The following is a 144179-nucleotide window of genomic DNA, read 5'->3' as shown; positions in this document are numbered from 1 at the left end:
CCACTTCTTAATTGGCGAAATGAGGATAATAATGTGACCACAAGGTCACAGTGAGTGCCATGAGAATTAAAAGAGAATTATTTACCAAGCTCTTCGAATCTGGAACAAAGTTCAGCACTGTTTAAGCATTAACAGTTTTATTATAACTACTACAACAGCCTTATTATAACAGTCTTATTACTACAACCAGTACAGCTACAGTGTTCTAGTTATCACCTTCCATAGGTCACCATCCATTCCTGAGGTCATTCGGTCATTCATGTTGGAGGCAGTGGGTAGGTCTGGGAGGAAAGTAGAGATGTATCAGTCCTTTAATCGTGCTTGTACTGACTTATGAATACTAGTTTGTCCAGCCACACCTGGAACATAGTAGGTGCTCAAAATACAAAGGTCTTCCCCGCAAGTTCTTTAAAGGCAGTAACCATACTCCCTCAGCTGTTCTTAATACTAAAACCGAGCACTCGGCGACGCACGCTTAGGGAAACCGAATTAACGAATGTGATAAATGACCGCAGGCAGAGAAACATTAACACCACAGGGCTGGCACAAATATAAAGTGCTGCAGAAAGACTGCTACCGGCTTTACGTGTGGACTGACCAGAGGAAAACTTGGGACCGCCAAAGACTAACACCGTGAGGGCAAATGACTGCCCAAAGTTCAGGACGCTCCGCCCCCCCAGCGCAGGGCTGAACGCGGACCTTGGCGGCACGCCCCTCCAAGGCCCCGCCCCTCCGCCGGCTCACGTAACCGTGGGGGCGGGACGACGTCCGGCGCGGGCAGGGTCGGAGCGGCGGGGTGGTTTTAACTGGGCTGGCGAGAGCCATGGCCGGCTTGGTGGACTTTCAGGACGAGGAACAGGTGAAGTCCTTTCTGGAGAACATGGAAGTGGAGTGCAACTACCAGTGCTACCGCGAGAAGGACCCGGACGGTGAGCGCCGCCTGCAGGGCCTTAAGGACACGTGGGGGCTCCGGCCTCGGACGGAGACTGACGGGTCACGCGAGCGACCTCTGAGGGGATCTGGAAGGGGACGCGGGTGTCTGTGGGTCGCTGACTGCCGTGTGTGTGTGTGTGTGTGTGTCTGTGTCTGTGTCTGTGTCTGTGTCTGTGTGTGTGTTTCCACGAGGACTTGCGGGGCACGCAGCGGGAGCATGCTCTGGCCGCACTGAGCCCGGAAGCAGAGAGAAAATGCTCTGTCCTCATGAAGCTTACGTTCTCGTGGAGGTTATTGGAAAATAAACCTAATAAATGAAGTAGTGTGTTAGAAGGTAGTAATTGCGGTGGGAAAAAGAACTGACTGAGAGGTCTCAGCCGTTCAGGAGGGCAACTTTAAATTGAGTGGTCAGGGTGCATCATTGAGAAGGTAACATTTGAACAAAGTGTTGAAAAAAGTAAGGGAGGTGCATGCCAGGCAGAGGTACATTCCAGGCAGAGGTAAGGGCCAGTGAAAAGGCCCCGAGGCATGAATGTGCCCCGTGTGTTCTGGGAACATTGAGTTGACTTCAGTTGTGAGTGGTGATGTCCAGAAGGGGCCATCCAGAGCAGCCAGTACCTTTGGGTGGTTTTCTTCTTAGTGCTTTTTCCCCCCGTTTATTTATTTATATGGCTGCACCTGGTCTTAGTTGTGGCATGCAAACTCTTAATTGTCACATCCGGAATCTAGTTCCTTGACCAAGGATCCAGCCTGGGCCCCCCTGCATTGGGAGCTCAGAGTCTTAGCCACTGGACCACCAGGGAAGTACCCATACTTTTAAAGAAAAAAAAAAAAGATATTGGCCCTGGCTTCTAATAGCTTGCACCCTTGCTCCAAGCTGGCCAACTACACAGAGTTGCTCTGAAGTAGGATGGCTTAAAAGAATCCATGAGGTGCAGAATGGTTGGGGAAGACTCCTGGAAGAGGTCAGGAAGAATCGGCTAGTAATGCTGATTAAATGGAGCAGAGGGAGTGAAGAAAATGCTCTTGGAGAAAATTGAAGTCAGAATGTAGTTAGAAATAAGATTGAGGAGGGTCCGACCTTGGGCCACAGTGTGTCAGATCTTGAATGCTGGGGTAAGCCATTTGAAAGCCTTTATTGTGTAGGCAGTGGAGAGCCATACATGTGTTTTTGTACCCTGGAGATACACTAAGCAGTGAAGGAAGGGTGGGTGGGCATATAAGAAGTGCAGGATGCTGCTCTCGAAGAGAGACTGAGAGGAGGCAGTTTCTATAGCTGGTTCTGTAGTACTCTTCAAAATCATCATTTCTCAGCCAGATTACTGAAGTAACTTTCTAACTTGACTCTTCATTTGCACCCTAACTCCCTTAAATGTATTCTCTACTCATAAACTGATACTTAAATTTTAATTTCGTTATGTTATTTACTAGATTTTCAGCTGACAGAATACATTTTTGTCATTATCAGTGTTGGAGTGGGTCCCCTCACACATGACTTCTTCCATATTCATCCAGATATATAAAAACATATTTATTAGAGTGACCTTTTAAAAATGCAAGTTGAATCATATCACTTCCCTTCATAAATCCTTCCAGTGGTTTGCCATTGACTTGGAATAAAATCCCAGTTTCTTCCTATCTAATGTAAGGCCCTCTGATTGGTCCCTGCCTTTTCCTCTTTTCCTGCCCCTCCTGGATCCAGCTACATTACACCTTATTTGTGTCAAGCTTATTAACTTAAGTCTTTTTATGTACTGTTCCTTGTGCCCGAGTCTTTCTGTCTCCTTCCCATTTCATTGTCTTTAAATAGCTAGATCATTCTTGTTATTCACATCTCAGCTCACACATTGAAGTCCTCAGTGGGGCCCTACCTGATTACCCGGTTTGTGTTAACCATTTTCCCCAAAATGCCCAACAAACTGTCATATCATCCTGTTTTATTTCACTGATGGTGTTTATTAAGGTTTGAATGCATCTTGTTGAGCTATTTATTTATTGTGTTTCCTCCTCTAGACTGTAACTTTTAGGAGGACAGGTGACTATATTCCCAGCAACTAAAGCAGTGTCTCGTATATTGTTGTAGATAGATGCTCAAATATTCACTGAATGAGAGTTAGCAAGAGATGGGTGTTATTGTGGGTGAAGAAAAGGTTCGGAGGGGAGAGGTGTTAAGGAGAGGCTTGCTGAAAATAGAGACTACCTAACTCCTTTGGTAGCTGCAATTTCAACTCTTTCTTCATGTACCCAGCCTGGCCAAAGATTAAGGTATAGTCATCAAAGAACTGCTTCTTGCTGCCATGAAGACTGGCCTATTGACCCTTTTGGTTCTCCCTGTTTAAATGCTGAACTTCCTGAGAAGTTCCAAAGCTAGCAAACTTTCATCATTGAAGCCAGTGGATCTCTGGGCCTTGTTGACAGGGAATAGAAGGGCTGGTGAGTAGTAGAGCCAGTGTAGGGGCCAGGGTCTTCCCGGTTTATACATTGCTCAGTCCCAGGCTGAGGGCAGACAGTGCCATTTGTAGGAGTGGCTAAACATGCATTTTTTGTGGTGAAGTCACCTTGCCACACCTCAGGAGGACAGAGGCTTGTCCTAAATAAAAGGCACGTCCAGCCTAGCACACCTGGACCCTCCCCACTCCCCCAGACTTGAACCACAGCTTTTGCCGTTTCCTCACAGGTTGCTATCGGCTGGTGGACTATTTGGAAGGGATCCAGAAGAATTTTGATGAGGCTGCCAAGGTGTTGAAGTTCAACTGTGAAGAGAACAAACACAGTGATAGCTGCTACAAACTGGGGACCTATTATGTGACTGGGAAAGGTAAGGAGAGGCCTGCTTTCTTTGGTCCTTATCATCGACGGTAGTGGTGAGGCCACAGTGTGAGGCTCATACTGAGGTCTCTTTACAGATGGGTCTTCACGGGCATTGGGGAAGCATGCTGTAGGAAAATTTGGAGTCAAGAGTTCAGCAAAGTGCTGGAGGGAAGAGCATAGCCTTTCAAGTTAGGCAGACCTTATGTGTGCTAGTCATGTCCAACTTTGTGACCCCATGGACTGTAGCCCAGCAGGCTCCTCTGTCCATGGGATTTCCCAGGCAAGAATTTTGGAGCACGTTGCCATTTCCTTTTCCAGGGGATCTTCCTGACCCAGGGATCAAACTGACATCTCCTACATTGGCAGGCAGATTATTTTATCACTGAGCCACCTGGGGAATCCCTTAGGCAGACCTTCAGTTAAGTTTAGTCACTCAGTCCTGTCCGACTCTTTGCGACCCCGTGAATTGCAGCATGCCAGGCCGCCCTGTCCATCACCAACTCCCAGAGTTCACCCAAACTCATGTCCATCGAGTCGATGCTGCCATCCAGCCATCTTATCCTCTGTCGTCCCTTTCTCCTGCCCCTAATCCCTCCCAGTATCAGGGTCTTTTCCAATGAGTCAACTCTTCGCATGAGGTGGCCAAAGTTTTGGAGTTTCAGCTTTAGCATCAGTCCTTCCAAAGAACACCCAGGACTGATCTCCTTTAGAATGGACTGGTTGGATCTCCTTGCAGTCCAAGGGACTCTCAAGAGTCTTCTCCAACACCACAGTTCAAAAGCATCAATTCTTCAGTGCTCAGCTTTCTTCACAGTCCAACTCTCACATCCATACATGACCACTGGAAAAACCATAGCTTTGACTAGACAGACCTTTGTTGGCAAAGTAATGTCTCTGCTTTTGAATATGCTGTCTAGGTTGGTCATAACTTTCCTTCCAAGGAGTAAGCGTCTTAATTTCATGGCTGCACTCACCATCTGCAGTGATTTTTGGAGCCCCCCCCAAAAATAACTCTATTGTTCTATTGTTTTCCTCTATTTCTTTGCACTGATCACTGAGGAAGGCTTTCTTATCTCTCCTTGCTATTCTTTGGAACTCTGCATTCAGATGCTTATATCTTTCCTTTTCTCCTTTGCTTTTAGCTTCTCTCCTTTTCACAGCTATTAGTAAGGCCTCCCCAGACAGCCTTTTTGATTTTTGTATTTCTTTTCCATGGGGATGGTCTTGATCCCTGTCTCCTGTACAGTGTCATGAACCTCTGTCCATAGTTCATCAGGCACTCTATCTATCAGATCTAGTCCCTTAAATCTATTTCTCACTTCCACTGTATAATCATAAGGGATTTGATTTAGGTCATACCTGAATGGTCTAGTGGTTTTCCCTCCTTTCTTCAATTTAAGTCTGAATTTGGCAATAAGGAGTTCATGATCTGAGCCACAGTCAGCTCCCGGTCTTGTTTTTGGTGACTGTATAGAGCTTCTCCATCTTTGGCTCCAAAGAATATATCAATCTGATTTCAATGTTGACCATCTGGTGATGTCCATGTGTAGAGTCTTCTCTTGTGTTGTTGGAAGAGGGTGTTTGCTATGACCAGTGCTTTCTCTTGGCAAAACTCTTGCCCTAAAGCCTTTGCCCTGATTCATTCTGTACTCCAAGGCCAAATTTGCCTGTTACTCCAGGTGTTTCTTGACTTCCTACTTTTGCATTCCAGTCCCCTATAATGAAAAGGACATCTTTTTTGGGTGTTAGTTCTAAAAGGTCTTGTAGGTCTTCATAGAACTGTTCAACTTCAGCTTCTTCAGTGTTACTTGGTTGGGGCATAGGCTTGGATTACTGTGATATTGAATGGTTTGCCTTGGAAATGAACAGAGATCATTCTGTCATTTTTGAGATTGTATCCAAGTACTGCATTTCGGACTCTCTTGTTGACTATGATGGCTACTCCATTTCTTCTAAGGGATTCCTGCCCGCAGTAGTAGATATAATGGTCATCTGAGTTAAATTCACCCATTCCAGTCCATTTTAGTTTGCTGATTCCTAGAATGTCGACGTTCACTCTTACCATCTCCTGTTCACCACGTCCAATTTGCCTTGATTCATGGACCTGACATTCCAGGTTCCTATGCAATATTGCTCTTTACAGCATCCTACCTTGCTTCTATCACCAGTCACATCCACAACTGGGTATTGTTTTTGCTTTGGCTCCATCCCTTCATTCTTTCTGGAGTTATTTCTCCACTAATCTCCAGTAGCATATTGGGCACCTACTGACCTGGGGAGTTCCTCTTTCAGTATCCTATCATTTTGCCTTTTCATACTATTCATGGGGTTCTCAAGGCAAGAATACTGAAGTGGTTTGCCTTTCCCTTCTCCAGTGGACCACATTCTGTCAGACCTCTCCACCATGACCTGCCCGTCTTGGGTGGCCCCACACGGCATGGCTTAGTTTCATTGAGTTAGACAAGGCTGTGGTCTGTGTGGTTAGATTGGCTAGTTTTCTGTGATTATGGTTTGTGTGTCTGCCCTCTAATGCCTCTCGCAAGTAAGACAGACCTACTGTCTTACTTGGGTTTCTCTTACCCTGGACATGGGGTATCTCTTCAGGGCTGCTCCAGCAAAGTGCAGCCACTGCGCCTAACCTTGGATGAGGGGTATCTCCTCACCGCTGCCCCTCCTGACCTTGAACATGGAGTAGCTCCTCTTGGCCCTCCTGTGCCTGCACAGCCACCACTCCTTGGACATGGGGTTGCAGACCTTAGGGAATGTTAACTCTGTAGTCACGTTAACTCTGTGTATCAGTTATATCACCTGTAAAATGGAGAAAAAACAATACTTTCTTCATAGGTCTTTGTGAAGATTAAATAGGGTAATGTAGGTAATGATATCAGCATGTGCCTGGCACAGAAGAAGGGACTAGTAATCAATTCCTTTCCATCTGTCTCTTCTCCTCATGCCTTAATTACAGTTGATACTGAGTAGTGTTTAAGTTGCATTGTGTTGAGTGCATGCTCATCATGTCCGACTCTTTATAGCCCCACAGGCTGTAGTCTACCAGGCTCCCCTGTCCATGCGATTTTTCGAGACAAGAATATTGGAGTGGGTTGCCGTTTCCTAATCTAAAGGATCTTCCCAACCCAGGGATTGAACTCACATCTCTTGTGTCTCCTGTATTGGCAGGCAGATTCTTTATTCTGTGCCTCCTAGGACTTACCTATTGCTAAATAACAAATTATCCAACAAACCTATTATTTCAGATAGTTTCTTTGGATCAGGAATTTGGGAGTGGTGAGCTGTGTGCCTCAGGGTCTCTCAATTAGGCTGCAGTCAAGACACTAGCCAGGAACTGGGCTGTAGTCTTTTGAAGGCTTGGCTGGAACTAGAATCTTCAGTCCTAAACTGGCTCACTCACTTGGCTGTGAAGGCTTCCATTCTTTGCCAGCTGTTGTCAGAGACCTTGGTTCTTTGTGACATGGATCTCTTCATGGGCTACTTGTATGTCCTCGTGACATGGCATTTGGCTTCCTCCAGAGTGAGTGATCCAAAAGAAGGAGCAAGATGGAATCCACGGTGTCTTTTATAACCTACTTTTGGAAGTCACATGGTTTTCATTCCTATCCCATTCTGCTTATTTGAAGTCAGTCAGTAAGTTTAGCCTGCACTAATTGGAGAGGACTAAAATTCTACCTCTTGAAAGGACTATCAAGAATTTATGGGCATATTTGAAAACCACCACAAGTTGGGAATATAACCTAAGACAGGCAGCTCTCTTTTTTGCTGACTAGTTCATGAGCTTTTTGAGGATGATATAATTCATTCATCGCTTGTTCCTTGTGCCCAGTGAAGCCTGGTTAGAAGGACGATCAGTGAAAGTTTGATGAAGAGGGTGCCTTTTTTAAATCTCTAGAACTTTGTGGACTATTTCTGCCTTCACATGTAACATATGGTCTGTGGTAGTCTCAAATTTGAAGAAAGTTTAGCATTAACAGGAATATAAAGTTCCCTTGCTTAAGCAGAGGGGCATTTCTTTAGCCCATTTTCATTAATTTATGATTTGTAAGTAATATATAGCTGCATTATTATTTTTTTTCAATCTGTGTGCCAACAGTAGCAGTTTAGTTAAATAATGTTACTTCCATAACTAGAATGTTATTTAACCCATTAAAAAAGAATGTTTCTAAATAGTTTTTGTTGATATCAGGAAGAGTTTATAATATAATATTCAGTGAAGAAAGCTGAACACAAAATTATGTGTGAACTCAGCTGTACAATATAGCCTGGAAAAATAAAAATGTTCCTAGCTGTTAGTTTCTGAATATATCTCTTATGTTTATATCATAGTTTATTATATTTTTAATAAGGACTTTTATTGTTGTTCAGTCACTCAGTCATCTCTGACTCTTTGCGACCCCAGGGACTGCAGCACGCCAGGCTTCCCTGTCTTTCACTATCTCCCAGAGCTTGCTCAAACTCATGTCCATTGAGTCGGTGCTGCCACCCAACCATCTTGTCCTCTATTGTCCCCTTCTCCTCCTGCCTTCAACCTTTCCCAGCATCAGGGTCTTTTCCAGTAAGTCAGCTTTTCGCAAAAAGTGGCCAAATTGTTGGAACTTCAGCATCAGCATCAGTCAGCCTCCAATGAATATTCAGGATTGATATCCTTTAGAACTGACTGGTTTGATCTCCTTGCAGTCCGAAGGACTCTCAAGAGTCTTCTCGAACACCACAGTCAAAAACATCAGTTCTTCAGCGTTCAGCCTTCTTTATGATCCAACTCCCACTTCCAGACATGACTACTGGAAAAACCATAGCTTTGACTAGATGGACCTTTGTCAGCAAAGTAATATCTCTGCTTTTTAATAAGCTGTCTAGGTTGGTCATAGCTTCTCTTCCAAGGAGCAAGCGTCTTTTAATTTCATGGCTGCACTCACCATCTGCAGTGATTTTGGAGCCCAAGAAGATAAAGTCTGTCACTGTTTCCATTGCTTCCCCATCTACTTCCCATGAAGTGATGGGACTGGATGCCATGATCTTTGTTTTTTGAATGTTGAGTTTTAAGCCAGCTTTTTCACTCTCCTCTTTTGCCTTCATAAAGAGGCTCTTTAGTTCTTCTTTGCTTTCTGCCATAGGGTGGTGTCATCTGCATATCTGAGGTTATTGATATTTCTAGCAATCTTGATTTCAGCTTGTGCTTCATCCAGTTTGGCATTTCCCATGATGTACTCTGCATATGATTGTACTTCGTCTACATATGATTCGTCTGCCTGCCTGCATATGCTTCATCTTCATATGCTTGTGCTTCACCCAGTCTGGCATTTCGCATGATGTACTCTGCACAAAGCAAAATGATTGTCTGAGGAGGCCTTACTGATAGCTGAGGAAAGAAAAGAAGCTAAAGGTAAAGGAGAAAAAGAAAGAGATACCCATTTGAATGCAGAGTTCCAAAGAATAGCAAGGAGAGATAAGAAAGCCTTCCTCAGAATATATTTTTCCATCCTTTCACTTTCAGTCTGTATGTGTCTTTAGGTCTGAAGTGGGTTTCTTGCAGACAGTGTATATATGGGTCTTGTTTTTGTATCCATTCAGCCAGTCTGTGTCTTTTGGTTGGAGCATTTAATCCATTTACATTTAAAGTAATTATTGATATATATGTTCCTATTGCCATTTTCTTAATTGTTTGGGGTTGATTTTGTAGATCTGTTTTCTTCTCTTGTATTTCTTGACTATATAAGTCCCTTTAACATTTGTTGTAAAGCTGGTTTGGTGGTACTGAATTCTCTTAACTTTTGCTTGTCTGAAAAGCTTTTTATTTCTCCATCAGTTTTGGATGAGATCCTTGCTGGGTACAGTAATCTTGGTTGTAGATTTTCCCCTTTCAGTACTTTAAATATATCCTGCCATTCCCTTCTGGCCTGCAGAGTTTCTGTTGAAAGATCAGCTGTTAAACATATGGGGTTTCCCTTGTATGTTACTTGTTGCTTTTCCCTTGCTGCTTTTAATAGTCTTTCTTTGTGTTTAGTCTTTGTTAGTTTGATTAGTATGAGTCCTGGCATGTTTGTCCTTGGGTTTATCCTGTATGGGACTCTTCGCGCCTGTTGGACTTGATTGACTATTTCCTTTTCCATGTTGGGGAAATTTTCAACTCTAATCTCTTCAAAACTTTTCTCATACCCTTTCTCTTTCTCTTCTTCTTCTGGGACCTCTATAATTCAAATATTGGTACATCTGATATTGTCCCAGAGGTCTCTGAGACTATCCTCAGTTCTTTTCATTCCTTTACTTTTTTTCATTCTGCTCTTTAGAAGTTATTTCCACCATTTTATCTTCCAGCTCACTGATTCGTTTTTCTCCCTCAGATATTCTGCTATTGATTCCTTCTAGAGTATTTTTAATTTCAGTAATTGTGTTGTTTGTCTCTGCATGTTTATTCTTTGATTGTTCTAGGTCTTTGTTAATTGATTCTTGCGTTTTCTCCATTTTGTTTTCAAGGTTTTTGATCATCTTGACTGTCATTATTCTGAATTCTTTTTCAGGTAGTTTGCCTGTTTCCTTTCATTTATTTGGACTTCTGTGTTTCTAGTTTGTTCCTTCATTTATGTAGTATTTCTCTGCCTTTTCATTTTTTTTTTTAAACTTACTGTTTGAGGTCTCCTTTTCCCAGGCTTCAAGGTTGAATTCTTTCTTCTTTTTGGTTTCTTTCCTCCTCAGGTTGGTCCAGAGGTTTGTGTAAGCTTCGTATAGGGTGAGATTTGTGCTGAGCTTTTTTTTCCTCTCTGATAGGCAAGGCTGTGTGAGGTGGTAATCCTGTCTGCTGATGATTAGGTTTGTATTTTTCATTTTTTGTTTAGATGAACCATCCTGCACAGGGTGCTACTGGTGGTTGGGTGATGTCGGGTCTTGTATTCAAGTGGCTTCCTTTGTGTGAGTTCTCACTGTTTGATGCCTCCTGGGGAGAAGGATGGCACCCCACTCCAGTACTCTTGCCTGGAAAATTCCATGGGCGGAGGAGCCTGGTGGGCTGCAGGCCATGGGGTCACTAAGAGTCGAACACGACTGAGCAATTTCACTTTCACTTTTCACTTTCATGCACTGGAGAAGGAAATGCAACCCACTCCAGTGTTCTTGCCTGGAGAATCTCAGGGATGGGGGAGCCTGGTGGGCTGCCGTCCATGGGTTTGCACAGAGTTGGACATGACTGAAGTGACTTAGCAGCATTAGCAGCTGGATTAGTTCTCAGGTAGTCTAGGGTCTTGGAATCAGTGCTCCCACTCCAAAGGCTCAGAGCTTGATCTCTGGTCAGGAACGAAGATTCTACAGACGGTTATGGCATTAAATGAGATTAAAGCAGATATCCAGTAATCAGAAACCAAACAAATGGAAATTACAAAATCAGGCAAATAATAATTAAAATAATGGAATATACACGTATACATATACACTGCTGAGCAAAGTCAAAACAGTCCAACAAAAATAAAGTACAGTTGATTGACTTGGCGAACAAAGGAACAAATTTAACTAAAGCACAAACTGGAAAACAAAACTAAAGCAAGTGGGGAATAAAGCAATGAAAACAAAACTAACAAATATGTTGAGAGGAAAGGAAAGGAAAGAAAGAATAGATATGCAAAGTCAAAAAGAGATAGATAAAAAAGATTTATATACATTAAAGATTAACTGCAAGAGGAAAAGAACAGTAGGAAAAGCAAACAAAGGAATAAACTTAGAAAAAATAATAATAGGTTTAAAAAATTAAAATTTAAAAAAAAGAAAAAGACTCCACAGAACTGACTTCCCTGGTGGCTCAGATGGTAAAGCGTCTGTTTACAGTGCGGGAGACCTGGGTTCGATCCCTGGGTTGAGAAGTTCCCTGGAGAAGGAAAAGGCAACTCACTGCAGTACTCTGGCCTAGAAAATCCCATGGACAGAGGAACTTTGGTGTCCATGGGGTCGCAAATAGTCGGACACAACTGAGCGATTTCACTTTCACTTTGAATGTAGAGGCAGAGGTTTATAACAACAATAATAAATGTGACAGAGAAAAATCTCAAAAGCTTAATTAGATTTCATAGTGCCAGAGGGGAAAAGGAAAGATATAAACATCTAAATGCATAGTTCCAAAGGCAAGGAGAGATAAGAAAGCCTTCCTCAGCGATCAGTGCAAAGAAGTAGAGGAAAACAACAGAATGGAAAAGACTAGAGATCTCTTCAAGAGAATTAGAGATACCAAGGGAACATTTCATGCAAAGATGGGCTTGATAAAGGACAGAAATGGTATGGACCTAACAGAAGCAAAAGATATTAAGAAGAGGTGACAAGAATACACAGAAGAACTACATAAGAATATACAAAAAAGATCTTCATGACCAAGATAATCATGATGGTGTGATCACTCATCTAGAGCTAGACATCCTGGAATGTGAAGTCAAGTGGGTCTTAGGAAGCATCACTATGAACAAAGCTAGTGGAGGTGATGGAATTCCAGTTGAGCTGTTTCAGATCCTGAAAGATGATGCTGTGAAAGTGCTGCACTCAATATGCCAGCACATTTGGGAAACTCAGCAGTCGCCACAGAATTGGAAAAGGCCAGTTTTCATTCCAATCTGAAAGAAAGGCAATGCCAAAGAATGCTCAAACTACCACACAATTGCACTCATCTCACACACTAGTAAAGTAATGCTCAAACTTCTCCAAGCCAGGCTTCAGCAATACGTGAAACGTGAACTCCCAGATGTTCAGGCTGGTTTTAGAAAAGGCAGAGGAACCAAAAATCAAACTGCCAACATCCTCTGGATCATGGAAAAAGCAAGAGAGTTCCAGAAAACATCTATTTCTGCTTTATTGACTATGCAAAAACCTTTGATCATGTGGATCACAATAAACTGGAAAATTCTGAAAGAGATGGGAATACCAGACCACCTGACCTGCCTCTTGAGAAACCTATATGCAGGTCAGGAAGCAACAGTTAGAACTGGACATGGAACAACAGACTGGTTCCAAATAGGAAAAGGAGTACGTCAAGGCTGTATATTGTTACCCTGCTTATTTAACTTCTATGCAGAGTACATCATGAGAAACGCTGGACTGGAAGAGGCACAAGCTGGAATCAAGATTGCCGGGAGAAATGTCAATAACCTCAGACATGTAGATGACACCACCCTTATGGCAGAAAGTGAAGAGGAGCTAAAGAGCCTCTTGATGAAAGTGAAAGAGGAGAGTGAAAAAGTTGGCTTAAAGGTCAACATTCAGAAAACGAAGATCATGGCATCTGGTCCCATCACTTCATGGGAAGTAGATTGGGAAACAGTGGAAGCAGGGTCAGACTATTTTTTTGGGCTCCAAAGTCACTGCAGGTGGTGATTGCAGCCATGAAATTAAAAGACCCTTACTCCTTGAAAGGAAAGTTATGACCAACCTAGGGAGCATATTCAAAAGCAGAGACATTACTTTGCCAACAAAGGTCCAACCAGTCAAGGCTATGGTTTTTCCAGTAGTCATGTATGGATGTGAGAGTTGGACTGTGAAGAAAGCTGAGTGCTGAAGAATTGATGCTTTTGAACTGTGGTATTAGAGAAGGCTGTTGAGAGTCCCTTGGTCTGCAAGGCGATCCAACCAGTCCGTTCTAAAGGAGATCAGTCATGGGTGTTCTTTGGAAGGAATGATGCTAAAGCTGAAACTCCAGTACTTTGGCTACCTCATGTGAAGAGTAGACTCATTGGAAAAGACTCTGATGCTGGGAGGGATTGAGGGCAGGAGGAGACGGGGATGACAGAGGATGAAATGGCTGGATGGCATCACCGACTCGATGGACATGAGTTTGAGTAAACCCTGGGAGTTGATGGACAGGGAGGCCTGGCGTGCTGGGATTCATGGGGTTGCAAAGAGTCAAACACAACTGAGTGACTGAACTGAACTGAACTGACCACAGAGGGAGGAAAAAAGAAAAAGAATTTTAAATCCAAAGAATCTACAGAACAAGTCAAAGCATAAGATTAATAAATGTTTATCTTGAGTCACTACTGTCAGAGTCCTTTCCCTCGGTGGAAGTCACAGTCCACCTCACCTCTCTAGGATGCCTTCCAACACTGCGCTGATCTCTGGATCTGCTATGGGACAGCTCAGATTCTAATCTGGTCCTACTCCTGTGTGTTCTTGCCTCCAATGTCCACAGCTATCAGAACTAGTACATTTTCTTTTGTGGGACCTCTCAGTGCCTTTTATGTATTCCATAGACACAGAGTCTGCCAAGTTGATCGTGTGGATTTAATCTGCAGCTTGTACAGCTGATGGGAGGGTTTGGGGTGTTCTTCCTTATCCATACTGCTCCTGGGTTTCAACTGTGGTTTTATTTCCACCTCTGTATGTGGGTCATCCACTGGGATTTGCTCCTGAGGCTGCCCTGGAGGATTTGGGTTTGTACCTGTGAGGGCCAGGTGTGGAGGTTGGTACAGCTTTTTGGGTTGCAGGGGTTCTGGCAGCACCAAGTATTGAGGGGAGTTGGCAGCTAGGGCAGCAGGAAATACAGTGCTCTAGAAGGGTATGGCAACCAGTATTGGCCAATACGTTCCAGTATTTTTGCCTGGAGAACCCCCCTCTCTGACAGAGAAGCCCGGCAGGCCACAGTTTATAGGGTCTGAAAGAGTCAGACATAACTGAAGCAACCCTGCATGCATAGATGTAAGACTCTTTTTGCCTGTGGCAGCTTGCCCCAGTGGGAGTTGAGCGTGAAGGTGGTGCAGCTGCTTGGCTAGCGGGGACCCTGGCAGCGCCAAGTGTGCAGGGACATGGACTGCCTCAGCTGCAGGAGTTATCACCTTATCAGAACTTTTTTCTGAGCCTCTTGTAGCTGGCGATCAGAAAGCCTCTTTGGCCAGTCTTTCTGCATAGCTCTGCCCATTCAGGTGCTTAGAGGACTCCCTTGCCTGGGGTCCTTCTCTGTTATTCCATGCATCAGGCACTTAAAGGGGCACCCTGGGTGGGGTCCTGCCCTGTAGTTCAGTGCATCAGGCGTTTGATCGGCCAGCCTCTCTATTGTTCAGCTGCAGATGCTGGCCTATGGAGAGAAGCTATGGTGATGGCTCCACCCTGCTATGTGTGACTCAACAGTATTCCATGCTTCCATGGCTGTCCATCTTTCCTCTACAGGCATATCCCACCACAGTCTCCTCCCTCACATCCTCTCAATCCATCTCTCCATAGTCAACAGCAGCCCTGCCCTGGGGTTGCTCCACAGTCCCTAAACTCCAGCTCCCAGCCTCTGTGCTTTCCAGGGGACCTGCATCCCTGTCTGGAGTATGTATGGCTATGGCAGGACTATCTTATTCTCATTCCATTTAGGCTGCCACAGATTAGCAGTTTCACTTTCAGCCTTAAATGTTTCATCTCTGGCTCAGACAAGTGACCCGATGTGGGGCTTGGACCCTTGCTTCAGTTTCCCCACCTGCCAAGGGCAGGTACAGTCGTACTGACACTCCAGTTTTCCCCCCATTCCTTCTCCTACCAAGTTTTGCATGGTTCTATATATTATTTTCCTCTGGTCAGGTACTCCTGTCCACTCTGAGCTGGTGTTCTGTATGCATTTCTGTGTCTGAAGGTGTATTCTTGATGTATCCGTGGAGAGATGTATTCCACATCCATCTACTCCTCCACCATCTTGTTCTTCCATGAGATTCTTAATTGTTTTCTCTCAAATTATTACACCCCTGTTGTCTTTCAGTTTAGCAAGTGGTGTCTCTCCCTACTGAGTAGCTCATGACCAGTTTGTCTTTCAAATCTATTGTCTCTTCTTTTCCTGCTGCTATATTTATTCAAGCTACCTTTCTTTCCTGCATCATTAATTCAGGTCTCTAATCATTTTTCCATAAAGCAACTGAAATGAACTTTTAAGGATATAAACCACGGGTTCCACAATATATATGAAGCAACTATTTTTAGACATTGGAAGATAACTCAGTGCAGTAGTGTGATCCCTGAGAAAAGGGGAACACACAGGATGAGCCCCAGGCTTTGGCTTTCTGCCTGGAGGTACTTTTCAGACTAGGCAGAAAGAGTAGATTATGGTATTCTTGCTGAATGGATGAGGCATAGGTCAGAGTTTCTGGCCACTGAGGCTGCTAGAGGATCAGGCCTCAGAAGGGTCAGGCTGATTCACCAGTGAATAGTTAACCTGCCAGAACAAAACTCAGCAGTCTTTGGTAAAAGGTGAGAGATTTATGTGATATGAAGAGAAACCAGAGTATAGTAGGTAAGGGAATACAACAAAACCCAGACTGAATAAAATATTATCTACAATGTCCAGGAATAAGGAATTACTAAAGAAAAAAAAAAAACCAGTCAATAGAGACAGACCCAGATGTGACAGGAATGTTGGAATTAACAGTCAAAATATTTTTTAAAGAGGGAAATAAATGTGTTAAAGAATTTAAACAAAAGATGGACACAATGAATGAACAGATGGGCAGTCGCATCAGAGAAACTGAAACTATTAAGAATCAAACTCCTATGATTGAAAAATATAATATTTGAAATGAAAAATTTACTGGATAGGCTTAACAACAAATAGAACACTTCAAAAGGAAATAAACAGTGAATCTGAAAGATCAGTGAACTTAGAGGATTGTAGATGTTCTCTTAAACTGAAGCACTGAGACAAAAAAAGCAGAAAAATCCCCCAACCCTCAGAGTCTCAACCTGTAGGGTTCAGTGTCCCTTAGTCTAACACAGCATGTATTGGAGCCCAGAAAGAAAATAGATTGGGACAGAAAAAAAAATTGGAAGAAATAGTAGTATAAATTTTCTGGAGCCTCAGTTTTCTGCCTGCAGAGCTTAGGCTTCATTAACCTCTGTTTCCTATATCTCCCTGAGTTGAAATAACATCTCTAACAAAAAGTAGAAGGCAGGAGAAGAGAGGTGGGGAGAAGTAGGAGAATTCCCCTTTTATTCTTGTGAGTGAATACTGTCTGAAATTTGGTTAAAACAAAATAAAAATGGAATCCTCTGGCAGTCCAGTGGTTAGGACTCGGTGCTTCTGCTGCAAAGGCCACCATGAAACACCCTGCCACACCAGCCCCTTGCCCCTCCCAAAAACACCCGGTAACTTTAACCTTTAAATATTTTTAATTTATAACTCTAGGGCCTCATTTAGGAAATTTCTCTGTTGAAGAAATACTCATTTGAAGTTAGCAGTTTCTTCATTTTCACTTGTTTGTCTTAATAAATGCAAATAAAATCAAAGTTAAATTTTTTATTTACAAGTAGCATGTCTAATCTGGTTTTCCAAAGTGCAGTTGATCCTCAAACATCACAGGTTTGAATGATGCAGGTTCACTTCCATGTAGATTTTTTCAACAATAAATACAATAGTAATGCTTCGTGATTTCTGTCCCCTGTTGGTTTAGTCTGTGGGTGCACAGGAGCACATTTAGGGAAGGTTGCTGCTGCTGCTGCTACGTCACTTCAGTCATGTCCGACTCTGTGCGACCCCATAGACAGCAGCCCACCAGGCTCCCCCGTCCCTGGGACTGTTCTCAGATTTTTGGCTCATGGAGAGTGGGTGTCCCTCACAGCTTTCAAGAGTCAACTATACTTCTATCTAGCTGTCCATTCAGCCAGCCAACATTTAATTCAAACACATACTATAAAGATGACTGGAATGGTGTTCTCTTCTTAATGATGTTTTTTTTCTAGGGGTGTATTTGGGATGACTTCTTTAAAAACTAATGTTGAGATATGTTTCTCTTTTTTTTTAGGAATGAGGGATTTTGAGAATAGGGGATTTGAAATGTTCTGTTAAAACAAAACAAAAAAAAACAAGAAGAAAAAAGCAGGCCCTGTCACTACCTCTGCTTAAAATGATCCATTAGCAGTTTTCCATTGCTCTGAGGTTAAAGTACAGGGTCCTTCAGAAGACCCATCAGACCCTGCGTGAGCTGGCCCCTGCCTGCCTCACCACCCTTCCTTAGTGGTTTCTGAGTTCTAGCACCTGGGCTCCTTTTCTCTTTGTATTCTGTTCCTGCTGCTGGAAACAGTTTTCTTTGCCATTTTTTCCCCACTCCATATTTTTCTTTTCATTCTTTTTTCCATTATTTCACAGCTCAAATGTCACTTCTTTGGAGAAACTTTCCTTTACCTCACCTCTCAGTTCAGAGCCTTGATCATTCTCAGCATCCTGTATTCTTTCTCCACATGCTTGTCACACTTAGAATCATACATTTACTTGTGTGGTGTTTAATGTCTGTTTTATTAGACCACAAAATTCACAAGGGCAGGGTCATTATCTTTTTATTCCTTAGAACCTAGCATAGTAATTGGCAATTAATATATATTCAGTATATATTTAAATTAACAAACATTTGGCGAAGTGCTTATAAGATGCCATGATCTTGCTCTTATCCCCAGAGGTAAATATCATTTACCAATAAGGACAAAGCTAAGGCTGAGAAACTAATCATTTTACACTTTTTACCTGTTTGGGCTTCCTTATAAGATACCATTTGAGCAGAAGATTCCATGGCTGAAAAAGCTGTAAGGTCTGTGTACTATAACAGGCCATAGTCTTTTCATGCTGCCTTAGCTCAAAGTATATAAACTTTATTTGGGAATTGCTTCCTGACTTTGACCTGAGACATTGAGGTTCTGTCCTGGCTTGGATTGACTTTTTTTCTTTCTTCCCAGGTGGACTATCCCAGGACCTGAAAGCTGCTTCCAGCTGCTTTCTGATGGCATGTGAGAAGCCAGGAAAGAAGTCCACTGAAGCATGCCACAATGTTGGTCTCCTGGCACATGATGGACAGGTCAATGAGGATGGCCAGCCCAATCTGGAGAGAGCCAGAGACTACTACAGAAGGGCCTGTGATGGCAACTATGCTGCTAGCTGTTTCAACCTTAGTGCCATGTTCCTGCAGGGTGCCCCCAGCTTTCCCAAGGACATGGGCCTGGCATGCAAATACTCAATGAAAGCCTGTGACTTGGGCCATGTCTGGGCCTGTGCTAATGCCAGCCGCATGTACAAGCTTGGGGATGGTGTTGATAAGGACGAAGCCAAGGCTGAGGAACTAAAAAATCGGGCCCGGCAGCTGCACAAAGAACAGCAGAAAAATGTCCAGCCTTTAACATTTGGGTAGGGTGGCCCACCCTCCCGTGCTACAGATAGGTTAATGCTGGTACCTCCTATTTCTTATGGAGCCCTTGAAGGTCGACTTGCTGGAGAAGAAAGACTTGGTGTTTAAAATCAGTAACTGGGTGATATTAGCAATGGGTGATTACATAGATCCATTGCTCCCCAGTGTCACCTGCTCAGACGTAGTCTGAAATGTTTATTTTGGTCAATATTTGTTTATCTGTGTGATCCAAATTTATAAGATCTTGGTTCTCAAACTCTTTTCCTGTTCTGTGAAAAGTAGCAAACTAGTGAGCCGTAAAGATTGTGGGGGTGGGAAGGAGAGAGCAGGAAACTGGAAAAATTAGCCACAGGCCTGAAGGAATCACCATCATCACCATTATTTTAGTTGGGAGAGCTTACAAAATCAAAATATCTTGATTTACATAATAGCGGGTTTAAGGAGCTAAGAACAGTTAAATAGTTAGGACTGCCACCTGCTGACTTCTGTAATCATTGGTGTGGGCTGCTTTTTTGTTTTTAGAGTCAGATTTTTCAATAAATTCAGAGACTGGGAGTTATGTGTGATGTAAAGATAAAGGTCATATGCTTCTGAGTTGCTCAAGAGGGTATAACAGAAAACATGGAGACATTCACATGTTAAAAATAACATCCTCAGGCCACTCATTTGGTACTGTTAATAAAGTAACTTACTTAACCTAGGAATTTGTAAGGAAGGGATTTATGATACATTTTGCCCCTCAGAACTAAACCTTTTTCACTGTTCCTGTGAATAAACTAGCCTTGTCTAACTCAATGAAACTAAGCCATGCCCTGAGGGGCCACCCAAGACGGGCAGGTCATGGTGGAGAGGTCTGACAGAATGTGGTCCACTGGAGAAGGGAATGGCAAACCACTTCAGTATTCTTGCCTTGAGAACCCCATGAACAGTATGAATAGGCAAAATGATAGGATACTGAAAGAGGAACTCCCCAGGTCAGTAGGTGCCCAATATGCTACTGGAGATCAGTGGAGAAGTAACTCCAGAAAGAATGAAGGGATGGAGCCAAAGCAAAAACAATACCCAGTTGTGGATGTCACTGGTGATGGAAGCAAGGTAGGATGCTGTAAAGAGCAATATTGCATAGGAACCTGGAATGTCAGGTCCATGAATCAAGGCAAATTGGACGTGGTCAAACAGGAGATGGCAAGAGTGAACGTCGACATTCTAGGAATCAGCAAACTAAAATGGACTGGAATGGGTGAATTTAACTCAGATGACCATTATATCTACTACTGCGGGCACGAATCCCTTAGAAGAAATGGAGTAGCCATCATGGTCAACAAAAGAGTCTGAAATGCAGTACTTGGATGCAATCTCAAAAATGACAGAATGATCTCTGTTCGTTTCCAAGGTGAACCATTCAGTACCACAGTAATCCAAGTCTATGCCCCAACCAGTAATGCTGAAGAAGCTGAAGTTGAACGGTTCTATGAAGACCTACAAGACCTTTTAGAACTAACACCCAAAAAGGATGTTCTTTTCATTATAGGGGACTGGAATGCAAAAGTAGAAGTCAAGAAACACCTGGAGTAATAGGCAAATTTGGCCTTGGAGTACAGAATGAAGCAGGGCAAAGGCTAATAGAGTTCTGCCAAGAGAACGCACTGGTCACAGCAAACACCCTCTTTGAACAACACAAGAGAAGACTCTACACATGGATATCACCAGATGGTCAACACTGAAATCAAATTGATTATATTCTTTGGAGCCAAAGATGGAGAAGCTCTATACAGTCAGCCAAACCAAGACCAGGAGCTGACTGTGGCTCAGATCATGAACTCCTTATTACCAAATTCAGACTTAAATTGAAGAAAGTAGGGAAAACCACTAGACCATTTAGCTATGACCTAAATCAAATCCCTTATGATTATACAGTGGAAGTAAGAAATAGATTTAAGGGACTAGATCTGATAGAGTGCCTGATGAACTATGGATGGTGGTTCACGACATTGTACAGGAGACAGGGATCAAGACCATCCCCATGGAAAAGAAATGCAAAAAAGCAAAATGGCTGTCCGAGGAGGCCTTAAAAATAGCTGTGAAAAGAGGAGAACTGAAAAGCAAAGGAGAAAAGGAAAGATATAAGCATCTGAATACAGAGTTCCAAAGAATAGCAAGAAGAGATAAGAAAGCCTTCCTCAGTGATCAATGCAAAGAAATAGAGGAAAAGAACAGCATGGGAAAGACTAGAGATCTCTTCAAGAAAATTAGAGACACCAAGGGAAGATTTCATGCAAAGATGGGCTCAATAAAGGACAGAAATGGTATGGACCTAACAGAAGCAGAAGATATTAAGAAGAGGTGGCACAGATACACAGAAGAACTGTACAAAAAGATCTTCACAACCAAGATAATCACGATCGTGTGATCACTCACCTAGAGCCAGACATCCTGGAATGTAAAGTTAAGTGGGCCTTAGAAAGCATCACTACAAACAAAGCTAGTGGAGGTGATGGAATTCCAGTTGAGCTATTTCAAATCCTGAAAGATGATGCTGTGAACATGCTGCACTCAATATGCCAGCACATTTGGAAAACTCAGCAGTGGCCACAGAACTAGAAAAGGTCAGTTTTCATTCCAATCTGAAAGAAAGGCAATGCCAAAGAATGCTCAAACTACCCCACAATTGCAGTCATCTCACACGCTAGTAAAGTAATGCTCAAAATTCTCCAAGCCAGGCTTCAGCAACACGTGAAACGTGAACTCCCAGATGTTCAAGCTGGTTTTAGAAAAGGCAGAGGAACCAGAGATCAAATTGCCAACATCCGCTGGATCATCGAAAAAGCAAGAAAGTTCCAGAAAAACATCTATTTCTGCTGTATTGACTATGCCAAAGCCTTTGACTGTGTGGATCACAATAAACTGGAAAATTCTGAAAGAGATGGGAATACCAGACCACCTGACCTGCCTCTTGAGAAACCTGTATGCAGGTCAGGAAGCAACAGTTAGAACCGGACATGGAACGACAGACTGGTTCCAAATAGGAAAAGGAGTACGTCAAGGCTGTATATTGTTACCCTGCTTATTTAACTTCTATGCAGAGTACATCATGAGAAACACTGGGCTGGAAGAGGCACAAGCTGGAATCAAGATTGCTGGGAGAAATATCAATGACCTCAGATATGCAGATGACACCACCCTTATGGCAGAAAGTGAAGAGGAACTAAAAAGCCTCTTGATGAAAATGAAAGTGGAGAGTGAAAATGTTGGCTTAAAGCTCAACATTTGGAAAATGAAGATCATGGCATCTGGTCCCATCACTTCATGGGAAACAGATGGGGAAATGGTGTTAGACATTATTTTTCTGGGCTCCAAAATCACTGCAGATGAAAATGACTGCAGCCATGAAAATAAAAGATGCTTGCTCCTTGGAAGAAAAGTTATGACCAACTTAGATAGCATATTCAAAAGCAGAGACTACTTTGCCGACTAAGGTCCGTCTAGTCAAGGCTATGATTTTTCCTGTGGTCATGTATGGGTGTGAGAGTTGGACTGGGAAGAAAGCTGATCACTGAAGAATTGATGCTTTTGAACTGTGGTGTTGGAGAAGACTCTTGAGAGTCCCTTGGACTGCAAGGAGATCCAACCAGTACATTCTGACAGAGATCAGTCCTGGGATTTCTTTGGAAGGAATGATGCTAAAGCTGAAACTCCAGTATCTTGGCCACCTTATGCGAAGAGTTGACTCATTGGAAAAGACTCTGATGCTGGGAGGGATTGAGGGCAGGAGGAGAAGGGGACGACAGAGGATGAGATGGCTGGATGGCATCACTGACTCGATGCACTTGAGTCTGAGTGAACTCTGGGAGTTGGTGATGGACAGGGAGGCCTGGTGTGCTGCGATTCATGAGGTCACAGAGTCGGACACGACCAAGCGACTGAACTGAACTGAACTGATTGATTAGTGCATGCCTGCTAAGTCACTTCAGTCGTGGCCAACTCTTTATTACCCTAGCGGCTGTATCCCCCTAGGCTTCTCTGTCTATGGGTATTCTCCAGGCAAGAATACTGGAGTGGGTGGCCATGCCCTACTCCAGGCATAGGAGACGTGGGTTCTATTCCTGGGGGATCTTCCTGACCCAAGGATTGAACCTGAGTCTCTTATGTCTCCTGCACTGGCAGCTGGGCCCTTTACCACTAGTTCCACTTGATAAGCCCTGATTGATTAGTAGTTTGTGGTATTCTCTCCAGATTCTTGGTAGGGTAGAAATGATTTTCCTTGTGGTGGTTCGGCCTTTTAAGAACTATTTGCTTTTTCTGTTATCTTCCTTACTTGACGCTAGGGGGCGAGCTTGTCATTTTTCTGCAGATGACATGATCCTTATTTCTGTCATCATTTAAGGTTAGGGCTTTCAGTTTTGCAGCTGTTTTAGAAGAAAGGCATGCTGTATGAAGGTACTTGTAAGCACAGCATGCTTGTTTCTCAAGCTGATATAAGAGAGAGACTTTCCCAAGAGCAGAGAAGCTTTAAAGAGTGAATTCAGTTTTAAAATATAAAGTAATTTCTGTTGTGGTTAAGATAAGTGGTGTAGACCAACAAGCGTATAAAGAATTCTCAACATCACCAGTCATTCAGTTCAGTCAGTTCAGTTGATCAGTTGTGTCCGACTATTTACGACCCCATGAACTGCAGCACGCCAGGCTTCCCTGTCCATCACCAACTCCCAGAGTTCACTCAAATTCATGTCCATCGAGTCAGTGATGCCATCCAGCCATCTCATCCTCTGTCGTCCCCTTCTCCTCCTGCCCTCAATCCCTCCCAGCATCAGAGTCTTTTCCTATGAGTCACCTCTTCACAGCAGGTGGCCAAAGTATTGGAGTTTCAGCTTTAGCATCATTCCTTCCAAAGAAATCCCAGGACTGATCTCTTTTAGAATAGGTTGGTAGGATCTCCTTGCAGTCCAAGGGACTCTCAAGAGTCTTCTCCAACACCACAGTTCAAAAGCATCAATTCTTCAGTGATCAGCTTTCTTCACAGTCCAACTCTCACATCCATATGTGACCACTGGTAAAACCATAGCCTTGACTAGACGGACCTTTGTTGGCAAAGTAATGTCTCTGCTTTTGAATATGCTCCCTAGGTTGGTCATAACTTTCCTTTCAAGGAGTAAGGGTCTTTTAATTTCATGGCTGCAATCTCATCTGCAGTGACTTTGGAGCCCAGAAAAATAAAGTCTGACATTGTTTCCCCATCTGTTTCCCATGAAGTGATGGGACCAGATGCCATGATCTTTGTTTTCTGAATGTTGAGCTTTAAGCCAACATTTTCACTCTCCACTTTCACTTTCATCAAGAGGCTTTTTAGTTCTTCACTTTCTGCCATAAGGGTGGTGTCATCTGCATATCTGAGGTCATTGATATTTCTCCCAGCAATCTTGATTCCAGCTTGTGCCTCTTCCAGCCCAGTGTTTCTCATGATGTACTCTGCATAGAAGTTAAATAAGCAGGGTGACAATATACAGCCTTGATGTACTCCTTTTCCTATTTGGAACCAGTCTGTTGTTCCATGTCCAGTTCTAACTGTTGCTTCCTGACCTGCATACAGGTTTCTCAAGAGGTTTCCCATCTCTTTCAGAATTTTCCAGTTTATTGTGATCCACACAGTCAAAGGCTTTGGCATAGTCAATAAAGCAGAAATAGATGTTTTTCTGGAACTCTTGCTCTTTTGATGATCCAGCGGATGTTGGCAATTTGATCTCTGGTTCCTCTGCCTTTTCTAAAACCAGCTTGAACATCTGGGAGTTCACGTTTCACGTATTGCTGAAGCCTGGCTTGGAGAATTTTGAGCATTACTTTACTAGCGTGTGAGATGAGTGCAATTGTGTGGTAGTTTGAGCATTCTTTGGCATTGCCTTTCTTTCAGATTGGAATGAAAACTGACCTTTCCCAGTCCTGTGGCCACTGCTGAGTTTTCCAAATTTGCTGGCGTATTGAGTGCAGCATGTTCACAGCATCCTCTTTCAGGATTTGAAATAGCTCAACTGGAATTCCATCACCTCCACTAGCTTTGTTTGTAGTGATGCTCTCTAAGGCCCACTTGATTTCACATTCCAGGATGTCTGGCTCTAGGTGAGTGATCACACGATCGTGATTATCTTGGTTGTGAAGATCTTTTTGTACAGTTCTTCTGTGTATCCTTGCCACCTCTTCTTAATATCTTCTGCTTCTGTTAGGTCCATACCATTTCTGTCCTTTATTGAGCCCATCTTTGCATGAAATGTTCCCTTGATATCTTTAATTTTCTTGAAGTCTGGGAATGCAAATCAAAACCACAATGAGATAATTACCTCATACCTGTCAGGATGGATCTTACAAAAAAAAAAAAAAAATGTGTTTGGAGATTATGTGGAGAAATGGAAAGCCTCATACTTTGTTAGTGGGAATATAAAATAGTGCAACCACTACTGCATATTGAAGACAATATGGCAGTTTCTCAAAAAATTAAATGTAAAATTACCATATGGTCCAGTAATTCCACTTCTGCATATATATCTGGGAGTATTGATAGTATTGATAGTATTGAGTCTCCAAGAAATGCTTGTACACCCACGTTTATAGCAGCATTCACAAAAGCCAGAAGGCAGAAGCAACCCAACGTTTGTAAATGGGTGAATAGATAAGACAAAATGTATATATGTGCAATGGTATGTTATTCTGCCTTGAAGGGAATTCTGACATGCTATAAGATGGATGAACTTTGACATTATACTCAGTAAAATAAGCCCGTCACAAAAAGAAGTATGTATGATTCCGCTTAGAAGAGCTATTTTGATCTTACAAATACCTTAACTCATAAACGGAAAGTTAAAGGGTGGTTGCCACCTGTTAGGAGGTGGGGGAAGAAGGGAGTTGTTAATGAGTAATACTGTTTAGATTTTGAAGATGAAACGTTCTGGATATAAACCTGAGCAAAAATGTGAATATAATTAACATTACGGAACTGTATATTTTAACATGGCTAAATTATGTTAATGTGTATTTTACCACAGTTTGGGGGTTCCCTGGTGGCTCTGTGGTAAAGAATCTCTACCTGCAATGCAGGAGACACAGTTTCCATCCCTGGGTCAGGAAGATCCCCTGGAGGAGGAAATGACAACCCACTCCAGTATTCTTGCCTGGGAAATCCCAAGGACAGAGGAGCCTGGCAGGCTGTGATCCATGGGGTTGCAAAAGAGTCAGACATGACTTAGAGACTAAACAACCACAATTTTTTAAAAACTGTAAACATTTAATTTTTTTTTTAATGTGAGATTTGAAGGCTTATGTTCTCATGAAATGCAGTTGGGAGCAGAGTAGAAGAAACAATTATCCCTCACTATCCTTTATCACCTACCAGCATACTTCATTCAGCTCAATAGCATTGTGTAACTATTTTTTAAGAATCACATCTTTTCAATTGAATAGTGTGTTTTGTAATCTTGAAAAATTGGGTTAACTTGAGTTTTGGTGTCAGATATGCTGGGCTATTTTTTATGGACCAGTTCCTGCATGGGACCCATGATGCCAGTCTTCTTTGGATCACATACTGAGATGGGGCCAGGAACAATGGATTAGAATTAACAGTATCCAAATATTATGTTTCACAATAGTTATTAAATGCAAATAATAATATATTGTCCAGCAGGGTCCAAGGCCATTGCATACCCATGTTGCTATGGTAAGGGATAGGTTGATGAAAGCATTGTTAGGTTTCTCACTTTTGTGCAACCTTTGAGGCAAGGTTTGAAAAGGGGTTTTCATGCTCTGGTCTGAGCAAGCAAGATCATTACTCTTGTCTTCTGGCCAGCAGGCTACTATTGCCAACATTTTCCCTCCATCCCAGGCTTGGGCTAGGTGGTCTAATGGGGAAGAAGTTTCATAACTGCCCGGTGATTTGTGTTTTCATTTAGTGTTCTCACTAAAATCTCACATTGCTGTGAGAAAGAAAGGGAAGTAGGAGTCCCAGAGAGGGAGAGGGGAGGGGAGGCGGGGGGGTGTCTCAAGATTGGGATTTTATCTGGTGGGTCATGCAGAGTCACCGATGAGTTTTGAGCAGGAGAATGAAAGCACATTTGGAAACCAGATCACTATGGTGTGGAAAATGGATTAAAGAGCCTCGTGGGAGTAGGAGGAGAATGGAATTAAACATGGGGTTAAAAAAAAAATTTCCAGCCTGGGCACATGGATGGACCCAAGAGCCATTCATATTGATTTGGAACTTATGAGATCGAAATGGTGACAAAAAACAGTTTTGAGCTGTTTGCTGGTTTGTTTGTTTTTTGTCAAAGTTTTATGAAACTGCTTGAAAAATTTTGTGAAAGGCAGCTTGGCAGAGGGACAATTTCTAGACTTTAGCCCCTACGGATGTGAGAAACTCTAACTTAGTTAAAGAATTACTAAGTGTGCGTGTTAAAGAATGAGAAAATACAAATTAAAAAATAATTTATGTTTTTAGAAAACATCAAGGAATCGCTTTGGGGGAAAAAAGGTCAAAACTGCTTTGGCTTCCTGACATTTATTTTGCAATTTAGATCTCTTATTTTGAATTCTACATTAAGGTTGGGGGTGGCAGACTCTTTCCAGTTCTTAGGTCTAAAGGTCTTAACCTGGGTTTCAGTATGGGTTTTGCCTTTTATTGTCTGTGTGACCTTGGGCAAGTTACCCGACCTTCTGGGTCTCAATTTTGTCACCTCTCTCGTGGGGATAAGAATACCTTCTACTAAAGTGGTTAGGAAGGTTAGCTCTTAAAGAATGATAACTTTTTCTTTGAAAAGATGTTTATGGGACCAGATTTTACAGTTAGATCATTGTTTTCTCTCCACGCGGCAACATGAGCTTGTAAGGTAGTCTAGCTTCTAAAACAGGCTGCCTCTGCTGCCATTCTGTTCACATCCAGGGAGCTGATGGGCCTCAGCTCTCTAGGGGTGTTCAGGGCATAAAACAGCTGCAGGAGGCAGGCCTGGTGTGGGGGTAGGGGTGGGCCTGCCTCCTTCCTCCTCCCTTCTCTCTGCCCCAGTGGAGACAGAGTCACCGAGAAGAGTTGCACCTGCTGGGGGCCCAGAGTGGAAACTATTCCCAGCTGGTGCCCCTCCCCAGGCTTGAGGAATGGTGATTGTGTTACAGTTTATAAATCAGGCCTCCCCACTGTCTAAAGGGGAAAGGCCAAAATTCCTTCCCCAGCATATAAGTCTCCCTACCCCCACAGTCCCTCCTTGGTATTTAGCCCCATCTTGCTCCTAACAGGCTTCTACAAAAGGGAACTGCCTGGAGTTTCTGTACTCCCCACCCCTGCTCCACCCATCCCCCCTCAAAAAAGAAATAACAAAAAACACCCAGGCTGGTTTTTTGTTTCTTTTTTTTCAGCCGAGCTCTTTGTTTTGCTGGTTCTTCTGTAATGCCCTTCTACCTTTCAAGTAGAATACCCTTCATCTTTTAAGGTTCTGGTAGCATTTCCTTCATCCCCCAGGCCAGGATAGAGGCTTTCTCTGCCCACTAGTGGCCCAAGTATCCACTTATCAGTGCTGACCACACGGTGTTATTTGTGTATTTATCTTCTCCACATCCCATAAGACTCTTAGTTCCTCATGCACGAGGACTTGAGCCTGGGCACATACTAGGCCATCAGTGGCTGCTTATTGAGACTAACAGCACAGAGTAGCATCTTAGCCTCCCAACCACCGCAAGACAAATCAGCCCCAGGCTCCTCTGCACATGCAAGAACCTGTGTTAGCTGTAGGGCTGCACTGGATTTGAAACTAACTGCTCATCAAGAAAAGCTCCTGGGGCTCCTCTGGTGGTTCAATGGTAAAGAAAGCAAAAAGCGAAGTCGCTCAGTCGTGTCCAACTCTTAGCGACCCCATGGACTGCAGCGCCTACCAGGCTCCTCCATCCATGGGATTTTCCAGGCAAGAGTACTGGAGTGGGTTGCAATTGCCTTCTCCACCTGCTAAAACAGGAGATGCAGGTTCAATCCCTGGTCTGGGAAGATCCCACATGCTGAGCAGCAACTAAACCTGTGCACCACAGCTACTGAGATTGTGCTCCAGAACCCAGAAGCCACAACTATTGAGCCCATGAACTGCAACTACTGAAGCCCTCTTGCTCTAGAGCCTGCACTGCACAACAAAAGAAGCCACTGTGATGAGAAGCCAGTACATGGCAACTAGAGGATAGCCCCACTCTCTGCAACTAGAGGATAGCCCCACTCTCTGCAGCTAGAGGATAGCCCCACTCGCTGCAACTAGAGGATAGGCCATACAGCAGTGAAGACCCAGCATAGCCAAAAATAAATAAGTAGGAAATAGAAAAGCTCCTGTCTAAGCTGGAGCTAGCGCATGAATGGATCAGTACTCTTCCTTCAATTCTGTTCAGAAAGGTGACTTTTACAAAAACAATGTTTTTGAAACAAAGAAAATGCCCCAATACAGGCCACCCTGATACCTTAAAGAACATGCTCAATAACTTAATGCCAAAAAACCAATATTAATATCCTCATGGCTAAAGAATCACAAGTACGAATATGCCACACCTTTTTCTTAGAATACTAAGAATATCTTTCTTGAACTTCTAAGAATTAACGGTCATTGCCCATCATTATAATTACCTTTTTTCTTGTTTGTTTCCAAATTAACCTAAGAGGTTCCTAAGACAGGGATCAAGAATTCTATCCTCTTTGAAATCCTTCAAAGACCTCTTTTCCCTTATAGCGGTGTTGACTTTTATTCCTCAGTCTCTTGGGGTATCTACTTAAAATAGAGATTCTTGGGTCTACCTAGATGTACTAAGAGAAAATTGGGATTTTTTTCTTTTTTGGCCATGCCTGTGGCTTGCGGGATCTTAGTTCCCTGATCAAGGCTCGGACCCACTTCCTACAGTGGAAGCATAGAGTCCTAACAACTTGGCTATCAGGGAATTCTGCTAAATCAGGATTTTTAAATAAGCGAATCACAGGAGATTCTTATGCACCCACTCAAATGGTATATAGTCTGAGTTCCTTGGCATCAAGACCCCCATGCAGTCTGAACTCCACTGCTTCAGCTCTTTGCATAATAATTCCATCAAAACATCTTGTCCTGGTTGGCACAAGCCCAGCCTACTCCTACCAGCCCTTCAAATCTCAGCTCAGGTGTCTAGGAAGCCCTCCTGGACAGACCTGGTCTGTGGTGCTATGACAGTCCTTGTGCTTCTCACTCTAGCTCTTTTCACATGGTTTAGAACAGGCTGTAAGTGTGTTAAGCACATGAATTGTATCTGACTCATCTATCCCCAGGGCCTAGCTCAGAACCTCACAAATAAGGTACTAAATAAATCTTTATTGAAGGAAGAGGAAGGGAAAGAACTCTGGGAATAAATCTTATCTTCCAGTGGTCCATAGGATGTTGAAAATGTAGTGTTTTGGAGAAGAATCTGGATTTACATCATTTCTCTGTCACATACAAAAGTGCTACATTATCTTTCTGAGCCTCATTTTCCTCATGTCTAATCTAGGAACAGTATTTACTTTTCAGGGTTAATGTATGGGTTAAAGGGTAAAATGAGATAAAGTAAGTGAGGTGCTTAGCTTAATGCCTGACACATTCTAAATTGTGTAATAAGTCGCTGAGGGACTCTCTTCTGGAACTGGAGCTAGGCTTACTCTGTACAGCTCTGGAGAGTGAAATCAGGCCCAGTGGATGGAGTCTGCAAGGAGGAAGACTTTTCATAGAGGTCTGAGTAGAAGGAAGAACAGAATGGAAAGACATGGGAGTAAGTGAACGTTCTATCACAGGAGCATGCAAGCCGAGGGTGGATGCTCACCTGTCAGGGCTGATGAAGAGGTGACTGAACCTACATGGGGTTTGGAGTGGGGTGTGAGAGTGGTGAAAGATGGGAGCTCCATGAGGGGTTTCTTTTCAGTGCCTCCGTAACTCATTATTCATTCAACCAACACTGAGATTGTCTCCTTGGCTGGACCCTAGGCTGGGCACTGGAGACATAGCTGAATCTGACAAGTTCACTATCATTTAGGAGCTCACGGTCTAAATAATGATCGTTTACTGAGCATCTACTATGTATCAGATGCTCTCATCCTCTCAACAGTCCTCTGAGGAAGCTTTTATTCTCACCATTTTTCAGCCAAATTAAAGCCCAGGTAGACAAAATAACTTGCAAAAAGACACACAGATTCTGCAAGTATGCATCTGGGGTTAAAATTGAATCCCTCTTTCTCTAAGGCTGTCAGTCATCCAGATGTTAAAAATTCCTTGAAATCTCTAGGAGATTTCCCAAATAGCACCCTTCTGGGCACCAAGTAGATGCTAATGAACACAGTTAAAAGGCTGAGGTCAGCTTCAGGAGGACGTGGTCTCCCTGCAGCACACTCTGTGCCTCAGGGTTCTTTCCAGCTTGGGCTATGTGGAGGGCCCGGGAGAATATGCTGAGGTCAGAGCTCACCGCTCACATGACCAGCCAAGCTGCCTGGGTCAGGACTCCCTGAGGGAACTTGAAACCTGGCTGGGTTCCATCAGCTCCAGGAATAGCAGCTGACCCTGCTTTCCCCAAGCCGGTGGCCTCCGATCAGGTTCCAGGAGGCCCCAGCAGACTCTGGCCCTCAGCAGCAGCAATCTTTGACCTTGATGCTGCTCTGGGGTGGAGTAATAAGGTTTATTAAGGGTCCCCTGTGTGCAGGGCACCTTCTGGAGGAAGGGACATCCTCGGAGGGAGGTCTAGGAAGTATAGGATCCATTTTACAGATGAAGAAATTGGGGCTCAGAAATACTAAGAACTTGTCCAAGGTCACAGTGAGTATGTAGCAGAGCAGGATTTGAACCTGGAGTGCCTTTGCCAGTGACCCTGCTTCTGTGAGAAGAGTCCTCTTGAGACCCCAGAATCGTCCTGGGCAGAGGAGACGAATGACATCAACTTTCAAAGTGATGTTATTCCTGCAAAGTGCAGACCATCTGCTAAGAAACACAGGATTTAAGAGCCAGCAGAGATCCCCATTCACTTGAGCCTATTTCCTCACCTATAAAATGTGAATCACACCCACATGGCAGGTGAATAAGCATAAGCATAGATTTTGGAGCTAGGCAGGATTAAAATCCTGACCCTGACATTTCCTAATGATAAGACCTTGGACAAATCACATCGCTGCCTCTCTCAGCCTGTTTCCTCATTTTTTTGTTCCACAAATAGCTTTTGAGCACCTACTGTGTGCCAGGCACTGTTCTAGCAGTGAAAAAAATCAGACAAAAATCGCTACCCCTGTCAAGTCTTTATTTTAGAGTTCTGGAAAATAACTCATAGGATTGTTACAGGGATTAACAATTAAATGGGGGAACATACAGTGGTGTGATATGTCTGGTAACGTAATGGTGTCTGGCAAATAATAAGTAGTTAGTTTAATGATATGATTATTATAATGTGAGCCTGCCTGGTGAGTGCTCAGTGAAAAAACATTTCGTTTGATACTGAATTTAACCGTTTAGTAGGTAGAGGAACTGGCACCAGAGAGGGCATGCAATGCCTCCAGTTGTCTAGCAAGGTGATGCTAAGTACCCAACTCCTAGTCTGGTGTTTGCACCAACATCCACTAAACCCAGAGGGCAGTCTCTGACAAAGGGAGCCAAGGAGACAGGGAGGAGGACTGAATCTTACAGCTACTGAGGTTTCAGGTAGGCTTGTAGCTAACTGATAGAGTCTAGAGCCCAAGTGGGCTTTAATGCTCTTCATGTCAAATGCTTCCTGATTCTCAGGTGTGGCAGGAGTTTCCCAGGTCCCGCCTCCATGTGGGCCCACGGCAGGATGGGCTGAGGATGGGGTGAGGTGATGAACAGCTGAAGATGCTGGGTGCTGTGCAGTGCCAGTTTCATGGGTATGCCACCTGGGTGACTGCACAGGGATCCACGCTCAGTTTAATGCTCTGCCATCACCGTCTTGAGATTCTTAATGATTTTTGAACAAGGGGTCCTGCCTTTTCATTTTCATTTCACTAGACGCTACACACTTTGTAGTTTATGTAGGCGCCGTGGTCTGGGGTGGGAGGCAGCCAGGCCTGACCTGTGGTGGTTCTGGGACTTGTCAGAGGCTTGTCAATCCTATGGGCCAATGACTGAGTCACCAACAGACAGGAAAGAAGCCAGATCAAGTCCTACCATAACAGGTCTGATCTGTGACTGCAAATCTCTAAGAGGTGGTAACCAGGCAAGGGAAAGACAGCCTCTAAGGAGGTTCTGGAGGTACAACAGGAACCCACAGAGAAGGAGCTTGATCTGAGGGGGATTTCAGCTCAGTGTGAGAAAGGCTTTTCTTATAGTCAAAATGTAACCCTAATATGTAAAGCATAGCTCAATAAAACTGTTAAAAATACAATCATAATACTGGCAGCTAACGTCAACTGAGTGCTTACAATGAGCAAGGAGTTGTGCTAAGCTTCACTGAAAATATAGAGGATAGCAGAGTGGTTGAGAACACAGGCTCTGCAGCCACACTGCCTGCTTTCAATCCTGGCTCCACCACTTATTAGCTGTGTGACTGGGAGCAACTTAATCGACTTCTCTGTGTCTCTGTGTCTTCATCATCTAGAAAATGGTGATAAGAATGGTACCTACCTCCTGGAGTTATTGTTATTAAATGAATTTTACATACGGAAAGGGCTTCCCACTCGGCTCAGTTGTAAAGAATCTGCCTTCCATGCAGGGGACACAGGAGACCTAGGTTTGATCCCTGGGTCAGGAAGATCCCCTGGAGTAGGAAATGGCAACCAACTCTAGTCTTCTTGCCTGGAAAACCCCATGGACGAAAGAGCCTGGTAGGCTGCAGTCTAGGGGGTTGCAAAGATAGGAAAAGGAGTACGTCAAGGCTGTATATTGTTACCCTGCTTATTTAACTTATATGCAGAATACATCATGAGAAACGCTGGGCTGGAAGAAGCACAAGCTGGAATGAAGATTGCTGGGAAAAGTATCAATAACTTCAGATATGCAGAGGACACCACCCTTATGGCAGAAAGTGAAAAGGAACTAAAAGCCTCTTGATGAAAGTGAAAGAGGAGAGTGAAAAAGTTGGCTTAAAGCTCAACATTCAGAAAACTAAGATCATGGCATCTGGTCCCATCACTTTGTGGCAAATAGGTGGGGAAACAGTGGAAACAGGGTCAGACTTAATTTTGGGGGGCTCCAAAATCACTGCAGATGGTGACTGCAGCCATGAAATTAAAAGACGCTTATTCCTTGGAAGAAAAGTTATGACCAACCTAGACAGCGTATTAAAAAGCAGAGACATTACTTTGCCAACAAAGGTCCATCTAGTCAAGGCTATGGTTTTTCCAGTGGTCATGTATAGATGTGAGAGTTGGACTGTGAAGAAAGCTGACTGCAGAAGAATTGATTCTTTTGAACTGTGCTGTTGGAGAAGACTCTTCAGAGTCCCTTGGACTGCAAGGAGATTCAACCAGTCCATTCTGAAGGAGATCAGTCTTGGGTGTTCTTTGGAAGGAATGATGCTAAAGCTGAAACTCTAGTACTTTGGCCACCTCATGCAAAGAGTTGACTCATTGGAAAAGACTGTGATGCTGGGAGGGATTGGGGGCAGGAGGAGAAGGGGACGACAGAGGATGAGATGGCTGGATGGCATCACCGACTCAATGGACTTGAGTCTGAGTGAACTCCAGGAGTTGGTGATGGACACGGAGGCCTGGTGTGGTGCAGTTCATGGGGTCACAAAGAGTCGGACACGACTGAACGACTGAACTGAACTGAACTGAACTGTATCTAAATGTTTGTTAGTTTTTTTTTTTTGTTTGTTTAATCCTCAGGATAATCCTGTAGTGTAGGTTTTATTTAGCATTATTTCCATTTAGTTCAGTTCAGTTCAGTCACTCAGTCGTGTCCGACTCTTTCCGACCCCATGGACTGCAGCATGCCAGGCCTCCCTGTCCATCACCAACTCTCAGAGTTTACCCAAACTCATGTCCATTGAGTTGGTGATGACATCCAACCATCTCGTCCTCTGTCGTCCATTTCTCCTCCTGCCATCAATCTTTCTCAGCTTCAGAGTCTTTTCCAATGAGTCAGCTCTTCACATCAGGTGGCCAAAGTATTGGAGTTTCAGCTTCAACATCAGTCCTTCCAATGAACACTCAGGACTGATCTCCTTTAGGATGGACTGGTTGGATCTCCTTGCAGTCAAGGGACTCTTAAGAGTCTTCTCCAACACCACAGTTCAAAAGTTCCAATTTTTCAACACTCAGCTTTCTTTATAATCCAACTCTCACACCCATACATGACTACTGGAAAAACCATGGCTTTGACTAGATGACCTTTGTTGGCAAACTAATGTCTCGGTTTTTTAATATGTTGTCTAGGTTGGTCATGACTTTCCTTCCAAGGAGTAAGCGTCTTTTAATTTCATGGCTGCAGTCACCATCTGCAGTGATTTTGGAGCCCCCCAAAATAAAGTCTGACCCTGTTTCCACTGTTTCCCCACCTATTTGCCACAAAGTGATGGGACCAGATGCCATGAGCTTAGTTTTCTGAATATTGAGCTTTAAGTCAACTTTTTCACTCTTCTCTTTCACTTTCATCAAGAGGCTCTTTAGTTCTTCTTTGCTTTCTGCCATAAGGGTGGTGTCCTCTGCATATCTGAGGTTATTGATATTTCTCCCAGAAATCTTTATTCCAGCTTGTGCTTCTTCCAGCCCAGCGTTTCTCCTGATGTACCCTGCATATAAGTTAAATAAGCATGGTGACAATATACAGCCTTGACATACTCCTTTTCCTATTTGGAACCAGTCTGTTGTTCCATGTCCAGTTCTAACTGTTGCTTCCTGACCTGCATATAGGTTTCTCAAGAGGCAGATCAGGTGGTCTGGTATTCTCATCACTTTCAGAATTTTCCACCGTTTATTGTGATCCACACAGTCAAAGGCTTTGGCATAGTCAATAAAGCAGAAATAGATGTTTTTCTGGAACTCTCTTGCTTTTTCGTTGATTCAGCAGATGTTGGTAATTTGATCTCTGGATCTTCTACCTTTTCTAAAACCAGCTTGAACATCTGGGAGTTCACGATTCACGTACTGCTGAAGCCTGGCTTGGAGAATTTTGAGCGTGTGAGATGAATGTAATTGTGCGGTAGTTTGAGGATTCTTTGGCATTGCCTTTCTTTGGGATTGGAATGAAAACTGACCTTTTCCAGTCCTGTGGCCACTGCTGAGTTTTCCAAATGTGCTGGCATATTGAGTGTAGCACTTTCACAGCATCATCTTTCAGGATTTGAAATAGCTCAACTGGAATTCTATCACTTCCACTAGCTTTGTTCATAGTTATGCTTCCTAAGGCCCACTTGACTTCACATTCCAGGATGTCTGGCTCTAGGTGAGTGATCACACCACTGTGATTATCTGGGTCGTGAATATCTTTTTGTATAGTTCTTCTGTGTATTCTTGCCACCTCTTCTTAATATCTTTTCCTTCTGTTAGGTCCATACCATTTCTATTCTTTATTGAGCCCATTTTTACATGAAATGTTCCCTTGGTATCTCTAATTTTCTTGAAGAGATCTCTAGTCTTTCCCATTCTATTTTCTTCTATTTCCATTTAATAGGTATGTAAATTGAGACAGAGGAGCCTGGCAGGCTATAGTCTAAGGTCGCAAAAGAGTTGGACACAACTTATGACTAAACAACAATAAAAATTGAGCGTTGGTTTCCCAGGTGGCTAGTGGTAAAGAATCTGCCTGCAATGCAGGAGACTTGGGTTTGTTCCCTGTGCCTGGAGAAGGAAATGGCAACCTACCCCAGTATTTCTGCCTGGGAAATCTCACGGACAAAGGAGCCTGGTGGGCGACAGTCCATGGGGTCCCAACAGAGTCAAACATGACTACAGGACTAAACAACAACAAATTGAGCCTTAGAAAAGGTCAGTGACTTGTCAATCACAGAGTTGGTAAGTGGTAGGCCTAAGATTTGACCAGCAGTCAAGGAAGTTTCACCTTCCACCTTTGGAGTTAGGTCAGAGCTCATGGACATTAGCCCACTGCTTAGACCAGAGTAGACATCTACTGTTTGTTAAATTAATCAATTAATCATTATTTCTTTAATCTCTGAGATAGTAAGCCTCTGGGAAACGTGTGCTTTGCTGGAGGAGGAATCGGGAACCCAACTGTTTTAGGGTTTCTTACCAATTGTTGACCTCCACCTAATTATCAAATATGACCTGCTCTGTGTCTTCTTAATTAATTGCCTAAGTGCACCCTCCTTTCCTCTATGAGCACTGGCCAGGCTCCAGTCTCATTTATCCCTCTGGACTCTAAACTTAGCACCACTGTATACTAATCTTGGTCTCTCGCATCTGCATAGCATTTCATATTGTACAGACCTGTGGACAGATCCCAGCCAGCCAGGGGTGTGCAGTCTGGACATATGGGGGAGCTTGGAAGGTTGCTGCTTTCTGGGTGATACTTGGGTGTCTTCTAAGGCAAGGCATGGACTGAAAGGGTCATGGCCCTCACCAAGGAGGGCTCACTGCCACTCACGCTTAAGATCTTGGATTCAGAACCAGGGCTCAAGGAGGATTGTCTGAAGGCAGGCAGTCCTCAGCTCCTCTAGAATCTTAGAGAGTATCCCTCTATGAACTTCCAACTTAGGGCTGGGGCTCTAAAACTCATCCCTGTCATTGAATTTCTTTTTCCCAAATTGCCATCAACTTATATTAGGATTGCTGTGGGACACAGAGCCGAGTGCCACCATATCTATATTAATAACAACAGCAAGCACTCACTCTGTGTCAGGTACTGTGTTAAGTGCTTTGTAAATATTAACTCTTAACTCTCACACAAACCATGTGAAGTGGGTACTGTTTAACTTACAGAAATTCAGCTTTACTTACCGTGAATAAAAGAGACATGGAAAAAAAAAAGAGACATGGAAAGAAAAACCTAATTAACATACTGGATATTTCACTCACTCAGCATATGCCTCAAGATGAGTGTGTCAGGGGAGAGGCAAATGCTATTCCTTCTGTTGACATCAGTCTCTATATGCCTCTTGGTGTGTGTGCATTTTGCCACAGTGAGTGTTATTCTAGTACTTTTGGCCCCAGGCAAGCCAATCTCTTCATCAAACACCTCACTAAAGAAACAGAAATCTGTTCCAGGGCTAGAGGACAAATTGGCCAGGCTGTTGAGAAATGGTTCTGTATTGCACGTAATGGGGGATCGAAAGGCTTCCCAAGGTTAATTTTTACACAGCTTTGTAGAACCTTAGCCCAGGTAAGTTTTGACTGGACTGTAGTTCACAAATAGAGTGACCAACCATCTCAGTTTGCCTCGGACAAAGCATTTCTGGGGCTTAAGACTTTCAGTGGTAAAACCAAGCAACTGGACCAAGTTGGTCTCTATCACATAACACATCTCTGGGGCTGCGTGAGAGCCCTGTTGAGGTCATGCTCCACTCTGTCATTCTTTACGAGGCTCTCAGGAGAAATTCTTGTCTGACCTTCATACCAAGAATAGTTGTATGTCTCCTAAGGAATAAGTGGTTTGTTTTCATCTCATGAACACAATGAACTGTGTAAGTGAACAGGTTTCCCTTTTTGCCTTGGCTCCTGAAAGTCTTAGAGCTAAAAATGTGGGACATGAATTTAGCTGAATTCGTCACTAAGTTTTGCGCTTTTTGCACCATCCCAGGCTCCACTTGGTCTCTGTTTTGTTTTTCTCAATCTTGTCTTAATGATCTTGTTTTACTGAAATGTTTTCCTAGATTTTAATATGGGATAAAATTAAACAATTCTTAGAGTCAATGTACCTTGCCAATAGTCATTGAAAATCTGCAATGATCTGCAAAATTTATGTGTACATACTTTTTTTTTTCCCGCCCCTGGGGAGAAGGAGCCATGGATTTTAATTTTCTAAAGGAGTCATTGCTGTAAATGAACCAAGAAACAAATGCTTTTACTTGAAGGAAGTTGGAAGATTGAAAGTTTCAAGTGTAATACATAATGGTATTTTAAAATGTTGGAGTGGTGGTATGGAGGAATGTTGGTGGGGCAGAACATTAGAATGGTCAAAAGAGGAATGCTGGTGGGGTGGAGTGCCCCCCGCAATGGAATGGCAGGGTAAAAGAGTGTGGTATGCTAGGATATTAGTGTGTTAGAATATTAGAATTTCTGGAATGTTGATGTGTTTGGGTTTCTAGAACATCTCCTTCTAGAAGTCCTGGCATCCTCCTTGCTTAGTTGTACCTTAGGGTTAGGCTTTTCTCTGATTCAGCCTCTAAATCTTCTACATCCCCTACTCAGTGCCCTACAAGAGGTCAGTGAGGGTTGGTTGCTAGAGCCTTGCGCTAATAGGCACCAGGCTGGCTCATGGGCTTCTGTCAATTTTGCACATAGATGCCTATTGCTTCCTGACTTTGCCTTTTCTTCTTTGAGATATAGCTCAAATACCTTGCAGACTCAGGACCCCAGTAGACCACCTTGTCCATTTCTGTGTTTTCAGTGTTTATCTCAGCGTCTGCCCAGAGGTCATGCCAAGCTTATGGCTACTCTAGGGTAGCCTGGCTAAGCTGCTGCCCAGGGGGCCATCTGTAGATGGGACTTCTAGGGCTGGAGTTCAACTTCTGGGGATGTTAGTAAAGGCAACTCAGGATCCTTGGAGTTGATCATGAGCAGGGGAAGCCAGGGGAAGCTGTGGGACAGTTGAGGCTTCATTACCAGAGAAACCTGATCTAAAGGCCAAATCCAGGGTTTGAGCTAGGGCAGAGACTGCTGCCCTTGGCCTGGTGTGAATGGAAATGGAGCAGGAGTTGGGGTAAGGGTGGGTTCTTGGATGTTCTCTTCTACTTTTTCTCCATTCATTTATTCAATTAGCTAACTTTGCTGAGGCCTCTCTATGAAGACTAGCCTTATCGTACCCTGGAGTTAGACTAGGCTTATCGTACCCTGGAGTTGACAGTCTATAATGGAGGGGAGTGGCACATAGACAGTGACAACCCAACGTGGTCTGGGCTATGACACGGGGAAGTCGTAAGGGCTGTGGGAGTCCAGAAAGTTCTTCCTATAAGAATACTGTTTGAGCTGACTCTGGAGTCAGGATGCAATTGAGGGGTATCTGCATGGTGGGAAGGCTGTCTCAAGGGCCAAGGCACATGGGACTTCCCTAGCATCTAGGTGTGGGCTCAGATCAAGGTGCTAATGATTGCAGACTGTCCAGTTCTTTGGGCTGACGAGTTTGGTCTGTCCAGGTCTAAACTAATTGTCTTCAGACCTCTTGCCCCAGCTATTCTAATAACTGACAAATTTAAGTCTCTTGCAATCATTTCCAATCAGGAGGAGGTAATTGGGTCTTAATATCTGGAGACATTTCCTGATTGTGAGAGAATAGGATGGAGGTGCAAAGCCTCTTACTTCCAGCCGTCCTGCTGCCGTGCCCTTTCTTCCGGGCCCACATCTTAGCCAGGCCCTCATCCCAATAGCTGGGGGGACCATGTATTTGCTTGCTGTCCATCTCAGTTACATCAACTTTAAAATGAGCTCCATGGTGGGGTGGGGAATATTCACTAAACTAGAAGGCAAGGGAACTGCATTCAAAACCTGGCTCTTGAATAAGGCTTCACAGATGGCACTGTGTGAAGTTCGGAAGGGCACTTCTTCCCTCCAGGCCTCAGCTTTGTCATCAGTGAAGGGAGGGAAAGGATGTGCAGATCACTAAGACCTCTTCCTGGCCTGACATTCTGTGTCTCTGTTGAATCAGTGTTCTGCTTTCAGCCTGTTCCTTTGAAACAGAGGCCATTTGACAGAGAAGACTCTGGAAACAGGAGATCTAGACATGATTCATGTTCTGACTTGCTGTGTGACCTTGGAACAATCACTAAGCCTCTCTGGACCTCAGTTTTCTCATTTGGCAAACTGGGGCAATACCTACCCCCCAGGTTTTGTGAGGCTTCTATGAGCTAAAAGCACTATGATGACGATGACAGTGGTAATGGTGATGATGAAAATGGTGATGATGATCTGTCTGCATAGCCAGTCTCTTGGAATCCTGTCTGAGGTCACACAGCAAGGCTGCAGTGTGGTATGGGACTGACCATGAACACCTTAGTAGTACAGTGTATTTATATATCACTTTCCATCACACATTATTGTTGAACAGTTTATTGTTGATACACTGGTTCAAAAGCCCACAGGACCAGAATCCTCTCTTTAGATAGAGAGGAAGGTAATACCTCGAAGTAACCCTATAAACAGTAGTGGCCTGTACCCCGGGACTGGTGTTCTGGTGATGTCCACACACATGAGGTCACACGCACATATGCTGCTACACCCTGTGAGCAGCCCCATGTGAATACACGGCTTCCTGGTACATTGGCCACCTGGGGTGAGTCAGTAGCTGCCTGTGAAGCCAGCAGAGAGGGAATATCATGTACCCAAACCTACAGAAAGGAATACTCCTTAAGCCACTATGCTGATCTGGGGTGTGAGGGAATTAGGGTGTTTAGGGTATAGGGTGAGGAGTTGGGAGGCGGACTCACCCTAAATTGGGGCCTCCTCTGCTGGGCCTAATAATCATGGGAGATTTTTATTCCTGCAGTGTTGGTGAAATGGTTTAATTGAATCTAATGGGAGAATATTTGTGATGAATATGGATAATACAGGCAATGAGCCTCAACCAAAGCTGGCTGGGGGAAGGCTGATGAACTGGAGACAGGTCTGATGGGAACTAGGCTAAGGCTTCAGGGGTGAGCCCAGAAGGCTGACCTGGGTCTCCATCCTGCCCTGGTCTAATACCTAAACTTCATGCTTATATGGAATCAGAGAAAGTGAAACTCACAGAGTTCTGGGATTCGAATCAGGATCAGGATTCCAGAATCATAGACTTTAGCATCACATATGGTAGTTATAGAAAATTTTGGAAACTAATCATTTGACAATTGGAGACTCCCTTGGGGAAAATTTACACTATCCTTCTCCAATCTTCTTTTAATAACAATAAATAACATCTTTGCACATGTCATACCTTCCAAAGTCCTTTTACATCACTCCATCACACTGGAGTGGGTGGTATTCTACCTATAGGTTATGTAATGTGTAGTTCAAAATGAGCCAGTTGGGACTGGAACTCAGCTTTGCAGAATAAATTCTATTTTTCATATGCCAAAGTTTTGATACCCTTGTCTTCAAGAGTTGTAAAAACACTTTCAACTATTTGGTATAATGTGTCCAAATTTTTGGAAGTTTGTTGAGTAAATTTTGCACGTTCATGTACTGTTTTCTTAATGCCTTCTGGCAAACTGCAGTGCTCTAAAATGTGATTTTCCTTGTTGCATGAGCATAATCAGGGCTGGTACATTCTGCGATAGCTTTTTGGCAGGTTTTATCATCCAGCACTATTTTCAGTGAACAAAGGACTTAAACAACATATCCAAGAATAGATTTAAAGTCACTAATGTAAAGACTGAACTTCAAGTCCCTCTAGGTTTAGTCAGAACATGTTCCAATCTTCTTAGAACAAAAAGTTAAACTACCAACAATGAAGAAAGAAGAAAAAAGAGAAAATAAACCTCCCTGGATACAACTGCATAAGGACACACGGAGGTGTGGTTGTGGTGAGGAAGGGGTGTCTCTCGTGGAGGAAAGCTTTGTTTATGATGCTGCTGGTAACGTGGGGCAAATCCCTGCGCTTCTCTGGGTCTCAGTTTTCCCCAGTTACAAATGGGATAATAATTCCTATTTTGGGAAAGTTCGGGAGTTTATCAGCCCTGGGGGAGAGCTGCAGCCACAGAAGAAACGGCTTAAAGACGAGGTGAATGGGGGAGGGGTGCGGAACAGCAGGGAGCTGCGAGGGGCTTACGGTCTCCATGGTAACGCGCGGCAGCCTGGAGAGGAGGCGGGGTTTGGGAACCGGCTGCCGCAGGGTTTGAAATTGAAGGTTTCACAAAGAAAGCTCCCTTCTCCCAGGAGAAAGGCCTTCTCCGAGACAGAGCTCTGCACTCGGACAGGCCTCTGCGCCGAGTGCATTCTGCTTTTTGCCTCGTGTTATGGACACGGAGAACAGGTCCACAGATAGGTCGAGAGTCTTCAGCAAGTCACTGGCAGGGCAGGCATTCCTGACCTCTGATCCGCTCTCTGGTCTGTACCGGAATGCTGTTTCTCTGAACGCTGGTCTCCCCGTCTGTACAATGAGACAATTGAAAGAGCAGGTTTCCAAGGACCCTTTGCGCCCTGAGAGTGTTTGATCAAACTATTAGCAAACACAATGGAGGTGGTGAATGCTAAGATGAGGATCATGCAATCTGTGAGGCATGGACTGATTTGTCTCTGGGTCCCCCACCCCAACACGTGGCGAGGCACAGAGGGGACATCTGGTATTTGTGGAATGAATGTTTGTGTCAATAGACACAGTCATTCTTTTGTTACAACGGGTTTAAAGAGCACCTACGAAGTGCCGGGTTAGTTCAGAGAAGGGCTCACTCACTGAGGGCTGAAGCCCTGTTGGCCCAGGAAGCCCTGAGTGCAAGAAACGGCTGCCAGGCAGGTGCAGGTGAAGGAGAGGATGCCTGCTACCTTGGACTGCCCTACAACATGCGGCATTCATGTCCTGGGGCTTCCTGGCCAGCCGTGATTTCTCCCAATCCCCAGGCTCCGGAAGGGCAGATTTCATTCTCAAGGATCCTGCTAGACAATGAGGAAGGCAGCCAGGCCAAGACCTTTTCTTGGAAAAGCTCAAAAATTTCTGTGGAAGAAAAGGCTGGGGCAGATGGCCCCTGCTGGCTTCTCCTAGGAGTGCCCACTTTGTTTTTTGTGTTCTTTCCCAGCTGGCTTATAGGACGGAAGGAGGGCGTGCCTCTTCCTCACCTGTAGGGCAGAAACAGCACTGCACTGGGAGTTCGAGCCTTGGATCCAAATTCTGACTCTACCTCCAGCTCAATGCGTGGGCTTGGGCAGGTGGTTTTTCTTCCTGGTCTTACTTTGCTTGAATTTGAATTGAATTAAGTCGCTTAGTCGTGCCCGACTCTTTGCGACCCCACGGACTGTAGCCTACCAGGCTTCTCAGTCCATGGGATTTTCCAGGCAAGAGTACTGAAGTGGGTTGCCATTTCTTTCTCCAAAAACCAAAAATATATGGGGATAGTGATCTTCATAGTGGTGTAGTAAGAATCAAATAAGAAAATGGTTATGAAATCACTCTTACCTCCCCACCAAAGTCATATTTGTCATTTACTGTGATCCAAAGATTTTACAAACTTTATCTATAATCCAAACAATAATCCTGCAGTGTTGGTGTTTGTTATTTAGCATATGAGGCTCAGAGGAGAGAAGGAATCTGCCCGAGCTCACACAGTTAGGAAGCCACAGAGCCCACATGCAGACCCAGGTCTTTTTGACCAAAGTATATCAGCAGATCCCTTGGAATCTCATTCCTTCACCAAATGATATTTATTGAGCATATACCATGAGCTAGGTGGCAGCTGGGGTGGATCAATAATACACGATCAATCAGGATGTTGGGAGGAAACAGATGGCATTTCTCAAATTGGATACTTCGAGAAGGGATTATGTAATGCAGGGAAGAGGAATAGGGCAATACTGCAGGGCAACTAATATTGAGGCACTAGTTACTACCCTTAGGCTTAAAGGAGCAAGGAGGGAGCAATTACAAGAATCTGGAGTCAAAGAGAGCTGTGGTAAGGGCAGTCTGACAGGAGCTATGTTCTTGATATAGAGATGCAGCCAATCCATGATGTAACCTCAGGGAGGAAGCTAGGGGAATTTATACTCTGCTTGGACTTTAGTTGGCCAAATCCTACTAGAATCCAAGGGCACAGTAATGCCTTAAGGTAAACCATACAAATCCTCCTGTTAAGATATGGATCAAGGTCAAGAAAGGAAGAGAGTGGGTCTAGAGTAGCAAACAGAAGATAACACAAAGACCTTTTTTTAACTCTAAGGAGGAGCTCACCAAATAATGGAGAAGACAGGTATATTCACAATTGTAATGAAATATGTGAAAAGAACTATATCAGTAATCTATCCTTGTGTAACAAACTATACCAAGACCTATGGCTTAAAATAATAACCATTTGTTAATATTTGCTAATGAGTCTATGAATTGGCTTTGGGCTGGGCTTAGCTGGTGGTTCTTCTGCTTATCTCACCCGGGATCACTCAGTAGCTGCAGTTAACTGGTAGTTCAGCTGGGTGCTGGTTGGCCTGGGAGCCTCACATATGTTCTGCATGGTCTCTTCTACCAGCAGGCCAGCCCAGGCTTCCTTACATGGTAACACTGCATTCCAAGAGGGTGAGAGAGGAAGCTGCAAGGTCTTTTGAGGCCTAGACTCAAAATAGCACAGTGTAACTTCTGCCACTTGCTGTTTGTCAAAGCAAGTTGCAAAGTCAGCACAGAAACAAAGGATGGGAAAATACATTCCACTACTTGATGGGAGGGGTGGCAAAGTTACATTGCACTAATGTAACACCATGTAAGTTTGTATAACCTATCTTAATGGTAAGCCATCTTTCAACCATTGGAGAAATAACAAAATCATAGCACTTTCCAAACTATTCTAATTGTGTATTAACCTATCAGTCTTCCCCCAATAGCCTAAGAGCTCCCCAAGGATGTGAATTATGACTGATTGATTTCTTTGTTCCTAGAGCTCAGGGCAAGGCACCCCAAACATATTAAATGTAGTTTGTTAAATGACTATGGCTGGGGGTGGGGCTGGTGAATGGTCTTCTTGTCCAAAGCAGTGGAGCCACAAATGGTGCTCTCTTTAAATATGAAGTTGACATTATAGAACACTTCCCCTACCTCACTGAGACCCTTTGAATATTGCCATGGTCCACCAGGGTCAGATTCAATCCCCATATCCTCCATAAAGGTGTTCAGACTACTTATTTCCTCCTGTTTCAGAATCTCTGCGACTCTCATGGCCTATACACCACAGCTTGACATTTGCTTTCAAAATCTTATTGCTCTCTAGGGGTCTCATGGGTCAAACCTACTTTTCATCTCTAGTGAGTAAATCCCTAAGGGCAGGACTGCATCATGTATCTTCAAGAACTTGTCAACATGGTGGGCCCACAGCACATCCTCAGTCAACACTCCCTACGTGGATCACGCACTCTGGGCAGGCTAGACCTTATGAGGTATGTAGAAGGCATGTAGGGAGTCATTCACACCCTTGCAAGTGTTCCCAGATCTCTGGGATAGAGCAAGGCACATTTCCCTTGGGCTCTGACCTGTGGCCTGGGATTTGTTTGTCCGCACTCTGGCCCCTGCGCTAACTGGACCCAGACCAAGAGGAACAGTGTCCCAATTGGCAATGGAATGACCTCCTCCTGACAAGAGGAGAGATGTCCAAGGCTTGAGCCATTTATTACAGGCAAAAGAACCATCACTGTCTGCCAGACTTCTGACATTTCAGGAACCAAAGGGGCAGTTATTGACTAGATCCCAAAAGCAGAGCTCCTGGGTGGCAAATTTCACTTCAGTGTCACAAAGAACGTAAAAAGCTGTCACATATGGTACCGAGTTCCTTCCAATGCTTTAAATTCTTTCCCAAGGCTCCCCCTTGCCCACAGGATGAAACCCAAGCCCCGTGATATGGCAAGACTTCAGGACTTGGCCCATATACCCCTTTAGCTTCATCCCTTACCATCTCCCACATTATAGTGTCCACCAAACTCAACTACTGATTGTTTTCTTGAAATCATCGTTTGCTCTCTCTTAGCCCCGGGTCATTGTGTTTCAGTTCCCTCTGCCTTGAATGCTATTCTCCATCTTGTGCCACAAACTCCCTTTCCTTCAAGACTTAATTTACACAGCAATTTCTCCAAGAAGCCTTCCCTGAAGCCCTTGGCTGGGTTAGGGATCTCTTGTAGATACCACAGCCATGAACTCCTTGAGGATGGAAACTGGGACTTTCTTTAGCCCAGATTCTGGCAGAGAATCATTGTCAGTGATGCTGAAGGAACAAATGTCCGTGTTTGAGGAGAGGCTGGAAAACCACCTGACAGGAGTGCTATAAAACCGAGAGGAAGATTCTACTATTTCCACGTTGTAAGATTCAGTCCTCCTAATTCTTGGTCAAAGATTCAGACTTGGGCTCCACTCCATCTGGAGCACCCCCTCCCCAGCAAGCCACCTCCACCCGTGCCCTCTGAGTGTTTGTTCTCAGGCAGGCACACACACGTGTTCTGAACATAACCAGGAAAGCAATTTACGAGAAATAATTGCCAGCCGGTCGATGTGTGCTTGAGAGCAGCGGTGACCTCAGACTATTTCTGTCTGTGCGTCAGCCCACCCCGCTTCCTTCCTCTTTGGCTGCTCTAAGGGAGGGGGTTCCTGCTGCACAGGTTGGCAGCTTGTTTCCAACCCAGGACTGAGGCAGGCCAACACCAGTGTGAGCCAGCTCTGGGGGCTGATTGAATTCAAATGAGAGATGCTGAACAAGGGCCATGGGGAGGAACTTTACGGGGGCCTGGGATGTGTAGGTCAGCAAAGGCAGCACACAAATCTGTTTTCCACCTATCCCCACCCCGCCCACACTGGCTCTGCTGGGGAGATTCCACTAGGCCTCGGGCCCTGCTCAGTGTGAGGTCTCCTTCTAGCCTCCCCAGCTCTGAATTCTCTTTGTTCTTCCTGGCCAGTCATTCTCAAAGGGTGGTCCCAGACCAGCACCGCCTGGAACTCATTAGGAATGCAAATTCTGAGGACTTACTCCAGACCTACCCAATCAGACACTCTGACAGCAGAGGGGGCGGGGAAAGGGGGGGGCGAGGATCTGTGTTTTAAACTAGTCCTCCAGCTGATTCTGACCTTGGCTGAGGTTTGAGGACCACCGCTTAGGCCACTGATGACCATTTAAATTTTTAGAATTTACAGATCCTCTCCCCCTAACAGACCAAGAGCAGTCTAAAAGGAAGGTCCTTCTAGGATTCTTCCTTTAACCTTCCAGAAGGTGCTCTGAGGGAAAATCTCTGAGGATTTTCCTGATGTGGATACCAAGGAGATACACAGGATCTGTCCTGTGAAAGGTCACAAAGTCCATCAGTGACTACACCCCCTACCTGTCACCCATTCCCGCCACACATGCACACACACACACCCTAAGCTCTCTCTACAACAAATGACTTGCAATGCTTAGGCTGTGCCAGGCTCTTTTCTTACTGTTTTTGAACAGATTGTACTCTGGCCATAATTTCTAATGATCCTGTCTTACCTGGAAACTGACTCATCTCTGATGATTCAGCTCAGACATCGCTGATTCCTCCCTCAAGCCGCATGAAGGGTCACAGTGGCTCCATTGCGCTTCTGTGTGCCCATCTCACCCGTCACGTGGACTCCCTGAGGGGAGAAGCTGTGGATAATTCCCTGTTGTTTCTGGTAACCTGAACAGGATAAACACCACGGAAAGCACAATAAGGGGAAAAGGTGCTGGGTTTAGAGTGCTGAAAATTACACAGACACGTGCCACACAAGACCACAAATAAAGCAAGACCAGAGCTGAGATCTCTTGATTTGCAGCCTAGGGCACTTCTGAGGGTGACTCACTGGGCCTTTCCACCTGTCATGTGTCCTTGGCTGGTTCAGGCCCCACGCACAGAGGTCTAAGAGTGACCATTTCACTGTTGCCAAATCCAGCGGCAGATCATGTCAATGTCAAAAATGTCAAGAACCGCTTTCTGTGGCTTCTGAGTCTCCCCATCCTTGCCTTATACCCTCAATGAAAAGCCTAAAGCCACTGACAAAATGAAGATAAGGAGCGTAGCTGGGAGAGAGGGGCTGCAGTAGCATCCTACCCTAAGATTCCTTTGCTGTCAGACTAATAGTATTTTAAAACCTAATAAGAGCTAACGCAATGCTTTCCATTTGCCAACCTTGTTCTAATTACACGGTTGAAGTGATTTAGTCCTCCCCCAAATGTTATGAGGTAAATATTACTGTTATCCCTGCTTGTACAGACGATTAGGTACAAATGTCACTTAGCAAGTAAGGGCAGGGATGGGATTTGGACCAGGCATTCGGCTCAGAAGTCCCTGCTACTAATCACTGTGTTACATTGAAAAATACTCACCTATAATTTTTTAAGTCTTTGTAGCACTTTCAAGTTTAGGAAGAGAGTTCATATACATCATCTCAACACTCACCATAACCCTGCAAGGGAACTGAGGCTCAGAGAGACTAGGGGACTTTACCAAAGCCATGCTGCGGAGCCTATTAACCATTCATTCCCTCACTCAATTATTCACACTCTCACTCACCTGCAGGGCTGAACGATGTTACACGTGGCGGGGTCCTGTGTATGTTCTCTGTAGTAATATTAATGCTGTGCTCAGTCATGTCCAAGTCTTCATGACCCCATGGGCTGTAGCCCGTTAGGCTCCTCTGTCCATGGAATTTTCCATGCAAGAATACTGGAGTGGGTTGCCATATCCTTCTCCAGGGGATCTTCCTGACTTAGGGGTCAAACCCATGTCTCTTGTCTCTCTTGCACAGGCAGGTGGATTTTTTACCCTTGCACCACCTGGGAAGTCCAGTGAGTATGCTCTATTCCCTCTTATTCTGTTCCTCGGCAAGGGACTCACTCCAGGAGCAATGCTGAGCTGTTGGAGAGGCAGAAGTCACTGCCTCTGAGTCCCAGTCATCTTCCCTGGATTTCCTAAGTACATCTGCTCTGCGGCAGGAAGACTAAGTCAGAATTCCCTGACTCCCCGGTTTAGGTGAGGGGTTTCTCTGAATCTCCACGGGCCCCAGACTTCTCCCTGATAACATGGAGTTGTCATGACCATTTTACTGGGGACCCATGTCTAAACTCCCTTCAGCCCGCAGTGGGCCAGGCAGAGCACTGTAGCTGGGTTCACAGTGGAACCTGAGTGGGTTTGCTAGGAAAAGCACTCATTTATCCTATTAGGTTTCCAAAGTCCCTTTGCTTATCCCCACTCCCACCCTTTTTTTTTTCCCCTTTTTTAACACCAAAAAGAGACTCCAGAAGAGGATGGTGTAGAGACATTTATTGGATGTTTATGGGGCTGGGTGTAATAGATTGGGGACGGGAACTTCCTCAGGGCTCCCTGGAAGGTCACCGGCGGTCACTGTAGCCATGAAGCAGTGCTGGAGGAGGAATTTGGGATCCTTAGCCTGTTCCTCACTGCAGTCCAGCCATGAGTTCAGCAAGGGGTGACTCTGCCTGAGAGGGCTCACTCCTGGCACCTCCACTGAGTTGCCCTTGTTTCCACCTTGGCAATCAGGGGGTACCTCATCAGGGTCTGGAAAACAGCAAGGCAAAGGCATGGGGCTTCCTCCTGTAAGCCCTTCCTTTCCATCAGGATCATATTATACATGTTGGCTAGCTTCCCTGAGTGCTTACCTTGGACAGGGGTGGGCTCAGAGTCTTAAATGCATCATTCATTTAAACAAATATTCATTAATAATATACCACATTGTGAACGACAAGCTATCAATGTTTCTCATGAACTTAAAGTTTAATGGAGCGGACAGACAATAAACATTTGCTAGCAGATATGAAGACTTCACCTTCACCATAAACTCATAGGGTGCTGCTACTGCTAAGTCACTTCAGTCATGTCCAACTCTGTGTGACCCCATAGACGGCAGCCCACCAGGCTCCCCTGTCCCTGGGATTCTCCAGGCAAGAACACTGGAGTGGGTTGCCATTTCCTTCTCCAATGCATGAAAGTGAAAAGTGAAAGTGAAGTCACCCAGTCATGTCTGACTCTTAGCAACCCCATGGACTGCAGCCTACCAGACTCCTCCATCCATGGGATTGTCCAGGCAAGAGTACTGGAGTGGGGTGCCATTGCCTTCTCCGAAACTCATAGGGTAGGTACTACTAAAAACTCACTTGTTAAATAATGATTCAGGCTGACTTCACAGCTAGCCTGCGGGGAAGTGCAGTAATTTAAAAAATACATATTGTTCTTTACTTTAAGAATAGATTTCATGACCCTCTTCACCGACTGCTTGATCCTGTCCTCGTTTTATCCTGGACTTGATAGGAAGCTCACTTGGCTGTGTTATTTCCCACTTCCCATTCATGACATTCTGCTGCAACCTACTTGGTTTCTGCCTGTAACACAACTTAAAACTTTTTGTCATTAAATCCCATGGTTACTTATAAATCATCGTCTCCTTTGACTTATTAGGAGCATTTGACGCAATTAAGCACTCTTGCCTTTTTTGAATAAAAGATGTATCAAGTGTTCAAGCTAGAAATCAAGTGTATCAAGTGTTAACTCTCACACCTTCTCTCCCTACCCATTTCCAAGGTCAAGCAGTTCACTCCAGGTCCTGTTAATTCCACCATATCACTATCTGCTGTACCCACCCATTCTCTCCATCCTCAGGGCACCACACTAGATCTGGTTTTCATTTTCTTCTGCCCAGACCAAAAGACAGCCTTTGATTGGGCCATCTTCCAGAGAGATCTTTCTAAGGTTAAGTGAGTCCATGTACTACTGTTTCTCAAAAGCACTCAGTGTCTTCCCATGACCTGTGATACTTGAGGTGGCATTCCAGGTTCTTTAGGTATGGGCCCCAACCCTTCTCTAGCTTTTTCACTACTACTCTTCTCTGAAGAACTCAGTGCTTTACTACACCAAAATTTTATAGTTCCCTGAATGGGTCCATTCCTTCATATTTCCGAGTTTCTGCTTTTACTGTTTCTTCTGTCTGGAATGGCATTTTATACCTTCTTTATGTAGAACACTCCTATGCTTTAAAACCCATTGATGGAAGAGACCAAGGATGAATGGTGCCTCTGAAATCAAGGAAAGAGGGAATTTCGAGAAGGAGGCTGTGTGGGACACAGGAGTTGGCTACGCAATATCCATTCCACCCATTCCACCCTCTTTCCACCCAGCAATTATGTCTGGTTGGGACTGACCCCATCTCAGCTCCAGCAGAGGGGCCCGATTGATATGAGGCTGTCAAGAAATCCTGTTCCTTTGCCACAGGGGCGGGCATTCAGTGCATAGCATTTCCCTGGATATAGTGATGGGCACATGACCTGAGGTGGTCCAATCAGAGTCAGGCCTCCTCCTCCCCCAGGGGAGGGATGAAGGAAGAGAGCGCTCCTTCTTTCTTCCCCTGGCTAGATGGGAACAAAAAGAACACAGTCCCAAGGACTTCTGGAAGCCAACTGACTACCAAGGGAAAAATCAGTCTGAGGAGAAAGCTAACACAAGAGGGCAGAGTTGTGAGAATCTCAGAGGATGGAGCCATAAGCCTGAGGACACTGAACTTCCACTTAAACCATTCCTAAAGCTCACCCTACTTTTGGACTTCTCATTTACAGAACCAATAAAATTTCTTGTTTGTTTTGAACTCTCTATTTTTGATAATTTAAGACTCACAAAAAGTTACAATGTAGTAGAGAGTTCCATTGTACCCTTCACCTAGCTTTCCCTAATGATAATATCTTATATAATCATGGAGTAATTTCAAAACTAGGAGACTGACATTAATATAGTATAACTGACTAAACTACAAATTCTATTCAATTGTACCCATTTTTTTAATATGGACTTTTTTGGGGTGTTCAGTACTATGAAAGTTTATCACAGGTATGTGTGTGTGCATGCATGCTAAGTCTCTTCAGTCATGGCCAACTCTTTGCGACCCTGTGGGCTGTAGCTTGCCAGGCTTCTCTGTCCATAGTACTCTCTGGGCAAGATTATTGGAGTGGATTGGTTGCCATGCCCTCCTCCAGGAGATCTTACTGACTCAACCATCGAACCCTCGCCTTTTATGTCTCCTGAGTTGGCAGGCTGTTCTTCACGACCAGCGCCACCTGGGAAGCCCTATCATATGTACAGCTTTATATAATCACTGCTGTAATCAAGACAAAGAACTGTCCCATCACCACAAAGAAAAATTTCCTTATGCTACCCCTTTACATCAGAACTTCCTCCTAAACCTAACACTGGTAACCACTAACTCCTTCTCCATACGTAACTTTGTCATTTAAGAAATGTTACGCAGATGAATTATACAGTGTACAACCTTTGGAGATGGGCTTGTTTCACTCTGTTTAATACCCTTGCAATCCATTCAAGCTGCTATGTGTATTGATAGTTCATTTGTTTTTATGGCTGCATATATTCCATTATATGGTTGTACCATTTGCCCACTAAAGAACCTTTGGCTTGTTTCTAGTTTTTGTCTATTAAAAATAAAGCTGTTATGAGCAGTTGTGTATAGGTTTTTGTGCAGACATATATTTTCATTTCTCTAGGATAATAATAATAATATTGTTTTGAGTGGCAGAGTGGACTGAATGGTGACCCCCAAACATATCAGGTCCCAATTTCTGGAACCTGTAACTGTTAACTTCTATGGTTTTTGCAGATGTGATGAAAGTAAGGACTTTGAGATGAGATTAACCTCAATTATCTGGATGGGCCCTAAATACCATCACAAGTGCCCTTATAGGAGAAAGGCAGAGGGAGATAGACACTCACAGATAGTGATGTAAAGACAGCGGTAGAGACTAGAGTGAGCTACAAGCAAAGGAATGCTGGCAGTCACCAGAGACTGGAAGAGTCGAGGAACAGACTCTCCTGTGGAGTCGTTGATTTCTGCCCAGCAAAACTGATTTTGAATTTCCAGCCCTGAGAACTGTGAGAGAAGACATATCTACTATATTAAGCCACCAAGTTTGTGGTAATTTGATACAGTGGTCATAGGAAACTAATACACATAGTGAGGATGATTAACTTTATGAAAACACTGTCTTCCAAAGTGGCTATATATCATTTTAATTCCCACCAAAAATGTGTAAGAGATCCAGTTGCTCTATCCTCCCTTGGAATTGTCAGTATTTTTACTTTAATATTCTGATAGGTAAGAAGTGGTATCTCATTGCGGCTTTAATATGTGTTTCCTTAATGGCTAATGAAGAGGAAACATATTCCCATGTGCTTCTTAGCTATCTGTATCTCCTCTTCAGTAAAGTATCAGTTCAAGTCTTCTGCTCATTTTCTAACAGCATTGCTTGTTTTCTTATTTTTTGTTTGTTTTTAATTCTAATTAATTTACTTATTTTTGGCTGGGCTGGATCTTCGTGGCTGTGTGGGTTTTTCTCTGTTTGTGACGAGCAGAGCCTACTTTCTAGTTATGGTGCGTGGGTTTCTCGCTGCGGAGCAGAGGCTCTGGGGCATGCAGGCTTCAGTAGCTCAGGAGGTGTGTTTCCCAGGTTTTAGAGCACAGGCTCAGTAGTTGTGATGTGGGAACTCGTGTGCACACCTAGTTGCTCTGCAGCATGTGGGATCTTCCTGCATCTGGGATGGAGCCAGTCTCCTGAATTGGCAGGCAGGTAGATTCTTTACCACTAAGCCACCAGGAAAGCCCTGTTTGTTTTCTTAATGTTGAGTTCAGGGGATTCTTTATATGTTCTGGATAAAAGACCTTTGTCAGATATGTGAATATTATTTCTCAGTTAGAGGCTCTTCTTTTCTTCTTAATAGAGTCTTTATCAGCACAAACATTTTGAATTTTTATCTAGATCAGTGACTAACGTATTTTTTTGTACTTTTGATGACATGTCTAAGAATTCTTTGCCTAACCCCGGGTCATGAAGATCTTCTCCTGTTTTCTTCTAAAAGTTTTATAGTTGTATAGGTTACATTTTGGTCCATGATTTATTTTGGGTTAATTTTTATATAAAGTATGAGCTTATGTAAAAGGTGTTTTTTTAACCTATGGAAGTCTAGTTGTTTCAACATTATATATTGAAAAGACTATTCTTCCCCCATTGCACTGCTTTTATACTTTGTCAAAAATCTTTTGGACATATATAGCACGTGGGTCTATATCTTTGATAGGAACAAAGTAGATGATTAAATAGTTAATCTCACTAGGGGACTGTAAGTAGAAAATATATGAGAGACACCTATAAGTTAATGATCACTCAAGAAAGCAGGTTTGCTTAACCACAAAAATTACATGGTGGATTTAAAAATATGGGAGACCTCTGTAAGTTAATGATTACTCAAGAAAGTGGGTTTGCTTAACCACAAAACGAAGCAGTCTTGCTTAGCAACAAAACCATGCCACAGAAAGATGAGACATGCCCCCAAACAAGGAAACAATGGTGGCATGAGCCCCACATCCTGCCCAGTGAGCTCAGTAAGTTAATGATCCCTTGGACATGCTCTCTGCACACATAAAAGACAGTAATTTGTAGACCTAAGTTTGACCATGTGCGGACAAAAAACTCCCCTGCCCAAAGGAGGAGAAGATGATGATGGGAGCATGACATCTACTCAAGACAGACAAAGTTCTTCTCCCCCTCCCCACTTTTCCTTTGATTATAAAACTGTAGCCCAGTAGGTTCTTGGGGTGAGGTACTTCTCACCTGCTGGCTTGTAAACCTCACAAGCTTCTTATTCTAATAAATCCCTTCTTATCTATCATTTTGCCTCTTGCTGAATTCTTTTCTGCACTGAGATATAAAGGACTACGGTACCAGGGCTCTTCACCCCTGAAATGACACTCAACCAGTTTTATCTTGATCTAGGTGTCTGTCCCTCCGCCAGTACCACACTGTCCTCATTATTGTTGCTCTATAATGTCTCAAAATCAAGGAGGGTGATTTTCTCCAACTTCATCTCTTTCAATATTATTTTAGCTACTCTATCTCCTTTGTCTCTCCATATAAATTTTAGAATCACTTTGTCTATATATACCAAAGAGCTGCTGTGGTTTTTAATCTTTACTATGTTGAGTCTTCCAATTTATGACATTGTGTGTGTGTGTGTGTGTGTGTGTGTGTGTGTGTGGGTGGGTGGGTGGCTCAGTCGTGTCTGACTCTTTGCAACCCTGTGGACTGTAGCCCGCCAGGTTTCTCTGTCCGTGGAATTCTCCAGGCAAGAATGCTGCAGTGGGTTGCCATTTCCTCCCATTTCAGAGGGTCTCCTGACCCAGGTATCAAACCTGTGTCTCCTGCATTGGCAGGCAGATTCTTTACCCCGGAGCCACCAGGGAAGCCCATGACAAAGTGTATCTCTCCATTTATTCAGGCCTTCTTTGATTTCCTTCACTAGCATTTCGTAGTTTTTATTGTATAGATCCTATACATGATTGTTAGCTTTACACCTCATTATTTCATTTTTTAGAGTGACTATAGATGATATTTTATTATATTTTTTAAAGGTCTGTCTTTTTAGAAAACATTTATTTATTTGGCTGCACTGGGTCTTTGTTGCTGCACGCAGCCTTTCTCTAGCTGTGGCAAATGAGAGCTTCTCTCTCATTGCAGTGTGCCTTCTCTTGTGGAGCATAGGCTTTGGGGAACAGGCTCAGTGGCTGTGGCATTAGAGCTCAGGTGCCTCGAAGAATTTGGAATCTTCCCAGAGCAGCAATTGAACTCCTGTTATTCCCTGGATTGGCAGGCAGATTCTTAACCAGTGGACCTCCAGGGAAGTCCCTATATTTAAAATTTTAGTCTCTAGTTGTTTGTCGCTAATACATATATAAATACAATTGATATTTGGTTCTGACCTTACATACTATGACCTTGCTAAGTGCACTTATTAGGTTTAGGAGGTTGTTTACTGTGTCTTTCTCTGTGTGTTTTGTAGATTCTTGGGGATTTTTTGTTATTTAAGCTTTCATTTTAAGGCATTCCATTTGGCACAAGGATTTAGTTCAATTTTCTATTCAATTCAAGAATCTCCTTCAATGAATCCCACATTTAGCCTTTTCCTGGTTATCTTCCAGGCTTGGGGGTGCTTTTTAAATGGAGAGTTACAAATTAGTGAATCAAATATAGCCCTCATGTAACTTTCAGGGTGCACTTTACGAAAGAATCTCAGGTCTTAGTCTAAGAAGGACCTAGCTTTTTTGAATCAACATCTGCCTCCCTATGGCTTCTCCCACTGATTCAACTCTGTTCTCTGATGTCTCATGAAATATCTCTTCCTCATGCCCCAGGACAGCCTTGCAGAGGCCTGGAGTCCTGGGATGTGAGCCCTGAGCCTACTTTGCTCAGGGCTTTGTCCCCAGCTCTTCAGCCCATATGCACATAATCTGGTTCTCAGACCAAGCTGGTCACTCACCTCTGATCACCTTCTGACTGATTAGTCAAGGTTCCTCTTAAATTGTGGGGCTCTGAGCCGCAGGCAGTCAAGGTTTGGGAGGAATCCTTGGGCTTTTAGGAGTTATAAAACCGTGGCTTAAATCTTCATCCTGATATCAAATTATTACACTGCCTTGGGCTAACCCCTTCTCCTCTTTGGATCTCAGTTACTATTCTATCAAATGGGGTGGAAAGTAGGGCTGGCATCATTTTTCTATTTGTTTTCCCTTGAATTCCAAATTGTAAAGAATTCTGTCTCTTTAATGGGCTGCCTTTATTAGGTACTAGCCTCCTCACGCCCATGACCATTTTCTGTTAATCAAAGAGTTCTGACTAACAGGAAAGAGCCCATGCTAATTACCCTCCTTAACCTAATACAATTCTAGCTCACAACAAAACTTAGTCCCAGTGAAACCTTTGAAATACTGGAAATTGCTCAAGAATCCTCTTTGCTATATTTGGGGACCCTTGAGTGATATATTGGGAACCCAAAGTTGTGAACCCGTGGAGTGGATGCTAAAATGTTAACCTCTGAGATGTGATGGCCGATATGTTCTAATTCAATTGGGGGTAAAGAAGGACCATCATTCTCTTGCTTCCAGACTCTATAATTCTGTTAACATGACCTGAGATTTCACTCATGTTTTTTTTGGCAGATACATCAAAATGCAGGTTCACACTGAACTTGTGGGCCCAATATGCCTTTTTTTTTTTTTTTTAACATGATTCTCCTTCCCAGATGCCACGGATTCCCTCACATGAGTATCCCAGGTCTTCAAATCCACAACTCTTCAATCCCCTTCCAGGGAAACCAGCAAAATAGGGAGTGGTCCAACTCTTGAGTACACTATTTCTGCCTCTTCCTCTGGCTGATATATAAAGAAAGTTATTAAAGTCCCTCAGTGGTGCCTGAAGCCTGAGGGAAGAAGAACCATCTTATAAAGGTGCTAGCCAAGAGGAGAGGAGGATGCCTACAGGCACATATAAAAGATTCAATTTTTAAGTTACAATAAGAAGATTCATGTTTGGCTAAAACACGTTGGCACAATCATCTTATTCAATTCTTCTAACGATTCTCGGAGGTGAATGTTATTATTTCATGTTATAGACAAACACAGAGAAGGTTACCATTGATACAGCTATTAGTACTGGATCCAGGATACACTTTCAATTCTACTTGATTCTGAAGCTTGGGCTCTTTCCACAGAGCAAGTCTACCCTTAGTATAGGTTAGGAAATCTGCTAGGTGCTGAGGATTCAAAGGCATTTAAGACACGATTCCTATCTTTGACACATCACAGTCTGAGGTGACTAACGTGTAAAAATCTAAATGCCTAACAATAATAAAAATGAGGGTTACTCACTTTTAAAAGCCACCATGTATTAGAAACCAAGCTCCAATGTAAGCATCATCTCTAGTTTTATTGCTTTCTTAGTGGGTATTATTGTACACATTTTACAGAGTAAATTAAGGTCCAGGGAGAAGTGACTCGCCTAAGGCCACACAGTGAGAGTAACAAAGCCAGAATCAGAGCCAGGTTCTCTGACATCCCAGCAGGGTTGTGCTTTCCCATCTTTTTTCAGGGACCTTTTGGCCAGTCCCCCCATTGCCTGGGGTCTTAGCCTGTTGGTGACCAGCAGGAAAGGAGTTCTCAGATTTTCTCCCTGATTGGAGATAAGTCAAGACTGACTTGGAGAAGGCAATGGCACCTCACTCCAGTACTCTTGCTTGGAAAATCCCATGGACAGAGGAGCCTGGAAGGCTGCAGACCATGGGGTTGCTGAGGGTCGGACACGACTGAGCGACTTCACTTTCACTTTTCACTTTCATGCATGGGAGAAGGAAATGGCAACCCATTCCAGTATTCTTGCCTGGAGAATCCCAGGGACAGGGGAGCCTGGTGGGCTGCCGTCTATGGGTTCGCACAGAGTCAGACGCGACTGAAGTGACTTAGCAGGCAGCAGGCAAGACTGACTCATCTCTGAGGCTTGTTTGTGTCATAGGTACCACCTCCCCAAGTGTGGTTAAGTAAAAAGCAGTGGGCTCTGAGGAAGTGCAACACTTCCTGGAAGGTCAGAGGGCCTGCTATAGGAAAAGATCTTTGGCCCTAGAAGCAAAGTATTGGGCAATTGGCTGGGTGACCTTGGGCATATCACTGTCACTTTCTGGGCCTCAGCAACCCATTGATAAACTGAGAACATCAGGCTCGATTCCCAGGAGCCCTAGGAGTTAGAGGGACTTCCCAGGTGGTGCTAGCGGTAAAGACTTCCCCTGCCAATGCAAGAGATCCAGGAGACCCAGGTACAGGTTCAGTACCTGGGTCGAGAACATCCTCTCGAGTAGGAAATGGCAACCCACTTCCGTATTCTTGCCTGGGGGAATTCCATGGACAGAAGAGCCTGGTACGCTACAGTTCATGGGGTGGCAAAGAGTCAGACACGACTGAGCATCAGAGCCACAAGCCAATTAATGCCCAGTAGTTCTCTGAGGTGGTTGTTAACTGTATTCAGACCAGCAATGAATGAGAGAGGTGAGAGATGAGTTAGTGAAAATGATTGATTAATGATATCCCCACCAACATTTTTCAGAGGAGGATGAGTCCCCCCACCTCCCATTTTTTATCTCTTATTAAAGGTACCTAGGTTAGAATACTTACCTCACTCACCCCATCTGTAAAATAGAGTTGATAATAACCTAAAGTAGCTGAACAGGTTAAATGGGATAATGTGTTTAAAGTCCTTGGCATAGTGCCTAGCACAAAAGTACGTGCTTGGTCAGTCTCTGATCAAGTTAGTTCCTCACAAAGTACAAGAATGAGAGAGCTATGGTCTTCATTGCATCCCAAGTTTGAGGGATGGGTGGGATGGGGTTGATGGGACAGTAGAGAATACCTGGGAAGCAAAAGGAGCCTATCTTCAGAAACTGTTCTATTTTCACTCTGCTCTTGTCAAGGAACTCCCCACCCCATCCCTGCCCCCAGACTCAGAGATTAGGACCCAAGGTACAGTGTGTAATGATTGTGGGTTTTAGAGTAGGGAAATCGGGGTTGACATCCCCGCATCACAAGCCCACCAGCTGTGTAGGCTTGAGCCAATTCCCTTCTCTTGGGTGAGCCTTGATTTCCTCTCCTATAAAATGAGGCTAATGATCTCTCTATGGGCTTCCCAGGTGGCGCTAGTGGTGAAGAACCTGCCTGCGAGCGCAAGAGACATGAGAGACTCAGGTTCAATCTCTGGGTCGGGAAGATCCCCTGGAGGAGGGCGTGGCAACCCACTCCAGTATTCTTGCCTGGAGAATGCCATGTCGGACAGAGGAGCCTGGCAGGCTACAGCCCGTAGGGTCGCACAGAGTTCGACTTGACTGAAGCAACTTAGCATGCGTGCATGCACACAGGATCTCTCTACAGGTCCTACTGTAGAAGGAGACAAAAACAGATGAAAGTCTGTGTAAGGGGGAAAGCTCTGATGAGTGTAAGGTAGTGGCCTGTAAACGCTGATGCTGGGTTTGATCAGCCCAAATGTTGGGTTGATGCTGTGGGTTCAGAGGAAGGAGAGGACAGCACTTCATGAAGAAGAAAGGAAGGAACTAAGAGCTGAGTCTAGGCAAAAGACAGAGAGAGCTAAAAGCTGTTACTTAATAAATAGGAAGTGCATTTTCCATTTTAAAAATAAGAAGCAAAAAGCAAGAACACAAGCTGTATCAAACCCTGGTGATTGAATAAGCAAAAAATCTAGCCAGTGGCTGAGCAGTGAAAAGCAGGAGGGTGGTCTTCATTCACAGGACTGCCAGGTGAGCTGTGTTCCATTGATTTAGAAAGGCTGCAGGTGATAGGGTGGGGGGAGATGAGGGGAGCAGGGTACAAGCACCCTACACACCTGGCCTGGTGAGGTAGAAAGAATAGGACTTCGGAGGCGAAAAACACACACATTTGAATTACAGCTCTGCAATTTACAAACTGTGACCCCTGTGGGCAAGTCATCTGACCTCTTTGAAACAATGTTTTCACATCTGTAAGATGGGCGATAATAATACCTACCTCACTGGGGTAGTTTGGAAAATTAGACAAGATAGGGCATGTAAAGTTTCAAACAGTGTCTGGCATCAAGTAGGGACTTCCCTTCCTCAGCACAGGGATAAGGAGAGGAAGGAAGGTGGAGATGGAGTTGGCTCTATCATTCACTCACTAGGTATGTGGGCCTTAGTCTCCACATCTGTAAAATAGATTTTAATAAGATCCATACACTGCCTGGTTATTATGAGGAGCTGCCGGGAGCCAGCATGGGAGATCCCACCCATGACAAGGTCATGTGGAGGAGACCTGACAGGCAAGGCGGATCGGGACTCGAGGGACTCCCTGGACCTGCTCAAGCATCTGCCCCAAACCAAAATCTGTCTATTGTCTATTATATGATGCCTTTCACCAACTCTTCTGACATTAACAGGGGGCTATCCCCGACCACCAGTGGCTCCAGCTGATAAGTCTCCTGGGCATCAAAGGAGAATTTAAATTCAAACCCCGCTGTTAGCATTCTAGCTTGCTTGGCAGCTTTATCCAGACTCTTGCAACTACGCATATGATTGTTCACAAACCATGACGCGGGAAGCCTAAGCATTCTAAAAATATAGAGCCCTTCAAGGGGTGAAAAAGTTTTATTAAAATAATACTGGTGAAGGGTTTCATTGTTGAGCCAATGCTTGCTGCCAAGTTCCCATATCCCTTATCCATTGTGTGCCTGGGAGTGCATTAGTTACTATAGTTGGAATGTAAGAAAAACAAGTAGTAGCCTTGGTATTAACCACATCAGACCTTTGAGCTAATAAGTTCTTTTTTGTAACCCAATGCACCTTTGCTCCATGAGAATGTAACTCTGTTTAGTACTTTCTGAGGCTCACACAGATTAGAGGTATAAAGAAAAAACACTTCAAGGGAAAACAAGTTTTCTGGTTGATCAACCTTTATCAAAAAGGGGTCATAAAATGTCAACAGGCCTCCAAGGCCAGAAGATAATGCACACAACACTTATGTTGTGGGACCCTTGTTTATGGGAAAGGTATGCAGAAAAAATCCTGGTTTCCATAAGAGCAAAACTGCTGAAATGTTTGAGCTGACTCTGCATGACTTTGCATCTTTCATTTCCCTCTGTGTACAAGTCAGGGTATAAAAGCTCTTTTTGAAAATAAAGTTACGGGCCTCGCTCACCGAAGCTTGGTCTCCCCATGTCATTCATTTGTTCGCCGACGCTGTTCATCCTGAGGGTATCCCTGGACTCTGCTGAGGCTGGACCCCAGCAAGGAGCAAATGAAATTGTCTATTTAGAGTTAATGCATTCCTTTTGATGACAGTATTATTTTTCATTCTTCCTATGCTGATGAACATTTAGTTTATTTCCAGTGTGACAAATTGTCATGGTATCCACCTTTACAAGTCCTCTCCTAGTGCAACTGTCTCTAAGGCAGATAATTAGAAGTGGAATCACGAATAGGCTATATACATTTTCAGTTTAAACGGATAGTGCCAAAATGCTCTACAAGTGGTTTTGCCAATTTACCCTTACCAGTGGTATATGAGATTACCCATTCCCCCATGTAACCTTCTCACTATCAGTGTGATCCATTTTTTATTTTTGCCAATGTAATTGTTTTTTAAATCATTTTTTGAAAAGGTATAGCATTCTTAAATTGCATTTTCCTGATTATTAGTAAGGTAGGGTATCTTTTTATGTGTGTTGGGCATTTGTATTTTTTGGTGGATTATGTTTTTCTCATGTGTTTAAAGGTGCACTTATATATCCTGGATATCAGTCTTGTCTCTATTTATATACAGTTGATTCTCATTATTTATTGTGCATGCATGCTCAGTTACTAAGTCATGTCCAAGTGTTTGCAACCCCATGGACTGTAGCCTGCCAGGCTCCTCTGTCCATGGATTTCCCAGGCGAGAATACTGTAGAGGGTTGCCACTTCCTTCTCCAGAGGATGTTCCCAAGCTAGGGATCAAACCTGCATTTCCTACTTGGCAGGCAGATTCTTTACCACTGAGCCATGAGGAAAGTGAAAGTGAAAGTCGTGTCCAGCTCTTTGCAACCCCATGGCCTATACAGTCCATGGAATTCTCCAGGCCAGAATTCCGGAGTGGGTGGCTGTTCCCTTCTCCAGGGGATCTTGCCAACCCATGGATTGAACCCAGGTCCGGCATTGCAGGCGGATTCTTTACCAGCTGAGCCACCAGGGAAGCCCATTAGTCACTATTATTTTGTTCTATTAAGTTACCATTAACACTGAATTAGCAAATACTGAATCAATTGCTCCTTAGGGAAATACAAATTTAGGTTCCTGTGAGCCTCTGGTCACATTTTTGTCAACCAATCAATATATAACTTTGCTTTATGTATGTTTCTGCTTAAAGATACCTTATTTAATATATATTACTAATTGATAACATTTAACTCATGTGTATTGAACACATGTATTTTTTCCATAAGGCACATGACAGCCTTTTTATGTTGAGGAATACTAGACAGCACTTCAAAGTTATATTTGGGGGCCATTTTCAACAGTGAAATTGCCAATAAAAACACAAAAAATGCAAAAATGTGACACTAAATATACCATGAAAAGGACACTCGTTCATAGTATGAGAGCTGAAACAAAAAGGCAAGGCAAGTTGGCCTTGTGCAGCCTCGGCTGGGCAACCTCAGTGTAACAGGGCAACTCAAAGTTTTTGTTGCTCTGTGCACATCCACGTCTGCAAATGACCTCAAAAACACTGAAAGTATTGATTTTTGAAGTTACAAATTAATTCTAGCAAATAGACAAATTCACCAGTATGGAATCTGCAAATAATAAGTGTTGACTATGCATCTGTATTTACACTATCTTTGCAGTCCACCACTTGTTTTTTTAATTTTATACATAGTCTCTTTTGTGTTATTTGCATCTGTTGGAGGCAAATTTGCTAATATTTCTCTTATTTAAAAAAGTAAACATTTTATTCATGTTACTATATTTTAATTAGTCTCTTTCTGGAGTCTTTTTCTATTCTAAGGTTTCTCAACATCAACAATATTGACATTCTAGGTCAGATAACCTTTTTTTTTTTTTTTAAGACCTTGTTATGCAGCCTGTGAGACCTTCCTTAACCCAAGATAGAATCTGTGTCCCCTGCCCTGGAAGCACAGAGTCTTAACTGCTGAACCACCAGGGAAGTTCTGAGTCAGATAACTCTACTGTAGGGTGCTGTCCTCTATATTGCAGGATGTTTAGTAATATCTCCCTGTAACAAATATAGAATTATTTTGATTATCAATGAGCACATGAAGACTTTGTGATGGAAATGTTCATATCAGAACCTCCTGCAAAATGTGCTGGTGCTTCTTAATATTCCAGAAACACACATGAGGCAAATAGCCCAAACATCATTTCCAAATATCTCCCCTCTGAAAAGGTGCTAGCCTGCTGAATACAAGGAAATCACATGGCCTCTTTCTTACCTGTAGTCTGTAAGTTTAAGCCTGGGTCCAACTTTGTGTGGGGTTTTGAGCTGATGAACAGGTAACAAAGCACACAGGCAGTGATAATGAAGGCCAGGAGGACCACTGCTGCTATGGACAGGCCCACAAGAGCACCAATACTGGAGACAGAAAACCACAAGGAAGCAGTGTCAGGAAAGGACTTAAAAGGCAGCATGTTACAGGAGAAATGTTGTAGGTGTTATAGGAATCAGCCAGCCTTAACTTTTGTTCTGTCTCTGCTTCCCTTAAACAGACTTTTGGGGCCTAAGCCTGGGAAAGAGCATCAGCTATATGGCAAGTCCTCACCACGTACATAACTTGATGTGGCTTTATCCATATATATATATACAGTACCATCATGTTGTTGAGACTGAGTTTGTGTTCCCTTTCTTCTCCTCTCCTTTCCTCAACCTGTTGCCACCCCAAGAAGCGAGAGATGATCTTTTTCAGTAATTATTTTTTATTTATGTATACTTCATTGGGCTGCTCCATGTCTTAGTTACGGCATGTGAACTCTTAACTGTGGCATGAGGGATCTGGTTCCCCAACCAAGGAGCAAATCCGGCCCCCTGCATTGGGAGGGCAGAGTCTTAGCCACTGGACCACCAGAAAAGTCCCTAAAGATGATTTTAAAGAGCCCTCCCCATACTGCCATTTCTTAAAAATCAAGACACATAGCAAGCCTCAATTTAATACCAACTGTCCTTCCATCCTCAAGGTAATTTCTGACCCAGTCTCTAGTGGGTCATCACGGCAGTGTGGACTCCACATCTAGAACCCCTTTTCTGCTGCTGGTCCCTCACCCCTCAACCTCATTGCCTCTGCACCAAGTCAGGCCCTGGTCATCTGGTCTCCAGACTACTACCTTCTAGCTTGTTCAGGGAGCCACCGTCTTTCTGTTTCACGTGATCCCTCCCATCATCTCCCCACATCGGCATTTTACCTGTCCTTGAAGGCCCATCTCAATGTCTCCTCCTCAGTGCTTTCCTTGGTCCCCTTTCTCTTTCTTTTCTTCTCCCAGGCCACGCCTACCCACCTAGAACACCTTACTCGGTGTCATTAGCACTTTCCACTTGGTCAGGGAGTCTGGTGTGGTAGGGAAAGAGCAAAGAGCTTTAGAACTCTCACAGATCCACCTGGTAAATTTAGGACCCAGATCTGTAACTAACTTGATATGACATCTTGATGAAATTATTAAGCCTGTTGAGTCTCAGCTTCTTTGCCTAGAAAGTGAGAATGATCAAAACACAGCACCTCTCAAGTGGTAGTGAGCGTGAATGATATCTATAATATTCTTAGCACATAGTAGTTCAACATATCCCCCTTGCGTTCTTTGTAGGCATACTGAGGCCACGTTTAACTGGCTCTGTTCTCCCCTTGCATGAGCCCTAGTACATAGTATGCACTTAGCAATGGCTATTTAGTACCTAATTTGTGTCAGACACTGTGGGATGTTCTCCCAGTGGTAGGACCAGGCTTGGCTGTGTGCCCTTTTGCCTACGACTCCTTCTGCAGCTTTTCTGCCTCCCCTAGCCCAACCCTGACCCCAGCCTCAGATTCCTGCCTTTGCCATTTCTGCTGGATTTCATTCCCAGCTAGCTGATGGTTATCTTCCAGTAAACAGAAACACCTTAGAGCTTTGGAGAGTCTGCTTTCCCAGGGCTGAATAAATTATTGGTTATCCCTACAATGGAATAGTATAGAGTCATTAAAAACATGTTTTCAAGTAAAATTTAAGATCAAGGATAAATTCTGATGAGTTAATGTGAAGTGAAAAAGGCAGGACCCACTACTAAATATATAGTGTAGCCTTAACTTAAATACATAAATATAACATGTACATATAAAACATAACAAGGTGAGGTTGGATGGAAATACACTAAATGTTAATGGGCTGTCTCTGGGTATAGCACAGGCTGTGGATGACCTATCCGTGTCCCACTGGATCTTAAAAGTCTGGAATATTCTGGCCAAGGCTTCAATGCCAGCATATGTATCTCTTTGTCTGAAAGCTTTCTTGGGCCCAGAAGAATCTCTGCACACTGAACAGGTCAAACGTATAGGAAAATGGATGCCTCCCTTCTCCCTGCAGCATACAGCCAATGACTAAAAGAAACTGATATGTAAATACCCAGCTTCTTGGCCGTCAGGTGGGATGACTCCGAGATGCATCTTCTAACCACAGTGGCTGGCACAGGATAGCAGTTTAAACGCTGGTGGCCCTTGGTGGTGACTTGCTTGGTAGCACACCATCATTAGCTCCTTCCCTTTCCCATCTACTTCCCCACCCTGTACCAATATTTTCTAGGATCGTTTGTCATGTAAACTGCTTGCCTTAAGAGCTTTTGTTTCCCAGTCTTCTAGAATCCAAGCTAAGACACGGGGCATCTCCCATGATTGCTTTTCTTTTCTGTTTCTCCTGGCCTTCCTCTTTTTTTCCCACACTGAGCATGTAGTACTTTGTAGTTCTTTAGTATTCGTTTAATACTTTTTAGTTTTGTATTTTAATTAAATATTATTTCCTTTCTTTAGATATACTCACTGTTTTTATAAGGCTGTTATCTGTGGCTCAGATCATGAACTCCTTATTGGCAAATTTGGACTTCAATTGAAGAAAGTAGGAAAACCACTAAACCATTCATGTGTGACCTAAATCAAATCCCTTACAACTATACAGTGGAAGTGACAAATAGACCCAAAGGATTGGATCTGATAGACAGAGTGCCTGAAAAACTATGGATGGAGGTTCGTGACATCGTACAGGAGGCAGGGATCAAAACCATCCCCAAGAAAATGAAATGCAAAAAGGCAAAATGGTTGTCTCAGGAGGCCTTACAAACAGCTATGAAAAGAAGAGAAGCAAAAGGCAAAGGAGCAAAGGAAAGATATACCCATTTCAATTCAGAGTTCCAAAGAATAGCAAGGAGAGATAAGAAAGCTTTCCTCAGTGATCACTACAAAGAAATACAGGAAAACAATAGAATGGGAAAGACTAGAGATCTCTTCAAGAAAATTAGAGATACCAAGGGAACATTTCATGCAAAGATGGGCACAATAAAGGACAGAAATGGTATGGACCTAACAGAAGCAGATGATATTAAGAAGAGGTGACAAGAATATACAGAAGAACTATACAAAAAAGATCTTCACAACACAGATAATCATGATGGTGTGATCACTCACGTAAAGACAGATATCCTGGAACACAAAGTCAAGTGGGCCTGAGGAAGCGTCACTATGAACAAAGCTGGTGGGGGTGATGGAATTCCAGTTGAGCTATTCCAAATCCTAAAAGATGATGCTGTGAAAGTGCTGCATTCAATATGTCAGCACATTTGGAAAACTCAGCAGTGGCCACAGGACTGGAAAAGGTCAGTTTTCATTCCAGTCCCGAAGAAAGGCAATGCCAAAGAATGCTCAAACTACCCCACAATCGCACTCATTTCACACAATAGCAAAGTAATGCTCAAAATTCTCCAAGCCAGGCTTCAACAGTACATGAACTGTGAACTTCCAGACGTTAACCGGATTTAGAAATGGCAGAGGAACCAGAGATCAAACTGCCAACATCTGTTGGATCATCAAAAAAGCAAGAGAGTTCCAGAAAAACATCTATTTCTGCTTTATTGGCTATACCAAAGCCTTTGACTGTGTGGATCACAACAAAGAAATTCTTAAAGAGAATTACACCCTGTGTGGAAAATTCTGAAAGAGATGAGAATACCAGACCACCTTACCTGCTTCCTGAGAAATCTGTACACAGGTCAGGAAGCAACAGTAAGAACTGGACATGGAACAACAGACTGGTTCCAAATTGGGAAAGGAGTACGTCAAAGCTGTATATTGTCACCCTGCTTATTTAACTTCTATGCAGAGTACATCATGAGAAATGCTGGACTTGATGAAGCACAAGCTGGAATCAAGACTGCCGGGAGAAATACCAATAACCTCAGATATCCAGATGACACCACCCTTATGGCAGAAAGTGAAGAGGAGCTAAAAAGCCTCTTGATGAAAGTGAAAGAGGAGAGTGAAAAAGTTGGCTTAAAGCTCAACATTCAGAAAACTAAAACCATGGCATCTGGTCCCATCCTTCATGGCAAATAAATGGGGAAACAGTGGAAACAGTGACAGACTTTATTTTTTGGGGTTCTAAAATCACTGCAGATGGTGACTGCAGCCATAAAATTAAAAGACACTTGCTCCTTGGAAGAAAAGCTATGACAAACCTAGACAGCTTATTAAAAAGCAGAGCAATTACTTTGCCAACAAAGGTCCATCTAGTCAAAGCTATGGTTTTTCCAGTAGCATGTATGGATGTGAGAGTTGGATTAGAAAGAAAGCTGAGTGCCAAAGAATTGATGCTTTTGAACTGTGGTGTTGGAGAAGACTCTTGAGAATCCCTTGGACTGCAAGGAGAGCAAACTAGTCCATCCAAAAGGAAATCAGTCCTGAATATTCATTGGAAGGACTGATGCTGAAGTTGAAACTCCAATACTTTGGCCACTGGATGTGAAGAACTGACTCATTGGAAAAGACCCTGATGCTGGGAAAGATTGAAGGTGGGAGAAGGGGATAACAGAGGATGAGATAGTTGGATGGCATCACTGACTCAATGGACACGAGTTTGAGTAAACTCTGGGAGCTGGTGATAGACACAGTCTGGTGTGCTGCAGTCCCTGGGGTCACAAAGAATCAGACACGACTGAGCGACTGAACTGATTGACTGACTGATCTGGAAGATTCATGTTCAGGTTGGGACCACACCCTTTACAAGGGACGTCTATGGGTACTTGGCTGGAAAAAGCCAGTAAAAGTAGAATCCTTTGAGGAGTGGGTGAGAGAGTTGGGGGGATGCATTCCAGATCAGCAGACAGTCAGGTAGTAGGCACTGCACTGAACGTCTTCCAGGGGACAGGGGAACCAGCTTCAAGGACAGAGCTGGGAACAACAGGGGAGGGTCCAAGGGGGCAAAATCTGTCCTTAGTATAAGATGAAGTCCAGGGAGTTCCCTGGTGGTCTAATGGTTAGGATTCTGGGCTTTTGCTGTCATTGTCTGGGTTCAATCCCTGGTCAAGGAAAGGAGATCTCATATAACATATGACATGACCAAAAAAATATAAGTTCAAAAAATGAACTTCAAATGATCAGAGTCATCCCATGGTGAATGTACTGCTTCAAGAGGTGATGAGGGTTTTATTATCAGACAGGTTTGCACAAGACCTGGATCGATCCACCTTTCAATGAAGTTAAAGATTCTTGCTGATGATGGGTAACTGGCCTGAAGAGCCACTAGCCTTCTAGGATTTCACAGACCTACAACTCTGAAAGATAGGTAACCCACTGTGACTTCTGGGAAAGAACTGGAGGGGTGATCTGACATTTGTTAAGGTTTTTGAGTCAGGCAGTTCTAAGTTTGAATCCTGGCTCTCTCACATATAAGCTAAAAACTCCTTCACCTTTTGATCTTCATTTTCTTTCATTCATAAAAGTCACTATCTCACCAGGTGTCCATACAGATTAAATGAGATAATGTACCTACAGTGCCTGAATGCCAGTTCTGCCCTTCAACAAGGCTGCAGCCCTTGGGCTCACATCTTAATCAAAAACAGAAACTACTGATAATGGGTGTTTGGAAAGTCTACCAGCTGCTTCCCCGCAGGGAATCTTCATTTCCTGAGACATGCTTTTAAAACAGCAATTCTCCTCTATCACTATCCAAGGAAACAGTTTACCTGAAAATTTTTTAAAGGCCAGCTTTCATGAAAAGGGCCAAATGGAGTCCAGAGCAAAACAAGATCTCCACCCTGCAATGGTGGGGCTGAACAGGAACATGCCAGAAGTGTTATTTCAGGGTCTGGAGTACACTGATCACCTAAATGTCGTGAGGACCCCAGTTTCCCTTCTCTACTTTGAAATTGTCTGTGATGTTTATGAACTATGTTCTAGCCAAGCCTAGGGGGCTTCCCTTGTGGATCAGTGGTAAAAGAATCCACCTGCAGTGTAGGAGCCGCAGAAAACATGGGTTTGATCCCTGAGTTGGGAAGATCCCCTGGAGAAGGGCATGGCAACCCACTGCAGTATTCTTACCTGGAGAATCCCACAGACAGAGGAGCCTGGCGGGCTATAGGATATAGAGTCACAAAAAGTCAGAAACGACTGAAGCGACTTAACATGCACCCAGGAAAAGTCAGCCCTGCAGGCTGCCCTTGGGGTCATAAACTTTGAAGCACACTGATGTGCAACGTGACCTCATAGCTCACATCATGCAACCTTCAACCTCACTGTCTGAGCCACTAAAGCACTCCATGCCTCAAGAGGGTTCAAGGCAAGGAGAGGAACCACAGGGGGTGTATGGGGAATCGGGTGGTAGGAGTGGAATGGGATTCTGACTGGGTGCTGAGGGGTTTATTCATTTCTGTATCCCCAAGTGCCACAGCAGTGCCCAGAAGACAGCAGAGTCAGCCAGTGACTTTTCAAGTGATCTGAGTAGAGCAGGATCAGTTCAGTTCAGTTGCTCAGTCGTGTTCAACTCTTTGTGACCCCACGAACCACAGCATGCCAGGCCGCCCTGTCCGTCATCAGCTACTGGAGTTTACTCAAACTCATGTCCATTGAGTCGGTGATGCCATCTAACCATCTCATCCTCTGTCATCCGCTTCTCCTCCTCTGTCATCCGCTTCTCCTCCTGCCTTCAATCTTTCCCAACATCAGGGTCTTTTCCAATGAGTCAGCTCTTCACATCAGGTGGCCAAAATATTGGAGTTTCAGCTTCAACATCAGTCCTTCCAATGAACACCCAGGACTGATTTCCTTTAGGGTGTACTGGGTGGATCTCCTTGCAGTCCAAGGGATTCTCAAGAGTCTTCTCCAACACCACAGTTCAACAGCATCAATTCTTTGGCACTCAGCTTTCTTTATAATCCAACTCTCACATCCATACATGACCACTGGAAAAACCATAGCCTTGACTAGATGGACTTTGTTGGCAAAGTAATGTCTCTGCTTTTGAATATGCTGTCTAGGTTGGTCATAACTTTCCTTCCAAGGAGTAAGCGTCTTTTAATTTCATGGCTGCAATCACCATCTGCAGTGATTTTGGAGTCCAGAAAAATAAAGTCAGCCACTATTTCCCCATCTATTTGCTATGAAGTGATGGAACCGGATGCCATGATCTTCGTTTTCTGAATGTTGAGCTTTAAGCCAACTCTTTTACTCCTCTTTCACTTTCATCAAGAGGCTCTTTAGTTCATCTTTGCTTTCTGTCATAAGGGTGGTGTCATCTGGATATCTGAGGTTATTGATATTTCTCCCGGCAGTCTTGATTCCAGCTTGTGCTTCATCAAGTCCAGCATTTCTCATGATGTACTCTGCATAGAAGTTAAATAAACAGGGTAACAATATACAGCCTTGATATACTCCTTTTCCTATTTGGAACCAGTCTGTTGTTCTATGTCCAGTGCTAACTGTTGCTTCCTGACCTACATACAGGTTTCTCAGGAGGCAGGTCAGGTGGTCTGGTATTCCCATCTCTTTTAGAATTTTCCACAGTTTATTGTGATCCACACAGTCAAAGGCTTTGGCATAGTCAATAAAGCAGAAATAGATGCTCTTCTGGAACTCTCTTGCTTTTTCCATGATCCATCAGATGTTGGCAGTTTGATCTCTGGTTCGTCTGCCTTTTCTAAAGCCAGTTTGAACATCTAGAAGTTCATGGTTCACGTATTGCTGAAGCCTGGCTTGGAGAATTTTGAGCATTACTTTACTAGCATGTGAGATGAATACAATTGTGGGGTAGTTTGAGGATTCTTTGGCATTGCCTTTCTTTGGGATTGGAATGAAAACTGACCTTTTCCAGTCCTGTGGCCACTGCTGAGTTTTCCAAATGTGCTGACATATTGAGTGTAGCACTTTCACAGCATCATCTCTCAGGATTTGAAATAGTTCAACTGGAATTCCATCACCTACACTAGCTTTATTCCTTTATTCATAGTGATACTTCCTAAGGCCCACTTGATTTCACATTCCAGGATGTCTGGCTCTAGGTGAGTGATCACACCACCGTGATTATCTTGGTCGTGAAGATCTTTTTTGTATAGTTCTTCTGTGTATTCTTGCCACCTTTCTTAATATCTTCTGCTTCTGTTAGGTCCATACCATTTCTGTCCGTTATCGAGCCCATCTATGCATGAAATGTTCCCTTGGTATTTCTAATTTTCTTGAAGAGATCTCTAGTCTTTCCTAGTCTATTGTTTTTCCTCTATTTCTTTGCACTGATCACTGAGGAATGCTTTCTTATCTCTCCTTGCTATTCTTTGGAACTCTCATTCAAATGGGTATATCTTTCCTTTTTTCCTTTGCTTTTCACTTCTTTTCACAGCTATTTTAAAGGCCTCCTCAGACAGCCATTATGCTTTTTTGCATTTCTTTTTCTTGGGGATGGTCTTGATCCCTGTCTCCTGTACAATGTCATGAACCTCTGTCCATAGTTCTTCAGGCACTCTGTCTATCAGATCTAGTACCTTAAATCTATTTCTCACTTCCACTGTATAATCATAAGGGATGTGACTTAGGTCATACTTGAATGGTCTAGTGGTTTTCTCCACTTTCTTCAATTTAAGCATGGATTTGGCAATAAGGAGTTCATGATCTGAGCAGGTTATGAGAGTCATTTAGCCTTAGACATTTGTGGAGCAGGTCAAGCCAGGGCTTGGGACCAGACAGCCCTGAGTTTTCATCCTAGTTCTGATACTTCTTCTCACTGAAGTAATCTAAGATAGTAACTTAACCTCTTACAAGTTTCCTCATCTGTAAAATGGAGAGCAGAAGTGGCAGGGCTGTGAATGTGTAAATGCAGCTAGCCCTAAAATGGTGTGAAGTAATGTTCTTTTACCACCAGACTCATGCACAAGTGAGCACTATTCCCACTTTGGCCCAGCTCTCTTTCTGGAGTCATTTCTCCACTCTTCCCCAGCAGCGTACTGGACACCTACTGACCTGGGGGGCTCATCTTCTGGTGTCATATCTCTCTGCCTCTTCATACTGTTCACGGGGTTCTCCAGGAAAGAATGCTGGAGTGGTCTGCCATACTTTCCTTCAGTGGACCACATTTTGTCAGAACTGTCCATCATGACTGGTCCGTTTCATGGATGTTGATGCAGTCATGTCTGGTGGTGAAAGTAAAGTCCTCTGCTGTAAAGAACAGTATTGCAAAGGAACCTGGAATGCTAGGTCCATGAATCAAAGTAAATTTGATGTGGTCAAACAGGAGATGGCAAGAGTGAATACTGACATTTTAGTAATCAGTGGACTAAAATGGATGGAAATGGATGAATTTAATTCAGATGACCATTATATCTACTACTGTGGGCAAGAATCTCTTAGAGGAAATGGAGTATCTCTCATAGTCAACAAAAGAGTCTTAAATGAAATACTTGGGTGCAATCTCAAAAACGACAGAATGAGCTCAGTTTGTTTTCAAGGCAAACATTTCGACACCATAGTAATCCAAGTCTATGCTCCAACCTCTGATGCCGAAGAAGCTGAATAGTTCTATAAAGACCTACAAGACCTCTGGAACTAACACACACAAAAAATGTCCTTTTCATCATAGGGGTTGGAATGCAAAAGTAGGAAGCCAATAGATACCGGGAGTAACAGGCAAGTTTGGCCTTGGAGAACAAAAATGAAGCAGGGTAAAGGCTAACGGAGTATTGTCAAGAGAACACCCTGGTCATAGCAAACACCCTCTTCCAACAACACAAGAGACAACTCTGCATATGGACATCACCAGATAGTCAATACTGAAATCAGATTGATTATATTCTTTGTAGTTAAAGATGGAGAAGCTCTATACAGTCAGCAAAAACAAGACCTGGAGCTGACTGTGGCTCAGATCATCAGATTCTTATGGCAAATTTCAGACTTAAATTGAAGAAAGTAAGGAAAACTACTAGGTCATTCAGGTATGACCTAAATCAAATCCCTTATAATTATACAGTAGAGGAAATGAATAGATTCAAGGCATTAGATCTGGTAGACAGAGTGCCTGAAAACCTACAGATGGAGGTTCATAACACTGTATAGGAGTTGGTGACCAAAACCATCCCCAAGAAAAAGAAATGCAAGAAGGCAAAGTGGTTGTCTGAGAAGGCCTTACAATAGCTGAGAAAAGAAGAGAAGCAAAAGGCAAAGGAGAAAGGGAAAGATATACCCAACTAAATACAGAGTTCCAGAGAACTGCAAGGAGAGATAAGAAAACCTTCTTGTGTGAATAATGAAAAGAAAGAGAGGAAAACAATAGAATGGGAAAGACTAGCGATTTCTTCATGAAAACTGGAGAAAGGGAAAGTTTCATGCAAAGATGGGCTCAATAGAGCACAGAAATGGCAAGGACTTAACAGAAGCAGAAGAGATTAAGAAGCGGTGGCAAGAATACACAGAAGAACTATATAGAAAAGGTCTTAGTGACCATGATAACCACGATGGTGTGATCGCTCACCTAGAGCCAGACATCCTGAAGTGTGAAGTTAAGTGGGCCTTAGGAAGCATCACTACGAACAAAGCTAGTGGAGGTGATGGAATTCAAGATGAGATATATCAAATCCTAAATGATGATGCTGTGAAAGTGCTGCACTCAATATGTCAGCACATTTGGAAAACTCAGCAGTGGCCACAGGACTGGAAAAGGTCAATTTTAATTCCAATCTCAAAGAAGGGCAATGCCAAAAAATGTTCAAACTACCATATAATTGTACTCATTTCACTTGCTAGCAAGGTAGTGGTCAAAATCTTTCAAGCTAGGCTTTAGCAGTACATGAACTGAGAACTTCCAGATGTAAAAGCTGGATTTAAAAAAGGCAGAGAAACCAGAGATCAAATTGCCAACATCCACTGGATCATAGAGAAAGCAAGAGAATTCCAGAAAAACATCTGCTTCATTAACTACACTGAATCCTTTGACTGTGTGGATCACAACAAACTGTGGGAAATTCTTCAAGAGATGGGAGAAACAGACCACTGTCTCTTGAGAAACCTGTACGTGGGTCAAGAAGCAACAGTTAGAACTGGACATGGAACAATAAACTGGTTCAAAATTGGGAAAGGAGTACCTCAAGACTGTATATCGTCACCCTGCTTATTTAACTTATATGCAGAGTACATCATGCAAAATGCCAGGCTGGATGAATCACAAGCTGGAATTAAGATTGCTAGAAGAAATATCAATAACCTGAGATATGACACCACCCTAATGGCAGAAAGTGAAGAGAAACTAAAGAGCCTCCTGATGAAGGTGAAAGAGGGGAGTGAAAAACCTGGCTTAAAACTCAACATTCAAAAACCTAGGATCATGGCATCTGGTCCCTTCACTTTATGGCAACCAGTTGGGGGAAAAGCGGAAACAGTGACAGATTTAATTTTCTTAGGCTCCAAAATCACTGCTGATGGTGACTGCAGGCATGAAATTAAAAGACGCTTGTTCTTTGGAAGGAAAGCTATGACAAACCTAGACAGCATACTAAAAGCAGAGTCATCACTTTGCCAACAAAGGTCTATATAGTCAAAGCTATGGTTTTTCCAGTAGTCATGTATGGATGTGAGAGTTGGACTATAAAGAAGGCTGAGCACCGAAGAATTGATACTTTTGAACTGTGGTGTTGGAGAAGACTCTTGAGAGTCCCTTGGACTGCAAGGAGATTCAACCAGTCCATCCTAAAGGAGATCAGCCCTGAATATTCATTGGAAGGACTGATGCTGAAGCTGAGACTCCAGTACTTTGGCCACTGGATCCGAAGAACTGACTCACTGGGAAAGACCCTAATGCTGGGAAAGATTGAAGGCAGGAGGAGAAGGGGATGACACAGGATGAGATGGTTGAATGGCATCACCAACTCAATGGACATGAGTTTGAGTAAACTCTGAGAGTTGGTGATGGACAGGGAAGCCTGATATACTGCAGTCCATGGGATCACAAAGAGTCAGACACGACTGAGCGACTGAACTGAACTGAACTGATGGTTTTTCCAGTAGTCATGTGTGGATGTGAGAGTTGGACCATCAAGAAGGCTGAGCACCAAAGAATTGATGCTTTTGAACTGTGGTGTTGGAGAAGACACTTGAGAGTTCCTTGGACAGCAAGGAAATCAAACCTGTCAATCCTAGAGGAAATCAACCCTGAATATTCATTGGAAGGACTGATGCTGAAGCTGAAACTCCAATACTTTGGCCATCTGATGTGAAGAGCCAGCTCATTGGAAAAGATACTGATGCTGGGAAAGACTGAGGGAAGGAGGAGAAGGGGGTGACAGAGGATGAGATAGATGGCATCCTCAACTCAGTGGACCTGCGGGAGATAGTGAAGGACACACTCAGGGAGACAGTGAAGGACAGGGAAGCCTGGCGTGTTGTAGTCCATGAGGTCGCAAAGACCGGGACACGACTTCACAAGTGAACCGTGCCTAGCATAACACCTGGCACAAAGAAAAAGCTATAATCAACAAACAAAAATATGGATGAACAGAGAATATATGAATATAATTCTGCAGGCAACAGCTGCCAAATGTGCAGGATTTGAAAACCTGGCCATCTAAAAATACTTTGAAATTACAAACCGAGCTGTTTAGGAAAAGCAATGATATCTGTAATTGTTAGTGGCATATGCCAAGCTGATTTTACCTTGATCTTGATCTCATTTGGCCCTTGCCCTAGTCAGCATTATCATCCCCATCTGATAAATGAAAAGACAGTGGCTCGAGAGGGTTTGAGGCAGGCTGTCCTTTCACACCCAGAGGGCATGCAGCCTCCAGTCACATACCTCCAGGGACAGGAAGATCAGTGTCTCCAGAGATGGCCCACCCCATTTTTGCTGATGCCTGTTTTCCAGAGCAGACTCAGGATCAAGTCCTGTTTTCTGGGTGAGGCCTTTGGAGACCTGGAGAGACTGAGATCTATTATCTATTGCCCTCTCAGCTCCACACTTAGGTTCCAGGAATGTCAGCACTGGCCTTATCATCTCCTTCTCTGAACAAGTGAGGAGACTGGGGTCCTGTGGATGGGGGTTCCCCACAAATACACTGATCTGGCTTCTGCTGTGGCACTATGTCATTGTTTAATGATGAACTTGAAGGCAGCTCTGAATCTCTGGTCATCTGCCTTCGCTCAGAACTCACCACAGGACCTGACATGTAAGTTCACAGGCAAGGGTGGCTGAAAGAATGACTAAATATGAGCGGACTGAGGCTGGGCTGAGACTTGGGTTGAGTTGGGGAATAGCATCTGATGAGGTATTAAGGCTTGTGAGTGAGGTCTAGATAATGTCTGCAGTCAGGGTGGGGAAGGAGAGCTGAGGTGGGGTTGCAGGGAGGATGAAGGAGGAGATCAGGGCTGCTGATAGAGTAAGGGCTTGGATCAGTACTGGGGAGTGGGTAAGGTCAGGGATGAGGCTGGTGATGATATCAGGAAGGGGACCCTGTTGGGCCCACAGATAAAGGAGGAGTTATCCTGTGAATGGTGCAGGATGGGAGTTTGCTGTTAGGGTGGGGGTTGTTATGTAATTTGGGTTGAGGGTGGTGGATGAGGACATTCGGAGTGGGGATGAAATGAAGCTTTTCCAGGGTGGAGTTGGGGTAAGGTTCAAGGATGGATCTGAATAACGGTTGAGTTAAAATGGGGGAATGGAGCGGAGAAGCGGCTGCAGGGGGGATCTGGGCTGGTGAGAGCCTGAGCGGGTAAAGGCGGGGTGGGGGTCGGTGTTGACTTTGGGGTGCGCACTTGGATGAGGACTGAGGGTTTAGCACGCGGTTGGGCCGAAGATGGAGCAAGGTGGCTAGGACGGGCGCGGGGTACTAGGTGGGGTGAGGGCCAGGGCCGGTACCTGAGCCACCACATGTAGCTGTGCTCGTAGGGGAAGAAGCTGTGCGGGTCGTCGCAGCAGTACTTGTGGTCGCGGAAGCCGCAGCAGAAGACCGCGGCCGCCTCGCCCCCCGGCCGCGGGCAGCTGAAGCCACGCACCACCTCCTGCTCGGCGCTCACGTAGCTCGTGCAGGCGCCGCTCATCGCGACCCGCGCGCGGCCCGCCGCCACCCCGGGTCCAGACGGACTGATGGACTGACGGACGGAGACAGCAATGAGCCCGAGAAAGAGACACACAGAGAGGCAGAGATAAGCAGACAGAGACTGATACAGAGACGGAGAGGCACACAGATGGGCGCAGACGGAGCGGTGAGACACCCAGAGCCCCCGAGACTCTAGAGAGGATCGAGGGAGGCAATCGCGTGCGCGGACAGGTCTTGCCAAGAGGAGGGACTGAGGAGGGAGAGAGAGGAAGGAAGGAGGAGGGCCGAGGAGCCGTGGGAGTGGAGAGGGGCGGGAAGGCGGGCGGGGGATCGCGCCCGAGCGCGGGGCGGGGGGCGGCTCGCAGAGCCGAGAGGAGGGAGTCGCCGCTCTTCTGGGCCCGCGGCTCCCACCGGCCCCACTCCGTTCCCGGTGGACGCACTCGGGCGCTGGGTGCTCAGAGAGACAGCCCATGTCCAGGGTGGTGAAATCGAAGTCACCGGCTTGCATTCCACATCTGTGCTGAGCACCAGCCATTGTGCTAGGTACGCACTGTGAGGGTCACTGGGAATCCCGGGGCAGTTCCAGGCTAGTGTAGGACACGGACGAGGGACCTGTCATCGACCCCACAGTAGGGTCAGTACGGGTATGATTAATACACGATCTCACTTAACCTTCACAACAACCCAGAGAACCAGGGATTTTCAAACTTGTTTTATAAATGAGAGCTAAGGGTCAGATGAGAGTCATTTTCCTGAGCTCTTAAGCCCATGGGATTTTAACCTGGGTCTTTCTTGTTCCCAAGCCCTTGATCTTTCTGGCGTTCCCACAGCACCTCTTTTTCAGTGACTTTTACATGTTGTCATCCTTTGGCTTCCCTGCCTGCAACTTCCTTTCCCTGAGCAGCTAGCTCATGCACTGACATGTTCACACTCTCTCTTTCCCACACTGGCCTAGGATAAGGGGGCTAGTGGATGTTCAGGTGGTAACTCCACCTACCCAGGAGCAAAGCCAATAGGCCTGACCATTCTCACATAACTTTTCCAGATCACAAGGTTAGTGTTCTTATTAGGATCAGAAAAAGCTGCTTCCTACAGTCTGAAGAAGCTGTAGGAAGCCTTTGCAGATTATCTGTCTGTCCCGTCAGGGTACACTGGGGAGACCCAGGCTCTAAGTTAAGGTGCACATTTTGGCCCAGTTACACTGAACCAGGACTAGGGACTGTTGGGCTTTAGTTGTCAATAATTCCTATTCAGTCATCACAGAGTGCTTAGGCTGAAAAGGACCTGTGAATCATGTAATCAGTGGATGAGTTACAGCTAGCATTAAGAAAAAAAATTAATGGAATAGAAAAAGTATAGTGCAAATAGTAAAGCTAAGTATTCTTCCATAAAATGTTTCAGTTACATATGTCTGTATGTACTGTGGTCCAGATCACCATGTAAAAAGGATTTCTCATTTTGAGTCAGGTCAAAAAGGTTTGAAAGCCACTGAATCTGACATCTCCCATGGTTCTGATGAGCAGGGACTCACACATGATTACAAAATCTTAAGCTCTCCTGATTTCTTACAGCAGTGGGGAGAGTAGGAAATAGCTGATGTGATGCCTTGGGAGTCCGCAGTTCCTCTGTCTCTTGCTTTCAATGTGAATGGGATAAATAATGGGCATCAGGGGATCTCAAGCCCTAGCTCTACTCCTCCTCTGCTTTTTTTCTCTCTGTGCTTCAGGTTCCGTTTCTTCATCCAGGCCAGCTCCTCAGATGCTGAGATGTGCCATGCCCTTGACCTGGGCACTGGGCCCCGTGACAGAGATCAGATCTGGGTCTGCCCAGAAACACAGTACAGAATGGGAGCCAGACAGATGGTCTAGGACAGGGCAGGGAAAGGGGAAATTCAGGGACCATGGCCACAGAAGGATCACCATCTGAAAGAGAAGGGGGCAGTTTGGAGGGGGTAGTATCTTCAAGGGCCACTGTAAGGTCAAATATGAAAGCTGGAAGGAATTGTTTTATCCTCTAGAAAATTCTTCCTGTGAATCTCTGGAAACTGGGAACTGGATGACACACTCTGAGGGAGGTGCACTTTGGCCTCTTTATCAGGTAGAGATTAAAGAGGAAGGATTTGGAATCCTGTGGAAAGGAGCAAGGTCTCCCTAAGACATGAGATTCAGCTATGAGATACGAAGCACTCTGCTCTGGCTTTTGGCAAATTGGGAAGCTGCCAACAGTTTCCAAAGCCCTTTCCTGCCAAGAATTAGTTTCTCCAGCAACCCTGTGGAGTGAACCAGGTAGGGATGATTATGTCCCTGAGAGAGATAACAAGCTCAATGTTACAAAGCAGCCAATGGCCCAGGAGAGACTAGTACCATGTTTGTCTAGCCAACAGTCCTCTTTGGCACTGATGAAGACTAGGGTCCCCTATTCAGAAGAATATTTTTAACTACAAAAAGTAAATTAGAATTACAAAGTATACCAATTATATAGAATCATTATCAAAATAGTTATTTTGTGAATTAGTTCTTTTTTAACATATTAAATAATAAGATATAGAGATTTATTTATTAACTATTGTTAATTTTGAGGTGGTGAATGAGTATAAAAACAATATTTCAAGATATTGCTACTGTACTATGATTTCTATTGGTGACAGGGCTTCCCTAGTGGCTGATGATAAAGAATCTGTCTGCAAAGCAGGAAATGCAAGAGATGTGGGTTCAATCCCTAGGTCAGGAAGATCTCCTGGAGCAGGGCATGGCAACCCACTCCAGTTCTCTCCTGGAGAATTTCATGGACAGTGGAGCCTGGCAGGCTAGAGTTCATAGGGTTACAAAGAGTTGGACATGACTGAAGCAACTGAGCTCACACGCATCACTGGTAACAAAGTCACAGGTTCTGCTAATACTATGTGACATTGCTTATGTGCATGATAGAAGGAAATGCTGTTTGACTTAGAGGTAGTAAAAACAAGGATGTCACTTTTTTCAATCCAAGTTCATGGTTCTCTCCCTGGCTGAGCTCTATCTGTGGACCCCTTGGGCTCTTTGGAATCTATGCTAGAATCTTTGACCTCTTCTGGTCTAGAACCTACTGTAATGCTTGTTCCTTTATCATGTGCATCATGTTCCTCCCTACAGACACTTACTGCAGACCTACTGTATGCCAGGCAGTTTCCCACCTTGTATGTCATGTAGTCCTTGAAAACTTCCTTTGTTTTTCTTCCCATTCTGCAGACAAAGTAACTGAGACTCAGAGAAGTTAAGTGGTTTATCCAAAGCTACACAGCTAATAAATAGAATTCTGTACCACCACATGTTCTTCCCAACCTGAGGTCTGGGGGCCAGAGTCTCCAATGAGAAGGGCAGGTAAGTGTAAGAGGGAAGAGTGAGCAGGGAGAACTCACGTTTATGGAGACACACTGTGAACTAGGAATTGTGCTCAGTGCTTTCCACTGTCTCCTTCAATGCTTACAATTCTGTGCTGTTGCTCTCTTCATAAAAATAACTAGATACTTATGTATTCATTATGAAACAACAAATTAGAAAGTAAGGATAAACCAGATTAAAAATAACAGTCACCCAAAACCTCACCATGTAGAAATATCCACTGATACTTTGGTATGGAGTCTTCCAAATATACACACATATACACACACAACTTTTTACCCACTCTACCCATAGGAAAACTGGACCCAGAGAGGTGAAGTAACTTGCCCAAGGATATACAAGTAAGTATCAAGTTTCAATCACCTGCGGTGTGACCTTAGACTGGTCACTTTCCCTCTCTGCTTTAGGGCAGTAGCTGATGGCACCAGGCCAACCGCGCAGTAACTGGAAGCCTCTTGTGCGTGGTTCTCCTTGCTCCGGAGCCGGATCCTCAGGGGTCTGGAAAGACATGCCCCTTGCTGCTAAGGGTCGCGCAGCTCAGTGACTGAAGTCCACAAGGAGGCTGAGAATCCGGGCACAACCCGTGGTGAGGGTTAGATTCTGCTCTCTGGGTGGTCCGCTACGAGTCCTTGGACTCTGGACACCGCGGAGCAGCCAGATCCTCTAGCCCTGCTGCCTCCAGCTGTGCCGGCCCAACACCCCTCCCCCAGGGCTCCCCCATCCCCTACCCAGTTCCCCTTCAGCTTGCAGGTCACTGCATTGGAGCGGCAAAGAAAGGATGCTGAGAGAGCGAGGGTGGGATGATTTGGGAGAATAGCATTGAAACATGTATATTAACATATGTGAAACGAATCGCCAGTCCAGGTTCGATGCAGGATACAGGATCCTTGGGGCTGGTGCACTGGGATGACCCAGAGGGATGGTATCGGGAGGGAGGTGGGAGGGGGGGTTCAGGATGGGGAACACGTGTACACCCGTGGCGGATTCATGTCGATGTATGGCAAAACCAATACAATATTGTAATTAGCCTCCAATTAAAATAAATAAATTATATTTTTAAAAAAAGGATGTCGACATGCATTAATTCCCTTTGAGTGCGGGTTCTAGGCACGACCACTCTTCTTATGCGAGCGATGGATTCTTACCCTTTTTTTCCAGCATGAGGCTCCTGCCTCTCATCCTGAAAGAAGTGGCTTTGCCCAGTTGGAACATGAAGTCCAAGGACAAATTGGACCAAAGCTCAGATCTGATACCAGCTAGACACTCTCCCAGCTGGAGGTGGTCTTGGGGTTTAGGTTTTTGTTAGTTTGTTGTTTGTTTTCCTGTGAAATCTTTAAAGCGCACAAACAACATAAAGAATAATACAAGAACCGCCCATGCACTCTCTACTGGTAAGAAATTGCTTCCACTCACAATTACTCTCCTGAATTTGGTGTTTATCATTTCTATGTTCTTATTCATGCATTTATCATGTACGTGTGGATCTTTGAATAATGTATAGAATTGCTTTACATGTGATTATATCTCAAATAAACAACATCACATTAATGCATTCTTCTGTAATCTGCTTTTTTTTTTTAAATTCAATCTAATGTTTTTGAGCTTTGTCCATACTTATGTGTATGCTCAATCTGGTTCATTCATTTTTACTGCTGTATAGTTCCCCAGTTACTGAATATATGATGGCTTATTATCCATTTTCTTTAACATTTATATTCCTTCCAATTTCTTTTATTACTATACAATGCTGTTTCTCTTGAGATTTTTTTTTAACCAATTTTACTGAAGTATATTTTACAAACAATAGAATATACACATTTCAAGTGTGCAGCTTGGTGAATTTATACTCATGGAGCTACCACTGCAGTCAAGATACAGAATATTTCTGTCACCTGTCACTGTCCCTTGGGGTGCAATCAACTCTCCTCCCCACCCCTAGCCTTGCCTGAGACAACCTGCTTGCCCTCCCTGTAGATTAGTTCTGTTTTTGAATTTTTGTCTTAATAGAATCAGATGGTATGCCCTCTGTTGTGTCTGATCTCTTTTGCTCACCACAACGCTTTTGCGATAAACAGAAATTGTTGCATGTAACAGTAGTTCCTTCCTTTTTATTGTCAAGCACATGGAAATATACTCTTTATATGAAAACTGCCATTTGTTCATTCAGCAGTTCTTGGGCACTTGAGTTGTTTCCAGCTTGGGACTATTGTGAATAAAGTTGCTATAAAATTTTTGCATATATTCCTTTTTCGGGTGCCTATGGTTTCATATACCTTGGGTGAATCCTAAAAGTGGAATTTTGAGGTAATAGAATAGATATATGTTTAACTTTGGGCTTCCCAGTGGCGCTAGGAGAAGGCAATGGCACCCCACTCCAGTACTCTTGCCTGGAAAATCCCATGGACGGAGGAGCCTGGTAGGCTGCAGTCCATGGGGTCGCGAAGAGTCGGACATGACTGAGCGACTTAGCAGCAGCAGTAGCAGCAGTGGTGCTAGTGTTCAAGAACTTACCTGCCAATGCAGGACATGTAGGAGATAGGGGTGCGATCCCTGGGTTGGGAAGATCCCCTGGAGAAGGGAATGGCAACCACTTCAGTATTCTTGGCTGGAGAATCCCGTGGACAGAGGAGCCTGGCGGGCTACAGTCCATAGGGTCGCAAAGAGTTGGACATGACTGAAGCGACTTACCGTGCGTGCATCCTTGGCACATCAGACAGTTCTCTGATCAGAACAGTTCTCTGATCAGAACTCAGGCATCCGCACTGTAAGCACCAAATCCTAACCATTAGACCACCTGGGAACTTCCCTATCTTTTCTCTACTGAATTAACACCTTTGGTAAAACTCAATTAATCATGTACGTGTGGATTTATTTCTGGATTCTCTATTCTATTTCATTGACCTTATCTGAATCTATCCTTATGCCAGTTCCACTCTGTCTTAATTACTGTAGCTTTCTAAGTAGGTCTTGAAATTAGGTAGCATAAATCCTCTAACTTTGTCCTAATTTTTCAAAATTGTTTTAGTGCTTCTGAGTCCTTTGCATTTCCATATCAGTTTTAGAAACAACTCATTGATTTCTGCTCCCCCAAAATCCTGCTTGGATTTTGCTTAGGATTACATTGAATCAATAGATCAATTTGAAGAGAATTAACATCTTAATATCGAGTTTCCCAATCCATGAACATGGTATAAATCTCTTCTTTTATTTTGTTCTTAATTTCTCTCAGCAGTGTTTTATACTATTCTATGTACAGGTCTTGTACACATTTTTTTTAAACTTTTCCCTTTTTCTTATTTTTGATGCATTGTAAATGATATTTTTTGAAAATGTGATTTTCCAATTGTTTGTTGCTAATTTATAGAAACACAAATTATTTTCATATATTCACCTTGTATTCTGGGATCTTGTTAAATTCACCTATTAGTTCCAGCATTTTTATAGGCTGCTTAGGATTTTTTTATGTTAACATGAAAAAATTTCCTCACAAGCAATATATTTTAAAGGCAGTTTTACTTTTCCTTTATAGTTGGTGCTTTTTCTTTCCCCCTTGTTTTGTTACACTCTCTAGGATTTCCAGTATAATGTAGAAGAGAATTCATTTGACTTTTGAGGCGGAGTTATATGATTTTTTTTCTCTGCACTTTGATTCTCTCTCATCACACACTTATCAACAGAGAGATCCTCTGAAGGCTTGACCTGAGCTGTTTAAGCAGCCCCAGTGGTTCTAGTCCAACCTCTAAAATATGAAACTGTCCGTACCTCTCCAACTATACCTGCCTCTTCTCTCCTACAGGAAGCCTCTCTTTCAGCCAATCTGACCTGGGAAAGGAGCCTCCTTTCCCCAGTTTTGCCTATGTTGTTCCCTTCTTCTGCTTATCTTATTCCTCTATACTTTCCAAGGTCCGTCTTGAAGACCACCCCCACCCTGTCCCACAGAAAACCCTTCTGTGACCAACACTCAGAGTACCATTCTTTTTCTTTTTTTTTTGCAGTGTCTGCTGTTCTCTCTGCCATTCATTGAGCACTTCCATGTACCATCATATCACTTAGGAACCACAGCCTCAGACTATAGGCTCCTCTAGGATAGAAATTGTACCTGCTGCAGGTCTGGTTCCCTACACTCAGTCTAAGGCCTGGTTCTCAATGGCAGGGGTGCCATTTTGTGCCACCTGGTTCCTTATGTGCTTTTGTGCAAATGAAGAAAAAAGTACCCCTTCCTCTGGCCTGATATAGCTCTATGCCAAAGGCAAAGCTGGGTAAGTAAGAATTCAGGCTAGATTTCAACTCCTTGTTTCTTCTGCTAGCCACCTTCAAAATCTGCATAGCCATATGGGTTAAAGGGAGAGGAGGAATTAATAAATTCCCCTTAATAAGAGAACAAATGATTCTATATATAGGTATTTTATACATAAAGATATTGAGTCTCAGCAAGGTTTGTCTCACCCAAGGACCCAGCCAGGAATGGTAGAAACTAGGATTTGGCTGTATATTGTCACCCTGCTTATTTAACTTATATGCAGAGTACATTATGAGAAATGCTGGGCTGGAAGAAGCACAAGCTGGAGTCAAGATTGCTGGGAGAAATATCAATAACCTCAGATATGCAGAGGATACCACACTTATGGCAGAAAGTGAAGAAGAACTAAAAAGCCTCTTGATGAAAGTGAAAGAGGAAAGTGAAAATGTTGGCTTAAAACTCAACATTCAGAAAACTAAGATCATGACATCCAGTCCCATCATTTCATGGCAAATAGATGGGGAAACAGTGGAAACATTGGCAGACTTTTTATTTTCTTGGGCTCCGAAATCACTGCAGATGGTGATTGCAGCCATGAAATTAAAAGATGCTTGTTCTTTGGAAGGAAAGTTATGACAAACCTAGACAGCCTATTAAAAAGCAGAGACATTACCTTGCCAGCAAAGGTCCGTCTAGTCAAGGCTATGGTTTTTCCAGTAGTCATGTATGGATGTGAGTCAAGTCGGACTGTAAAGAAAGCTGAGTGCCAAAAAATTAATGCTTTTGAACTGTGGTGTTGGAGAAGACTCTTGAGAGTCCCTTCCAGTCCCCCAGAGAGACTCTTGAGAGATCCAACCAGTCCATCCTAAAGGAGATCAGTCCTGAATATTCACTGGAAGGACTGATGCTGAAGCTGAGATGCCAATACTTTGGCCACCTGATGTGAAGAACTGACTCATTTGAAAAGACTCTGATGCTGGGAAGGATTGGAGGCAGGAGGAGAGGGGACAACAAAGGATGAGATGGTTGGATGGCATCACCCACTCGATGGTCATGAGTTTGGGTGGGCTACAGGAGTTGGTGATGGACAGGGAGGCCTGGCGTGCTGCGATTCATGGGGTCGCAAAGAGTCGGACACGACTGAGCGACTGAACTGAACTGAACTGAGCAACTGAACTGACTGATTGACTGACTAAGGATTTGTTTCGGGCCTTCCAGTCCCCAAAGTTCAAGGAAACAAACCCTGCCTTTGTCTACGTCCTTCTTTGGTTTTGACATGAGTCCAGCACTCTATTTGTTTTCAAGCATTTTTCATATTCACAGTTATTTTTCAGCCTGAGATTAGCTACCTCTGCAATTTACTTCAAGACTGCTGTACCCTGGAGTGAATGGCTTTCTCCCAGAATAAAAGTCTCCAACCTTAGACTCTCCCCATCCCTGCTGGACTGTTACCATAGCCTAGAAAGCAGAGAATAGAGGGAGAGGGCAAGGACTTTGGTATCACATCAGCTTGAATTTTTTTAAAAAGTTGGTCATTAATAAGGACAGTGAGTTTATTTTTTAAATATATTAAGTCTTTATTGAATTTGTTACAATATTTCTTCTGTTTGTTTGTTTGTTTGTTTTTGGCTATGAGTCATGTGGGACCTTAGCTTTCCTACCAGGGATCCAACCTACATCCCCAATATTGAAAGGCAAAGTCTTAACCGCTGGACCGCCAGAGAAGTCCAAGCCTGGATTTCAATTGCTACTTGGCAATTGACTTGCAGGGAGACTTTAGACTTCTCATAGTCTCATCTGTAAAAATGGAAATAATAATACCTATCTTAAGATATTAGATATAGGTATGTGAGCACTCAGTAAAATTCTCCTTTTCCTTCCACTTTCTTGAGAGCAAGCTTGGTGTCTCATCTTAGGTCCACACACAAGAAAACTGCAGACTTTGTCAACAGAAGATTCTTGGTGATGTTTGTCAACCCCATGAGTAGAACTGCTTTTTCTCTTGATCTTAGGCAAGTCTGGTCCTCTTTCTGAGTCTCACTTTCCTATCTTTTAAACGGGGATATGTGTGCGTGCATGCTAAGTTGCTTCAGTTTTGCCCAACTCTTTGTGACCCTATGGACCATAGCCCTCAGGCTCCTCTCTCCATGGATTCTCCTGGCAAGAATACTAGCGTGAGTTGCCATGTTCTCCTCCAGGAGATCTTCCCAACCCAGGGATCAAACTGGCATCTCTTACATCTCCTGAATTGGCAGGCAGGTTCTTTACCTCTAATGCCACTTTGGATGCCCTTAAATGGGGACAGCAGTACCCAAATAACTGTAAGAAGAACTATGATTTACTGAATGTTTACTAGGTATCAGGTACTCCAGTGATTTATGGGCATATTTTCATTTAATCATCATAATAGGCCTATGAGGCCAGGGCTATTAATATCCCCAAGGTCTCAGAAGAGGACACTGAGGCCCAGAGAAGTAAAGTCCACGAGTCAGCCAGCAGCTAAGTGGCACAGCTGGGATATAAATTCCGTTTCTCAGTACTCCAGACCATGATTTCTCAACCAGATGACATTTTAAGCCAGGTAATTCCTTGCTGTAGGGGACGGTCCTATGTACTATAGGAGGTTTAGCAGCATCCTTGGTTCCACTCACCAGATGCCAGCAGTACCATCACCCAGTTTGACAACCAAAACTGTCTGCAAACATTGCCAAATGTCCCCTGTGAGCAAAATCACCCTCAGTTAAGAATCATTGCCCTAGACACTAGATCCCAGACAGTGTTCTTTCTCTACAATAACAGCAAGCCAGGGAAGCTTCTTTCCCTTCAAGTTTTCAGTAAAGAAAATCAGCTACAGATAGCTATTACACTAACGCTAATACTATTTCATATTTTACCACCCACTTCCACTTAGAAAGTGCTTTTTCAGACACTAGTTTGTCTGAATATTCTAGGGGAGACAGCACACACACAGAAGTGTCTAACACTGCATCCAGCACGTATTAGGTGAAATCTTGGTTTTCGTTTATTGGCTAGATGAAACAATGGAGGTTCAGGGAGATTAAGTGACTGTCCCAATGTTACACAGCTAGTCAGGGGATATTGTCATTTGTTATATTGATTAGCCAGTTAACTGTATACTCAATTCTTGGACTTTAATCCTGAGTCTGCTTTCACTGGGAGTTACAAGGTAGATCAGAAGGCTATATAGTTCAACTTCCTATTGTGTGGTATTCAATCCTGGATTAGCATTGCCAGATAAAATGCAAGATGGCTAGTTAAATTTGAATATCATATGAAAAATTAGTAATTTTAAAAATATAAGTGTGTCCCATGCAACTGCTACTAATACCAGGGATGACAGTGGCCCTGGGACCCCCTCTGGAGAATGAACTGCAGGGTGCAGTTGGTCATGTGCTCAGAGGGGAGCACTCGTATTCTAAGAGATTAGAGGAAAGGCCTTCTGACCAGGCTTTCCCATCTAACTGAGACTGGTCAGCTCTCTCATGGGAGGACTTGAGACTTTTAGGGGGAACCCAGCTGAGGCAGGGGTTGAGACAGTCTCCAGGACATTCAGAAATAGATGCAGATGATGACAATGAAGCCTAATCAGGCAATATATGCCTTTTGAACACCTACTATGGGCCCAGCTGCAGAGGTAGGGGTGCCTCAGATGGCAAAGAATCTGCCTGTAATGCAGGAGACCTGGATTCGATCCTGTAATGCAGGAGACCTGGATTCGATCCCTGGGTTGGGAAGATCCCCTGTGGAAGGGAATGACCACCCATTCCAGTATTATACATGGTCACAGTTTCTTGTACTTCTTCCTGGTGCTCATCATAATTGTAATTGTATAATAATTGGTATAATTATTTAATGTTTGGATTTTCTTTTATTCTCTTAGCACCATGACAGCTGGGACATGGGTGTTTTGTTCACTGAGGTACCCCTAAAACCTAATGCAGAACTTGACACATAGGCAATGCCCAAGAAGTATTTGTTGATGAACAAATGTCCCTTCCAACCATAATTTTATAGAAATTCCCCTGGCACATGCTTTCCTCCCTCCATACTCTAGCCCAGCTCAGAGAGGTAAAAAGCAGTCAGAATGGGTCCACTCTTTCTCTGAAACCTGGACCAGTTGATAGTGAATGAGAATCATCTGAGGGTGAAAAGAGAGTTCAGCAAAAGACAGAGGCCCTTACTGTATCCACAGCCAGAAATGAATCCTTCTCCAACTAAACTGTGGAGTGCAAAGATATAACCTAATAAATACAGTATTTGACTTACAAGTAGTGTTACAAGATAATGAAGGCATTAGTAGAAAATCAAATATTAACTATTTAAGTGTTAGCTGATAACCAAGGAATTAATTTAAAACTAAGTTGTTAGCAGATATTGCTTAACCAATGACTGAGGTAACAGTTGATAATTTAAAGTGAGATTTTTCCTAGGGGAACCCTTGCCCATTGGAGGCGGCTTGGGAACAGCAGAAAACTGACAAAACCTAGGAATGAAGATCTAGTAGGGACTGCAAAATCCTCAGCCGGACTCTAAACTTCTGCAGGAAACTGTTGGCTCATCTGTGGTTTTCCAGATAGGGTCTAGGCAGAGATGGCATGGAGCCAGTGCTCAAAATGCTTCCCATACAATTAAGTTTAACCTGCTAAGGGCCAAGCACTGTGCTGAGGACAGAAGGGAAGGCAGTTGCATAAAGAATGAGACTGCGGTGAGTGAGCAAGTGAGTGATGCGTGAAAGGAAGGGCTTAAGGGGTTCATGCAGGCTGTGGAGAAGGGAGAGAGGTGTGTCAGGGCCAGGTGATGAGCTTAGTTCTGGAGACACTGAATTGAGGTGTCTCTGGTCATGCCCAACAGGCGAGTGGCTATGAGTCCAGCGTAGATACAAAGTAAAGATTTAGGTATCATCAGGGTGTGGATGGGAGAAGGCAATGGCACCCCACTCCAGTACTCTTGCCTGGAAAACCCCTGGACAGAGGAGCCTGGAAGGCTGCAGTCCATGGGGTCGCTGAGGGTCAGACACGACTGAACGACTTCACTTTCACTTTCCACTTTCATGCATAGGAGAAGGAAATGGCAACCCACTCCAGTACTCTTGCCTGGGGAATCCCAGGGACGGGGGAGCCTGGTGGGCTGCCGTCTATGGGGTAGCACAGAGTCGGACACAACTGAAGTGATTTAGCAGCAGCACCAGCAGGGTGTGGATGGTGGTCAAGATCTTGAGAAAAAATGAGATGGCTGTGGCAGAGCATATGAAGTGAGAAAAGGGACCAGCCTAGAAGCCCAAGGAAGACCAACAGGAAGGAGTGAGCAGCGGAGGAAGAGTCACCAACAAACGCCCAGAAGGAAGGAGCACCGGGAGAGATGGGGGAAACCAAGAGAAGGCAGGGGCAGGAAAGCTGAGGGAAGAGAATGTGTCAGGGAGAGGAGCAGTACAGTCAGCAACGTCAGATGCGGCTGACAGGTCAAGCAGGGTGAGGTCAGAGAGATGTCCATTGAGAATGTGGTTCTGAGATGTTCATCACAAACATTTCTGTGATAGCTGGGTTTCCCCGTGTGTGTGTGTGTATGTGTGCCCGTGTCTCTACAGAAATGATCACGCTGCAAGCCAAAGCATGGAGAACAATATGCAAGGACAGGCTGGAGGCCACCACGGGGTGGTTTGTGGTCAGCCCACAGAACGCCTTCATTTACTCTAAGCTTTGGGGAAGGAATATTAAAGCAGGCTTTGAGGATTGTGAGTGCAGATCAACCCTTTCTCTGTCCAGTGGGAAAATGGAAGACAGCAGAGAGGGAACCATTTTCTCAGTCTGTGAGGCAAGGGCACAACCAGAACTTGAATCTGAGTCTCCTGCTTCTAGAAGAGTGACTTTGGGAGAAGCGGACATGAAATTCTCATTGGCCAATAAATTATAGATCAGTGACTTTGCTCATCAGCTCAGTTTTTAGATACCTCTTTTTTAGATTTATATAAAAGTGAAATACATATTTTACATATAAAATGTAAACATTAAAAAAATACCTAACAAAGAAAGCGAATGACTCCTGTTATCCCACCCCATGCCCTCACAGACAGCAACAATTAACAGTTTTGTCCATATCCCTCCCTCCCTCTCTCCCGCTTAACATTGAAATTTTTAATAAAAATATTATTCTTGTTTATGCTGGATGTTGTTTTGCGCGTGCGCACGTGTTCATTATAACTTGCCTTTTTTCACTTTTGGACAACTTTCAGCATAGAAACTAACTCATTTGAACAACTGTACTAGCGGAGCATTTGGTTTTGTGTCATAATTTGCTACAAAACCATACTGATAGATACAAGGTTGCATAAAATATTCACTATAACGAACAATGTACATGTATATTACTGTACATACATATTTGCACAGTTTGGGAGTCTTTTAAAAGGAGAAATGATGGAGCAAAGCGTGTAGACATTTTGTTTTAAAAGATACTGACAAGTCATTCTCTAAAAACCTGTACCAGTTTGTCCCACCAACAGCTTATGTGAATGCCCATTTTCCCACATCTTTACCAACAACAGGTATTATCATTTAACAAAATCTTTCCAACTTGAATGAAGCTGAACATCTTTTCATATTTTCATGATCCATCTCTATTTTTCAGTGAATTACCTATTCATATCCTTTGCCTGTAATTGAAGTGTATTTTTGGTCAGTGAATTCTTATCGGGCAATAATGATTGGTTTGATTAAAATAATTCTGAGAAGATTTTGTACCAAATTGCTAAAAGTTTACCTCCAGGGACCAAGAGTACAGAAAATGAGGGAGATACGTTCATTTTTTATTTTGTATCATCTTGTATTATTTTACAATGAATTGTGTTACTTTTGTAATTAAAAAAAATACATAGGAAAACAGTTAACAGCTACAAATGTTTGGCCTGGATTCTCATGGCTATAAATTCATGTTGAGTTCAAGTTTTTATTGATCACAACTTATTTTTTGGTACATATGCAAAAACCACTTATTGAATGCCTCCTGGTTAGCTGGCACTGCCCTTGGCACTTTCATAGGCTTTTCATCCTCATCCTCACAACAGCCCTGTGAGGTAGGAATTGGTCCTGCTTTATAGGTAGGAGATTATTGCTTGAAATGCTTCTATTTGCCACACATTTTCATGGGCTAGAGGTTCCTATCGGTTGGTGAGTCATTGGTCAAGAACTCTCACTGGTCAGGAGTTCCTAGAGGTTGCTCTAAGATTCAAATAATCAAGCTACTAGAATTTTCCCCCAACAGGAGTGATGGGGTAGGGGGGACGAGAGTGGAGGAGAGTCAGTGGTCTCTCCCTTTGTAGCACCATTTCATTTTGCTTTGGTCACTCATGCACAGTCCGGGGAGGGGATGGGGGAGAGGAGGGAAAGTGGTTATAAGTCTTCTCGCTTCTTCAGGATGAGCTTCCTCACAAGCGCTGTAACCTGGGGCCTGATTTCCTCCACCGACACGGTTGGGTCCCAGGCTCCTACCACCTTTCCATCTGGGGCCACCAGGTACTTCCAGAAGTTCCAGGTAGGCTCCTTCCCAGAAGTCTCTAGAGAAAAGGAAGGAGAGCAAAGCGTGCTTCTGTGTCCCGTCTCCTGGAAGCCCATTAGCGGTATCCACCCCTCCCTTGAAGCACTGGTTCTATTAGCTAGAATGAACCGCAGAACTTTTAAAGGTCCTGATGTCCAGTCCATACCCACAGACCCCTTAAGGAAGAATCTCTGGGGGTGAGACTCAGGCATCAATATTTTCTAAAAGTTTTCCAGGAGATTCCAGTGTGGTGCCTAGGTTGAGAACCATTGCTTTAGAATTCTGTCAAGTGCCTGATAAGGCAATATCTGACCTTCCTTTATTAATGATCTCAGAGACTTCCCTGGCAGTCTAGTGGTTAAGAGTCTGCTTTCACTACAGGGGGCACAGGTTCAATCCCTGGTTGGGAAACTAGGATTCCGCATGCTGCATGGTGTGACCACAAAAAAACAAAAAGTTTTAAAGACCTCAAACTACTGCATAGTCTATAACCTGCTCTCTGATTTAATCCCTTTTTTGGGAGTATTAATTTAATTTATTATAACATTGTTTCATGTTTTGGTTTTGCGGCCATGAGGCATGTGGACTTTTAGTTTCTCCCACCAGAGATTGAACTAGTGCTCCCTGCACTGGAAAGGGAAGTCTTAACCACTGGACCACCAGGGAAGTCCCTGACTTAATCTTAATGGTTCCCATATATTAGTCCTTGGACTGGTTGCATCTGAATCATGGTGGTGGTGGTGGAGCGGGTGCTTATAATTAAACAGATTCTTGGGTCCTGCTTCACTAGGTCTCAGGCTAATGTATTTTAAAGAGCTCCCCAGGTGCTTCTAAAACATGGCCAGGTTTGAGCTATAGCTATGGGAACTGGGAAGGAACTAATAAAAACACACGGAGGGGGAAAAATATTAGGACTGACCCATAGAGCAAAATTCAAATTGCCTCAGTAAGGGACCTTTGGTTTGCAACACTGCTGTTTGTCATTTACTCTTCCAGGTGAATGGGTTCTGGGGGAGGGCAGTGAGGGATATGAAAGCAACCAGAAGCATGGAGTGGGAGGTGGGAGAAGGCAAAAATGGAGCCCCCAAAGGAAGGGAAAAGCCTGAGAAAGGAAACAGGATTTAATGACAAGATTGGCTAATGACCCCATTTTGTGGTTCTCAGGCTTCTGGGAAGGGATCTGTTTCTCAAGTACTAAGATCTTTTCTTCTTTTGTGTATTTTGGGGCTTTTTTTATTTTGGCCGTGCCTGACAGCTTGAGAGATCTCAGCTCCCTGACAAGGCACTGAACCCAAGCCCTGGAAGGCAGTAGAAGTGATGAGTCCTAACCACTGGACTACCCAGGAGCTGGTATTTTAGCTTTCCCTCCTGCGGTCCCCAGACTGACTGCCTCTGCCTCAGGACAGGAGATAGCTGTCAGCCCTCTCCAGGAATGTGGTGTCGTCCGTGTGAAGCTAAAATCTGAGAGTCCAGTTTCCTTCTAGGAGCCCCTGCGGATGGTAACAGGAGTGGAGAGAAGACTGCAGAGTGACTCGGGGGGAAGCTGCAAGGCAGTAAGGGTGGAGATGTTCCTAGGCAGGAATACTCTTCAGTTCATCCTCACAGATTTGTGCTAGAATAGACCATCAACCCAGCTGGGGGCATGAAGAAGGGGCCCCAGGTCACCCAGCCAGCCAGTAGCTTCTGCTGCCCAGCCAGCTGAGGGACTCACCAGTCAGGTACTTGAAGGCAGGGTGGGCACCAGTGCCGGTGACGGCAATCTTGCTAAACATGGGGAAAGAGACACTGTACGTGCGGCGGGCAAAACTCTCGATCTCCTTGTTGCTGTCGGGCTCCTGCTGGCCAAACTGGTTGCAGGGGAAGGCAAGCACATTGAAGTGGTGCGGCCCCAGGTCCCGCTGTAGCTGCTGCAGGGCCCGATAGTGCTGGTCTGTGAAGCCGCACTCGCTAGCCACATTCACCACCAGGGACACCTGGGCAGCAAAAACAAAACCCAAACACATACACAACCCAGAGAAGAGGCACATGCCCTGATGTGCCCACATGTGTGACCCCTCAACAATAAAAGCATTCTCTCATATATGCAAGAACACAACGTATACGCATGTAAACAGTGCTCTCACATATACACAAATACATACACACGGGCACAAATGAAATCAGACATGCAGGGGCTTACAGATATGTGTGCATACACGTCCATAAACAGAACAAGCACACAGTAGACATCAATGGGTCTGCCTATGGCCCAGGACACAAAGATACTTTGGCATACATCACTCATGCCCACACACACAGAAAGAACACCATCACAGAGAGAGGCACACATACTGGTGAACTCCCACCAGGAGGTGATACAGGAGACAAAGGCAGACCTGCGTTTAATTTCTGGCTCAGTCAGCTAGCAGTCATCATTCTATACTGGAGTTGCCTGTATACCTGTTGGTCCTCCCTTCTAGAATGTGAACCTGCTGAGGGCAGGAGCTATGTTCACTTCACTGGAGCTGACACATGGAAAAGTCTTAGAATGTATGTGCTGAGTGAATGAGTAAGTGTGCACATATAAATGATTGCCTATGTAATGGGTACATAGACAGACGTGGTTTTCTTGATAAAAGGATCTCAAGAACCTCGGGGCAATCATTTTTTGCCCTTCTCCCTCCAGCAAAAAAATATACCACTTTCTTCTGTCTCTAGACTAACCTTTAAATTTATAATTGCCTTATAACACATTTATTCATTGCCTTCAGGTGATAAATATAAAGCTGGCTGATGGAACTCGATTATATGACTGCAATTACAATTTTGGCACCAATGCTCTATTTTTCAGCTTCTGGTTACATATTATTGCAGGATTTAAAATCTTACCCTGTATCTGGGCAGCCAAGTCCTATCAATCTGGCCACCTGTTAATACAAGTGGCGGGATTATACCAGTTGGCTCCGAAGAGAGCCAGGGGCAGCTCAGGGCACTAGACATGCTCAGGCTGGGCAGGGTTTCTCAACCTCAGCACTACTGACATTTGGGGGTGGGTAATCTGTGTTGTGAGGTGGCTGCCCTGTTCACTGTAGAATGTTTAGCCACATCCTTGGCCTCTACCCACTAGCCGCCTAGTGTTACTAATCAAAAATGTCTCCCCCAGACATTCCTGAAAGTCCCCTGGGGAGAAAGATCACCACCAGCTGAGAACCACTGGGCTGGATGATGAGAACCATTGGGCTGTAACTCCCTCACCCATTTCTTGGGGCCCCAGCCTGTGGCCATTTTGTCATCATATGCCATATTGTGAGACCCCTTCAGCTCCCTTCACTAGTTAGAGGTCTTCCTCTTTCTTCTCTGCTGGATCCCTGGGCACTGAGAGCATTAAAGGTTGTTTATCTCTAACCTACATCTTGTGTGTCTGCCCATACTTTTAGAGAGAGGGAAATCCTACTTCTATTTCCATGCCTGAATCCAAAAAGCTTATCTTTAAGTGACCAAAACACAGACATGCCTATGTGCTCAGTCACGTCCAACTCTTTGTGACCCCACAGACTATAGCCCACCAGGCTCCTCTGTCCATGGGATTCTCCCAGGCAAGAATACTGGAGTGAATTGCCATTTCTCCTTCCAGGGGAATCTTTCCAACTCAGGGATTGAACCTGTCTCCAGCACTGGCAGGCAGGTTCTTGACTACTGAACCACCCAGGAATTTCGAAAACACAGATACACCCAAATACACACAGTTAATTTACATATATACATATATAAGTACGGATGCAAACTCATGTGTATGCAAAATAAATAAACCATTCACACTGTTGGGGGGTGGGTTTCCCTGGTGGCTCAGATGGTAAAGAATCCGCCTGCAACGTGGGAGACCTGGGTGTGATCCCTGGCGTGGGAAGATCCCCAGGAGGAGGGCATGGCAACCCACTCCAGTATAATTCTTGCCTGGAAAACCCCCTTGGACAGAAGAGCCTGGCAGGCTACAGTCCATGCGGCTGCAGAGTCAGACATGACTGAGCGACTAAGCGGCACACATACAGTATACTCAGGCCTACATGTACATAACCTCACAGCACAGGCAAGGGCATTCCGAGTGTCACGCATTCATCTGCACTCCACACTGGTCTAAAGGACTGTCTCCCAGCTTGTGCCTGAGGACACAAGCCACTCAACTTTGCCCATGGCTATGTCTCCCTGTGGCAGGCACGTAGTATTTGTAAGGAAGCCAGTGGGTTTTTTTTTCTTCTAATTAAAAAACAAAAAAAACCTGTAGTAAAATACACATAATGAGCCAGTAGCTGTTTGCAGGTGAATGAATGACTATACTGCCAAAGGAGCAGACTAAGCTTGGGTTAATTCATAGTTATCATTTACAGCTTCCTGGCCTGTCTGTTACTGGTTTCCCTCTAAAGCTGGAGATTAAGACATGGGCTCTGGAACTGGACTGCCTGGCCTCAAATTCTAACTCCACCTCTTAGCATCTGGGTGAGTTTGTGGATTTTTTGTTTTTGTTTTTAAATTTCTTTCTGATTGAATTCTAGGCCTCTCACTCCAATGCTTTTTAGGATTTATCAATGACCTAGAGGAAACATTCAGAATTCTGGGACCACTTTCTGGGTTTTTTACAGGATTTCTGTTCCTCGCATCCTGGATGCCTTATTACTTCTAAAAACAAACAGTCTGTGTCTGTTTTTGCCTTAGTACCTTTTACTATTAGAAATTATATTGTTCGTGTCTCTGTTCTTTTCTTGTCTGTCTCCTTTCGACCTCATATAAGCTCTATTAAAATTGAAACTTCGCCACTTTGTTCACCGCTGCATCCCCTGTACCCTCAGGGCTGGCATGGTACTTAGTATATAGTAGGTTCTCAATAATAAATGAGTTAACAAGTAGAAGAGCTGGTCAAGTGTTAAACCTGGGGCTCTCTCTGATGAGCTGCACTAGAGGGAAGGGAAGGCCCGAATGGGAACGGGTCCTGCTCTGACTGGCTATTTCCCTGAGTCCTGGATGAGATTTCTGCTGGGGCCCAAGAATCACAAGCACACAGCACTCTACCAAGGGTTTCCACACTGCGAGTCATTTGAACCTCACAGTACCTTGGGGAGGGGGGGGACCCTGGACAAGGGCTACTATCCACAGGACTCCCAGCATAATTGAGAATTTCAAGGGGTAGAGAGTACTTTCTTCACTGAAGATGGTCTTGCTCCTGGAAGATTGCTAACAGCCGTTTTCTTGTGTGGTTCATCCAAACCTGGAGGCTGGGCCTACCGATCCATTAGAGACAACTCCTTATCCTTTCCAGGTCTACCTTGAGAAATGAACATGGAAGGCTCTTTGTTTCACACAGTGAAACATTTAGGTCCCTGAATAAAGTGTTTAAGGCCCCTTTTGATCACTCCCTACCCTCTTCAGCCTCATCTTTCAGCGTCATGCTTTATACTCCTTCAAGCAGAATGAGGACTTCACTCCCTTGAGGACTTCATTACCCCTCGTCACCCTTCTTGCTGTTTATTTCTGAGCCTTGCTTCCCTGGTGGCTGAGACCTGGGTTCAACCTCTGGGTTGGGACAATCCCCTGGAATAGGGAAGGACTACCCACTCCAGTATTCTTGCCGAGAGAATTCCATGGGCAAAGGAACCTGGCAGGCTACAGTCCATGGGCTGGCAAAGAGACGGGCTGAGGGACTCCCACTTGGCACTGGCAGTTCTCTTTGCCTGAAATACTCTTCTCGGTTTTGCTAAAACTCTCTCTTGTTTCAAAGACTCACCCAGGCACACTTCCTCTCTCAAGTCCTCTCTGTAAGGAGGTAGCAGTTTTACTGGATGACTTCCATCTCAATCTGAGCTGCCATCTTAAAAGTTTGCCTAGAGGAGACCACGGATGGATGGGCGGTTCTCCTCCAGGCTCCCTGCTTTCTAGCGCTGTGTGACCCTCCATCTCTGGGTCTTAGTGTACTCTCTAAAACTGGGCTCCCCAAGTCTAAACTCTGCACTGTCCTCTGGGCTCTATTTCCTGATGACCTGAGGTGGAGCTGATATAATAACAGAAATAAAGTTCACAATAAATGTAACGCATTTGAGTCATCCTGAAACCACCCCACCCTCCCCACCCTCTGAAAAAATTGTCATTAATGAAACCAGTCCCTGGTGCTAAAAAGGTTGGGGACCGCTATTCCAAAAGACGATGTAAGGCCCCGGTGCATCTGAAGTGACTACTTCCTCTGCACCAAGCTTTCATTTCCACAGTGTTCTCACTGCACTTAATATCGCCAACTGCCTCTGTTCCGGTCGCGGAAACTGGGGATGGGAGAGACAAAGGCTGCTACTGTTAATTTTTAAACCGGTGCGTGACAGGCTGCGCCCCGCTGCCCAAAAGCGCTGGGAGGGAAATCGGCGCGAGCAGCGAGAGTTTCGGGTTTCACCGCGCACGCCGGGCCGTGCCACGTAGTCATGGGACAGACCCTGCCGAGGATCTGGGGGCGCCACGCCCGGGGGGGATGCCTGGGTGGGGGCGGGGAGCCAGGGCTGGGTGACCGAACGCCCCGAGTCCCACGGAGCCCCACCCGGCAGGGTCCTGGGCGCTCGGCTCCCCGGCCAGGGTCCGGCGGGGCGGCGCCGAGGCCCGGCGGGCGGACACTCACCGAGCCTCGGTACTTCTCCAGCGACACCAACTTGCCCCGGATGTTGACGGCCTTGAAGTCGTAGAAGTCCTGCTCCCGCGGCGCGCAGGCCGCCGCAGCCAAGAGCAGCCACGCCGCCGCCCGTGCCGCCACCATGACTGGCTCCGCAGCAGGCGGCGTGGCGAGGGCAGAGGCAGGGCAGGGGGCACAGGCGCAGCGGGGGCGGGAGGCAGGAGGGGGGCGGCCCCGGCGCCACGCGGCCCTCCAGCGAGGACGCGCCCCCTTCTTCCCCGCGGGCGGCGGAGCGCCGGGCTCTGGGCCTCGGTCTCCCCATCTGTACTGCAGGAGTGATGGGCTCCGCGCCCCTTCCCCGACCCCAGAGCCGTGGTTTCAGGATTCTGATCACCGAGATCCGAATTCGTTTCAGTGAGGTTTCCTCTTGTTCCAGGATGCATGGAGAGGGAGTGGGGAAACTGCAGCTGGGAGCTCCCCTTCTGATCAGTGCCCTTTGGCTGGTCGCTTCACCTTTCTGGGCCCCAGTTTCTCATCCGTTCCCGTCCTCACGCACCTAGACAGGACCGAATGATAGCAATAGAAAAATGGATGCGAAACGTTTTGAATGGTGCCTGTGAACTTTGGGTGAATGAATGAATATTCCCTAAAAGTGATGGGACCGAGAAGACAAGCTGCTGCTGCTGCTAAATCGCTTCCGTGTGTCAGACTCTAGATGGCAGCCCACCAGGCCTGCCCACCAGGCCTACCCGCCTGGGATTCTCCAGGCAAGAACACTGGAGTGGGTTGCCATTTCCTTCTCCAATGCATGAAAGTGAAAGGTGAAAGGGAAGTCGCTCAGTCGTGTCCGACTCTCAGCGACCCCATGGACTGCAGCCTACCAGGCTCCTCTGCCCATGGGATTTTCCAGGCAAGAGTACTGGAGTGGGGTGCCATTGCCTTCTCTGAAAGAAGACAAGACAGAGGGCAAATTTCAGATTCGCCCTCTGGGAAGCAGATTCCAAGATGGAGATTTGCAGTACAGGGTGTTTGCGGGGGAGTACCCCTGGGATGAACACCTGTGGAGGGAGGGGAAGAAGCAGAGTAGGCAGAAGCCCAGAGCGCCATGCAAGCTCAAGGACAGCCGTGGCTGACCCCGCAGGGGCTCTGGAGCTAAAATGGCCGGCCAGAGTTGTCCCCAGGTGAGCTAAGATGACCAGACCAGGCCTTTATATCCCTGCCTTCATCTCTCATGGCGTGTGGGACCATCTGGGAAGAGGTCTGACAGGAGCCAAGGTGTCTGTGGTGCATGGCTGACAGTTAAAGGCCCTTCACTGACAGTATTCCCAACAGCTGGTGTTCCAAATCTTCCCTGCTGGGGCTTCTGGGAAACATGTCACAGTGTCTCCCAAACTTGGAATACCCTTATGGCACCCCACTAAGTGCCAAGCATGGTCCTGGATGCTGACACTCTCCAGAGGCTCACAAGCTGGTGTGAGAAAACTAGAGCTTTCATGTAATGCGGTATGGACTAAGCACTTCTGCCGTCATTCAGCAAATGCTTCTTCCGGTTCTATACCGGGTCCTGCTCTAGGTGCTCTAGGTGCCTCTCATACAAAGGATAAGAAGAAAAGACAGAGAGGCAGGTAGGTGTGAGGTCACACAGTCCCGACAGGCCACAGTGAAAATTATGACCCTTAAGCCAAGAAATAAAGCTGCTTTTTCTCAGGCCCCGTGGGTTTTGGTATTTTTTATTCCCTGACCAGGGACTGAACCCGGGAGCTCAGCAGTGAAAGCCGAAGAGCCCAAACCACTGATCCTCTAGGGAATTCCCCGAAGCTTCTTCCCTTTTTTTTTTTTTTTTTTTTTAAGCAGGGGAGAGACGGTGAGTCCTATGTTGCAGAAAGAGTCCTCTGGATAGAAAGGGGCAAGAGCAGATGTGCTCCACACGCTGCAGTAGAGGAAATTCTGGGGTTTTGAGACCATCGCTAACCTAGCCACTAGGGAAAGCCTCCTGCAGGTGGTTAACACCAAGATCATGTCTTCAGAGAGGAATGGGAATTCTCCAGCTTGGGAAGGAGGAGGGGAAAGATGTCAACCGAGGTAACTGTCTATGGAGACACAACCCAGAAGAAGTACTTGGCTGTTAGGTGAGAAGGGGTAAGCGATAGATGAGGCTGGAGGAGTCATCAGAGGCCAGAAGAAGGGTCTTGAGAGCCAAGCCAAGGAGCTTGGACTTCATGCTCTAGAGTATGGCTGGCAAAGGTTTTGAAGCTGGGCATAAGGTTATACAGCTGATAGGACTCAGACCCGGGCCTTCAGATTCAGAACATGAGCTCTTTCTGTACACCAGGGCAGCTTCTCTCTTCAGAAGCAGACATTTTAAGGAGGTGTGGAGAATAGGAAAACAGCTGCTCTAGGCAAGGGCCAAAGCAAAAATAAAGTACTCCTGCCTTCATGCTCCTCCTTCCCCATGTCTTGTGGGAGTCTTGAGGCTGTGATGGGTCCTGTGGAATAACACCGTCCCCTCTTCTCTGCCCTGCCCTTGCGAATCTTTTGGTCTCACTTCCTGCCATTTGTCCCTTTCACTCAGCCTTTCCTTGCATGTCCCAATCACCAGGAGTTCTCAAGTTATGCCCCACAAAACTTGGGAGTTTTGCCAGCTTGGCCAACCTATTTCCTGTTACAATCCAGATACCTAGGCATTTCTAGTAAGCAGAGAGGGGAAAAATTGTAGTGAATTTATAAATTTCGCTTGTAAATTTCTCACTGGGCATTTCCCTCCTTCCTGTTCATGCTTCAGAACCCAGCTCAGATAACATCCTCCTCTGAGTCTGCACTTAATCATCCTGTCCTCTCTGTTGCCTTTGTACTTAGGACATTTTCCTGTTAGTGAGCTGATGATAATATTGTGTAGTTGTCTGTTTCCATGGTCTATCACCCCATCATACCCGAATCATCTTTGTGCCCCCCTGGCACAAGCTAGCTATTCAGTAAATACTCATTTTTCTTAAATGTTCTGGTGACTTTTCACTACTTGTCTATACTGGAATCTAATATGAAATGTTGATTTTAGCCAACAGTATATATTTTATCAGGTTTCCCAGATGGTGCTAGTGGTAAAGAATCTGCCTGCCCATGCAGGAGACATAAGAGATATGGGTTTGATCCCTGGGTTGGGAAGATCCCCTGGAGGAGGGCATGGCACCCTGGGTTAGGAAAGTCCCCTGGAGGAAGGCGAGGTAACCCACTCTTGCCTGGAGAATACCACGGACAGAGGACCCTGGCAGGCTACAGTCCATAGAGTTGCAAAGAGTCAGACACGACTGAAGCAACTTAGCACACACGCACATATTTTATCATTTTATTTTCAGTCCACTGTATACATTTTTGGTGTTTCTGAAAGAGCACAGCTGTTTCTAGGTAGTCCATTGACACAAACATGAGGCCTCCAGGCACAGACAAATGCACCCATAGTCTCAGCTGAGCATCTGGAGAAGTAGAGGACTCAATCTGGATCCCCCATACTCCTCTTTCCTATAATAAGCTCAAAGAAGGGTTTTATGGGCATTTAGAATACTTACTGGGTTTTCCTGGTACCTCAGCTGGTAAAGAATCCATCTGCAATGCAGGAGTCCTGCGTTCAACCCTGGGTTGGGAAGATTCCCCTGGAGGAGGGCATGGAAACCCACTCCAGTATTCTTACCTGGAGAATCCCCATGGACAGAGGAGCCTGGTGGGCTCCGTCCATGGGGTCGCAAAGAGTCAAACATGACTAAGCGACTTAGCATAGCACAGCCCAGAATACTTATTAATGTTTGGCTTGTTCAACAAATTGTTGAATACCTACTATGTACAAGACATTAATTTCATGGCCAGGAATATAGTAGTTAATAAAACAGAAAAAAAATTTTTGAACTTACAGTCTAATGGGGACAGGAAAGGATAATAATTAAAATTTATAATATGGAACATACAGTACATTAGATGGTGACAAGCAAGAGAGAGGGATAGAGAATGTGGTGGTGGTGGGAGGGGATTACAACGTTATTTCAGAGATCAGGAATCCTCACTGGAAAAGTGGTTTGGGCAAAGATTGGAAAAAAGAGAGCAAACAAGAGAGAAAACTTGAAGAAAAGTAACATTCCAGGTAGAGAAAACAAGTAAAAGGCCTTGAGGCAGGAAATGATGTGTTTGGAAAACAGCAAGGAGGCTAGTGTGGCTGCAGTGGAGAGAGGGAGGGGAGGAATAACAGGGCATGAGGTTAGAGAGGTAATGGGATAGGAGTGGGGCAGAGACTTAATAGCCACTCTAAAGACATAGGCTTGGAATCTGAGTGAGGTGGGAAGTCATTGAAGAGTTTTAAGCACAGGAATGACATTTCTATTTTAACAGAATCAGTCTGACTGCAGTATTGAAATAAGGAGACTAGTCAGAAGGCTGTTGAAGTCATCCAAGAGGGGAGGGGGCGGGCAACAGAGTCTTAGACCAAAGTGATAGCAGCAGAAGCAGTGGTAGTCCAGATCCTGAATGCATTTTGAAAGTAGAGGCAAAAGGATTTCTTGACAGGTTGGATGTAAGGTTTGAGAGAAACAAAAGAGTCACAGATGATTTTAAAGTTTTTGGTCAGAGGCACTGGAAGGGTGAAGTTGCTATTCATTGAAATGAAGACATCATCATTCTGCAGGGACAACTGGTTTGGAATGGGAAATCAAAAGTTCAGTTTCGGACATGTTAAGTTTGAGTTGCCTGTTAGTAGTGGTATGCTGGTAAATGTTTAACAACTGGCTCTCTAGGGGAAAAAGCCATGTGTAAGTGTGTGTGTATGTGTGTGTATGTATCCCATATCAGTTTGTTATAAAGTTTTCTGGTATAAATGATGCATAGCAAATAATTGACAAATAATAATAAAATATACAATACTCCCTATTGTAAATTCCACATGGCCAATTTATACTTACAGAATGTTTATGCAATTTTTGCCAAACTTGTATTGGTAGCCAGCTAATGGCTGAACTGCTGAATGAGTATAGTTCTAGGATGAATGTTTGCTGATATTTTCATTTGCATTAATGTTGAGATGAAAGTGAAACAATAAAGACATGTTGGAATTCACCAGAGAGACATAAGTGACTTCTATGCTGAATGGGTTAATAGTTTTCCAATACTAAAAAAATATTTCCCCAAGTTTTAAAGTTATTTACAATGTAATAGCTAGACACAATACACTGTAAATTTATTTTGCATTATTAATATTTTCCTATCACTTAAAAATTATGTATTTATTTTTAGCTGTGCTGGATTTTCACTGCTGTGCCGGCTTTTCTCTGGTTGCAGAGAGTGGGGCTGCTCTCTAGTCGTGCTGCAAGGGCATCTCATTGCCGTAGCATCTCTTGTTGCGGAGCATGGGCTCCAGATCGTGTGGGCCTCAGTGGTTGCAGCACATGGTCTCTGTAGCTGCAGCTTCTGGGCTCTAGATCACAGGCTCAGTGGTTGTGGTGCAGGGGCTTAGTTGCTCCGCAGCATGTTGGATCTTCGTGGACCATGGATCAAATCTGTGTCCTCCACATTGGCAGGCAGATTCTTTCCCACTGAGCCACCAGGGAAGCCCTTTCCATCACTCTTAAGTCTAGGCAGTCAACAAAGCAATAAACCAAACTCTCACTGGTAGCATTTGTCAATTTCTGTTGTATAATACTCTCACCATTGTTGATTTCAAGCTACCAACTTGATGTCATTGAACATGGAGTTAGGAAGGGATACAAGAGTAGCACACCATTATATAGTATTTCCATTATACAAGGAGAATAGATGAAAATAACCCTGAGTATAAAAAATAATAAAATATACTGAAAAAATTAGAAAGTGATTAATTTTTAATTTTTATTTTTAATATAATTTATTTTATTTTAAAAATGTACAGAATTTAAATTTTTAGTAATGACTATGTTTAATACTCAATACTCTGATACCTGTTCAGATCGTATGACTCTTTCATCCTTTTCAAGAGGGTTTGACAAGAGGCTGAAAAAAATTCCTGAAAATGTAACAATTGGTATGAGGGGTCAGCTCCAGACACCACTTCTATCTCTAGTTAGGTTGGATATATGAGTCTGAACTTGGAGGAGAGATCTAGGTCAAAGATAGAAACTTACTGGATGATGATGGAGAGTTAGTATTGACAAGAGAAACAAAGATAGTCCTTGGGACTCCAAAATTCACCTTCAGGGAGATGAAGACATCAGGAAAATAAGAGAGAACCAGAAGAGAAGACAGAAAAAGAATAGCCAGAGGAACTTATCGTTTAGTTGCTAAGTAGTGTCCAACCCTTTTGAGACCCCATGGACTGTAGCCCTCCAGGTTTCTCTGTCCATGGGATTTTCCAGGTAAGAATACTGGAGTGGAGTGCCATTTCCTTCTCCAGGGGATCGTTCCCACTCAGGGATCAAACCCTCATGAACCTGCATTTCCTGTATTACACGCAGATTCTTTACCACTGCACCACCTGGGAAGCCCTAGGCAGAGGAAGAATAAAAACCAAAAGAGCTCAATGGCATGGAGGTCAAGTGACACATTTGTCCCAAGAAAGAGAGAGCAATAAATTAGTTAAATGCTGCTGATAAATCTAGTAAGAATAGGACTGAGAACGGAACATTGGATTTAAGAATATGTCCTTCACCAATAAAGGGAATTAAACAAAAATAGTATTTTCATGCCTCTTTTTCATTGCTCATGCTGCTCCGTCTGCTTGAGTTTGTTTTTTTTCCCCCTTCCTTATCCTTACAGCAAGGTCCCATCCTGCTTCTAGGCTTTATCAGTCTCAAAAGGAAACAGATGACATACTCAGATTAGGATAATTAGACAAAGGTTTATTCACAAGGAGTTCATGATCTGAGCCACAGTCAGCTCCCGGTCTTGTTTTTGCTGACTGTATAGAGCTTCTCCATCTTTGGCTGCAAAGAATATAATCAATCTGATTTTGGTGTCGACCATCTGGTGATGTCCATGTGTAGAGTCTTCCCTTGTGCTGTTGGAAAAGGGTGTTTGCTATGACCAGTGCGTTCTCTTGGCAGAACTCTATTAGCCTTTGCCCTGCTTCATTCTGTGCTCCAAGGCCAAATTTGCCTGTTACTCCAGGTGTTTCTTGACTTCCTACTTTTGCATTCCAGTCCCCTATAATGAAAAGGACATCTTTTTTGGGTGTTAGTTCTAAAAGATCTTATAGGTCTTCATAGAACTGTTCAACTTCAGCTTCTTCAGTGTTACTGGTGGGAAATAGACTTGGATTACCATGATATTGAATGGCTTGCCTTGGAAACGAACAGAGATCATTCTGTCGTTTTTGAGATTGCATTTCAGACTCTTTTGTTGACTATGATGGCTACTCCATTTCTTCTGAGGGATTCCTGCCTGCACTAATAGATATAATGGTTATCTGAGTTAAATTCACCCATTCCAGTCCATCTTAGTTCACTGATTCCTAAAATGTCGATGTTCACTCTTGCCATCTCCTGTTTGACCACTTCCAATTTCCCTTGATTCATGGACCTAACATTCCAGGTTCCTATGCAATATTGCTCTTCACAGCTTCGAACCCTGCTTCTATCACCAGTCTCATTCACAACTGGGTGTTGTTTTTGCTTTGGCTCCATCCCTTCATTCTTTCTGGAGTTATTTCCCCACTGATCTCCAGTAGCATATTGCACACCTACTGACCTGGGGAGTTCCTCTTTTGGTGTCCTATCTTTTTGCCTTTTCATACTGTTCATGGGGTTCTCAAGGCAAGAATACTGAAGTGGTTTGCCATTCCTTTCTCCAGTGGACCACATTCTGTCAGACCTCTACACTATGACCCGGCCATCTTGGGTGCCCCGGCCGGGCATGGCTTAGTTTCATTGAGTTAGACCAGGCTGTGGTCCATGTGATCAGATTGGCTAGTTGTCTGTGACTGTAGTTTCAGTCTGTCTGCCCTCTGATCCCTTAGCTGACTGTGGCTTGGATCATAAACTACTTATTGCCAAATTCAGACTGAAATTGAAGAAAGTGGAGAAAACCACTAGACTATTCAGGTATGACCTAAATCAAATCCCTTATGACTATACAGTGGAAGTGAGAAATAGATTCTTAAATCTAGAGACTAGATTTGATAGACAGACTGCCTGATGAACTATGGATGGAGGTTCATGACATTGTACAAGAGATAGGAATCAAGACCATCCCCAAGAAAAAGAAATCCAAAAAAGCAAAATGGCTGTCTGAGGAGGCCTTACAGATAGCTGTAAAAAGAAGAGAAGTGAAAAGCAAAGGAGAAAAGGAAAGATATTCCCATTTGAATGCAGAGTTCCAAAGAATAGCAAGGAGAGATAAGAAAGCCTTCCTCACCGATTAATGAAAAGAAATAGAGGAAAGCAACAGAATGGGAAAGACTAGAGATCTCTTCAAGAAAATTAGAGATACCAAGGGAACATTTCATGCAAGGATGGGCTCAATAAAGGACAGAATGGTAGGGACCTAACAGAAGCAGAAGATATTAAGACGAGGTGGCAAGAATACAGAGAAGAACTGTACAAAAAAGAGCTTCATGACCAAGATAATCACAAAGGTGTGATCACTCATCTAGAGCCAGACATCCTGGAATGTGAAATCAAGCGGGCCTTAGAAAGCATCACTATGAACAAAGCTAGTGGAGGTGATGGAATTCCAGTTGAGCTATTTCAAATCCTGAAAGATGGTGTTGTGAAAGTGCTGCACTCAATATGCCAGCACATTTGGAAAACTCAGCAGTGGCCACAGGACTGGAAAAGGTCAGTTTTCATTCCAATCCCAAAGAAAGGCACTGCCAAAGAATGCTCAAACTACTGCACAATTGCACTCATCTCACACGCTAGTAAAGTAATGCTCAAAATTCTCCAAGCCAGGCTTCAGCAATACGTGAACCATGAACTTCTAGATGTTCAAGTTGGTTTTTGAAAAGGCAGAGGAACCAGAGATCAAATTGCCAACATCTGGTGGATCAAGGGAAAGCAAGAGAGTTCCAGAAAAACATCTATTTCTGCTTTATTGACTATGCCAAAGCCTTTGACTGTGTGGATCACAAGAAACTGTGGAAAATTCTGAAAGAGATGGGAATACCAGACCACCTGACCTGCCTCTTGAGAAACCTCTATGCAGATCAGGAAGCAACAGTTAGAACTGGACATGAAACAATAGACTGGTTCCAAATAGGAAAAGGAGTACATCAAGGCTGTATATTGTCACCCTGCTTATTTAACTTATATGCAGAGTACATCATGAGAAATGTTGGGCTGGAAGAGGCACAAGCTGGAATCAAGATTGCCAGGAGAAATATCAATGACCTCAGATATGCAGATGACACCACCCTTATGGCACAAAGTGAAGAAGAACTAAAGAGCCTCTTGATGAAAGTGAAAGAGGAGAATGAAAAAGTTGGCTTAAAGCTCAACATTCAGAAAACTAACATCATGGCATCTGGTCCCATCACCTCATGGCACATAGATGGGGATACAGTGGAAACAGTGTCAGACTTTATTTTTCTGGGCTCCAAAATCACTGCAGATGGTGATTGCAGCCATGAAATTAAAAGACGCTTACTCCTTGGAAGGAAAGTTATGACCAACCGAGATAGCATATTCAAAAGCAGAGACATTATTTTGCCAACAAAGGTCCGTCTAGTCAAGGCTATGGTTTTTCCAGTGGTCATGTATGGATGTGAGAGTTGGACTGTGAAGAAGGCTGAGCGCTGAAGAATTGATGCTGTTGAACTGTGGTGTTGGAAAAGACTCTTGAGAGTGCCTTGGACTGCAAGGAGATCCAGCCAGTCCATCCTGAAGGAGATCAGTCCTGGGTGTTCATTGGAAGGACTGATGTTGAAGCTGAAACTCCAATACTTTGGCCACCTGATGCAAAGAACTGACTCATTTGAAAAGACTCTGATGCTGGGAATGATTAAGAGCAAGAGGAGAAGGGGACAACAGAGGATGAGATGGTTGGATGGCATCACCGACTCGATGGACATGGGTTTGGGTGGACTCCGGGAGTCAGTGATGGACAGGGAGGCCTGGCATGCTGCGGTTCATGAGGTCGCAAAGAGTCAGACCTGACTGAGAGACTGAACTGAACTGAACTGAACTTATTCACAAGGGGACTAATTTCAAATATAGGGTGGGTATAGGGGAAGACAAAGGATAGTTCAGAAACCTATCTGGGCTGTTAATACCCCTTGACCAGAACGGGTGGGGATAAAGGGGAGAGATTATGGAATCTGAAGAATCCTATTCATCAAGCCATCTTGAGAGTGAATTACCTTCAAAGGAGGGTCATAGCCAGCCATAGGTACTTACCGGGACATAGCCAGGGAATTACTACCTGCCTGCCCTCTCACCAATCTCGTGCTAGGGTGTTGGCCCATACTTAAGCTGAAGCCAGTGAGCAAAGGAACCCGTTCACTTACTCTGCACAGTTTCAGCGTATTGGGCAGACCGTGGATCTAAAGGATCAAACAGAAGGTATTCAGTGCACAAAGTCAGCTCAAAAAACAACTTCTCTTTGAGGCTTTTCTCAATACCTTTAGATAGTTAGATGCTCCTATATTATGCTTCCCTTTAATGTAGTGCTTATACTTTATTGCACTGATCCTCAGACCAGTTGCACCTTAGAATCACCTGTGGAGCTTTTAAAAAATACCAATATCCAGGGAAATCAGAGGAATTGGGAGATTGGGACTGACACATATACACTATCAATATTACATGTAAAATAGATATCTAATGAGAACGTACTGTATAGCACAAAGAATGCTATTTAATGGACCGGGTGATCTGAAAGGGAAGGAAGTCCAAAAAGAAGGGGATCTATGCATATGTATAGCTGATTCATTTTGCTATACAATAGAAACTAACACAACATTGTAAAGTGACTGTGTTTTAACAAAAACTAGCTAAAAGCAAAACAAAATTAAGCAATGAGTGTATAATGAGGTTCAGGGTCCACTGGAAGTCTATTATTCCACCATCATGGATCTATCTAGTTGATTCTCACTAGTTTACATCATATCCTATGGCTTTGCCCTGCCTCCCTCCCTCCTGTTTCAACTCTGGAACCCAAGAAGTAAAAGAGTTTCCAATGTGTTTTTCCCTCATAATGTTCCCTGTTATCAATATATTTGCATGTCTAAATAGCAAAAATAAATAAATAAAAATATAAATATCCAGGCCCCATCACAGACCAACTGAATCAGAAAGTCTGGGAACAGAGACTCAATACTAATTAGTGCTTTAAAAACAAATCTTCTGAGTGATTCTAAGATGCAACCAGGATTGAGAACCACTGCTGGCTGTCTTTGCCTACGCACCTGTTTCCTTGAGGAGGCTGTGAATGCTTTGAGTGCAGGACTGTATCTGATTCAAACCTATGTCTTTAACCTGCAGCATGGAACCTGATACGGGGCATTAAAGAGTGTGACAACTTCACATTTTGTGCAATTTTGTTAGGGTTGTGGTATATATGTTGACTAGGGCCTTGTTTTTCAAACTATGTGTTTCAAATCATTAGTAGGTCATAGAATCAATTTAGTGAGATGGCAATGGCAACCCACTTCAGTACTCTTGCCTGAAAAATCCCATAGACAGAGGAGCCTGGTAGGTTGCAGTCCATGGGGTCACTAAGAGTCGGATGCGACTTCACTTTCACTTTTCACTTTCATGCATTGGAGAAGGAAATGGCGACCCACTCCAGTGTTCTTGCCTGGAAAATCCCAGGGATGGCGGAGCCTGGTGGGCTGCCATCTATGGGGTCACACAGAGTCGGACATGACTGAAGCGACTTAGCAGCAGCAGCAGTGGCTCAGAACAGCATGAAAACAAAACAAAAAAAAGAATAGAAAATGTTGAGTGTGTCCCCCATAGTAAGGATTAGTATAGTATTGTGAAACAGGTATGTGTAATCTAATGTATAAGGTAAACTATGTTTCTGCTATGTTCAGTTCAGTTCAGTTCAGTCACTCAGTCGTGTCTGACTCTTTGTGACCCCATGAATCGCAGCATGCCAGGCCTCCCTGTCCATCACCAACTCCCGGAGTCCACCCAAACCCATGTCCATCAAGTCGGTGATGCCATCCAACCATCTCATCCTCTGTTGTCCCCTTCTTCTCCTGCCCTCAATCTTTCCCAGCATCAGAGTCTTTTCAAATGAGTCAGTTCTTCGCATCAGGTGGCCAAACTATTGGAGTTTCAGCTTCAGCATCATTCCTTCCAATGAACACCCAGGACTAATCTCCTTCAGGATGGACTGGTTGGATCTCCTTGCAGTCCAAGGCACTCTCAAGAGTCTTCTCCAACACCACAGTTCAACAACATCAATTCTTCAGCACTCAACCTTCTTCACAGTCCAACTCTCACATCCATACATGACCACTGGAAAAACCATAGCCTTGACTAGACGGACCTTTGTTGGCAAAATAATGTCTCTGCTTTTGAATATGCTATCTCGGTTGGTCATAACTTTCCTTCCAAGCAGTAAGCATCTTTTAATTTCATGGCTGCAGTCACCATCTACAGTGATTTTGGAGCCCAGAAAAATAAAGTCTGACACTGTTTCTACTGTTTTCCCATCTGTGTGCCATGAGGTGATGGGACCAGATGCCATGATGTTAGTTTTCTGAATGTTGAGCTTTAAGCCAACTTTTTCACTCTCCTCTTTCACTTTCATCAAGAGGCTCTTTAGTTCTTCTTCACTTTGTGCCATAAGGGCGGTGTCCTCTGCATATCTGAGGTTATTGATATTTCTCCTGGCAATCTTGATTCCAGCTTGTCCTTCTTCCAGCCCAGCATTTCTCATGATGTACTCTGCATATAAGTTAAACAAGCAGGGTGACAATATACAGCCTTGATGTACTCCTTTTCCTATTTGGAACCAGTCTGTTGTTCCATGTCCGGTTCTAACTGTTGCTTCCTGACCTGCATAGAGGTTTCTCAAGAGGCAGGTCAGGTGGTCTGTATTCCCATCTCTTTCAGAATTTTCCACGGTTTATTGTGACACACAGTCAAAGGCTTTGGCATAGTCAATAAAGCAGAAATAGATGTTTTTCTGGAACTCTCTTGCTTTTTCCATGATCCAGTGGATGTTCTGCTATGGGTTGCACTCAAAATGCTAGAAATCCACTGACCTAGGGCAAGTAATATAACTCCGTTGGCTTCTGTTTTGTTATCTTTAATATGGGGATAATATTAGTACCTCCTGCTTCATGGGATTGTAATGAAGATTAAATAAACTAACATATATAAAGTACTTGGTATCTAGGACAGAGTAAATAATCAACAGCAGCTGTTTTATTGTTCAACAACAAAAAAACATTTTTAAAAAGCAGAATATAAAGTTGTTTATCCTACGATTACTGCTGTCTAATTAGGCGCAGAGATAGATAATGGCATTCTGTCTCTTTTAGATCAGTTATTATTGGTACATGCTAAAGCAATAAATAACCTTTTACAAATAGGAAGCTGTGTACCTAACCTCTTTCCTTTTCTTGAGGCCAGGAATGTTATGGGGCCTGACTGGGGTAATGGAATTACTGCCTTACATTCTATCTGAGGCTCCGTCCTATTAATATCTCTGCTGCATCTGACCAGTTCCCACAGGCTATCTCTGCAGCTGCTCTTGGAAAATTAACACAGCTCAGTTTAGAGGCCCTGAGAGGAGGAACTCAGCAGAGCTTATTTATTTAAATATCCAAAGCACTTAGCATCATGTCTGGCACTCAATAAATATGGGATAAATTGAATTGGACTATTGATAACTATTTTGTGACCTTGATCGAGTCACTCCCACTCTGGACTGGAGTTTCCTGTATAAGGTAAGGAAGGTTGTGTGGAAGTGTAGATGTAGAAGGCAACTCTGATTTTATAAGTGAGGAAGCTAAGATTCAACTAGGAAAAGGGACCTGCCCAAGTTCACACCACATGTTAGTAGAGGGGCAGGGGCTATAGCTGAAGTCTCTTCACTCAATGATAAAGCACTTTCTATGGCATTGTATTGTCAATCTAATTCTTTAATTCTAGGAAGACAATAGACTAAAAATAAACATGTAGCAGGACTAGATCTTGAAAAATATAATATGGTGTACTGAAGTAAGTTACAGGGACTTCCCTTGTGGTCCAGTGGTTAGCTCACCTTGCCATATGGGAGATGTCGGTCCCATCCCTCGTCAGGGAAATAAGATGTCACACGCCTCTAAGCAACTAAGCCCAAGTGCCACAACTAGACAATCCGTGTGCCTCAACAAAATATCCTACATGACACAGTGAGGATCCTGTGTGTCCCAGTGAGGACCCAACACAGTCAAATAAATAAATAAATAAATAAATATTTTTTTCAAAAGTAAGTTACAGAAAGAGATACATAACTCAGCACCATTTGCCTGGATGTAAAATACATTCAACACAATATGAAAACACATATTTGTAATATAAAGTTACACAATAAATACATGAAAGAGTGTACCTATAGGGTTTGGGAGAAGAAAGAGGGTAAAAGGAAATAAATAAGTAGATAAGACAAAGAGCAAAGACAACCAAGCAGTATGTTTAACTCAACTGTCTGCTTTTGCAGTCGAAAAATAAAATAACTTCTGCTTTCTCGGGGATCTTATTTCTAGCAGTATGTGTAAAGCTCATAGTCTTTGTCACTGATTTCTAAAAATTGTCCTCCTCTCCCTGGCCTCTACCCTCACATGGGCCTTGGCTTCTTTCACCGGGACTCCTGGAGCAGCTTTCTCCTTGGTCTCTCTGCCTCCACTCTTGCCCCATTCAACCCAATCCAAGCCAGTCTGTAGAGCAACCAGGATAATCCTGTCACACAAATATCGGATCCTGGGATTTTCCTGTTGGTCCAGTTATTGGGAGTCCACCTGCCAACGTAGGGGACATGGGTTCAATTCCTGGTCTGGGAGGATTCCACATGGCTTGGAGCAGCTGAGTGCAGGTGCCACAACTACTGAAGCCCACATGCTCTAGAGGCCATGGTCTGCGACAAGGGAAGCCACCATAATGAGAAGCCTGAGCATCACAGCTTCAGAAAGCCGTGTGCAACAGCCAAAGCAACAACAACAAAATGATCCTGGTTCACCACTGTTTAAATACCTCCAGTGGCTTAGTCTGCGGCCAAACGACCTAGGCAGCGTGGAGCAGTGATCAAGCATGTTGGAATTATCTTCATTGGTGTGTTCTGTCACATTCTGTGGGATTTTAAGCAAGGTAGTTAACCTCACTGTGCCTCAATTTCCTCATCTATAGAATAGAAATAAAAGCACCTACTCATTGTGTGGTTGGTGGATTAAATAAATGTAAACATGTAAAGTATTTCAAACAATGTCTCTCATACCACAAACATTTAGCTATCATGATTGTTATTCTCAGGCCCTTGACAGTTTGGGCCCCATGTAACCCCTCAGTCTCATTTCCTGCCTCTTCCTCTGGTTTCTGATGCCTGTAAGGCCTTGCCTCCTCTCCCTTGCATGGTAGACTCCCACTTGATTAGAAATCGCCTTCTCCAGGAAGTCATGCTTCAGTCACTCCGGAAGCCCTGCTCATGCCCCCTTCTAGTCACTACCTCCCAAGTCCTCAATCTTGACTTTTGGCAGTATAGATTACTTCTTCCTGTTTCCGTACTTTAAGTGTAATCATACAGAATGTACTCTTTTCTGTCTAGCTTTTCTCACTCGTCATATGTTTCACTCAGTCATCAATATCTCATATCTTTGTGTATAGCTGTAGATTGTCCCTCCTCTTACTGTGTACATACTGTTAAGTTGTATGAACATGCTACAACTTTATCCATTCTACTGTTGCTGTTAATGGGCACTCAATAAATATTTCATGAATAAATGAAGAAATCTGTCCATTCTGCTACATTATGAATTACTTGAGGAAAGAGACTAGGTTTTATTTATTTCTAAGTCCCCAGTACCTAGCACAGGGCCTGGCACTTGATGGGGGCCAGTGAATATTTAAGAAATGAACTGATGCATGATTCCCCTGAGAATTTGTAATTAAACTGGTCATTTCCACATCCTCTGTGGGGCCCCAGCTTCAGATCCCTGGGTGATGCAGGTGAGTTGCTAGGCAACAGCATGAGGTTGGCTCTGGGGTCACAGTGGAGAGTGTGCTGCGGGGGAGGCTGAGGCCGAGGTAATTGGAAACACTTCTATTCAGCAGCCTCTGAACTGTCTCTGGTTTCGCCCCTCCAGCCCATCCCCCACACAGCTGCAGGAGGGATCTTTCTAAAATGGGCATGGACACAGCACTTCTCTAATCCAAGAACTTTGGGGTCTCAGTTGAGGGAACTAAGGTTCTGAGATTTGAAGTAACTTGCCCAATGCCCACCAGATAAGTAAAGTGCAGAGCTAAACCCAGGTTTGTCTGATTTTAAAGCCCAAACTGTCTCCAGTATTTTGATTTTGGACAAGTTGGATCTGGACTGTCCGCAGATCTTCAGGAGGAGTGATTTAAGAGTTTGTGGGTCACACTGATGCCTTCCCCATGAAGGTTTCAATGGGGTGAGTGCTTCAGCAATAAGTAAGAACTAGAAGGCTGGGAGATCAGTTCCATGTAGGAGAGAGATGACCTTGATGGTTCCCTCCAACGTGGTATCTGGGGTCCCAGTTGGTGGACTTTGATCCAGAGAGCAGCAACATCAGAACCCCAGAACTCTCTGCCTAAACTCTCTGCCTAAACTCTCTGATGCCAGAAAGGCACAACAGAGTGGTAAGTTCTTGACCCAGACTGGAAGGACAGAGGAGGGCTGCCGGAAAATGATTCTGGGACAAAGGGAATTTCCTGGCTGCTCAGTGGTTAGGACTCTGCACTTTGACTGCTGATGGCCTGGGGTTCAATCCCTGGTTAGGGAATTAAGATCCCACAAGCTGTGTAGTCAAAAATAAATAAATAAAGTTCTTACAAGCATTCACTCATTCATCCATTCCACAAATATTTCTTGGTTGAGCCCTGTGCCCTATGCTTTAATCATCCTGAACTTCTCACTGCTCCTATCCTCATCCAACCTTAAAAGCTCTATCCTCATCCAACCTTAACATATATACGCAGTTCTATGAGAAACCATGGCAATAAGTCAGTTTAGGTGTGGGATGGAGAAAGGGCTTGTGAAGGAAGGCTTCCAGGAGGAAGTGTTAACTGAACTGTTACCAGAGACATGTATAGAGTTAACTGGGTCAGGAACAGGAAACAGGGAAGTGGTTTAGATAGAGGAACAACATGTGTAAAAGTTCAAAGGCAAGATAGCATGGTGCGTTTGGATAACTGGAAGAAGCCTCTCACAGCAGATTCTTACATGTTCTTCAAATATGTCCTCTCTCCTTATGGAGCTGTTCCCAGTTATTCCAAGGAGACTTGCATCCTCTACTGTTCCCTGAAGATTTACAATGCCTCTTCTTAGTGGATTCATTATATTGTCATTTATCTGGATTGTAATATTTTGTGTGTACTTGTCTTTTCTCCTAAAGACTATAAGTTCCTTGAAGGCAGGGAACTATGTCTGATTCTGCTCTGCGACAGCAACTAGTAAATACTGCTACTATCCCCTTCTATCGCCAAATGAAAGCAGATATTTTTTCTGCTCAAAACTGAGAGAAGACTGGAGTGCTGTCCCTTCCACTCAGGGACCCCAAATTACAACTTAGACCCCACTAGCTCAGTGTTACATGCTTAGTTTCCCTTAGACCTTCCCACTTTCCCCTTTCTTTTGTTCACTCCCTTGTACCATCTGTGAGTACCTGTCCATCTCCCCAGACTGGAAGTCCTGGGAGAGCATGAATCAGGATGGATTAACACCCTGGCTCCTCAGGGTCTTAGTACAATGCCTGGCACATGAGGAGTGCTTCTCCTTAATCACATGTGAAGGACAAATATGAAGAACAATGAGTCTGAATAATACATTCAGCGTGATTACAGACTCTAATTTAACTCAAAGACATCCCATTAAAAAATTCTTCTTTCCTGGTAGCAATTTTCTATTTGGGGCCAGTGACTTGGTTTATTGAAAGACCTTAAAGTGCTGTCAACTTGAGCCAAAGAAGGTTCAGAAAGCCTTTTCTTGGCAGGGACTCAATCCTTTCCTTCTATTATGTCAGTTGCTTTAAACAAAAAGGGATTTAAAAAATCTTTTTTAATTGATTCTCTTGTAAACACTCAAAGAAAGAATGTGTGTTCTGTGGCTGGGCTGTGATTGACTCGAAGAATAAACTGGAGGTCTCTTAATTATAAAGACACGAAATGTCTGAACCTTTCCTCCTACATATTGAGTGTAACTGGCAATAATTCCCCCCTCCCCCACTCCCTGATTGAGAGACAGCTCACTTCCTATTAGAAGAAAACCAGATCACTAACCTGGGAACCTGAGTCTTGGAAAGAGTTTACTTTACTAGAGCATGCTTCCAGAGGGAGTAGAAAGCAGGAAGCCTGCATTTTCTCTCTGCTTCAGTCCACCTGGTACCTGGACTTATCACCACACTTAGGATTGGCTTCAGCTTTCCCTCTTCCCTCTTGGGACACTTCACAGCCTTCGAAATATTTGGGCAGATGTTTCCTGTGGAAAATATTCCAGAGGGCTGCCCTCTGTTATGTGAGTTTCTGGTAGAAGTATCAAAGGTTTGAAGCTGGGCTGCGTATCGAGATCCTAAGAGGTATATTGTGCTTCTAAAAGATCTGTTGTAATAGTAGAAAATTCCTTCTTAGAAATTTCTTCACATTGCCAACAATCAAACCTCTTCTTCACATTGCCAACAATCAAACCAGACTATATGGTTTGGGACAGGTTGCTCAAACATCTCCAAAACTCAATTTCTTTTTCAGAAATGAAAGTTATTTTTGAAATAACAAAGTCATTATGAAGTGGAGAAATAGGCATGTGAAAAATCCTGGCACACAGTAATCACTAATAAATTGTAACTATTATTAGTGTTATACCTTGACACCAAAGGATCAGTTGGGTTCCATATAAACACTTCGACTGGAGTTAGAGTATTCCTCTAAGCTTCCCTTCCTGCCTGCTGCTTTGTACCACCTAGTCTATTCTTTCCTGGGGTCCTGCTTGGTTTTCCATCTTAACTCTTCCTTCTCATCTTGCTCTGTTTACATGTAGTAATCTTGTTCCAATGCCTGGTTTGTAACTGACCAGACAATATTTGATCAATCACTAAATGTATTTAGAGTTTGTATTAGTTTGCTAGGGCTGCTTAAGAAAACACCACAGACTAGATGGCTTCAAGAATAGAAATTTAGGGACTTACCTGGTGGTACAGTGGTTAAGACTTTGCTTTCCAATGCAGGAGGGTACAGGTTTGATCCCTAGTTAGGGAGCTAAGATCTCACATACTTTGTGGTCAAAAAACTAAACATTAAAAAAAATTCAAAAAAACTAGAAGCAGTACTGTAACAAACTCAATAAAGACTTCAAAAAAAGGATCCACATCCGAAAAAAAAAAAGAACAGAAATTTGTTTTCTCACACTTCTGGAAGCTAGAAGTCCAAGATCAAGGTATCTGTAGGGTCTGGTTTCTCCTGAGGCCTCTCTCCTTGGCTTACAAGTGGCCGCCTTCTCATCGTATCCTCACATGCTCGTCCCTCTGTCCATATATGCCCGCAGTGACCGTGTGTCCAAATTTCCTTCTCTCAGAAGGACAGATTGAATTAGGCCCAACTTAACAGACTCATTTTAACTTAATCATGTCCTTAAAGGCTCTGTATCCTAATATAGTCACATTCTGAGGTACTTCAACATAGGAAGTTTGACAGAAGACAGAATTCAGCCCATAACAGGGTTCTACGCAGCAAGCAACAGAAACTGACTCATTGATTTCAGCAGAAAAACAAATGATTAATAGCACATTTAAAAAGTGGAGGTGGGAGGAGCATTGAGGATTTCACAGAATCACAGCAAAGGCATGGAAAATACACAGCAGCAAAAAAGGTGAGGCAGCGAGTAACTAGCCCACAGTGCAAACCACATCACCAAGCCCATCTGGTGAGAGCACCGCTGCTGGGACCAGCGGATCTGCCATCTCTGGATCCTGTGTGCTGCCATGGGCCCCACCCCCAGAAACTTGGCATGCCCGCCGCTGCTCCCACTTTGCCACTAGAATGAATTTTCTGTGGCCCCTCCTCCTCTGGGTCACCAGCCCCGGATTCAAAGTTTGGGGTGACTATGTCTGATTGGAGGACACAAGCCCTTACTTAGTTGCAAATGAAGCTGGGGAAGCAATCATCTTGTGTTTTCTGACTCTCTATAAGGCTCTGCCTTCCACCAAGACTCAAGGAGTCTCCCAATATAAAGAGGAGAATCAGAGGTGAGAAATGGCCTCCTGATCTAAGGACAGAGATTGGACACAAGATTCCACCACACAGAGGCATACCCCCACATGCACTGAATTCATTTGTTCCTTCACTGATATTCTCAATCTCTTTTGGAAGTTTTTTAAACTGCCCAGCCCTGTGCTAGGCAGAGGTGGGAGATGAAAAAGGAGAAGCCATGTCTGTGCTTTTTCTTTTTTTGCTACTTGTAGGATCTCAGTTCCCCCAACAGGGATCCAACCTAGGCCACAGCAGTGAAAGACCAGAATCCTAACCAGTGGGTCTGTGTTCTTAAGAAGCTTATAATCTGGCTCTGGAGGAAAAAAGGCCTGCAGTGGAGCTAAGAATGTGGTCCCAGGAAAGGTCTACTGGTCACCTGGATTCATTTTCACAGAATGGTACATTGCCAGGGTCCAGCATCTTGACAGGCTCAGGACCTTGATGTTTAAGGCACTTGACAGTGGCTACATCTCTCGGATTAGAGACATATCTCAGACCCACATTAACAAAGATCACTATAACTGATGCATAAACCAGGAGTCCATTTATTAATCTGCAAAAAAAAGTGCTATTTTCAAAGTCAATTTAATTCACAAAACAGACCAGAATATTCGCATCAGAAGATCCATGCATTTTCTAATGGGGAGCCAAGTATCAGAGGGTAGCCTGGTGATAGGTCTGAAATCAGAGGAAAGGGTGTGAGCCAATCTCAAGAGAGACCTCTCCATCAGTAAGCTTAGACACTCTACTCATTTCAGCTGTTTCTCAACCCTGACTGCCCTTTAGAAGCATCTGGGGAGATTTCTTAAGCACTCACACTTGGGCCCTCTCTTCGAGATTCTGATTCAGTTGGTTATGCACTGTGCTGGGCTGGGCTGTGCTGAGTTGTGTTCAACTCTTTGCAACCCCCTGGACTGTAACCCGCTGGGCTCCTCTGTCCCTGGGATTTCCCAGGCAAGTATACTGGAGTGGCTTGTAATTTCCTCTTCCAAGGGATCTTCCTAACCCAGAAATCGAACCTATGTCTCCTGCATCGCAGACGGATTCTTTACCACTGAGCTACCAGGGAAGCTCTTTCAGTTGGTTATGGCAAAGCCCAAATAGGAATCTTACTTTAAAAGTAGCTGAGGCAAGTCTAACATGCAGCAAAGGGGCTGTTTTCTAGGTCTTGTCAAGAAAATAATATTGTTAATATTGCTTAGCTAAAATTTCTTATCCCCGGGTAGTACCTGGAGAGACACCTGTGACTACCTTTTCAGGTTTCCGTAGTTGACCATTCTTGTTTTTCTATTCACACAGATGTTCTCCAAACAGGATATATTACAGTTGATATGATTTCCACTCATTAAATTGCAGTCAGTTTCTAGGGAACACTTCCAGATCACCGTGGCATCTTGGTCTGAGAGTTTTGAGTGTTTCCAAACTTCTCTGACAGTTTTACACACAGGCTCTTAGTTTCCTACAGATGTTTAATTTCACTTATGGAGAGTGGATTTTATTTCAGGGGCAACTTTACGCTCTGTCTTTTTGAGGATGCCTCATTGTTTGTCATCAAGTATCCAGAGAATAATCTAAGGCTGTGGAAATTCAAATAGAAAGTTGAAGTACAATGAATTAACTCTGATTATTATGCACATAGTGGTGGCTCAATGGAAAGAATCAGAGAGGTTTTGATCTTTTGGGGGTATGTGACTTTGGGCAAAAGGCTTTATCATCCTGAGCTTCATTTGTAACCTAGCCTTTAGAGTTGTGGTGAGCAATAAAGATACTGTATGAAAAATCCTTAGCATGATGTAGGCACTCAATTGTGCCTACATAACTTTAGGTACAAAGTTAGGCACAAATTTAGGCATAAATTTAATACATAATGTTAAAATAACTTTTAATATTGATATTATTCACAGGATCTATTTTTCAAAATTTAGGGAGTATTTCCTCAGAACCAAACTCCCTCTCCAGTTTTTTAGAACAGTAATTTTGTCATGATTTAAAAATAGTAATATACACTTATAAAAAATTCAGGCAATACAGAAAAAACACCAGGAAGAAAGTAACATATCACTCTTAATTCTAACACTCAAAATAACATCTTTAACTTATGGTGAAAATCATTCTGAACATCTCTATATGTATTTATACCAGATAATTGGCATAGAGAAACCATTTTAAAGGGCTCACACTGAGCAAGATGTTTTAAATAAAATATTTAATTAAAAAGCCTTATGGAAGTTAATTTAACAAGTAAAATGACTAATGGATTTATGAATAAGTTATAAAAGATTATGAAAATAATTGGAGTTATTTTTTAAAACTACACATTTTTATGTTAAACAATATTGACTATTGTCTACCATAAAGATGATCAGTAGTGTATACTTCTCCCATCTCCTCTCCTACACCTAATTTTTGTTATTCATTATTTTTACTATGGGCTTCTCTGTTGGCTCAGTGGTAAAGAATCTGCCTGCCGACGTGGGAGATGCAGGTTCAGTTCCTAGGTTAGGAAAATCCTCTGGAGGAAGAAATGGCAACTCACTCAAGTATTCTTGCCTGGAGAATCCCCTGGCAGGCTACAGTCCACATGGTTTCAAAGGAGTTGGACACAACTTAGCAACTAAACAGCAATAATTTTTACTTTACCAATATTCATAATATTTACATTTTAATTTACAACTATAATTCCTCTAATTGTTTAGGCTAAGTTCTAGATTTAAATAGATGCAATCTTGGTGTTGGAGAAGACTCTTGAGAGTCCCTTGGACTGCAAGGAGATCCAACCAGTCCATTCTGAAGGAGATCAGCCCTGGAATTTCTTTGCAAGGAATGATGCTAAAGCTGAAACTCCAGTACTTTGGCCACCTCATGAGAAGAGTTGACTCATTGGAAAAGACTTTAATGCTGGGAGGGACTGGGGGCAGAAGGAGAAGGGGACGACAGAGGATGAGATGGCTGGATGGCATCACTGACTTGATGGACGTGAATCTGGGTGAACTCTGGGAGTTGGTGATGGACAGGGAGGCCTGGCATGCTGCGATTTGTGGGATCGCAAAGAGTCGGACATGACTGAGCGACTGAACTGAACTGAATCTTCATCACCAATGCTTCATAGTAACTTCTTTTATTTACATTCACGTTTTGATTTGCTGGATTTCAGCATCAAGCTTTTTTTTTTTTTTCCAGAAGGATTCTAGGTTCTTTAAATTCTTTCAATTTTAATAATAGTTTTAACAACTTTAAATTGTTAAAGCACCTGTTATTTTTTTATTTCTCTGACAACATAGTTGGGTAAAATATTCCTGGGGTTACACTTTCCCTCAGGATGACATTAACTTTTGCTGTGGACAAGTCTGATTTTATTCCTCCTTCTAGGTAACTTGCTTTTACCTCTTGAAGAAAGAATTGTTTCTTCGTCTGTGAAATTCAACAATTTGACCAGGATTAATCTCTCTTTTGATAGTATCACTAGAGAATTTATTATGTCCCTGTAATTGGCTGAGTGAACTTGGGTTAAGACCTTGTCACTCTCTGGGCCTCATTTTCCCCAAATGAGGGAGATAATGAGTACTTTCAGCTCTGGCAGTCTATGCTCCTCTGATTGAATTTGTGAATGAGCAAGCAGGTAGTTTTTTCTTTTGGGGGCTGTTAGAAAAAGATATGTAGGAACTGAGTTGAAAGAGCTGCTTCTGGAGGTTATTGCAGGACTTCAAGTTCTTGTGAGAAAATGGACTAGAGCACTAGACGGTCCTTTTCCATCCCTAGAGTGAATACTGATGCTCTGATATGGTTCTGTGACTAGGGGCCAGATGGCTAAAGTCTGATGTTTCATAGTAGTTTAGAGTAGGAATGTATCTTTAAGCCCTTCTAACCCAATGCTTTCATCTTACGTATTAGCAATCAGATGCTCAGAGAAGAGGTATGGCTTGTACGAGGTCACACAGTGAGTTAGCGGCACAGCAGAGACTGGAATTCAGGCTTTATAATTCTCAATCTGTACTTTCTTCTCTGCAGTGCAGTACGATGATGAAACTTAGAACAGGTCTAGACCCAAGATGAGCCCATTATCTTGACTCTGCCTTGCCATTGTCAACTGACACCAATTGGTCCTCATTTTAGTGGGAACATCTGGATACTTAGGGGCTTCCCTGATAGCTCAGTTGGTAAAGAATCTGCCTGCAATGTGGGAGACCTGGGTTCCATCTCTGGGTTGGGAAGATCCCCTGGAGAAGGGAGCGGCTACCCACTCCAGTATCCTGGCCTGGAGAATTCCATGCACTATACAGTCCATGCGTTTGCAGAGTCAAGACACAACTGAACGACTTTCACTTTCCTTCGCCTTGGAAGAAAAGTGATTTGAACTCACTTCACTTCACTTCTGGACACTTAAACTGAGGGTAAGGAGAAAGATGAAAATTAAAGATGTCCTTCTTTTTCATCAATTCCTTTCAACTCCTACCCATCCTTTAAACAACAGCTTCCAGGTCCTCCATGAAGCCTTCTGATACCAGAGTTTGAGGAGATCTTGCCTACATCTCCATCCATCCATTCATCTATCCATCCAACCAGTCATCCATTTACTTAACAACTACTCATTGAGCGTCTTCTTGTGTAAGGCTGTTAGCTGGGGACTCATCAATGAACCAGTCATATCTACATTTTCATGGAGCTACCAGGGCAAGAATAAAGGTAATTATGATGTATTGTGATAAACAAAACCCCACACCCTCAAAGAAACCAGCTTTTCATTTTGAAGCTTCTCACAGCTACTGTCATCCACACCGAGAGTGATAGATTTTACTAATAGCTAGAATTGTTACTGAAAACGCAAGTCTGTATGCCCAAAGCACAGTGAGGCCAAACAATACTAAAACATAGGTATACCTATGGCTGATTCATGTTGAGGTTTGACAGAAAACAAAATTCTGTAAAGCAATTATCCTTCAACTTAAAAATATGCATATTTTTTAAAAAGATTAAGACATTAGCGTCTGGAACTGAGAAAGGCTTGTTGCAAGGCCTTGTAAGATGAGTGGCTTGTGTCTTATAAACCCCAAGCTCCTGAAAGCTTCCAGCAAGCCCCTTTATAGGAAAGGCAAGGGAGGAATGTGGTTAGTTGTTGCAAACTTCTTGGTGTCAGATCCTTTGTCCTTGAAGTCAGGTCACGGTCTGGTAATGATGTTCCTATCAGTCTCTACCAAATGAATGTTATTCTCTGTTATGACAAGAAAGGGCTTCTCTGGTGGCTCAGATGGCAAAGAATCCGCCTGTAATGCAGGAGACTGAGGTTCAATTCCTGGGTTGGGAAGATCCTCTGAAGAAGGAAATGGCAACCCACTGCAGTATTCTTGCCTGGAAGATTCCATGGACAGAGGAGCCTGGCAGGCTATAGTCCATGGGGTCACAAAGAGTCAGATATAACTGAGCAACTAACACTAAATGACAAGAAAGGGCAAGGTCCAAGACACAACTTTCACCCTCCAAGTTCCTGATCCTGGCTGAGAGTAGGCAGATCTCAGTTGGCGGCTTCCTCAGGACCAGGTTCCCAGACCCTGCCCAGCTGTCATCTCTGAGGGAGCCAGGCGCCCAACCCAACTGGCCCTTAAGACTCAGGCTGCCCAAACTGAGGGGGTGGGGAATCAGGTCCCACAGACTATGACCCAGGCCAACTGCCACTGCTATTATGTTGCAGAGACAGAGATGGGGACAAAGCTCACTGCTGCCTCAAGGCCTGGACCAAGGCTCGTAAGTGGCTTTGCCAAGGGCTCTGGAACCCTGTAGGACACAGCTCCCAGCCTATTCCCTGAGCCTCCCAGCTCACCCCTAGCCAGAGTCCAGGAAACAGGCTGGAAGGCCTCAGGGAGAAGGCCAGGATCCACCTCTTACCTCACTCTCACCTGATGACCACCCCCCAACTAAGCACTGGCTAAATCAGTGGGAGGAATGATGCACAGTAATGGCTGCATGCCGAGGACTGCCCTTGATGCATTCTGTTGTAGAGCCAGGGGTTAAATGTTTGAATAAACAATAAAGTGACAAATTATAAAACTATTAAACTATGAATAGGAAAATGTTGAACTACTGTTTCTGTGGTTCAGTCACTAAGCATGTCCAACTCTTTGCAACCCCGTGGAGAGCAGCAAGCCAGGCTCACCCATCCTTCACTACTCCCGCAGTTTACTCAGATTCATGTCCATTGAGTTAGTGATGCTATCTAACCAGCTCATGCTTGCCACCCCCTTCTCCTTTTGCCTTCAGTCTTTACCAGCATCAGAGTCTTTTCCAATGAGTTGGCTGTTCACATCAGGTGGCCAAATTATTGGAGCTTCAGCTTCAGCACCAGTCCTTCCAATGAATATTCAAGGTTGATTTCCTTTAGGATTGACTGGTTTGATCTCCTTGCAGTCCAAGGGACTCTCAAGAGTCTTTTCCAGCACCATGGTTCAAAAGCATCAATTCTTCAGTGCTCAGCCTTCTTTATGGTCCAACTCTCATCCATGCATGACTACTGGAAAACTATAGCTTTGACTAGATCTTTGTCAGCAAAGTGATGTCTCTGCTTTTTAATACACTGTCTAGGTTTGTGACAGCTTTCCTTCCAGGGAGCAAGTGTCTTAATTTCATGGCTGCAGTCACTGTGGTGATTTTGGAGCCCAAGAAAATATATCTGTCACTACTTCCAACTCCTCCCCTTCTATTTGCCATGAAGTGATGAACCAGATACTATGATCTTAGTTTTTTTGACTGTTGAATTTTAAGCCAGCTTTTTCACTCTCCTCTTTCACTTTCATCATCAAGAGGCTCTTTTCATCAAGAGGCTCTTTAGTTCCTCTTTGCTTTCTGCCATAAGGGTGGTATCATCTGCATACCTGAGACTGTCAATATTTCTCCTGGCAATCTTGATTCCACCTTGTGACTCATCCAGCCCAGCATTTCACATGATGTATTCTGCATATAAGTTAAATAAACAGGGTGACAATATACAGCCTTGACCTACTCCTTTTCCAATTTTGAACCAGTCCATTATTCTGTGTCCTGTTCTAACTGTTCCTTCTTGACCTGCATACAGGCTTCCCAGGAGGCAGGTAAAGTTGTCTAGCACTCCCATTGCTTTAAGAATTTTCTGAAGTTTGTTGTGATTCACATAGTCAAAGGCTTTTGTGTAATAAATGAGGCAGAAATAGATGTTTCTCTGGAATTCCCTTGCTTTCTCCAGGATCCAACCAGTGTTGGCAATTTGATCTCTGGTTCCTCTGCCTTTTCAAAACCCAACTTGTACATCTGGGAGTTCTCCGTTCATGTACTATTGAAATCTAGCTTGAAGGATTTTGAGCATAACTTTGCTAGCATGTGAAATGAGCACAATTGTATGGTGGTTTGAACATTCTTTAGCATTGCCTTTCTTTAGGATTGGAATGAAAACTGACATTTTCCACTCCTGTGGCCACTGCTGAGTTTTCTAAATTTGCTGTCATATTGAGTGCAGCACTTTAACAGCATCATCTTTTTAGGATTCGAAATAGCTCAGCTGAAATTCTATCGCCTTCACTGGTTTTGTTTGTAGTAATGCTTCCTAAGGCCCACTTGACTCCACACTCCAGAATGTCTAGGTGAAGACCCCACTATCACTTAAAGGTTAAACTTAAAGGTTATTAAGACCACTTAAGGTTATTAAGACCACTATCACTTAAAGGTTAACTTAAAGGTTATTAAGACCTTTTGTGTATAGTTCTGTGTATTCTTGCCACCTCTTCTTAATCTCTTCTCCTGCTGTTAGGTCCTTACTGTTTTTGTCCTTTATGGTGCCCATCCTTACATGAAATGTTCCTTTCATATCTCCAATTTTATTGAAGAGATCTCTAGACTTTTCCATTTTATTGCTTTCCTCTATTTACTAGTACTTTAATTTCTATAATATGTACTAGATTTACTGTTTTACCTTAATTATTTTCTGAATAAGGTCTAAATTTAGAAAATTCAGAGTGAATTTGAAAAATAGCAAATGGCAAATTTCTCAAACTGCAAATAAAACTTTAGGGATGTTAAAAGATTACCAAATGACCTCAGAAGTAAGTAACTACAAAGGACAATTATTTTTAAGCAGGTTAGAAACTAAGAAACATAAAACTGGAATAAAGAAATAAACTATACAAATCTTGACATTATTTGTTCTAGTTCTGTGAAAAATACCGCTGGTAGCTTGATAGGGATTGCACTGAATCTGTAGATTGCTTTGGGTAGTGTACTCATTTTCACTATATTGATTCTTCTGATCCATGAACATGAAGCCAGAAAGAAAAACACCAATGCAGTATACTAACACATATATATGGAATTTAGAAAGATGGTAATGATGACCCTGTATGCGAGACAGCAAAAGAGACACAGATGTGTAGAGCGGACTTTTGGACTCTGAGGGAGAGGGAGAGGGTGGGATGATCTGGAAGAATGGCATTGAAACATGTATACTATCATGTAAGAAACGAATCGCCAGTCTATGTCTGATGCAGGATACAGGATGCTTGGGGCTGGTGCATGGGGATGACCCAGATAGATGTTATGAGGAGGGAGGTGGGAGGGGGTTCATGTTTGGGAACGCATGTACACCCATGGTGGATTCATGTCAATGTATGGCAAAACCAATACAGTATTGTAAAGTAAAATAAAGTTAAAAAAAAAAAAGCTATTGTAAATAGTAAGCTATATTTTAATTTCCTATTGATAAATACTAGTATATAGAAATGTGGTTGGTTTGTATATATTAATCTCAAATTCTACGTAATAAAGAACTGATTAATTTTTCTAAAAAAAAGAAAAAGAAATAAACTAAAAGAAGACAACTCACCATGCCAATGAAGCTACAAAATATGCAGGTATAATCCATAAAGAACTGTTAATAGAAGAATAGAGTGGCTAGCTGTTCAAAAATAGTCTCCTACTGTGCTCTTCAAAAAATAGTCACCACAAGAATGTAATAGGTATAAAGTGCCTAAAATGTGAGCTAGGCAATCAGCTTTGCTTTTTCATAAGTAAACTGCCCACCATCTTTAAATAGCTATGCCTGTATGCATGCTTACTTAGTTGTGTCAGACTCTTTGCGACCCAGTGGGCTGTGTAGCTTACCAGGCTGTTCTGTCCATGGGATTTCCCAGACAAGAATACTGGAGTGGGTTGCCATTTCCTCCTCCAAGTGATCTTCTGGACCCAAGGATCAAACCCATGTCTCCTGCATTGACACACAGATTCTTTACCACTGAGCCACCAGGAAAGCACATAAATAACTACAAATGACTGACAATAATCTTACAGTTGGCAACAGTTTATGACTCTTAGGAAAAAATGCACATGGTTTATCATACAAAAGGCTATTATTAAGATAAACAAACCAGAACTATACATATCAATATGATTACACCTCAAAAATAATCGGGGACTTTCCTGGTGGTCCAGTGGTGAAAACTTTGTGCTCCCACTGCGTTGGGCATGGGCTTGCTCCCTGGCCAAGGAAATAAGACACTGCATGTTGGTGGCACGGCCCCCCCAAAATGTCGAACAAGAAAACTCAAGTTGTAGAAATATATTTTATATGACACTATTTATATAAAGTTAAAAAACATGCAAGTTATCAGTATCAACTATTGTTTTTAAAAAATATATATCAAATAGATATATAAGTATAAAGGTATGTATACAATGCAGGAGACCCGGGTTCAATCCCTGGGTCGGGAAGATCCTCTGGAGAAGGAAATGGCAACCCACTCCAGTACTATTGCCTGGAAAATCCCATGGACAGAGGAGCCTGGTAGGCTACAGTCCATGGGGTCGCAAAGAGTTGGACACAACTGAGCGACTTTACTTACTTACTTACTTACTTGCACATGAGTTAGTATACATACAAATATTTCCTAGCTCTGTCTGCTTAGAGGGCCTATAAGCAGTGATACCCCAATAGCAATGATCACACCCAGTACCCAGATCTTGGTTTCTAATAATTGCCAGTGTTTAATAAAAAGAATCAGTGCCCCTTCGAGAAGTGACTGATTCCAGGGCTGGGAAAGTATAAGATGAGCCTGGAGCATCTTGTGATACTAAGACAGAAACATGTCAAAAAGACACTGAAGCCAACCAAAAGAGCTTCCAATGGCCAAAGCTTAAACAATTTGAGCAACAAAATAAATATTCACAGTTTGGATTATAATCCAAATAATGAAATAAATATCACTAAGTCCTTGCTGATATAAATAAATGGATAAATAAAAAATGAGTAAGAAGTAAAAAGTCTTCCTTACAGAAGAATTTCACTGAATAAAAATAGAAGGAATTAGGCTTCCCTGGCAGCTCAGCAGTAAAGAATCCACCTGCCAGTGCAGAAGACACAGGTTCGATCCCTGATCTGGGAAGATCTCACACGCCAGGGAGCAACTAAGCCTATGCACCAGTTATTGAGCCTATACTCTGGAGTCTAGGAGCGGCAACTACTGAGTCCACACGCTGCACTTCTGAAGCCCTCACTCTAGGGCCCATGCTCCACAACAAGAGAAGCCACTGCAATTAGAAGCCCTCGCACTGCAACTGGAGTGTAGCCCCTGCTCACTACAACTAGAGAAAAGCCTGTGCAGCAGCGAAGACCCAGCACAGCCAAAAATAAAATCTAAAAATGTTTTTAAAAAATAGAAGGGGGGCTGGCCATAGCTCAGCGGTTCCTTCGACTACAGAGTGATCAAATTACCTTCTCTGAGGCTAGTTCGAGACCCTCGGGCGCTCTCCAGTCCTTCAAAAATAAAATAAAATAAATAAATAGAAGGAATTAGGGAATTAGAAAACCAGCATTAGAACATCATAATATTAATTGTATCAGGCAAGATCTACCAATAAATACTATAATTAGTGAATGAAGATTTAAGATAAAACAGGATATTTGCATAGTTTCAAATTATATCTCCTCAAATATTATTTTTACAAAAGAAAAAACAGTAATTTCACAATGGAGAAACCTGGCAGCCCCACCTTAATCAAGTGATCAAGATAAATATTTTAAGTAATAAGATGTATCGGTGTTGTGTATGACTGAGCAGATGCATTGAAAAGGGCACATAGCTTCTGTGATACTTTTCCCCCAAATCCATAGAATTAATCAAATCATAAGAAAACCCTGGACAAACAAATTGAGGAACATTCTACCAAATACCTGTCAAGTACTCTAAGTGTCAAGATCACAATGGAAGAGGGAAGGCTAAGGAACTGTTACAAATGGATACTAAGGAGACGCAGTAACTCAGCACCACGGGGTCCTAGACTGGATTCTAGAATAGAAAGAGGACATAATGGAAAACCTGATGAACTCTGAATAAAGAGTTTAGTTTAATTAATAGTATTGCATTCATGTTAATCTCAGTTCAGTTCAGTTCAGTTCAGTAGCTCAGTCGTGTCCAACTCTTTGCAACCCCATGGACTGCAGCATGCCAGGCCTCCCTGTCCATCACCAAGTCCCAGAGCTTACTCCAACTCATGTCCATTGAGTCGGTGATGTCATCCAATCATTTCATTCTCTGTCACCCTCTTCTTCTCCCACCTTCAATCTTTCCCAGCATCAGAATCTTTTCCGATGAGTCAGTTCTTCACATCAGGTGGCCAAAGTGTTGGAGTTTCAGCTTCAGCATCAGTCCTTTCAATGAATATTCAGGACTGATTTCCTTTAGGATGGACTAGTTTGATCTCTTTGCAGTCTAAGGGACTCTCAAGAGTCTTCTGCAACACCACAGTTCAAAAGCATCAATTCTTCTGCACTCAGCTTTCTTCACAGTCCAACTCTCAGATCCATACATGACCACTAGAAAAACCATAGCCTTGACGAGACGGACCTTAGTCGGCAAAGTAATGTCTTTGCTTTTGAATATGCTATCTAGGTTGGTCATAACTTTTCTTCCAAGGAGTAAGTGTCTTTTAATTTCATGGCTGCAGTCACCATCTGCAGTGATTTTGGAGCCCAGAAAAATAAAGTCTGACACTGTTTCCACTGTTTCCTCATCTATTTCCCATGAAGTGATGGGACCGGGTGCCATGATCTTCGTTTTCTGAATGTTGAGCCATAAGCCAACTTTTTCGCTCTCCTCTTTCACTTTCATCAAGAGGCTTTTTAGCTCCTCTTCACCTTCTGCCATAAGGGTGGTGTCATCTGCATATCTGAGGTTATTGATATTTCTCCCGGCAATCTTGATTCCAGCTTGTGTTTCTTCCAGTCCAGCGTTTCTCATGATGTACTCTGCATAGAAGTTAAATAAGCAGGGTAACAATATACAGCCTTGATGTACTCCTTTTCCTATTTGGAACCAGTCTGTTGTTCCATGTCCAGTTCTAACTGTTGCTTCCTGACCTGCATAGAGGTTTCTCAAGGGGCAGCTCAGGTGGTCTGGTATTCCCATCTCTTTCAGAATTTTCCACAGTTTGTTGTGATCCACACAGTCAAAGGCTTTGGCATAGTCAATAAAGCAGAAATAGATGTTTTCTGGAACTCTCTTGCTTTTTCCATGATCCAGTGGATGTTGGCAATTTGATCTCTGGTTCCTCTGCCTTTTCTAAAACCAGCTTGAATGTCAGGAAGTTCATGGTTCATGTATTGCTGAAGCCTGGCTTGGAGAATTTTGAGCATGACTTTACTAGTATGTGAGATGAGTGCAGTTGTGTGGTAGTTTGAGCATTCTTTGGCATTGCCTTTCTTTGGGATTGGAATGAAAACTGACCTTTTCCAGTCCTGTGGCCACTGCTGAGTTTTCCAAATGTGCTGGCATATTGAGTGCAGCACTTTGACAGCATCATCTTTCAGGATTTGAAATAGCTCAACTGGAACTCCATAACCTCCACTAGCTTTGTTCATAGTGATGCTTTCTAAGGCCCACTTGTCTTCACATTCCAGGATGTCTGGCTCTAGCTGAGTGATTGCACCATCATGATTATCATGGCCATGAAGATCTTTTTTGTACAGTTCTTCTGTGTATTCTTGCCCCGTCTTAATATCTTCTGCTTCTGTTAGGTCCACACCATTTCTGTCCTTTATTGAGCCCATCTTTGCATGAAATGTTCCCTTGGTATGTCTAATTTTCTTGAAGAGATCTCTAGTCTTTCCCATTCTGTTGTTTTCCTCTATTTCTTTGCATTGATCGCTGAAGAAGGCTTTCTTATCCCTTCTTGCTATTATTTGGAATTCTGCATTCAGATGCTTATATCTTTCCTTTTTTCTTAAGCAAGGTGTGGTGTAAGTATATACAACAGAATATTTATTCTTGTGTTGTTTTTCAGTTGTTAGTCATGTGTCCGACTCTTTGTGATCCCATGCACTATAGCCTACCAGGCTCCTTTGTCCAGGTGATTTTCCAGGCAAGAATACTGGAGTGGCTTGCTAGTTCCTTCTCCAGGGGATCTTCCTGTGTCTCCTGCAGCTCCTGCAAGGCAGGTGGATTCTTTATCACTGAGCCAGTGGGAAGCCCACTACAGAATACTATTTAGCCATAAACAATAATGAGAATTTTGCTATCTGCAACAACATGAATGGATTTGGAGAGCATTATGTTAGTGAAATAAGTCAGATAGAAAAATGAAAATACTGTGTGATATCACTTCTAGGTGGAATCTAAAAATACAACAAACTAGTGAACATAACAAAAAGAAACAGACTCACAGATATAGAGGACAAACTAGTGATTATCGGTGGGGAGAAGGAAGTGGGTGGGACGATATAGGGGTAGGGGATTCAAAGGTACAAACTACTACATATAAAAAAAGTTATCTAGGTATATTGTATAACACAGGGAATATAGCCAATATTTTATAATAACTGTAAATGGGATACAAACTTCGTGAATCACTATATTGTACACTTTTAACTTATATAATATTGTATATCAGTTACACTTCAACAAAAAAAAACTAATCATAGATAAGGGGAAAAAAGAATATGACTCTAGCTGCAATAGAGAATGAATTAAATGGGGGTTGAGAATAGAAGCAAAGAGATAAACTGGGAGGCTGTTACCATAATCTAGAGGAGAGTATGGGGTCTAAACCAAGGCGATGGTGCTGGAAAAAGTGAGAAAGGGAAAAATAGAAGACCTATCTTAGAAGAAGCTATCCTAGAAGAAGGAAATAAAAAAAAACAATACTTGGAATATGATCAGATGTGTGGTAAGTAAGAAGGAAGATTCAAGGATGATGACTCCTCTGAACTATCTCACAAATGCTCTCTGTACATTCACATTATTTGGCATTTAAGCAAATACAGTATGCTATGGTTGTTTTGCTTTCTGTGTTTATCTTTTTTCTCCTCGACAATCTCTTCTGTGGCTCAGATGGTAAGGAATCTGCCTGAAATGCAGGAGACCTGGGTTCAATCCCTGGGTCTGGAAGATATCCTGGCAAAGGGAAAGGCAACCTAATCTAGTATGCTTGCCTGGAAAATCCCATGGACAGAGGAACCTCATGGGCTACAGTCCAAGGGATCAAAAAGAGTTGGACAAGACTGAGCAACTAATACTTTGTCTCCTCGATAGACTGGGAGCTCATTGAGGGCAGAAACTCTTTTCCGTTGACTCTTCCACACCACCCAGTTCCTTACCTTGTGCCAGAGCTTTTGAGAAAGGCTTGGTAGGAGCTGGGGAGGTGCTGAGTAGGATGGCTTGGGGCCAGAAGCAATAACATTCTGATGCTCTGGGCAAGGCTGTTGAGGAAACGGGAATCCTCTGGCTGGCTGGAATCAGATGAGCCTTTGAAGAACCAGGAAGGAGAACTTGGAGCAAGAGATGAGTTGAAATCTAGTATAGGAAAACAAGCTCAGGAGATTTTGACAGCAAAGGGATTACTTAGAAATGATTCAAGAGCAGAGGGAAAAAAGGTGGTGTGCGTAAAGGTCCCTGTAAATTGTCTTGGTTAAGACATTCTTCTTCAACTGTTTGCTTGGCAGAGCAACAACCCTGATTCTTAATGGTGCATTGGAAATACTTATAATACTAAAGGGTTATTTGATCAGTTCTAATCTATCATAGAGCCTCCTGAAAGCTAAGCCACTAAAGTGAAGCAAAAGTCACTGAGTCGGGTCTGACTCTTTGCGACCCCATGAACTATACAGTCCATGGAATTCTCCAGCCAGAATACTAGAGTGGGTAGCCGCTCCCTTCTCCAGGGGATCTTCCCAACCCAGGGGTGGAACCCAGGTCTCCCACATTGCAGGCAGATTCTTTCCCAGCTTAACCACCAGGGAAGCCCAGGCCACTAAAAAATCATATTAAAAATGAATTACAACACTTTATTCATTTATTCAGTAACTTATTCAAAAGAGTTCTTTTTGATCACCTGTTATCTTATATATTCTGTTCCAAGTGCTGAATAATGAAACTTCTGCTCCACTGGAGAGACAATGATTAAGTATTTACAAGTGTGATAAATGACACTAATGAGAAATTTACCATTTTATAAGACCATATAACAGGAAGGTCTAAACTTGTCTCTGGGCTGGGGAAGGCTTTCTTCAGGAGTGATGCTTAAGTTGAAGCCTCAAGGATGAGTAGGAGTTAGCTGGATGATGAACTGGAAGAATGAACATGAAGAGACAGTGGGAGTGGTGTTGGCATGTGGGGAGGTCCACAGACCTTAAGAGCCCAGTGTTATTCAAAGAACTGAAAGGTATATATTGACTGGAGCATGTAATATGGGACATGAGACAAAGCTGAGAGACTGCTGGAGGTCAGCTCATCTAAGATTTCATAGTCGTGTCGGAGTATTCATAGACCTTCTTGCTGGAATGGCTTTGTTCTGGTACTTGGGAATATACAGAATTGAATCAGACTTTTAAAGGACTTTAACCCTAGGCCTTAAATAGCTCATCACGTAAGTAGAACCTCTCTGCTAATGACAGTGCAGCATGATAAATATGATGATAGAGGTAAGAAGAGATTTTCATGGGGATTCACAGAACAGCCACTTAAAGAATAAAAGTATCTCGTCATATTGCCTTTTATGTTATGGCATATTGTCTCCAAACTCATATTAAAACAATCAGTTGTAGAACTAAGTTTAGTTTAGTATTCTTTTCAGACACACAGAAAAAATGGTTTAGCCACTTAGGCAAGCAAACAATTTATACTATAGTTCTTGCTGATGACCTATTTCTTTCCTTTTCATAAACTGTCACTATTCCTTTAAGACTCTGCTGAACTGTCCCCTTTCTGCTTTACTCTAGACTGAGTCAGGAATCTTTCCCTCTGTGTCCCTGAAGGATCCTGGTATATAATTTATTATAATATATTCTTTTCATTTTCTGTATCCCCACTAGACCTTTTTTACCCCAAGTAAACTTCTTAAGTATAGAGATTTTGTTATGCTCATCCTTAAATTGGTCATTCGACAAATATTTATCAAACACCTACTATGTGCTGGTCATCAGGTTGAATGCCGCATATTCAGTGATAACTCAGATAAGACTCAGTCCTTGGTCTCACAAAGCTTCTAGTCTAGTGCAGAAGGCAGATGAGTAAAGGGGCAAGAACAGTAAGTATACAAACGCTATGATAAAGAAAATGCAAAGTGCTGTGGGGAGCTCAAAGCAAGGGTATGTAAATTACTTGAGGTGCGGGTAGGGGGAGGCAGGGGGTGGGGATAACATAAGGTTTGCAGAAAGAAGGGCTTCCCAAGTGGTTCAGTGGTAAAGAATCTGTCTGCCAAGGCAGAAGATGCGAGTTCAGTCCCTGGGCTGGGAAGATCCCCTGGAGGAGGAAATGGCACCCCACTCCAGTATTCTTGCCTGGTAAATCCCATGAACAGAGGAGCCTGGTGGGCTACAGTCCACGGGGTTCCAAATAGTGGGACACAACTAAGTATGCACACACGCATGCACGCAAACAGAACTGAAGGATAAGCACGAGTTAACAGGGCAAACTGAAGCCATGGTTCCAAAGCTAAGACACAAGAAACTGAAAGAAGTTCATAGAACAGTGGAGTTTTGGGGCAGGTAGAAGTGATTAGGTGGAGGGTGATGGGGAAAGGCGGGAGCAATTAGAGATCGGTGCTCAACATGATGGTGTACACATAGAAAGCACTGTGTAAATATTTGCTAGATGAACGTCTCATTTGCCTGAAAAAGTGAGACCTTTGGGAAAGCCAAGCTTGCGAGCAATTATTTGTTCTCTTGTTCTCTAGGAGACATTGTACTGGGTGAGTTAAAAGCCTGGTTTCTGATACCAACTACTTAGATTAGTATCCTGGCTTTGACAATTTGCCTGTCTAGGCAGAGGTGACCTAGACAAATTACATAAACTCTTTTGAGTCATTTATTCTTATCTGTAAGTTAGAGATGATAATAATACTTCATATGATTGTTGTCAAGATTAAAGTTAATATTTGTAAAGCATTGGAACAGAGCCTAGAACTAAGCGCTGTGTGTTGGCTGTTATTACTCCTCCATTCATCAAAACATTTATTGAGGGACAGAACTGCGATAGAGGCGGTGAAAATAAGATGTGGCTCCAGCCATGGAGGAGGACCATAAAGTCTGGTGAGGGAGAAGATTCATAAATAAGTAATTACAATACAATGTGATCAAGCAGGGTGATAGCAGTAAGCGCTGAAGAAGTGGGAGTGACTCATTCTCTCCAAAGAAGCCCCCCCCAAAAGACAAGAGAAACTACAGAGGGGGAGGATGCATTTAAGTTGGGTGAAGAATGAACAGTTTGCCAGCAAAGAAAGGCAATAGAGTTTATCATGCCAAGGAAGTACCATGTTGCAAAGCCTTAGTAGGATGCAAGCCTAAGGCATGTTTAACAAAGGAAAAGGGTCACCAGAAATCTTTTCTATTCCAAGGTCTATGCCTGACACTTTTAAAAAGTTACTTCTTTTACTTTTCATAAGAACTATTACCAGTGTACACACTCTACCTGATACTCATATAGTACCGACTGCTGCAGTCACTTTATGTACACAAACTTTATGAAAAGTGTATGAAATAGGTACTATTATTATCCCTGTTTTACAGATAAGGAAACTGAGGCAGCAAAAGGTGAAGTACCTCAATCAAAGACATACAGCTAGGAAGTGGCAGAGCCAAAATTCAAGCCTGTAGTTTGACACCAGAATCTGTACTTTTCACCACTGACCTATTCTGCACCCCCAACTCCCACCCACTAGTTGATGATTTTGATTTGCTATAGTTATGGGAACTAGATATCCAAACCAGTTGGAAGCGCTTGTAAAGTAAGAGTTGAAGGTCACTTCCGGGAGAAAAGCGTGTGAACTCTCCAGCATGTGCACTCTGCACAAGACTGTACATAAAATTGCTTGACATAACTCCTTCTCCTCTCTGACTCTCACATTTGCTTTAGCCAGCAAATATGGGCTAGGGGTAGGGTGGGTATTCATTGAATCACACAAGATGCCTCAAGCCATACATGTTTCTCTGGGGGTCCATTTTAAACTTGGATCCTCCAACCAGCAAGTTGCTCTCCCTGGAAACAAAAATGCTTAAAATGCCTCCTTCACTGTAGGGGCAGACAAAAGTGCACAGAAAATGCAATACAGACAAGAAACATGACAGAAAGTTAGGATTTTCTCTAGAACTAGGCAGAGCCATATTAATTCACAAAGAGTAACATCTCATGGGACAATCAAGAATAATAAAGAGAATTTTGCAGGCTTATTGGAGGAAGCAAACTTCCTCAGGAATATGATCCATTAAGATTGTACTTAAAGTGAACCTTGAGCCAATACAGTTACGGAGATTTAGATGAAGGGCTCCAGACAGAAGAGAATTTATAAAATTTGGATAGCGCTGAAAGGAAAGTCTAAACTGAACCTGAGGAATTCACTTTGGTTAATAGTTTCCCCTAATTTTCTTAGAAAGGAGGAGCTGAAGTTTAAACCAGAACCTACTAAACCACCTTTGAAGATCATTAAATAGATTTATCTGTAAGTCAATGGGCGGTAAACTATATATCTCCATTTCAGAGCATGGACTTGGTCTTTCTCAGTGAACACTTTTGTGACCTTTGTAAAATCTCCAGTTAAAGAATCCCTCTGTGTATGTCCTATAAAAAGCCATCTGGAAGGTTAGACCTAAGTTGACGTGTAGTCAAAACTCTATCTTCCAGAGTGGACAAAAAAGAGAACACTTCTTTTTAGTGTGAGTGTAATATATAGAACACGAACTTCCAGACAACTCCGAGGATGTTCAGGGTTCTCCGTGTGTGTGAAACTGCTGGAGAGCTGGGTACTGCAGAGGTGGAATTTATAGCAACATTATGTCCCAGATTTTTGAGGACAGCTCAGATTTCAAATATCCTATCTTGTTGCAAGTATAAGTATGCTTATAAACTTGCACTCTCATGTATCCTAATTTGAATAGAGGAAAATATGAGCATAATGTGATTCCTTCTTGGACTTTATAGTCAAAGCTATGGTTTTTCCAGTAGTCATGTACAGATGGACAATAAAGAGTGGCTCGGATCATGAACTTCTTGTTGCCAAATTCAGACTTAAATGGAAGAAAGTAGGGAAAAACCACTAGACCATTCAGGTATGACCTAAATAAAATTCCTTATGATTATACAGTGGAAGTGAGAAATAGATTTAAGGGACTAGATCTCATAGATAGAGTGCCTGATGAACTATGGATGGAGGTTCATGACATTGTGCAGCAGACAGGGATCAAGACCATCCCCATGGAAAAGAAATGCAAAAAAGCAAAATGGCTGTCCGGGGAGGCCTTACAAATAGCTGTGAAAAGAAGAGAAATGAAAAGCAAAGGAGAAAAGGAAAGATATACCCATTTGAATGCAGAGTTCCAAAGAATAGCAAGAAGAGATAAGAAAGCCTTCCTCAGCGATCAATGCAAAGAAATAGAGGAAAACAACAGAATGGGAAAGACTAGAGATCTCTTCAAGAAAATTAGAGATACCAAGGGAACATTTCATGCAAAGATGGGCTCGATAAAGGACGGAAATGGTGTGGACCTAACAGAAGCAGAAGATATTAAGAGGTGGCAAGAATACACAGAAGAACTGTACAAAAAAGATCTTCACAACCATGATAATCATGATGGTGTAATCATTCACCTAGAGCCAGATATCCTGGAATGTGAAGACAAGTAAGCCTTAGGAAGCATCACTATGAACAAAGTAGTGGGGGTGATGGAATTCCAGTTGAGCTATTTCAAATCCTGAAAGATGATGCTGTCAAAGTGCTGCACTCAATATGCCAGCACATTTGGAAAACTCAGCAGTGGCCACAGGACTGGAAGAGGTCAGTTTTCATTCCAATCCCAAAGAAAGACAATGTCAAAGAATGCTCAAACTACCCCACAATTGCATTCATCTCACACGCTAGTAAAGTAATGCTCAAAATTCTCCAATTCTCCAGAGTACATCATGAGAAATGCTGGGCTGGAAGAAGCACAAACTGGAATCAAGATTGCCAGGAGAAATATCAATGACCTCAGATATGCAGATGACACCACCCTTATTGCAGAAAGTGAAGAGGAGCTAAAAGCCTCTTGATGAAAGTGAAAGAGGAGAGTAAAAAAGTTGGCTTAAAGCTCAACATTCAGAAAACTAAGATCATGGCATCTGGTCCCGTCACTTCATGGGAAATAGATGGGGAAACAGTGGAAACAGTGTCAGACTTTATTTTGGGGGGCTCCAAAATCACTGCAGATGGTGATTGCAGCCATGAAATTAAAAGACACTTACTCCTTGGAAGGAAAGTTATGACCAACCTAAATAGTATATTCAAAAGCAGAAGCATTACTTTGCCAACAAAGCTCCATCTAGTCAAGGCTATGGTTTTTCCTGTTGTCAAGTATGGATGTGAGAGTTGGACTGTGAAGAAAGCTGAGTGCCGAAGAATTGATGCTTTTGAACTGTGGTGTTGGAGAAGACTCTTGAGAATCCCTTGGACTGCAAGGAGATCCAACCAGTCCATTCTGAAGGAGATCAGTCCTGGGTGTTCTTTGGAAGGACTGATGCTAAAGCTGAAACTCCAGTACTTTGGCCACCTCATGCGAAGAGTTGACTCATTGGAAAAGACTCTGATACTGGGAGGGATTGGGGGTGGGAGGAGAAGGGGATGACAGAGGATGAGATGGCTGGATGGCATCACTGACTCAATGGACGTGAGTTTGAACTCTGGGAGTTGGTGATGGATAGGGAGGCCTGGTGTGCTGCAATTCACGGGGTTGCAAAGAGTCAGACACAAATGAGTGACTGAACTGAGCTGAACTGAGTGCTGAAGAATTGATGCTTTCGAACTGTGGTGTTGGAGAAGACTTTTGAGAGTCCCTTGGATTGCAAAGAGATCAAACTTGTCAATTCTAGGGCTATGGTTGCCGCGAGCCAGTATAAGGAACTCCGCCCATGGCAAAGGTCATGAGGAAGGAGGCTTTGGCATACGCAAAGGCGGGATTGAGCCTCAGGAAACCTTCCATTCCCGAGCATCTACCCCCAAAACCAGAGTCTGTTTTATGCTCTCACCTACATCTCTGACTTTACGGGGGCTCTCCCCCATCACCATTTCTCTCGGAGAAGGAGTTAACTTGCAGCTCCAGTTAATAAAAATTCCTGGGCATGGCAAGATTGTTTCAATTTACAAACTCCTCTGAAGGTTCTCTAACCTTCCTGTACAGGTTCATCCAGCCACATGTGATTGTTTACAGCCTCCTAACTGTGAGAGGCACGAGATGTTTTAGACTTACTAAAGGCAGATTCTTTGGGGAAATTAGAAATTATTAGTATAGTGCGTTGGTTAGGAATTATATTGGTGAAGGGTTTTTCATTTGTTGTGCCAACAATTGCTGCTAATTCCCTGCCCTGGGTGTGACAAGGGTGTCTCAGGTCAAACCTTTCTGCTGGCAGACTAGTTTGTGTGACAGGATTATCCATACTCCTGCCACTACGCACATGATTGTTTACTACCTCTCAACCATAAATAGCACAGAGAGTTTGGAGTATTTTGAAAATCTCAATTAGCATAGGGCTTTTCTCATTGTTGAGTCAATGATTGCCGCCAGGCCTCCATGTTCTTAGGCACCTGGGAATATATTAATGTATTTGGAATATAGAAAAGGAAATATAGTAGTTTTTGATGTTAGCAATACTAGACTCTTTGAGTTAATGAATTTTCTCCTTTGTTATAGATCACTGTACTTTGTTATAAATCACTGTGTCCTTGCTATGTAAAAATGTAACTTTATCACTATCTTAAGACTAAATAGATCTTAAGGGGAACAGTGATGAAGGGTTTTCATTTGTTGAGCCAATATTTGCTGCTAAGTCTCCATATTCCCTGCCCTTATAATGAATATAACTAGCATATAGGATAAATAAGTATTAACCTTTAAGAGTAATCATGTTCAACCTTAAGCTAAGTAAATTCCTTTCTTGATTGTAACCCACTACACCCTCACCCTATAGGAATGCAACTATATCTGGAGGGTGGTGCTTGGTTTAAGAAAAACACACCCCTGGAAAAAATAAGTTTTCTGGTTGACTGACCATTATCAGAAAGGGCCATAAAATGTCAGCAGGCCTCATGGCTAGAAGATGATGTAAAACCCCTAAGACCTTTGTATAATTTTATATGAAGCACCTGATTGTGACAAGGGTCAGGTCTGCTGACCCCTGCGTGACTCTGTATTCATCCCTATGTATAACAAAAAGTATATAAGAAAACCTGAAAATAAAGAAATCAGATCAGTTTCTGGAAAGACTGATTCCCCCGTGTCATTCTTTCTTTCCCCTTCTGGCTGAATTTCCATCTGGAACGTGGGTACTCACCAAGCCTGCTAATTTTGCCTGGGCTTCTAAGATTGGACCGGGGAGGCCTCAGTGCCTCCTCTCCTTTGGGAGAACGGAAAGACACCTGTGGCCTACGTAGGTGGTGATTGGTATTCCACGTAAACCAAGTTATTCAGCCTCTTTTTCTCCACTAATTTTCCTACTACACTATCCGTTTCTAATCTCTCTATATATCTGTAATTAAATAAGTTTCTTCCTAGGACACCAACTCTGTCTCCCCTTCGAATTACCCTGGATCCACCGGGGCTGGACCCCAGCAAGGGTTTTTCCAGTAGTCGTTTATGGATGTGAGAACTGGACTATAAAGAAAGCTGAGCACTGAAGAATTGATGCTTTTGAACTATGGTGTTGGAGAAGACTCTTGAGAGTCCCTTGGACTGCAAGGAGATCCAACCAGTTCACCCTAAAGGAGATCAGTCCTGAGTGTTCATTGGAAGGACTGATGTTGAGGCTGAAACTCCAATACTTTGGCTACCTGATCCGAAGAGCTGACTCAGCAGCAGCTTGAAAAGACTCTGATACAGGGAAAGACTGAAGGTAGGAGGAGAAGGAGATGACAGAGGATGAGATGGTTGGATGGCATCACCGACTCAATGGGCATGAATTTGGGTAAACTCTGGGAGCTGGTGATGGACAGGGAAGCCTGGCATGCTGTGGTCCATAGGGTCACAAAGAGTTGGACATGACTGAGTGAC

At 43.6% G+C, this 144179-nt stretch overlaps 3 protein-coding genes and 1 long non-coding RNA gene across 4 annotated transcripts; 2 read left to right on the top strand and 2 right to left on the bottom strand.

The window, feature by feature from the left end:
• The first annotated feature begins 766 nt into the window (after nucleotides 1-766).
• Nucleotides 767-19412, top strand: LOC101116001 (cytochrome c oxidase assembly factor 7). Its single transcript, XM_004001983.4, has 3 exons — nucleotides 767-929; nucleotides 3611-3751; nucleotides 18412-19412. The coding sequence occupies exons 1-3, from the start codon at nucleotides 824-826 to the stop codon at nucleotides 18858-18860; spliced, it is 696 nt and encodes a 231-aa protein (XP_004002032.2). The 5' UTR covers nucleotides 767-823; the 3' UTR covers nucleotides 18861-19412.
• Nucleotides 19413-40988: 21576 nt separating this feature from the next.
• SHISAL2A (shisa like 2A) lies at nucleotides 40989-78769 on the bottom strand. The gene is made up of 4 exons (XM_027970270.3): nucleotides 78337-78769; nucleotides 64443-64582; nucleotides 48075-50121; nucleotides 40989-43021 (listed from the first exon to the last, which is right to left on the bottom strand). The coding sequence occupies exons 1-3, from the start codon at nucleotides 78516-78518 to the stop codon at nucleotides 49877-49879; spliced, it is 567 nt and encodes a 188-aa protein (XP_027826071.1). The 5' UTR covers nucleotides 78519-78769; the 3' UTR covers nucleotides 40989-43021; nucleotides 48075-49876.
• On the top strand, nucleotides 78303-83449 carry LOC132659168 (uncharacterized). Its single transcript, XR_009599219.1, has 4 exons — nucleotides 78303-78683; nucleotides 81745-81876; nucleotides 82192-82238; nucleotides 83056-83449. It is a non-coding gene; the product is annotated as an uncharacterized LOC132659168 (long non-coding RNA).
• Nucleotides 83450-92939: 9490 nt separating this feature from the next.
• Nucleotides 92940-100488, bottom strand: GPX7 (glutathione peroxidase 7). The gene is made up of 3 exons (XM_027970265.2): nucleotides 100317-100488; nucleotides 95400-95661; nucleotides 92940-93707 (listed from the first exon to the last, which is right to left on the bottom strand). The coding sequence occupies exons 1-3, from the start codon at nucleotides 100449-100451 to the stop codon at nucleotides 93544-93546; spliced, it is 561 nt and encodes a 186-aa protein (XP_027826066.1). The 5' UTR covers nucleotides 100452-100488; the 3' UTR covers nucleotides 92940-93543.
• Between the last annotated feature and the right edge of the window lie 43691 nt (nucleotides 100489-144179).

This window comes from Ovis aries, chromosome 1 (genome assembly GCF_016772045.2).
Source record: "Ovis aries strain OAR_USU_Benz2616 breed Rambouillet chromosome 1, ARS-UI_Ramb_v3.0, whole genome shotgun sequence".
NCBI classification, from domain to species: Eukaryota; Metazoa; Chordata; class Mammalia; order Artiodactyla; family Bovidae; genus Ovis; species Ovis aries.
This window is presented reverse-complemented; position numbering and strand designations above follow the sequence as displayed.

Coding starts and splice junctions, on each gene's coding strand:
- LOC101116001 (XM_004001983.4), top strand. CDS start 824: ATGGCCGGCTTGGTGGACTTTCAGGACGAGGAACAGGTGAAGTCCTTT. Junction 930..3,610: donor CCGCGAGAAGGACCCGGACG/GTGAGCGCCGCC, acceptor GTTTCCTCACAG/GTTGCTATCGGCTGGTGGAC. Junction 3,752..18,411: donor CTATTATGTGACTGGGAAAG/GTAAGGAGAGGC, acceptor CTTTCTTCCCAG/GTGGACTATCCCAGGACCTG.
- GPX7 (XM_027970265.2), bottom strand. CDS start 100,451: ATGGTGGCGGCACGGGCGGCGGCGTGGCTGCTCTTGGCTGCGGCGGCC. Junction 95,662..100,316: donor TGGAGAAGTACCGAGGCTCG/GTGAGTGTCCGC, acceptor TTTGCTGCCCAG/GTGTCCCTGGTGGTGAATGT. Junction 93,708..95,399: donor TGCCTTCAAGTACCTGACTG/GTGAGTCCCTCA, acceptor CCTTTTCTCTAG/AGACTTCTGGGAAGGAGCCT.
- SHISAL2A (XM_027970270.3), bottom strand. CDS start 78,518: ATGAGCGGCGCCTGCACGAGCTACGTGAGCGCCGAGCAGGAGGTGGTG. Junction 64,583..78,336: donor AGCTACATGTGGTGGCTCAG/GTACCGGCCCTG, acceptor TTCTGTCTCCAG/TATTGGTGCTCTTGTGGGCC. Junction 50,122..64,442: donor CTTAAACTTACAGACTACAG/GTAAGAAAGAGG, acceptor GCTGTTTTCCAG/ACCCTGATGAGGTACCCCCT.